Below are 143611 nucleotides of genomic sequence, written 5' to 3'. Positions count from 1 at the left end.
TTGGGTTGTCAAAGGAGATGGTGTGAGTTGATCACATGTGGAAGTGTTGAGTGGATTATCCACTTATCCGTCTGAATGACCGCCTCCAGCCGCCTTCTCTCTCCTTTGCTGGGGAAGATGCTTCTTAAGGAACGGAGGTAGAAGTTTCTTACTTACTAATCAGCATATTAAAAAAAAAAAGAGAGACTCCGTTGGGACGATGTTGGGATGATGTGAATGGATTGGACAGCTCCAGGTTTTACTTACCTCCACGGTTACTCTGCGATGGATAGTCCAAGAAATTTGCAGAAATTTGAGTCACTTTAGATGGTTTGGTCTGGATTTCTTCTATTTTGCTGGTGTTGATCTTGAGCAGGTTGTCTGGACTTTGTCTGCATGGTGTCTCATTAGTATCAGCCAAACAATGGTCGTGTCATCAGAATATCCCATGAGTTTTTTCGGCCCATGTACAGCACGAACAAACTTGGACTCAAGACAAGTCTTGAGGGACTCCAGCATTCAGGGGAATGGATGTAAATACAGAACTTCCCACCCTGAAGCACACTATTTGTTTGGTGCGCTACCATGGTAATGACTACATCCTTGCTCTGCCACAGATGGTGTAAAGAGTAGAGGAAAGTGGTATATATGCTAAACAACATGTTATGTGTACTACAGATAACAAATAAAGGGAAAAAATGAGAGCATCAAAACAATAAAAAAAAAGGTATCAGACCAAGAATGGTTCTTCTGACAAATAGAATGACTGAGTAACAGCCGTTTACTTCTCAATAGAAGTCTATGGGATTTTGGCTTCTTGGAGCCAGCTGGTACTTCCTGTTTGGAACTCTAAGGGGGAGGGATCACTCAGTCCAGTTCTCTTATCCAGTCAATGAATCTTAAAAAATTTCCTTCGGGATTATTAAAGTCTTAAGTAGAACTTTTCCAACAGGTATTAACCTTGTTCGTCCTCTTGTGTGGTCGTTAATCTAGTGATTTTATTCTCCATGCAGGAACTTCCTCCGTACCTCTGCAAGCTGGGTGTAACTTTTCAAAAGGGTGAGCCTAACACATCTCCCAGTCTTGTTCTTACTGGCTATTTAACATTTTTTGAGGGTCTGAAGTCATGCTTGGAGGAATGTGTTGGAGTTCGTATTTTGATGCCGTCCTTGTGTGTGTAGATTGTGTCTGCGAGGGAGGGGAGGACAAACGCATCCCTCTCCTCAGGGACATTTTTGATGCCTTCCCCAACACCCCCGTCAACGTTGACATCAAGGTCAACAACGACAAACTCATCCAGAAGGTTTGTGTTTTTTTTCTTCTTTCCACACCAAAACCTATTTAGTCCTTTTCCTGTTTTTATGTTCGTTGAACGGTTACTTCCACCAAGTCCACTGATTTCTGATGATGGGCACCTGGAAGGGCATTATTCTGCTAATATCATGGTCATTATTAAGGTATTAGTACTTTAATGGTGTTATTTTTAAAGTTTTAATCGATTTTCAGAAGTCTGATCATTATATGTGCATCAACAAATTCATTCGAATTCTGTAACCAAATGGCTTTTAGGCCAGCGCAGTAATATAGAACATTATGGCTGTTTGGCCGGAACTTCTTTTTTCAATTTCACTTTTTTAATTGACACACCGCAGCCTATCAGATTTGAGTATTCACCCAGACCACGGTATATGCTTTAGTTATATTAGGTTTTGTCTGCTAAAAGAATGAATTTACATTCATTATGTTATCTCAGATTTTGAAGTGAAACAGAAACTTGCATGTTGCTTGTTTTACTACAATCTTAAGAACAATTTGTCAGAATTTGTCTTTTTTTGTCCCGTTCAGGTTTCTGAGCTCATCGTTAAATATAACCGACAGCACCTAACTGTCTGGGGAAACTCCAGCAACCAAGTGGTCAAAAAGTGTTACAAAGAGGTGAGATTAAGCAGATTGTTAATCTATTTCATTTACATTTGTTCTATAAGATGCAAATTTGTCCTTACAATTATAATCTGATGTTATATGTAAAATAGCTGTTCAGCTGGATAAAACTGCATTTGTTAAAGCCAAGTTGGAAATTTTAATTAATTGTGCTTAGTGAATAAAAAATTAAGAACATTTTTATGTTTTCCCTCTTTTTTTCTGCCTCATTCTTAAAAACTAGATTTAAAAGCAAAGAGTCCAAAATTTCTTTTGAACTAAATGTTTTAGTCCAGGACTGACCCAATCGTGGTCCTCAAGATCTACCATCCTTCCCTTTTTTTCTAGTTCTCTCTGCACTGCTTTCTGCTGATTAACAGACTCGGGTGTCTCCTCATTCTGATTGACTAGACACATGATCCAGGTAATCCGCAGAAAAATTTTAGGGAGAGCTGGAAAACAGCCAGGGTGGTAATTCTTGATGACCGCGACTAGGCAGCCCTGTGCTGGTCAATCATCTCTTTTATCCATGGGAGCTGACTGAGTGGGATGTTTTTGTTGTTTTTGCAGAACCCTCAGATTCCAGTGTTGTTCAGCCTTCCCAGAGTACTGCAGCTGCTGGCCCTCTTCTACTCAGGCCTGCTACCCTTTGTACCCATCAAGGAGCAGTTCCTGGAGATCCCCATGCCCTCCATCATTACTAAGTAGGTCCACACTAAAGTCAGATCTAACTCTGTAACAGACCACTTCACAGATAAAGTGTGCGTTGACTTCTGGGATAGGTCAAAGGTGAAGGCCTCGTAAATGTGCAGAAGTCAAGGGCTCGTTTTGGGGACATTGCTGTGTTTTTAAATGCTTCATCAGGCGCCCTGACTGGATGAGGAAGGATTGCAGTGCCCATTTAGATAAACCTCTTTGCCAACATTTGCACCAAAATAGCGATTACAAGTATAGAACGGACTGTTCAAAGACATTGTCAGCAAGTAATCATGGCATTTACCGTCAGTCAATTTAAATGACTTGACTGTATTTTTATACATCCAGGTGAATTCTGGCAGAGTATATAATAGTATACTATTCCTTATCTAATAAAGCATTTCGTTTTCCATTTTTAAGGAATAGAATAAATCAGATCAAAGATAGTCCATATGGCCTATTTTAGCCTTCTACTAGTGGGGTGTCAAAATCAAATTCACAGTGAAGCAGTGAAGTAAAGTCATGGGCCAAACTCAATATTTATTCAAAAATTAACTGTAAGTGATATGTAATGTTTAACCTTTTCATATAGTGTCTTCTTGTATCATATTCTTTCCTTACAGCCTCGTTAGCTCCGCACACAAGACAAACAGGTCTGTCTTTATATCCGTGAACAGATAGTCTGCCTCCCACCTGTCTTCAAAGCTTCTGTCGTCCGTCTTTCATTTGGCCATTTTTGTGGAGGGTGAAATTAATGTGTCCGATGTGACTTGAGCATGGCTGTCAATGACTGTCAACAGAAAAAAGGAGCGCCTGTTGGCTTCGACGGCGCGCCAACATACTAGCAAAGCATTGTAGGATTTGTAGTATTAGCGGGACAGTATATACCGCAGGCCAGCTCTGGTGCACATTTGATATGATCTCGCGGGCCAATTATAATTACACTGGGGCCTGAGTTTGACATGATCTAGTGAAAATCCAGACTCATCTGTTCAAATTCTGAAGTTCAGTCATAGACCTGTGAAATGCTTTCTGTGCATACCTACGGTAGATTTCTCTTTGTCTTCCTTGGTCAGGATTGATTGACAATAAATATAAAAACTGGTCTAAGGAAACCCTCCCCCTGGTGTTCCAAACAGGAAGTACCCGTTGACTCCAAGAGGTCAAAATCCCATAGATTTATATAGAGAAATAAACAGATTCTGTTTGTCAGAATAATCATTCTTGCTCTGATACCTTTTTTTAACATGTATTTTGATGCCGTAGTGGTTGCCATGTTGGCCGTCCGATGAGGCCTCGACCTTTGAACCCATGGATATGCAGTCATATCTGTGATCTGGTCTATTTTTCTGCCCTCCATCCGGGATGAATAGAATCAGAGAAATTAAACTTTGGCAGTAACTCAAAGGTTGAATTGTTTTGCGTCAGTTCCTGATTTTTGTTGTTTTTTTTTTCCTGCTGCTTAAAGTCCTAAATGTACGGAACACCCCTAAAGGGCCATTGAAGAAAAAAAAAATTCGAAGTAAAATCAAAACAAAAAACTTAAGGGTGTGCACCCGTTAGTATTGGGTGCCTCTTTAGGGGCTCCGTATAAATGTGACTCCATTAGTAAAAAGAACTGTCCATACATGATGAAAGTTTGAAGGATTACAATGTCCCTGTTGGGAACACCGTAACCCTACACGAGTTCTGTTCTAAACATTAACTGAATCTGGCGGCTTAAAAAAGACAATGTTCAAAATACAAAAAGCATCACTGCTGTTTTTTTAACAGAATTACTTGCAGAGAATGATTGTTTTAAAACAAGAACCTGACTCGTTAAACCTGTTCCTTCTGCAATTTCCCTGAGTGAACAATTCATCGAGCTTCTATGATGCCGTCGCTACCTTTGACACAGAGGTCCGTCTCCTGGTGCCGAACAGTATGTTCAGCTTACCGAGGGTGTTTTCTGACCTTTCAACCCTCCCACTTCCATCAGCACACTTACGCTGATACCACACGGCCAAAGTTTCATACTTCACTGTATTAGCATAGCTGCTGATTAAAAGCAGAGGAAGTGACTGAGATAATCCTCCTGTAATGTTAGAACATGAGTCAAGCGAAAAAGGTTTATTGATGTCGGAGCATAACTTTTGTCCACAGAAACAATTTAAGTGTTCACTCTGTTCTATAGGTGTGTCTTTGGAAGAGTATACCGCTTTCAAAGCAAAAACTGGTTTTACTTTGTGGAAGATGTTCTTTCTACTAAAACTAAAATTAACATGGCAGCCTTTGTTCCTTGGTTTAAAGACCCACTCCAATAAGAATGGTCTCCGTTCTGAGCTGCCATCTGGCTCTAAACGGCTGGAAAGCTCCAATATTACATGACATTTTGTTGCACAACTAATGATAGGCTGGGGATTTGAGAGCCTGTAAGATAGCTGGAGAAAGTGTAAACAGAGAACTCTCAGCAACAAGGAGGGGAAAATGGGATGGGCTTACTCTGCACTAACAATCCCGCCCATTACTCAGAAGGGAATTTCTAACCAACTCCTGCAGAAACAATGTCCTAGAAAACAACATATTTAAAAAAAAAAAATTTGGCTAAAACAGCATAATTATAATTAAAAGACCACTGGGAATGCTTTGTTTCATTTGATGGGATGTAAATGTTTAAATGTAGAAAGACGTGTGTTTCCGTTAAAACTTTGCCTCCACACTTCCTTCCTCGTCTCTTTTGATATAAATCATCTTTATGTCCTTTTAAAGACACATGTGGGATATGGTGAACCTGTTGACATCAGCTGTCTATCAGGAATGAACAAAACAAACATGGCAGTGCAAAGATTACCACACAGACCTCCTGAAAATGAGATGTGCATCATTTCAACCCATGAGGAACTCTGTCAGCAGCTTTGTAGGTTTGGTGCCGTGGCCTTTGTGTCTTTGTTACCTGAAGGACTCTGCCCGTGAAAAGACGTGAAGTCATAGAAAGACCTTCTTCGCATTTGTGCCAGAGGTTATGAAGTTGAAGGTCACACTGCAGATTGTTCCCACCCACTGATTCATTCATCCTTTTACACATTGACCTTTGTCCAGGCACTATGAGGACATTTTAAAAAAATGCACTGACAGGTACAGCACTTTGTAGGAACTATTCCTACTATGTAGGAAAACTTCCTCTTTAAGTAAAGATTGATCAAACTAGAAGAACAGAATTTTTAAGCCACAGCTTCCTAATCAGGATGAAAGGCTGAGTTTCCATCAGTTAACCCTGCTGTTTTTTCTTTTCAACAGGTTAAAGGGTCCTAACAGTTTAACTGGAAGTCAGCGATTTATCATCTGGTTAGCAGACACGTAAGTTCTTCATCCATCAGAATATGAAAAAATATTTGAATAAGTATTGGACGATTAACTTGCCGGTTTAGCTCGTGCTGGTTTGCGGCGCCTTCCGTCCGTGAAACCAGGGTTCGACTCCGGGCTGCTCCCTGTTCCCTTCTCTACTTCTGTGCCGGTCCCAAGCCCGGTTGCTTTGAGAGGGTTGCGTCAGGAAGGGCATCCGGCGTAAAACATTGCCAAGTTTACCATGCGACTAGTTCGCTGTGGCGACCCTTGATGGGAAAAGCTGAAAGGGAAACAACATTGGACGATTAACTTGCCTTCTTTGAGTGTATGATTTTTATGTGCCACTTAAAAAAGTTCCACATAAATGGTGTTATTGTAAGTGTAGACTTACAGTTAGTGACTGAATCGATTTGATGTATCATTATGGACGTGAGAAGTTGCTGCTCCAGTGTCACCTTGACCTTGAGAAGCTCTTGTCTGAAGGAAAACTACACCCTTGTCACTTTTATTGACACTGAAGACATGTTACAGTTTGCGCAGCAGCTTTTTTCATGTCTTTGATAAATCTGGAAAGATGCATGTTGGAGCTTTAGCTGGATTCCTGCTCTGCTTTTCTCCACTGAAAGTGTGGTAGAAAAATATCTGACAGTTATCTTATGGTTTCTGATGTAAACCATTGACTGTATATGAGAACTGGACCGAGTGAGTGTGACATCACCCAAAGGAAATAGTTTACTCCGGGCTCTGATGAAATATCGTCAATTCAGTTGCCGTTTTTTCATAATACAGATGACGGCATGTTGAAACTAGAAATTGTTAGCAAGCAGTGGTTGGTCTGAGTCGGTCTGAGTCAACGTTTCTATGGAAACCACTCTTGCTAATCAGGAGTAAGCTTGTTGGGAGGCTACACCCCTACTGGCTACACGAAATCTGTCAATCAAAAGTTTTGAATGTTGGACGTTTTACCACATGCTTTTATGGAGGCATCTGATTGATCAATTTATAGCTTGAATAACTTGAATGACTGAAAAAATATCCTAGGAAAACATGGGCATTATCAAGATTAGGTTAAAAGAATGTATCAGAACAAGAATGGTTATTCTGACATAGAATGACAATGAGTATCGATGTTTATTGGGATTTTGGCTTCTTAGAACCAGTGGGCACTTCCTGTTTGGAATGCCAGGGGGAGGGGCCACACAGTCCAGTTTTCATAAACTGTCAATGATCAAAACAAACCAACAAATGAAGTTATTGTACGGAAAGTACAATGCTGTTATCACTGATGTTTGTTTTCTTTCTGTCTGCAGTTTGCTGATGAGAAAAGCTCTTTTTCAGCATTTAACTGCCCGGGGAATACAGGTAATACTGTTGGAAAGCTGTAATGCTACGTTCACGCCAAGCATGTGACGCACACTCCATAAATGCGCTAAACGCATGGTTTTAAATGCGTGTTTAGCCCATGGTGTTCACACAGGACGAGCAGAGAGGGGCTTCTTCTTTTTCTGCTGTTCACTAGCACATGTGCGGCAGCTACAGTTGGAGCAGGCTTGGTGTGAAATGTCAAAGCGGTGCAAATCTTGCAGCAGACTTTTTCGTTCACAGCTATTTTTTCATAAGGGAAAGACTTGCCGTAATCTAATTTTGCTCAGACACAAACTGCAATTATTAACTTCAGTGAATCAAAAGGGACGCCTTCCATATGTCACTACCAAATCCAAGTCCCTGATTGGTCAAGCTGGTTCTACCTGTTTTAACATTTAGGGCGCTTTCCATGCACTTTGTACGTAGAGCCCGAAAATGGTTGTAGAAACTTGTGTCGCTTCGGCACAGATACGAGAGTTTTAAACAAGGAAGCCCAAAATATGCAAATCTGCATGCGTTTAGACAGACTTGTCATTGGAAGTGTTTGCTTGAAGGTGCGTTGCTGACGGCTGTGTGAACGTAGCTTAAGGATAATTTATTTTTAGTTTCTTAATTTGAACAAACACGTCCAATTGCAGGAAGGACTGTGTGGCGCCTTGAAGCTTTTTAATTCGCAGATGCACATATCTTTGTTCTAAGAAACATTCCAGATTTTTCCATTCCATCAGACCAACACTGACTGAGAGTGCTGCGACTGCTTGTCGTCTCCAAAGCATTTGGCTCCATTTCAGAGTTCAAATATAGAGCCCTGTGGCTACTTCCTGAAAGCTCTCACCACCCTTTGTCTCCTAACAGCCGGGTGTTAATCGTGTGCCTTCTGCTCCGGGTTTCAGGTGTACATTTGGGTGCTGAACGATGAAGAGGACTTCCAGAGGGCCTTTGATTTGGGAGCTACCGGAGTTATGACGGATTTTCCTACCAAGTTGAAAGACTTCATGGACAGGAATGGCATTTCCAGGCTCCAGTGACCTGCCAAGTCCTGCGTCCCCTCACCTCTGCAGTGATTATCCTTCAGTCTGACGGACCCACTAACACGTCTCCTGCATGCATTCCAGCAGCGCTCCTCTGACAACACGCTTTAGTCATGTTAGAGCGGTGTCCTTATTAAAGTCGCACACTCCTGTCTTCCCACCCGCCTTCCCACCCGCCTTCTTTTTTACAGGGTAAACTCAGAATGAAGTATTTATTACGACACAGGGTTTTCATTTTATTTGAAGTTGGTTTGATTTATTGTTTTAGCTTATTAGGTGTTCAAAAAAGTGATTTAAAACCACACATTAAGCAGTGTATGTGTCGACCTTCAAGACTCTAAGTTTAGCCCATTTCAAGAGATTTTTCAGAAATAAAGTCATTTATTTATATATGCTCTGGAAACCTCAACAGTTCTTTGCAATAAAGAAATTCTGACAACATATATTTGACTTTTACAAAACAAACTTTATTAAGCACTTTGGTGAAATCTGGCTGAAGTTTCCCTGAATGTGAAGCTGCAGACTAAACGTTTCACATAAATCATTATAAAAAATTTAATACGAAGGACAATTTTTACAATGAATTCCTAAATCTTGATAAACCCCAGCAGGTCAGTTGTTTATTTGCCTGATGATTTGTTTTTTGAAGTGTTAAATCACTTCTAAAATAAATGTACCTGGTAGTGTACTTCCTGCTTTTAACGGGACAGTTTGGTGTCATCTTTTTTTTTATGTTAAAAGTGTAGCTGTTCATAATTGTAGGACTTAAAAAACTGCAAATGAAAAATAATTGAAACAGTGAGAGATCAGATATAGGTATTTGAGTTTTTTTTTCCTGTTCTGAAGTATTTCTGCATTTTATTAGTTACTGAATCTAAAATAACAGCAACATTTGAACTTTCCCAGTAAATTGTCAGTTGAAGACATCCAAATGTGCAAAGTTCTCCACGTTCTCTGGACCGAGTCTGAACGATTCAACATCCTAAAGGTCCAAAAGAGGAAGACCGATTTCAAATTAAAAGCGTTTGATGGGAAAAATGCCCCTTGACCAAAGAGCTGAGGTTCTTTGTGCTGCAGATTCTGGAAGTTTTGTCTGTGCTATTGTACTTAACACAAAATAAAGGTATTTAAAATATTTTTGAAACCATGCTCTTAAAATTAATATGTTTATTTGAAGAGAAAATATTTTTTAACTAAAGTATTTTCTGTGCTACATGCCATAAGAGAAAATTGTTCTATTTATTTTCTGCTGTACTTTGATGGTCAGTGAGAGCTGGAGGATGAGGAGGCCAGGTCATCCTGTGTGGGTCATCAGTGTTGATGAAAATGGTGACTCAAATTATTTTTATACATAAGAATTCCACTGAAAATTGAGTTTAGGACTGAACTGTACTGTTGTAGCCACTGTTTGCTGTGTTTTCTATTTCTGATTGGTTGCTGAAATCCAGATTTTATTTTCTTAAATCCTCTTATGTGCATTTTTTTATAACAACAGAGAGATGTGCACATCTTATTACACATCATTTCATTTGATGTCCTTTTCATCTATTATTTAAAAAAAATCTTTCCAGTTATAGATGTCTGTTCTGTGGTATTTCTGTGGAGACTTGAATGTTTATTCTGATGATAAAATTTGCTGTTGTATCAGTGAGAATAAAGCAGATCATGTGCCTGCAGTGAAGATGTGCAAGGGCATGATGGGTAATCATACAATCAAACCTGTTGACCACGTGGTCTGATCTGAATGGACTTGGCTGAATGTACTGACTTGAGTTTGTATCACCTCCTCACTGCAGGTTTTCAGTAAGATTTTAAACAATAATTCGTCAGTCAGCAGGATCTGGACGTTTGTTTATCTTTTCTTTTGATCTGTACAGAAATATCTAAAATCTATTCAAATCCATGATTTTTGCATATGTGCAGTTTCCACAAAACTGACAGAAGGTGGCGCTACAAAATAAAGGAAATTTCGACTTTTTTGGTCTCAGAAAATGTAATGCACGTTTTTATCTGTCATTAAAATGTTTGTTTTAAAAATGCATTCAATGTTATTATTCCATCCTCACGGTTCATGTCTGGGATGTTCTGGAAAAATCCAAATAAATGTAAGATTGTGTACATGTTTTTCAGCCAATCGGCGTGGTGTTGCCATGTTCATTTCACCTCCTGATTGGCTGACAGAGTCTGGATATGATTCAGGCTAATGTGATTTTATTTTAATTTATCAGGAATCCTAAAATATTAAAAATGACGTACTGATCATGAACCAATCATGAAGTTTTATTATTGAGCTGTAATATTAGACTTCTAAAACTATTTTTAGAGTGAAAATAAATATAAAAGAAAGTAAAAGAAAGAATTTTCATTTAAAATTTTATTTATCTTAATATTTTTTTAAAGATGATAACATTACACAGACACAGTTTATGTTTTGACTCTAACAAAATTTGGCAGACAGGCATTTTGGAAATAAAGTACAAAAAAGATTTTAAAAAATACATATTTTTTCCCTACAAGACTTTAAATGTATTTACACGGGTCCACAGTATAACCTATTTGGGTCAGAGATTCAGCTCATTTTAGCATATGTATATATATATACACAGTACAGACCAAATGTTTGGACACACCTTCTCATTCAAAGAGTTTTCTTTATTTTCATGACTATGAAAATTGTAGATTCACACTGAAGGCATCAACACTGTGAATTAACACATGTGGAATGATATACATAACACAAAAGTGTGAAACAACTAAAAAATATGTCATGTTGTAGGTTCTTCATAGTAGCTACCTTTTGCTTTGATTACTGCTTTGCACATTCTAGGCATTCTCTTGATGAGCTTCAACAGGTGGTCACCTGAAATGTCTTTCACTTCACAGATGTGCCCTGTCAGGTTTAAAAGTGTGATCTCTTGCCTTATAAATGGGGTTGGGACCATCAGTTGTGTTGTCCAGAAGTCAGGACACACAGATGATAGTCCTACTGAATTAGACTGTTAGAATTTGTTTTATTGCAAGTAAAAAGCAGCAAAGTACAGAAAAACAAGTCGCCATCATTACTTTAAGAAATGAAGGTCAGTCAGTCCGAAAAACTGGGAAAACCTTGAAAGTGTCCACAAGTGCAATCACAAAAACAATCAAGCGCTACAAAGAAACTGGCTCACATGCGGACCGCCCCAGGAAAGGAAGACCAAGAGTCACCTCTGCTGCAGAGGATAAGTTCATCTGAGTCACCAGCCTCAGAAATGGCAGGTTAACAGCAGCTCAGATTAGAGAGCAGGTCAATGGTACACAGAGTTCCAGCAGCAGACACATCTCTACAACAACTGTTAAAAGGAGACTGTGTGAATCAGGCCTTCATGGTAGAACATCTGCTAGGAAACCACTGCTAAAGAAAGGCAACAAGCAGAAGAGACTTGTTTGGGCTAAAGAACAAAGGAATGGACATTAGACCAGTGGAAGTCTGTGCTTTGGTCTGATGAGTCCAAATTGGAGATTTTTGGTTCCAACCACTGTGTCTTTGTGTGACGCAGAAAAGGTGAACTGATGGACTCTACATCCCTGGTTCCCACCGTGAAGCATGGAGGAGGAGGTGTGATGGTTTGGGGGTGCTTTGATGGTGACACTGTTGGGGATTTATTCCAAATTGAAGGCATACTGAACCAGCATGGTTACCACAGCATCTTGCAGCGGCATGCTATTCTATCAGGACAATGACCCCAAACACACCTCCAGGCTGTGTGAGGGCTATTTGACCAAGAAGGAGAGTGATGGGGTGCTGTGCCAGATGACCTGGCCTCCACAGTCACTGGACCTGAACCCAATGGAGATGGTTTGGGGTGAGCTGGACCACAGAGTGAAGGCAAAAGGGCCAACAAGTGCTAAGCATCTCTGGGAACTCCGTCAAGACTGTTGGAAGACCATTTCAGGTGACTACCTCTTGAAGCTCATCAAGAGAATGCCAAGACTGTGCAAAGCAGTAATGAAAGCAAAAGGTGGCTACTATAAGGAATCTACAATATGACGTATTTTCAGTTATTTCACACTTTTTTTGTTATGTGTGTAATTCCAAATGTATTAATTCATAGTTTTGAGGCCTTCAGTGTGAATCTACAATTTTCATAGTCATGAAAATAAAGAAAACTCTTTGAATGAGAAAGTGTGTCCAAACTTTTGGTCTGTACTGTAGATCTATCTATCTATCTATCTATCTATCTATCTATCTATCTATCTATCTATCTATCTATCTATCTATCTATCTATCTATCTATCTATCTATCTATCTATCTATCTATCTATCTATCTATCTGTCTATCTATCTATCTATCTATCTATCTATCTATCTATCTATCTATCTATCTATCTATCTATCTGTCTATCTATCTATCTATCTATCTATCTATCTATCTATCTGTCTGTCTGTCTGTCTGTCTGTCTGTCTGTCTGTCTGTCTGTCTGTCTGTCTGTCTGTCTGTCTGTCTGTCTGTCTGTCTGTCTGTCTGTCTGTCTGTCTGTCTGTCTGTCTGTCTGTCTGTCTGTCTGTCTGTCTGTCTGTCTGTCTGTCTGTCTGTCTGTCTATGCGGTGTCTCTTTATCTTCTTTTACTTTTTGAACCAAAAATCTCTCGATTTTATGCATTGATTTTACCATATTTTTCATGTGGAAGGAAAAATTGTGATAATTATTATAAATTATCCTTATATTCGCTTTCATTACTTCAAAAAGAGTAATACAAAGTTTGAAGTAAGTCATCTTGATCACACAAACAACTTGAGAACTCAAACCTTTTGAATATATATATTTTACAAAGGGCACCACAAACAAAAACATTTTTTTGCACCCATATCTAGAGTAAGGCTGTGGAAAAGAACCAGTATAAACATAAATCAATGCTCAAACATCTGAGATCAGAATGAAATTCTCAAAACTATTTGTTCAATCTTCACGTCATGATGTCACTTGTGCACATCATATAAGCAGTTTCTCACTTCTTTGAACAAGTTGCAATTGCTTTGGTACATCCATGCAAATGATTATGTACAATTCTCTGCTCTTTGCTACATTATCAATTGTTTATGTCATGTCTATCAAAATGTATTATATAGTTCACTGTGCAATAGCCTTACTCCTCAAAACACCTAGTCATTAGTTCATCGTATAAGTCATTAACTGCAAAATAGTTGACCAAGTTGTCATAATGTGACAAACATGTTTCGCTGCATCGCAAGAGAGGATATTCGCTGTGATGTGGATGAGAATTTGTGGACTAACATACAGGAATGACAAGAGATGTAGGAAAACCACACCAATTCCTACTGCACTGCCTGTACTGTTGGACAGAATATTGTCCTATCTTTTTTTCCCCTTTGTGTTACTGTTTGCAGTGGGTTTTTTCTATGTTGGTATGACATGGTCTGTCAACAAATTACAATATGAACAATAAAAGTGTAAATGTGAATCTTGTCCAGTCTCTTGCAATCACAAAAAAAAGGTGTAACTTACATTTTACAATAATTGTCATCAAAACTTTAGCCATAGTTTACATCAGAACCTCCCTCTAAAGTACACAGTTATATTGACAACATGACTAAGTCATTTGACTGTCTTGTTCGTAGACAATGACACAAGGACTTGACATTCTGATGGCACTGACATGTTCAATGACATAAAGACTTAGTTTTGAGAGATGAACTAAAGATTTTGAGCAAGTTACAGGCTTTTGCAAGACATCTAAAGTGTTTTGCTGTTTGTATAAATTGTTTTGAGAAATGCGCACACGTATTTGCAAACTTCAATTCTGATCTAAGAATTGTACTAAAGCGACTGAGAAAAACTGTAAAGTTGGCTTATTTTACGAAATAATTTAATAATAATTTAATAATAATTACGAAATAAAATGTTGTATTGCTTTAAATTTCCAAAAAATTACTAAGTATCCACATTTTAATGTTTCTATGTAAGGCTATAAATATATTTTTCCTTTTAGTTTGTTTGCTTAACAACGGGCTGTTTGATGATTTCGGGTTTCATAGCGAAAGCGGAAGTCGCTCTTCGTGAGTCCTCTCGATGCGGCTGCCAGCCTCGCGACTCTCTGTCTGCGTCCGTCCGTCTGTCGCGCTGAAAACTCCTCTGCTCCGCTGCGCGTCAAAACATTGCGTCTCTGCAGGAGTCTGCAGGCCGGACAGGAGAGCACATTTTCCTGGGGTTGGAATGCGAGAGGAAATTTTGGATTGGCACAGCTTCGAGAAGACCGAGGAGGCGCCACATTTCTGCGTGGATACCCGATTTTTCTTCCTCTCAAAGGTTTGCGACTTTTTTTTGTTTGTTTTTGTGGATTTTATTGTAGTTTTTCTCTTCAAAGGTTTATTCACAGTTCTCATATCATAAAAGTTTGAACAGCAGCATGAGGTAAACATCATTCTGTGTGACTCCTGTTTTGCTTCCTGTGATGATGGTTATCCTGCACGTATATGCGCCATCGTCCGCTCGTGCACGCGCCTAACCGTACGGGAGTGATCACGCGTCACAAACCTGTCAAAGTCGTTCGTGGATGCGGACTTGGGAAGGTTGGTGCGCGTGCGCACCGCGGCATCCCCAGCCATCTGCAGCGGCTGAAGTTCTGCCCCAGATAAAGACGCTTCCTGTGACCTGATTCATACTGTAATCACTCCTGCGGTCATTCTGTGAGAGCGCGCGCGGGCGCAGATGCGTGGCTGGACCAGAGTCTCACCACGCTGCATGTTATTTTTGGGGGGTAGGGGGTTATTTCCCTCATCATTTTCACATGTCAGTAGATCATGTGAGTGGGTGGTCGATCAGGGATCGAAACAACCCCACGCGGACGCGCGGGGCCTGTACACAAACAAATCCTGCAGTCCTGTGAGTGAGGCTGAGCTGCTTCCTCTGTGTCCTCAGTTTCTCTTGTTTATGTAAGGATGCGCCTCAAGAAAATGTCCCATCAGGGAAACATCCCAGAAGCAGGAGCATCACTTCGTGTGTGCGCGTGTGTGTTGGAGTGTAGTTGTCATGTTGTTGTCATGCGGCTGCTGCTGGTTGTGTGACACTGAAGCTCAGGGGTAGAGCAGACTGATGTGTTTTTTCTCCTGCTCCTAGTCATTGTTAGAGGCAGCATCAGAGCGTTACATAACAATGTTTTTCTTTTTCATCTTTTTGCTGGATTGTGAGGGCTTTTTCGCGGGTGAGACCCTTGGAGCGCTGCCTTGGCTTTTGTGATGATATGCAGAAATGACCAGAATAGACGGCCCGATGACCTCAAACAACCTGCTCCAGGGCTGATGAATGGACAGAGAAACCTCAAAAATGAAAAATAAATAAATATGCAAACAGGCTGAAGGGACATAGAGTCAGAGAAGGCAGAAACTGCTGGCTCCTCAATAAAAGTGATGTTACTTATAGAAAATCTGGACCCCTGCAGGTCATGTGATCATTTATGCAATTTGTTTTTTTTAAATCTTTTTTTCTGCTCAGAGCAGCTGGGTCTGAATCTTTGTGTCAGCATTTTGCAGACAGATAAAAACAATGTTGCTTTCAAGGATTTTTTGAAACCCACAAAGATAATCTTACAAATTAAACATTTGCGTGAGTTCATCCATTTGTGTGAGTTTGTGGCATTTTTCTCATAATGAAACCCATTTAAATGGACAATTAAGCTAAAATTGCATTTCTGAGTATTTCTTTATTCAAATAATTGTGAATCAGGAGCAGTCGAGAAAATAACTGTTGTTAAAAGCTTAGCTGTGACATAACTGCTTCAATTGGCTCCCCACTCTGCTTCATTCCAATGCATCCCATTGTAGACGATTAGATCCATGTCTTTGTTTTCCTCGTCTGAGCTGGCATCAGGCTCTAAACTGTAAGGCTGGATAGCTCTGATATTGCTCACTATTTTTGTTGCACCGGTAATGTTAGGTTAGGGGTGTGAGGGGCTGTAAGCTAGCAGGAGAGAATAAACAGATAGATGATGAGATGGAGGTGAATTTCTGATGTACTACTGCTGCTCTGCAGAAACTATGTTCTAAAAAATGACAGGTTTTTTTGATATGCATAAAAACAGCATCATAATAATTAACACTGGAAATGCCTTTGCAATAGATCAAAAGATAATCAGAGTGGGTCTTTAAAATATCAAATGAATTATAGAATTAGTCTTATCTGTGCTTCTCTTAACTGTTTTTTTATCATTCAGAGTGAATTAAATGTTTTTATGGGTGAATAAATTGGATAATCTGAGTTTTTCGCACATGTTAAAGGTTCATCATCCTATTGTGAACTCTGTTTTTGGATTCTGTAGAAAGGCGTTTTTCTCACGTTTGTCTCCACAGACTCCAATAAAATCTATAATTCAATCAGAATAGAAAAAGCCAGTTAATTGGCTGCATCCGTTTCTCTCTGTTTGACATGAGGTAGAATAAAGTGACACGACAGAATTCAGGCACTATGCAGTAATCAGAGGCTGAACTAACGTGATTAAAGCAGAGGAAGTCACCAAGTTTTACCATTTTAAGAGACGTTTTTGACTCAGTCAAACCATTATTTAAAATCAGCACTCACATCAACTAAGTTTAACAAATTAAAGCCTTAATCCCAAGTTATTTACCACAAAAAAAAGTCATTTTTGGTAGATTATTTATTCATTGTAACCATTTAAGGACCAACTCTGACCTATTTTCAAAGCTTTCCCAGATATCTTTTAATTGTGATTATGCCATCTTTAAAAAAATGGTATTATTTTAGCTTAGCCTAGTTTGAATTATATTTGAGTTATTATTGTGTTTTTATAAGTATTGCTCTGTCACTGGCAGACCCAGTACACTAATTTCACCTTGCGGTGAAATGACAATAAAGATCCTTGATTTACAATTGAATGGGGCGGTAGAAGCAAACACAACCTCAACAGCTCGGCATCTTTTCCTCATGCTGGTCACCAGCATTCCCCTCTCTTATGGATCTTGGTCTTTGGTTTGGAGAAGTTTCTCTGTTTGGCTTGATCCAGATCCGATTTGTAACCCCTGTAGCTTCACACAGATGCATGTTCCTCACAACCATCTGAAACAAACAGGCGTTCCTACTGAAAACGATTTTCGTCAGGAAGCTCTGTTTGTTTCAGCAAAGAAAGAAACTGGAGATTCTTTCTTTTTTGTGCCTGTTTGTTGAGGAACATCTCACACATACTCCTCCACAAATGTCAAACTCATGTTCAGCTGCAGTTATGGATGAGCTTCATGATCATCTGATGATCCCTCCACTGCACTGAAGGAGGGTTTCAGCTTTAGGGGAGCAGTTGCTTGTTCTTGGGTGGAGAACGTTGTGGCGGATTCTTGTTGGAAGGTCTTTCCTTAGATGTATTTTGGAAACAGCTCATTGTGGGAAGAACCTTGGTACATCCAGAGTTTGATGGAAATCACACATTTGTTGTTTCTCAAAAGATGTAGAGGACAATGGATTTGGTTTATTTTGATCAGGAAAACAGCCATTAAAATGATTTATATGACAAATGAATGATTTATATGACAAATGAGTTCAACCGTTGTTGTCTTGCTCTACCTCTGTAATTGTTTTTTGGCTCCCGCCTGCCCTACTTCCTGCAGATTACTTGGATCAAGTGTGTTGGGTCAATCTGAACCTGGAATCACCTGATCTGATTAATCTGCAGCAACCAGACCAGAAGGGCCTGAAATCCAGTTAGAGTGGAAGATCTTGCAGGTCGCCTCAAGTTTGCCGACGTTAATTATTGCGAAACTCAATTGTCATGTGATATCACAACTTCCACTATTTGTAAATCAAAGTTTATAATGCATATTTTTAAATGCACGTATAGATTTTTTTTGAGAATTTTTCTTTTCTGCATTTCCATGGATTTCTATGTATGTAATGTGTTGTTATACTTTTATATGTGGAATATTTTTCTGCAGTTTTTTTCTTTATTGGCTGTTCCAGTACTTACTACCACAACAAAGATCATTTCTTCTCTTTAATATCTCACCTTAAAGATGTGGGAGTTCAAATGTGTTGTTTTAAAATGCATCTGCCGTGTTTAACACATGAAGGCAAATTTAAGCCATTATGAGGTTTTCTGAAACAATGGCACAGAGAGCGAGGGGTGTAGCAGTCTGCCACAATAGAGCTGACCTTCTATGTAACAAAGATTCATCCCATAATGTGATGCAATAATTAACATGAGCTTGAATGCCAAAGGTCATGTTTAAAATACAAATACCAGGTTGAAAGTACACAGAGCTCTCCACAAAAAAAAAACAGATCCCAGTGATAAAGCATGGCGGTGGATGCATTATGGTCTGTACCTGTTTTGCCTCATGCAGACTGCTATTTGTCACAGATTGAACATCAGATCTTTTAAAGATAAAGAAGAAAAAATTTCCGTAGGAGAGAACTGAGGACAATCTCAAATTGACAGAACATATTTTTATAAAATATTTTTTGTTTATTAGAGATAAGAAAAATATGGAGCTGCCAAACCACTGAAATCATTTGATTCACAGGTTCACAGTTAAATTGAGTTAAAAAATACTTTTTTGGGGCTGCATGGTGGAACATTGGTCAGCGGACACACCTTACAGTGAGAAGGCCCTGGTTCTAATCCCAGCTAGGACCTTTCTGTGATACTCTCCCTGTGCTGCACAGGTTTTCTCTGGGCACTCCAGCTTCCTCCCAAACATGCATCATAAATTAATTGATTACTCTAGATATCCCTAGGTGTGAGGGACACCTAGGGATATTTGGTTACCAATCGACAGATTGGTAGTTTCATGACCTCGAAACAGATATAAGGGGTTAAGAAAATGGGCTGACTACTTTTTGGGAAGATTCATCAGTTTTAAAACCCTTTTTTTTATTGGGTTGGAAAATCAAACTGTTTTCGAAAAACTTCTGATTTAAATAAAAAAAGGTGAAACTTTTGTTACTAATATGATCAATTCTTACATTGAAAACTTCCAAAAAAGCCGTTTTATTGAAAAAATGTACAAGAAATTGCTTTAAAATAAAATAAATTCAGTTGATGAATTGTTTTTGCTTCTTTTAAAAAAAAAATAAAGATCGATTGGATTTGTTGATTTTCTTTAAAAACATCTGTAGTAACACACCATAGTAAAAATCCAGATACTTATTTGACCTTCCATGAGACAATTGTTCTTACAGGAAACCGTCTTCCAGACTCTTTAAACACACGCTCTTCCCGTCACCTGAGACAGAATGTGTTTGAATCAAACGGACATGATGTTTTTTTCTTTTCATGCAAAGCAGCGCCCCCCATGCTTCTCCATTACTGCTGCTACAGGCCACTCCTGCTCAAACAGACAGTGTTACACATGGATTATGCATGACCCACAATTCACCGTGAAACATGCAACATGATAATCCACCTCTGCTAGTGAACATGACCCCTGAGGTCAACTCTGCTTACAGTGTACTGTAACAGCGTCCCTCAGAGATGAACCACTGTTTGGGGTGTCTGCTTTCACCTTAGATGAACTGATACTACTCAATGGGATTTTATAGTAAAAATACACAGAATACAGCTTTATTTAAAGACAAAAAAACTCAGATTCATTTTGTTGTTAAATATTGAAATTCTTCATTTTAGTTATCACTCTCTTGGGTGAGAAAACAGGACAAAGGTGTGTTGCAACCATTGACTCTATTCCTCATATGTCCACAACATCAAAAAGTCACCATCAGACCAGAGCGAGGTTCACACCATGCTCGACAATGCGCGTTCAAACGACCACTTCCAAATGAAAAGTCTATATAAATGTATGCAGTGAGTTAAGATTTCTATGGCACCCATTTTCACCAAACCGGAGTGAGCTTGTTGTAACTTCACACCCCTGCCACCTGAACGTGGGCTTCACAGAATCTGTATATCAAACATTTTGAATGTTGGATGTGGGGGCCAGCCGGCTCCCCCTGCTTTTACCGAGGCATCTGATTGGCCAGTTTTTAGCTTTAATAACTAAAAGAAGGTATCAAATCAAGAAGGATTATTCTGACAAATAGAATGACTGAGTACCAGCTCTTTATTTCTCTATAGAAGTCTATGGGATTTTGGCTTCTTAGAGCCAACGGGTGCTTCCTGTTTGGAACAACAGGGGGGAGGGGGGTCACTCAGTCCAGTTCTCATTTATAGTCAATGGTGAGGACCAAGGGTCAACTCTGACAACTGCACTCAGTGTGTGTTTGTGGCCCGATCCCACTCTGCTGGCACCAAGTCTGCGGGTAGAAATAGCGTCTCTCCGACGCCTATATTTATATCCCCACTGGCTTTACTCCCATCAGGTCGGAGCCGTTATCAGCCTCTGTCTGACCAAAGCCCCGCCCTCTCTTGTTTGTCTTGGGCCCACAGAAGCCTCCTGTTCCCAATCAGTGTTTTATGAACCTTTCCAGATGGTTCTGTAATTACAGACAGGATGGAGAGGAGAGACATTGACGCATTGAAAACATCCTTTAAAGTGGTTTGCTGAACAATGAGAAACGAGGCAGTTGGTGGAAATGATGCTTGATCCGAAATAAGTTTTGCATGTAGTAATCAGAAGGTCTGAGGTTCTTCTGCCCCACATGGGACCCAGATGTCAGGGAACAGGGAGAAGCTGTCCTTTATTTATGTGAATGAATGATCACATTTATCTCACTCAACTGGATTTGTGCGTGACAGGGTCGTGCCACTGCAGCAGTGAAACCACAACTGAAGCCGACCAATAAAAGCGCGGCATGCTTTACGGCACGGCGTCCCTGCTGTCGCAGATCCTGCTCCTGGGGCCTGTGTCAGGCTGCTCTGCCAGCTCGCTAATCTCCTCTGCTGCGAGGTCGCACCAGCAGAAGTATTTCAATCCCCTTGGATATCATGGCGCGGGCATACCAACAACTCCCTGTCGTGCTAAACTAAACAGATAATCTCTGCAGCCAGACTTGAACACACAGTGCTGCTGTCTGCCTTTGCGCACGTCTGCAGCTCACTGTAGTGATGTTAGCTACATGCTTACACACAAAGAACACTTACCAGGAAGTTTGTGAGGGTTTGTTTGCTGGTTTATTGAAGCAGAAAAGAGGTGAAATTGATTTTTTGAGCATTTAGACAAACATTATGATGTTTTAAAGTGTCGCTGGGCAATCAAGGCAGGAAGTTCCTGAATTCGGATGGAGAATTTTATCTGATCTGGGAACAATTGGTCATGTCTTGGAAGTTTGACGCAAGCAAAGCCAGCTGGAGACTTTTCCTAACCCAGAAAGCAGAATGTAATCCCATCATCAATTACACACCCGTGACACTGTTTGCCTCGCCAGTCTGAGGCAGCGGCGTTCGCCCTCCACTACCCTCACAGCATCTCTTCTGCTGTCCACTTCTGCGCGCAGGTGTTCACCTCCCAACCCACCGCCCACCACGGCCCTCACCTGTGTGTTGCGGTGCTTCCCCTGTGAGCCGACCTGGGCTGGCAGTCCCTTCTTGCACCGCCCGCCAACTCCGCCCATGGTCAGAATGACGCGCTCCAAAACTTTTCAGGCATATCTGCCGAGCTGCCACCGAACCTACAGCTGCATCCACTGCCGGGCTCACCTGGCCAACCACGATGAGCTCATCTCAAAGGTAACCAGGGGCGTTCGAAGAATGGAATGGGAATGTTCTTTAGCTGGTTCCTCCACTGCAAAACAGACCACCTAAAAACAGATCAAAATGTACTCAATTTTACATTTTCATTTAAATAAGCAAAATAGAAATCTACCAATGGGATAAGAAATACACCAAGAAAGAAATTCTAGTCTCTAAGACATGTTTTTTAGACTTATTTTGCTATTGGAAAACTTTCCTAATACAAATATTTTTCTTGCAAGAAAGAAAGTAAAACAATTTTACACAAAACCGGGGTCATTTGACTTCCCTAAGATTTCGTTTTTGCAATGCAATTCTGAAAACACCTGGGGTAAACACAGCAGCAGTTGGGCTAAATTGTTGGTTTTTAAGGAAATCCCATTGAATATCTACAGAAAGAGATGAAAGGTGGAGAAGGAAACCTTCAAACCTGTGCGTGCAACATTCGGGTTAGTGGGGAAACAGTATGCACACCTCACTAACAACTAAAGTGCATGTGACTAAGGCTTAACAAAAAGGGAACCAACAGTTTTGTCTGTTTTTGTTCACCTGCTGCGTCTAGACTAGGGGTCTGCAGCTGGCAGCCTGCAGCTCTTTGACCCCTCCTCTCTGGCTGTCTGGTTAAAGGAAAATTAAACGTTTTTCATTTTAAAAAGTAACTGTAAAATAAGAAGTGAATAATAAAGAAAAAAAAAGGAATGGATAACTTTTCAAGGCTTCTGACCCCAGTAACTATAATGCCCCAACAATCAAGCGTTGTTGACTTTGTAGTTTAACAAAGTCGGACTAAAATTGAGAATCATTTGCCCCAGAAAATCGATTTAAAGTCAGTAAGAACAACCAGAATTCATGCTCAAGGCGTACAAGATAATAAGGTGGATTTTCTATTTTTGAATGAATTCAAGGATGTTCAGTGCGCCTTATGGTTCAAAAAATATGATGGGTCACTTAATTAGCTTTGATTTAATTTCATTTAGTTAAATTTACAAATTTCTGAAGAGGATGGACCACAGATGGCAAAATAAACATTTTTTTAATCACTGCCGACACTACTCACTACTGCATTTACTGCATTAACGCTTGTGCTATCTTAGATGACCCCACCCTTACATTGACGTGTTCTTCCTACCATGACAAAGGTGGATAAAGGTGGAAAGATTTAATGTAATCCATGGACACCAGTGAAGATCACAAATCATTGAAGAAAAAAGGTTCAACACACTGTCTAGTGGGTCTAGATGACCCAACTCCCAACGTTAAAGTGCCTAGGATAGCACAAGGGTTGACATAATAACAGGGTGTCTTTTATTTTGAAAGGAAGCCATGTAAACATCTGTCAAAAGTTATAAACTATTTCATATTTTGAATAAGACTGTTTTCTCTTTATGTTTTATTTATTACAAATAAACAATAGTTTATTTCTTTTTATTATAATAATAACAATAACATAAATACAAATCAGTTTTATATTTTTCTAAAGGGAGACTTTCTGGGTCCTGTTGGGTTGTGGTCAATGAGGAATCGACCCTGATGGCTCTTAAAGTGAAAAGCTGCTTTTCCGCCGCAAAGAGAATTCCTCGTTTTACACATCCGTGCAAGAGTTGATAACAGAAGATGGTAAAATTCAGACTGACTCAGCTCCCAGTCCAGCCATCTCACTTTACTTTAGAGCTTCTACGTTACACAAAACAGCTGAGGGTGGATTCTGTTACGAACTTTTCTCTTTTTTTCCTGCAGTCGTTCCAGGGGAGCCAAGGCAGAGCGTACCTGTTCAACTCTGTGTAAGTACTGCTGTAAAACACAAACCATCTGGAATTTTTATTCTCAGGGAAAACCATTTTGAACTGAACGTTGAATACAAGCGCGGTGGCACTCAGGGAAACCTTGCACGTGATTCCACATGTTCCTAGAAGATGGGATTAGGTTCTGAACCCTGTTTTTGTCTCTCAGGGTGAATGTTGGGTGTGGTCCTGCAGAGGAGAGGGTTCTGCTGACAGGTCTGCATGCTGTGGCAGATATCTACTGTGAGAACTGCAAGACCACTCTGGGCTGGAAATATGTAAGTGATTCAAGGCTCAACAAAGTCAATCCAACAAGTTCTTTTTCAAATAAACTTATATTTCTTTTTAGATGTGTCCCAGCTGTTTGTAATATGGGAGAATTTTATGAAATTAAAGTTTTATTAAAATATTTTTTTTCAAAGTATCATGAGAAAAATCTTAATTTATCTCAGTTTAAGCTGTTTATTATTTTTACTGGTTTAATTAAACCAGGTTTGGTTAACTCATGCAAGATTTCTTTTGCAAATTGCAGCACAAAGTGCCTCACTAAAACCAAGAAATTAAGACCTATAAGTTTTCTCACACATACAATAAAACCTGTTTACCACAAAAATTATCGGAAAGATCCAAAACAAATGTCTCCACCAGAGCAACAACAAAAAATAAATAAAGCAAACAGAAAAACACGACATAAATAAAGAAAAAGTAGTCAAATGGGATTTTTTGGGGAAAAAAATGACACTCACAAGCAGGGATGACTAGATATAAAAGAATTCTAATATTTGTCAAGTCAAAATACAAATAATACAATAGAAACAAACATCTGGATTTAACTGTAGGGAATGAAGCCAACCGGTTTTCCGTCATCTTTCTGTTTACACTCTCTCCCGCTAGCTTACAGCTCCCCAAACCCCCAATCTGACATTACTGGTGCAACAAAAAGGGCGAGCATTATTGGAGCTATCCAGCTGTACAGTTTTGAGCCAGATTCCAGCTCAGATGAGGGAAACAAAGACGTACGTGGATCTATTGGTCGGCAAGTGGCTGCATTAGAATGGAGCGGAGCAGGGAGCTCAGAGGATTTTCTACAAATACGATCCTTTTCCAACGTAATTTTTTCTTCTGTTCCTGATTCACAACGATTTCAATAAAGAAATATTTAGAAATATTGTTTAAAGCTTAACTTTCTTATTATATGTTCTGCATCATCAGAAAAATGCCAGAAGAACATGTTTAAAAAAAACAAAAACACAACTGTCATTCAAGCAGGTCTTTAGTCGATTTTTTATTTTAAAAGTAACGTTGTTTTGTTTTAAACTGTAACACACTGTGATGCAACCTTTAAGCTAAAGACCCCCCACACATCTCATATCAAATCATAGACTTTTGACCTAATTTATATTAATCGACAACTTTCAATCCTCTTTTTTTGTAAAAAGAGTTGAAATTTATTGTATTTCTTAAAACTGAAACTATATTTTTCTACAGAAGCTCCTAAAGCTTTCAGTCTTAGTCGTCATAGTTACAGTTTGGCCGTTCACACATTTTGAATTAAAGCTAGAACCCTCTTAAACAGATACAGGGATTGAGCATTTATAAATGCTGTCAGAACTTGCACTGTGTTCAGTGCGGGGGGTATTTTGGTTCTGGTGTCAGGGTGAACTGAATCCACACATGCTCGCTGTCTGCATGCATCAGCAGAGCAAAGTATGTGCAGCTGTCAGCGGTGACCTCTGTCAGCATGGAGATGAGTTTACACTGTGTGACGGGTTATCGCACGCAGGAAGGCTCTGTGCATCCAGCTTTATCGTACTCACTGTACCAGTCAGGGCTTGGTGTCTGACCTTAAACCTCCACCTCTAGCCTTCCGGTCGTGGGAAACCTCATCTCCCTATTGTGTCTGATGAACAACTGCTGTAAATGTATGCTCTGACCTCAGAGTTTGATACAACAGAACACACGTATGTGCATCCACTTGGGCTAAAAAAAAAGGTTGGATTTTCTGCAAACATCATAGGATAAGCTTGATCTGTTGCAGTTTTGCATGGAGAAAACCCAACCTGTCCATTAGCACCAAAACAGACTGAAGACCAACAAGACTCAGATGTTTCGCAGTGAATAGAATGTTTACATTGGTTTTCTCAGGGCCAATGAGGGCTCTCCATTGACACCTTTTTTTCTGGCATTGATTGATTATCCTTTTTAAAAAACAAAAAAAATCAAGTGGAAGGGGTGTGGCCTTCCAACAAGCTCACTAGTGATTGGCGAGAGTTGCTGCCAAAGAAATGTCGAGTCAGACTGACTCAGACCGTTCACTGCTTACTGATTACAACTGGCTCCAACATCTGTATTGCCGAAAAGCCCCTTTCTATGGGTGACGCCCCCCTCAGTCAGTCCAGTTCTCAGATCCAGTCCATGTGCCGGACATGATCGGTCCCGCATGTGTACATGTGAAGGACGGCTGTGGCGTGTAGGTCTTTGTCAGAGATCCTGACCTTTGTCCATCGTCTGACTGAAGTTCTGTCTGTTTCTGCAGGAGCACGCTTTTGAGAGCAGTCAGAAGTATAAGGAGGGCAAGTTCATCATCGAGCTGGCCCACATGATCAAGGACAACGGCTGGGACTGAGCTCGCCTGCTGACGACAGGCGGGGAAGGACTGGGGGTGGGAGTTGGGTGGGGGAGTGGCCGTGTGTGGTGGGTGAGTGTGTGACTTTGGTTCGGCCAATTTACCATTAACCTCTGTAACTTACTGCCCATCCCTCCCCGGGATTCCCCCGACATAAACAGACACAAACACACATCCGCAGTTTGATGGGCAGACCAGGTCGGCTTGTTCGCAGCTAGCAGGGCTAGCAGGGCTGTGTGATTTTTGAGTTTTATTGTTCTGAAGCACCATCCTAGAAATTGAACTCCCAAACAAAACTCTTCTGCAGCAACACAAGTCCTCTAAATATGGTGGACTGTTCTGCCCGGTCTAATACGATGATTAGCAGACTGTTGGGTCAGTCCCTGGATCTGTTGCCAGAAGGAGAGCAGTTGGTGTCGGTTGGAGAGCTGGTGAGCGTTCGCTCTTTCCCCAGCATGAATGAGATGACTTAAGATGATTACAACAAATCCAGCTGATCAGGCCCTTGCCAGCTGGACCAGAGAGGAGGCCCGGCCGGCGGCTGAAAGGCTCAAGCGCAGTGGGCAGGGTGGGGAGTGGTGGATGCAGGGTAAAATTCTGTTTTCCTATCCTGTTTTCTTCTGGCATCGATTGATTCCGGGATAAATCGGCTCCGTGGTCTGCCGGGGTAGCAGGCCCAGCATAGATGCAGACGTGGGGATTTCAGGCTGGGCTATAGCTTGCTGGGAATTTTCATGTGATTATATCTTTCTGTCAGTCTAATGCTGGCAGAGGCGACGCCTTGGTCACGTGCCCTCGGTTTGGTCATGAGCTGTCAGCCTTGGCTTTTGGTTTGTGATAATGCACCATAAACACACAAACTAGCCCTGCTGCCATGCCAAGTGGATGTTTAAGAGGTGCTAAAAGAGCGGCTCGTGTACGAGTAGACAAATGAAAACCCTTGGACTGCAACAGTCTGTACTGTGGACGTACTGTCACAATCCAACAGCAGCATTTTTTTCCATCTGGGATTGGCGTCAAGCTGCTGTTGCCCTGATCTTCCAGTAAGATCTCTCATAATGCACCACACTTGATCCACTTTAGTCTGCCTGCTTACTAAATTATTACTCTCCTTTAACGGGCAATATTGGAGTTGAGGTTACGGGAAAGAAAGCCCTGCTCAGGTACATTGACGCTAACTTTCCTTTGCTGAGGCCAGGATCCTACTGATTGAGCTGGATGTGTGATTTCTGTTGGGTTTTTTTTAAATGGTGGCATAAATCTCCATTCCGTGCAGGTTCAATGTTAATGCATGCATAATACAAAAGCAGTTTCCAACCAGTTTTTGTGCGGCGTTCTCACCACTTTCCCGTGAAAAGTGTGTTGCAGTGAAACTTGTGCTGTTATGCAACATCTGCTCAGTTTCATCTCAGCCCGTTGGAGGGGACGGCTCATCTTGCAGCGACGCACAGCGTACAGGTTAGCGACCAGCCTGCTTTAGAGAAGGGAAATTAGTCGTTTGTTACAAACACACCCAGTTTCCTGTGAACTTTTGAAGTTTCGTTGATTGCGGCGAGCCTACTCAAACAGTTAACTGTTATCAGTACGTTAAGCCCAGCACAACCAAAGAGCCCGCCGTTTACCATAAACTGCCCGAGCAAAAGATTTCATTTTACGAAATTTTGCAAAACTGTAGGCGAGGTTGGAGCAAAGTGTGGGGGTATAGCCTTTTTCTGTGATATATATAAATATATACAGGTTGCATTACTATTTTGTGAAGAAAAAAAACCTTAATATATAAATATATTCTATTTACTGAATCATTCAGAAGATTACCATGTTTGTCCACCTGTGTGTTACTGACTGTAAATAGTGTTTATGTATTGTGTTTTATCAGTGGTCCATAAGATGACAAATGAATATGATTTCAGTCGTGCTTTCTCACTGGTACCATGCATTTGGCTGTAAGATACTACTTTTTTACTGGAATATTTCAATTTTAACGTCTTTTGAAAAGGAGGATGCTGATGTTGACTGTACATCATTGGATTGTCATGGAATAAAAGGCACCTTAATATCCGCGCGCCGTGTTTGTTTCACTAGAAAACGTAGCGGTGGCTAAACCTGCCTGACACCTGGGAAACGGGGGTGGAGGTTGACTGGAAGTTATTCAAATTCAACTTTATTTATAGAGCATGTAGAACACTTTACCAATTTTCCTATCAAATGCTTTACATAGGTTAAATAAATAAATATATTTGATGATTCAAGCCGCAAGGGGCATTGAATGCAAGTGCAACCCATCCCCGCCCTCACTACCCAGGATGCCCCCTGCCTTCACCCACGAGTGGCCGGGATAGGCTCCGGCAGCCCCTTGACCCCGAAAGGGACAAAACGGGTGTAGAAGATGAATGAGTGAGTTTAAATTAATGGAGGGTACTGAAGGTCTTTTTTTACGGGGGAGAAGTCAAGACGGTGGCCTTTTCCTGGGGTCGAAGGTCAATGGAACTTCAGTGGTGGTGGTGGACATAACCTGGTAGTCTGTGTGAAATCTTGTGTGAAATGTGTGAAAAAAGTGTGAACATTTTGCACATGCTAAGGTGTAGGTCCTGTTGCCAGCCCATAATAATAATTTTTTAAACTTCCTTTGGATATCCTCGACATGTGTGTTTTGGGTTTGCTAGGGAATTTAGGAACATCATTTTTGAGCCCCACAAAAGATTTTTGGCCCCATGCATTGATGGTGACGGTGTGATGTTATCACACAAACAGGTTCAAAGAGTCCACAAAATCACTTACTTGAACCAGCAGGTGAAATTAGCTATTTTTCTGAGCGGATCACCATTTGCAGACATTAGTTGCCCGAGTAACCCTTGTGCCATCCTAGGCACTTTAACATTGGGAGTTGGGTCATCTAGACCCACTAGACAATGCGCTGAATCTTTTTTCTTCAATGATTTGTGAACCTCACTGTTGTCCATGGATTACATGAAATCCTTCCACATTTGTCATGGTAGGAATAACACGTCAATGTAAGGGTGGGGTCATAGGATGGCACAAGGGTTAAAACCCTTGACCAGTGAGGGGCATGCTGGGAGAAATGAGTCATCGGATAATATCTGAGCAAACTGGCAAAGTGAGTGGGTACAGAGCCTGCTGTGACTGAAAACTGAGAGCTGTCTGGAGGAGACGTTTTACTGTCCCCATGGCAACAGGAGCATCATCACTTACTTCTAGGAGGCCAGAAAAAGCAACAGCGTGTCATTATTCTAACCTTTGCTCCTGACATCAGTTTTTAAATGTTTTTTTTTTTTTGTGTAAACGTCGGGGGCGGACATTTGAGAGTGGCACCTGTTAGTCAGCACCTTTCCTCCCCACCTCTTCTGCCTTTACTCATTTCCTCACACACGCATATCTTCTTTGTCTAATCTCTTTCCGTCGGTCATTATCAGCCTTCCTGTCCTCCCCTCTTTCCTCTTTCCTCTGTCTAACCCACCCTTGGCCGATGTCTCCCCCGAATCTAACCGGATCTCACGGCAGCAGATGGTGCTGTGTTTGCATTGGACCAGGTCTCCTAGCAACCCCATCCTCTGCCTCCTAAAGCAGAGCGGGTGCAGGTGTCCTGCGCCGCCTGGTACCGCCGTGGCTTCCCCTCCTCTGGCTCTCAGGCGGACCCGCCTGCCTCACAGTGTTTATGTCTGTCTGCAGATCCGCCTCTGCGCTGCAGAAGTAGGGCAGCGGCTGATAGTCTGGAGGTCCTACATGTCTGATGATTGCAAAACAGGAGAGCAGCCAGTTTCCACACATCCCCTCTAACAGTCAGTTTGTAGGGATGCACATCCATGTTTGTGAGTGCAAAATAAAAAATAAACATCTTTTCCAGGGACACAGTAATGCACATTTAATTTAATTTCCCCCCTCTAAGGATTACATTCACATTTTACTATAAAATTCCTATAAATAATTTAACATTGCACCTTTTGGCATCAAAATCAAATGTCATCCCCTTTTTTTCAACATTTTCACTGCATTTATCTAGTTCTGCAAGTTTAATCAAGTAAAATAACTTTTATTTTCAAATGTGTCAACTCAAATTATTAGTCAGGACTGAACCTCACCTAAGTTGTCTTGTATGTTGGATAGGAAATACAATTCTTTTAGTTTAAAAAAAATATTTTGATAAAATAGTAAAGTAGAGATTAAAGCAGTGAGCAGCTTATGCTACCCATCCCCACTGGCTGAGCGACGGCACCCTATTCTTCCCCTCTTTCCCACTCTGGTCAAAGCTGCATGAGCCAAATTTCTAAAAAAAAAAAAAAACACTTTTTTTCTAAATGGCAGCTTTTCTGTTAGTTTTATCTTTTTTTTTTTGGTCAGTTGATTTTTGGATTTCCTCGACACAGAGGTTTTTTTGTTCACCAAGTCCACATTGCTAACATTCAATATCAGATGTCATATCATTTATTTCAGCTTGAGCCAATGATTCATGTGTTAAATGTTCACAACGTACCGGTAGAAAAGACATGGGAGGAACAGGGAAACGCCACTTTTGCAAGCTCGCCACTCTAACGCCGTTTAAGATCAACATACTGTTAAAACCAACATTTTTTTCTCAAGGAGCTCCGTAATGTTCGAGGAGTTAGGGGAGGGGATGGATCCTGCTATGATGTCATCTTTTATTTATTTTTGCCCAAAATTGATTTTCACCAGGAACTAGCTATGTGTTAATTTTGGTGAGTTTTTGCGTACGCGGTGGGATTAAAATTTTTGCTCAAAGGGGCAGTAAGAAAGACGAATTGTGAAAACAATCTGGTCTTTGGAGTCCAGGACTGCTGGAGGGCCGAATCAAAGAGGCATTTGTCTATTGATGCTTTAATTTAATTGATACTTTAACTTGTAATGTGGAGTCAATTAATGATTGAAGTCCAATTGTTTGAATCAAAACAGCATTTTGAATTCAGATTATTTCAGTAAAAACAAAAAGGAAAATACATGTATTCATTAGGGAGACAACACAAACCACAAAAAAGGAATATGTTTTGATCCGATTTAATTTTAATCGGAAATATCCTAAATCTCCTTTAATCTCTTCTGTATTTTCCTACATGAACCTTCAAGAAACAGAAGTGAAAGGAAAAGAAGCTGCAGCTGCAGATGTTTTTTCATGACTTTCACATAAAGGAGCATAAAGGCTCTGATGGCTCACAGAGGGCTCATCCATCAGGCAGAGTTTACCAGACATTCACACTCACGCATTTGAAGCTCTGAAGAGGGAAAACTCTGAATAAAAGCACCTCTTATGATGCCTCTGACTCTGATTCATTACTTCCATTTACTTTTGTCAGCTGCACAAAATGATTGGACATTAGAGCAGCGATAAACAAAACAATGACCCTCCAGACCAAAGGGGTCAGCTGAAGTCTGATCAATAACAGGCTGAGCTAATCAATGGGGGCAATGAAGCCGTCCGGTTTCTGTTTTTCAGGGCTGAAAGGCATGGAATAGAAGGAGGGGCTTTGTTCCTCAGCTGTGACCTCGTATCTGTGTCAGGCTCGTGCTGGAGCACACTGAGCGCGGGCGGCACAAAACAATGCTTTCAAGGAGCTTGAGCCAGGCTGGACGCTGTTCAGAGGCCGGCCGGTCAGAGGAGGAGAACCCGAACAGTGGGGGCTTTCATGCAGAACCACGGGGCTCTGAGCCGGCCCGCTCAGGTGTCCTCACAGCCTGAGCTTCACTGTGCTTCTGCAAGCCATGATGATCATGTGTTTTTAATCATTTGAGTGGAAAAAAGCAACATTTTTATACATTTGAAATAAACACGATTGGTTTCTAACGTTTCTTTGTGCCAAAATCTTCGGCCGTATGAAAACTGGACGTGTGACGTCACCCGTAGAAAATGGTTTACTTCTGGTCCCAATGAATAGCAGTGAGTGGACTTTTGGAAAGTGGGGGTTCGATCAGACACGTGTCCTAATGAGACAGACAACAGACTGCTTTCATGAAAACACATTTCATTTGTTTGTGGAATGATCTCTGTGCGTCTTGGCTCTGTGCTTAAAAAAACCTAAAGAGTGGGATGTAAAACACTCCATTCTGCATCCAGCTCAGAGCATCCTCCAACAAATCCTGCTGTTTCTTAGACCACAGACTGATTACAGACTTGGAGAGAGGATGAATCAGACTGCTGTGAGGTCTGATCAGGGCTGGATGGGAGTTGTGGAGGCTTTGGAGGTTCAGCAGGACTGCTAAGGCCTCAAAAACAACACTGTCCCTCCACATCACAGGCAGAAACCCTATTTTCAGAATCACTTTGTTTGTTTGGGTCTGATTTATTGAACTAAAGGACAAAATAAATATGAAGCTGCAGCCATAAATCCCACAGCAAAGACAGTCAACACCTGGAGATCCTGAATCTGTGTCCATGAGGGTGGATAAATATTTGTCTTTCCTCCCAGGAATAAAGAAAAAAAAGGCAATTTATTAAAGTTTCTGTTCTCTGACTGAAAATGTACTTAAGGCGTTTGAGCGATTCATTTTGGGGTTCTTTGCTTCTAGCCATCTTTGAAACTGGAAAGCATTTAAGGGAAGTCTGCTGCTGCCGCCAGGAGACCGGCTGGATCTCAGCTCGGCTTTGGACTGCAGAGGCTATAAATTCGTCAGACTGTCTTTCTCACAGGCCACACCCACCACAGGAACCATGTGACAGCACAGCAGCATCAGGAAAAACATCTAAGCAGAGCAGCAGACGCAGGCTCAGGACTGGATGGGGGGACTTTTTGTTCCAACTTTCATGAAAAATGAATAATGAAACGCTTTAGAAAACAGATTCTCCATAATGGTCTGCAGCCATTTTTCCTTTATGTCAAATCAGGCCGATTTCTGAAGATGCTATTAAAAAAAAAAAAATCACATCCCCTTCTTTCCCAGTTTGAAGCTGACATGACTAAATTAATAATAATAATGAAGCAAAAACAGATTAAAATTGTGGCTCAGATTTCCATTTTACTTTTCAAGTGGAATAAACATTAACAGTTTTAAATCCCTTCCAAAAATGGAAAAAAAGTTTACTCTTTTTAGAGTTTTTCACACTATCGCAAAAAGATAAATAAATTTTTAAAAGGAATTTAAATGAATGGCATTTTTATTGTCTAAATGGAGTCCAAACTGATCTGTGCCTCCAATAACATTGTTAAATTCAGGTTCATGTCTAATAAAAGTGTTTCCTCTCTGAAGTGGGTGTTTTCCTTCATCCATCGGGCTGGAAAGGTTCTTACTGCTTTCCAGAATTTATCAGAAGGAAAATTAACCAAATTTTGTCTCTGGACCAATATCCTGCGATCCAAAACTTTGCTGACAGTGACATAAAACTGCACAGGAGCAAACCAGAGCTTGCCGGGATTAAATCACTGCACAGAATTCCCCATCAGACCACAGAAGATCAAACTACAAAAGATAAAATCTAGTTTCTTCCACCAGGAGCGTTTTCCTCCAAAGCGTGGAACTCTGGTATCCTGAAGATGAGAGGAAACAAGACTCCGAAGTCGTTTCTAAACACACTGTTGCCCAGATTAGAGATTTCGGTAATCTCAGAAACGTGGGTGGAGATTACACTGATCCATTTACTCATAAATCCTGCTCTGCCCCAACTATCGCCTCATGTATGTGTTGTTTAAGAAGAAGTAATAATTTAGAAAGAAAAAGAAAAGGTGAAGCTTCAGCTGCAGGTGATCACAAAAACAAACAAAGTGTTAAACAATTCAGCTATAAATGGATTTTCCTAATAGAATCAAAGAGAGTAGAAGAGAATAGAACTAAGAATAGAAAATAACAGAAAAGAATAAAAAAATAATAGGGTAGAATAGAATGAAAGAATAGAAAACTGTGGAATAGAGTTAAACAAAGTAGAGCAGAACAGAGAATAGAGTAGAAACATAAAGAACAGAGTAGAATAGAATACAGTATGACAGAATAGAATAGAACTAAGTAAAATACAAAAACAAACAGCGGCCAAATTTGACTCTATGGTTCTCCAGGGTTAAAATACAGACAGGAAAGTCAAATCTGATGTGAGCCTCTTTTCTTTTTCCCCACCTTTTTAAGCATGAGGTGATAAGAATAAAACCTTTACCTATGATGGATTTGTTCACTGTGAGACGAAATTTAAATTCCACGTCACCCACTCAACCTATGAACCCCCGATTCCAGATAAATGATTATTATTATAACCCTCAGGTTTTTTTTGTTTGTTATACCCACAATTCTCCTGACTATTTACATTAAAAAGTGATGATTTCAGATGCTCTGAAAGAGGAAACTGTCCACAAGTTCATGAACGTTTTCCAAAACCTTCACCCATGTTTCATTAAAAACAGAGAATTGTGGGTAATAAGAGTGAAAAGTCGTTTAAAACTTTGTTATACGTAAGGACTCTTTTTCATATGTCATAAAAGTAATAAAAAACTACGACTTTTCTGTCCCACAACAGAAAAATACACACACAAGGACTAGATTGTCTTTGCAATTTTTCTTTCTTACTGTGCATTTGAGCAAAAATGTTATCCCTGCCACACTTCAAAAACTCACTAAAATTTGCAAACATATGGTACCAGGTGACAAGGAACTTTGGGCGTAGTGTATGACAGCAAAAAACATCAGTTGCCAAGGAAAAATTAAAAACGTCACTTTTGCCAATTGTTTTAAAAATTACATAGACCTGTTCTGCACCACCAGGCGACCAAAAAATAAAATGGTTGCCATGGAGATAAACCCAAAGGGTTTTGAAAAAAAAAAGTTTTTTTTTTTAATGAATTTGTCAGGTGCAGCTCTGACCAAAAAGTGAGCTGTCAATCAACCAGTGAGGGCAGGTCAAAAGGTGGCGCCGAGAGCGGAGGCGGCTAATGTCTCAGGGACGTTCAACACCGCTCAGGTCTTTACTTGGTCCTTGAGGAGAAAACAGAAGAAGGTTCCTAAAGCTGTCCCCTTTCCTCCATCACCAACCAGCACACAAACAACTTTATTCTGCATTAATGAGCGGAAATATTTATTTCAAAAAACTGGAAAAACAACCAACAAACCCACCGACATGGTTTTAGTAGAACATCATTCATAGACATGGTTCAATGTGGCTATGTGAGTAATTCATTTGACTACAGTGTGAGGCAGTTTGGAAGGCTGGCTGCGCTGACACCACTACACAGACAAAGAGGTTAATAAAGAGGCAGAAATAAAACCAAACTTTGTCCATTTCCTCACTCAAAGACACTTGAAACTCCACTCCCAGTAGCTTTTCTCTTATATAAAACTTTCTGATGAAATGAGTTAACCGTCGACACCAAAACAGCAGAAATCTTCGTTGAATACAAAAAACAAATAACTGTAGATAATACTCGAGCAGCAGAAATGTGATGTGAGACAGAAAAGACAACGCCGGACTGCGGCGGGTTTCCAGCTCCGGTTTAAACCCCGCCCCCTCCCCGCTACAGGTAGAGAGGAGCCGTGGGCTTCCCCATTGGGGCGGGGAAGGGGGTCGTGTCCTCACTTTGAGATGATAAGAAACCAAAAGAAGGCTTGGAGTTGAACACACAGCTACTTGGTCTAGAAACACGTCAGAGTCCGTGAAAAACCAAAACAGCTCAACCTTTTTTTTTGTGCAGAGAAAACTTCTTTTTTTTCTTTAAGTCTCAGTCAAATATGATCTAAAAATTTTTATTAAAAATTGGGGCACGTTTGCTTTTTGTGCTCCTTTTTAAAGACCCTGGAAGCAGGTGAGACTTCAACTTGTACTGAAAAGTAAGGCGGCAGAACGTAAAACATTTAAATTAAAAGATGCTCCGCTTCATCATTAAACCTTTAGAAAGGGGAAGTTCTAAAAAATGATTAGTGTTCTCTGTGTGGAGGGAGCTGAGGAGAGTCCGCCTGTTGAAGTTCAGGAACAAATGGATTGGTTAACAGTCCCGGTCATTACAACGATGAGGACGTGAAAGGCAGGGAGCCCCGCCTGTAAAGCGGCGTGGACTCCATGAGGTGGTCGCTCACAGTGAGAGGAGAACAGGAAGAAACGTCAGCCGAGGAACCAAACCTTCGGCTTCCACAGAGACATGGAGGGGCAGCAGTCTCAGCTGCATCCTGGGAGGAGGCTTTTGACGGTGCTGCTGAGACCAAGACCAAAGCGGCCCGTTTTTTCTTCCTGGAGGGGTGTGAGCCAGTGAAGATGGGTTGTAGCTTTCATCTGAACTTCACATCCGTCTTTCTCGTGTGGACAAGCAGATTTTTTTTTAAAAAAGAGCACCTTTTCATTTGGCTTAGAAAACAAAGGGTCAAACAAAAGGAGGAGAAAGACAGATAGTGCGTCCATCAATAGTTCAAGGCGGACAGAAGCCGGTTCCGGTGGTGGAGGGAGGTGGGACGACGGCGTTGAGGGGTCTCAGCCTGTACCTGAGGAGAAGAAGAAGAAGAAGACATTGCCACCATTTCTGCTGCAGAACTGTGGGGTAAGAGGATTGCACCGCCTGCATCCGCACCCTCGTCGTCTCCGCCCCAGCCCTCTGCGACCCCCGCCAACTCGTAATGCTTCTTCCTCAACTCGCCGAGACGCTCACGCTCCTTCTGCAGACGCGTCTCCAACTCCAGAACCAGAACCTGCCCAGAGCAAACGCAGGCTGTTACCCACAAACTTTAGGAAGCAGATTTCCACCAAACAATGAATGGGAGCAGACTTTTCTGATAATGGAATATATTTGTGTTGCCTTTGTTTTAAAAGGCATTTTGACTGTTCTATTCCCAAGCAAACCAGGAACCACTAAATGTAGTAGTTCCTTAAATGACCACTGGGGGCAGGTTTCAGAAAGGAGACTTTTCCTCTGGGCTCTAGCATGGAGCTGTGTGACAGATTTCCAGTTAACATCAAGACCGCTGAGTGACTTCTACCTGCGGCTAACTGCGTTTGTCGATTTTGCAAAAACAGAACAAATACAAGGGGTAGTAACGTACTTCTCACACAACAAGTTGCTCCAGAGTATAAGTGACAGCAGCCAAACGAGCTCAAGAAGAAAAAAACAAACTGATGTAAGTCGCACTTTTGGGAGAAAAGCCCAAACCTCCTGAACAACTCCACCAAGCCCAAGTAAGACTGAGCGGTGCTTCTTCTCCTGCATCGATGTACTGGTACAAACACATACAGCGCCCTCTGGTGGGAAAATGACAAAAATATCGGCCTAATTTTAATTTTTGGATTTTATATGTGGTTTAAAAAAATCACATATAACACACCAGCGCCTAGACAGCTCAGTTGGTTAAACGCAGGACTGTCACATGGGAAATATCAATTCCCCCTAACGCAAGACACTTGTGTCTTACTGCCTGAGGGGCAGCCGTGGTGAAGTGGTAGATCAGAGGATTGTAGGTTCGATTCCCGCCTTGCACGCCCATATGTCAAAGTGTCCTTGCCTCCGGTTGGTGCCAGTGTTTGGCAGCCATCAGTGTGTGAATGGGACTGTGACTGTTAAGCGCTTTTTTTCTCATGAGGAAGGTAGAAATAGGAGCATAGGGCTTTTCTACCTAAACGCCATTTATAAGGCGGGCCGAGTCTGGGTCCCCTGTGCCGGTCCCCAGCCCAGATGAAATCCACGGTGGTCTCATCCTGCGTAAAAATCTTCGGGGGGGGGGAATGCCGAAAAGTGAACAACATGTAAGCTGCAGTTGAGTATAAGTTGCACCCCTGACTGTGTGTTCACAGATATATAATTGTTGGTGTGTTCTTTCCCAAACAATCACACGGGTATGTGAATAATTGTTCATATGTTGCACTAATTTGCTACATTCCTCCTGTTTCATGAAGCTAAATAAGCATTAATGTGTTACGGTGCACATACGGTGCAGATAGTCAGTCTATTTTTGTTATCTGTACCATTATCATCATTTGCCTTTCAAGATGAAATGTTCTTTGTTGATCCTGCATTTTGTTAAATAGATTTCTCCCAAAAGTGCGACTGGTATGTGACTTTTGCTTATTTATTATACATTTCTTGGCTGCTGCTACTTATAGTGCAGAAGATCTGATATACACATGAATTGTTCTTCTGTTTTTTTCTTTAGGGTGATGCTAAATTAAGTGGAGTTCTGGATTGAATGTTGTTGTGAATTAGTGACATACGCCATGAAGGGGTTAAACCAAAACTCAGCTCCTTCACAGTCTGGTTTGCACAAATCTTTTATATTTTTTATATTTCTGAAAGTTTGTTGCTTTCTTTTCTTATCTTAATTTTATTAGAACTTACATTTATGCATAATTGGAGACACCAAATGCTTATTTTTCAGGACATGGTTGGGTTGAGCGGGGTAAACCTCATCAATAAACCTCAGACTGTTCAGGGTCCAACATACATACATATAAAGAAATGACTGGTCCAGAGCATCAATGTCTGATTTTAGCTCAATAAAGCAGAAAACTGAGTCACTACAGAGTCTAAACCAATCATTTATTTTTTTATTTTGAGACAGAGGTTTCATGGACGCGTCTAAAGAAAATACAACAACCTTTAGCTTTTGCATGAATTCATTCTAAATTTTTAGTTTCGCAAAAGCCCAACAGCTCCAACTATTTCAATTCTGTTGTTGATGAAATGACCTAAAACAAAACTCGATGGTCTGGTTTAAATCCTGGAACTGAAAGTTAAGAAAATCGAGCCAACTTTGGAATTCAAGATCACAAGATGTGAGAAAAATCATGGAAGCAAAGAGTCCTGAACTGAAGGCAGAGCTGTGGGTTCTTATCACCCGTCATTTTCTGCTGCTTACCTGAGCGTCCATCTCTTGTCGTTTGATCTGGGTAAGAGTCATGCTGGAAAAATCCATCGTTTCTACCACAAAAAAAGAAAAATAAATACTTTTGCGAGGATCTTTTTTTAAAATCACCATATTTTTACTGTTTTTCTTCATTTGGAACATTTGCAAATTACAAATACATGAATCTAAAGTAACATAAACATTAAAAAGCATCCTTCAGTGGACCTGGGGTGCTCACCTGTATCCTCTATCTGGGACTTCCCAGACTTGGTGGAAGCCACCACCACTGCTGTGGCCTGCGTGACGCCCCGGGACGCTCGCTGCAGGCGCTGCAGGTTGGTGCTGTCCTTGTCGGCTTTTACCTGGAAAAGAAAAGAGGGGGAAACTATAAAATCGTAACCAGAAAAAGTGAGACATGTTTGTGTGTCTGAAATGGGGGCATTCTCGGCTCACCTTGGAAGCAGCAACAAGCTGCGCTGTGCTGGCGGCTATCTCATGCGAGCACACCATCAGCTCCTCAAACTTCCCTTTGCCCTGCACCACCAGGTCAGCCGCATCGCTGCAACACAACACAACGCTAAACACACTGACGTGTGGACAAAAAGAGGGTTTTGAAGCGGTTGTAGGGATTTTCGAATATTGTCACTTCCTTCAAAAGTCATGTGGTTTTCATAAAGAAAGCTTTAAGGGACGCTATTTGCTTTCTCATACTCACACCAAGACTGTGGCGCCCCATCCTACGGCTTTGGAGGCGGAGATCAGACCCTCTGTCCAGCGGGAGTTCTTAGCATAAAATTCCTTCATAGAGGCTGCCCCCTGGTGGCCACAATTATATCTCATTACTGCAGGGTTTGTAACAAATCAACTTTCAGTGACATTTTTACTTCTTTTTGGTCCATTAGTAAAACATTTCCATCGATTTAGCTACAAAAATGTGTGATGTTCTTTAATCTCACGCTGAACACAGGAGAAAATGATGAGCTCACCCTGCCACTCTCCACAATGTCCCTCTGAAGATCTTTGGAGGACAAAACAAGAGCTTTAATCGCCTCCATCAGCTCAGTGCAGGAGGCCAGAATCCTGCAGGGGGCGCCAAACAACAGTATGCAAAGAGTCAGGCCCAGTGAAGGTGGTCCTGTCATTTCCTCGCAAATATTCTGCAGGTTTATTTGATGCAAGTTTGTTTAGTGTGGAGCTACAAAGCTATGAAAGATAGCGGAGGAACCAGCACCCCCTACAGGGGGGGGTTCCATGCATGACGGATGCATCAGTGACCTACATTCTCAGTACTGATGTTGCTGCAGCAGAACCTTTTCATTTACCCGGGACTTTATCATGCAGAACCTGACCCCGAACCTTTCTGCTCGTGTTTGTGCGAGACTTGAAACTCTTCCCACTCGGTATGCGTCCGTCCGACCGCACAAACAGTTCCAGTCTCTTCCTGCTTCTGTTCATGATCAACTCAATAATCCTGAGCATTACACCGGGGGCAAACGGCTCGACTTCGGTTCTGTTCAACCCTGGTTTTTAGGAGGGGTTCTGTTTGGCTGACGTGCTCCGAGGCAGGACTTCTCACAGTGTCGTGCTTGACGTTGCATTTTCCCACGCTGCTTATCAAAGATGGATGTGAACAACACTCGATGTTTTGAGAGCTGCTGTGCACTGTTTGTCAGCAGCCCTGACAGCTCACAGTTTATATTTATTTCAAAAACATGAAATGCTCTGCAGCAAATGCAAAGAAAACCCCAAAAAATAATGTTTTCTTAATGATATAGGACGGCTGACCTCTGATTGCAAAGTTGCAGGTTCGATCCCCATCTTGCTCGCCTATATGTCCAAGTGTCTTTGGACAAGACAGTAAACCCCATCTTGCCTCTGGTGGAGGGTTGGTGCCAGTGTTCGGCACCGGAGCCGCCATCAGTGCGTGAATGTGTGAATGGGACTGACTGTAAAGCACTTTGGGCCTTCGAGGAAGGTAGAAAACCGCTATGCAAGTATGTACGCCATTTACCGTTTACCATATTAGGAAAAAACTGGATTTGGACTTTCAAACAGCTCTGAGTTGAAGTTTACCTCTCGTTGACTTCCATCTTGACTCCTGTATCGACGGCTCGAGATTTGTTCAGCATTTCCTGTTAGGACACAGAGGAAGAGGGACATAGAAGAGGGGGGGCACAGAGGAAGGGGCACAGAGAAAGAGGGACACAGAGGCGTTGTGAGGTGTACATAAACATGACAGGGGTGGGAATGTAGAAGTTCACTTTGTGTACTGTGTGTATAAGTGCTAATAAGTCTATTTGTGATTAACAGTAACTGAATTATTTACTTGTGTATGTGTAAGTATAACTAATAATCCTCAAACTACTAAATCTATGTGGAAGTACACGTTTCAATTGTTTGTCTTTAGTTTAATTTCTCATTTGATTGTTTGAAACAAACCGATACCAAACCCAAAGTTGAGATAAACGCTCTTAGAGCGTCATTGGGCGGAGATCGGCTATTCACCTCTATCCTGGACGCCGCCGACTCCACCGCGGCGGAAGTGGCAGCCATTTCCTGCTCTACAAGATCTCCCAGCTCCCCCTGCTGCAGCTCCAAACCCCGAGGGCGCAGTTTCTGGAACAATGGACGAGGAGAGGGGGCCTCAACATCATGAAGCAGGAGGGGTGAGCACATGTTCAGGGTAAAAGCACAGACCTCTGCTGTGGCCAGGATGGCCTCCAGAGCAACTCTTAGCTTGGTGCTGTCCGCTGCTGCCAGGTGGTCCTGCTGCTTCATCTGTCCTAGCATGAGCAGAACTTCTGCGCCGCACGTCTTCACCGTCTCCAAAAGGGCTGACAGAGGATGTGCAGGATAAATAAAATGCACCAAAACACCTGAACGGTTCATCCAGTGGAGGTCAGGTCCACAAAATTTGAATCCCCGCTTTATGCCTCAAAGCAATCGGCCATTGCATTGCCTCTCTTCCACAGTCGTTGGGTTTAGTTCTGGACAGAGTTTGCTCTCCCATCGCGTCTTCTAATCCTTCTAAACATTACAGGTTACATGGCGCTCACGATTGTACTACGGGCGTAAAATTCCAACTGCAGATATTGTCATCAGCTTGTGTCACCTTTTGCAGCTACTGGGGCGATATCCTTCTGATGGCCTTGCCACCAGTGCGACCCAGACCAAGGGACGCGTAGGCGTGTCACGCCTTTGCGGCCCGTGCAGCCACCTTAAGGGACGTCATAAAAATGGAACGTACCATCGTCATGCGTGTGGTAAGTGTATTGTGATGTACAGTCAGGACCTTAAATATTTAGACAGAGATATAATCTTTCTAATCTAGTTTCTGTACATTACCACAGTGAACTTTTTAAACCCAATCCCTTCATTTCATGGGCGTGAAATGAAGGGATTGTGTTTAAAAAATGCTTTAGTTTTTCATGTGTTTATGCAATATTTTTGTTCAACCCATGAAATAAAAGCTGAAAGTCTGCACTTCAATGGCATCTGAATTGTTTTATTTAAAATTCAGTGGTTATGTACAGAAACTAAATTATAAGGATGTGTCTCTCTCCAAATATTTAAGGTCCTGACTGTATTCAGTAGGATAATGGAAGTTATGCTCACTTATGACAAATGGGTGATGCTGTTGTATGGTGTCCTTACGGCAAACTCTAGTCATTAGTACGGTGCGTGCACTGGCCCCTTAATGATATTATGAGAAAGACATGTAAGTGCCCGTATGACATCTGTAAGTTGTCTACACAAACTACACTCTGATTTTCCAATTTCCTTATTTGGGTTCCTTGCGCAGGAAGCAAATCCATATGACACCCCTGCATCTCAAAAATGTCATCCTTAGATTTTGTTTGCTGCAACCTGTGGCCCACAGCATGCCCGTTAAAAAAAAGTACACGAACAATTTCACTCTGCGGGCTACCAGGCAATCTTCAAAGTTTGCAAGTGCCCCGTACAGATTTGCCCTTTTTTGGCCCGCAGATAGCCTGTATCCCCCCGTAAGGGCAGCGGTGACTAATCCAAAAACGACTGCCACAGAAGCGACTGGGCACCACCTGGAGGCGGACGCTCCGCCTTCAGATGTTTCTCGGGTCAAATCAAAGCTCTGTCCAGAGGTCTCCGAGCCTCACAAACCAAGAGCAGTTCCACCCAAACCATGCAGCCTGACATAATTGTTTTTTTGTCTGTCTGCCACATATGTGGACATGTTGCGACTCGTCTCAATTTATCCAGAGGGAGGGGACAAAACAACGACTCTGCTTCTCCTGTTTTGGCTCAGATTCAGCAATGAGGGAAAGAATGGAAGCATTTTGTGGTTCCCATGGAGGAGCGGGGCGATTATCCATGTAAGGGCAAAGACTGGGCTGGTTATGTAGACTTGTTTATAGAGGCATTTAGAGACGTTTACATGCAAATGCTTCAAAGTGTTGACATGAAATCTAGTTCTACTGCAGGCCAGATGCACGTGGAAGCCTGGCGGCTCTCCCATCAAACCCCCAGCAGCCAGAAAAAACAGCGGAGAAAGCAGTGGACCTGTTTAGCTGGAAGACCTGTCGTTCTCCAAGGAGATTTTTTTTTCTTTTTCTGTTCAGTCAGCGGGGGGAAAGCGGCAGTTTTTTTCAAATAGAGTTCTGGAAACTGTGTGGAAATGGTGCAGAGACTTTCAACTGAAATAGCAACGAGTGGGAACAGAAAATTCCAAGTTACTGGCTGACTGACAGAAATGCATCGTGGGATTTCAACAGAAAGACTTGCATGGCCCACAGAGGACGGCAACGCTCACCATCAGATTTCTCCACAGGCACCATGTGAGAGGTGGCACTGCCCTGGACAATGGTTTCGCCCACCAGGTGGCCACTCCGTGTAACTGCTCGCACTAGTTCCAACACGGCTGGCGGAGAAAAGAGCAGAAATGAGCCATAGCTCTTGTTTTTGCGGTTGTCCTGGGCATTTGATGTTTAGTTTCTCACCTGAGTTGTCATCCATGAAGGTCTTTATGGAAGAATTCAAATGGTCCAGTGAATCCAAAGAGGCTTGACACCTGGATGCCAGGTAGTCTGCAGAACGGATGAGCATATGAAAGTGTGCACCGAAGATTGCTCCAGTTTTGAATGGATCAGTCTCTGCCTCCCACCTGCAGAGCTGGTGCAGCTGATGTGAGCCGGGTCGTCTATCTGAGACAGGGAGTCCTGAACGATCTTCTCTGCCTCCTCCACTGCGCCTCGCAGGCTTGACCAGCGAGCCGCCACCAGCTGGCTCTCCAGCGCTTGCTCCCTGCTTTCCTGTAGACATGAACATTCTCCATCAGGCCCAACGTAGGCCCTTGCTAAACGGCGCCTTCCTCTGGTCTGGAGACTGTCGAACCTTCTCGTTGAGCTGATTCTGGAGGGCCTCTGCGGCTTTCACCCCACTCTCTCTCTCAGTCGCCAGTGAGCTCTGGGCTCGCTGCAGCTCCTGTCTCTGGGCCTCCAGCTCTGCCTCCACCTTCGACATTGACTGCACCAGCTCGGCTTTCTCCGACTCCAGAGCTGCCATCTGGGAGCTAAGCGCCTCTCTGGACTGCACAGGGAACAGAACACTGTTAAAACAGGTGAACCTAAGATTAATCTGGGAAGAAGAAGAACTAGGGGTGTCTTGCAGTTCCTCTCGAGGCTCATACGGCCACCTCAAGGAGCCTCATGAAAATAATGGGAGGTTTTTAAGAACTGAAGACACAAAGAACACAGCAAAGCTAGTTTTTCCCTTTACATTAAGTGTATTTATTTCTGAGGAGACCTGCTGAGATGAGGTCACGGAGGATTTCAAGGTATCCAGCTCTTCCCGGGTGCACACCAGCTCTTTCTGGATGTCTTCAAGCTGTCGTTGCTGTTCCCTTTCCTAAGAGCGAGACAGCATGGCGTTCACAGACCCCACGGCAGACAACAGCATGGCGAAAGAGTCATCCCATCCTCACCTGCCTGTCTGCCACATCCTGCACAGCCTTCACCTTCTCCTGCATCTCCTTCTTCAACACCTCCACTTCATCCTGCGCGGCCCGAGCGACAGTCATCTGTCGGGTCACCTCTGCGTTCTAGAGTGGACACAGAAAGCTTGTGATGGGGATGTGACCTCATGTTGAGGAGCAGAAGGCTCTCCTGAAGGTGAAATGGTGGGATGAGCTCCTCGGACCTTCCTCAGCAGGTCTGCGTGACTCTGAACCAGCTCTGTGTACTTCTCCTTCAGTTTGGTGTAGCGCTGCTCGTTGGCCTGAGCCTTTTCTGGTAAACACAGACAAAAACGAGATTGTAACTCATTTTAGGAGCTTTTCTTTGAGTCCGTTTGATCTGAATTATTACGTTTTTACCAAAGACTTTTACCCTCTTTGTCAATAAAATGAATAAAAACGAACATATGAGCACTAGCCTTACTCTCAATCTCGGTCAGACTTCTCTGCTCCTTCTCCGTGTACTCCCGGACCCTACGCACGTCGTCCAGCTCTGCTTTCAGGAACTCGCTCTCTCCAACCGCTTGCATCCTCAGGTGGCTCTGCTCGGCGAGCTCCGCCTCCAGCTCACTGACACGCCCCCTTAGCGCTTGGCAAAGGCGTCCGCTCTGGTGGAAGGGCCCACAAAAAAGGCTGCTTTGTTGATGCCGTTGGGAGGAAGGTTTGAAAAAGGTTCCTTCTCCCATACTTGCCTCCAGCCGAAATGACTCCAGCTCCTCCTTAAGAGCCTGGATCTCCCTGGTCAGCTGCTCGATCAGTCGGTCTCTGGTGTGCAGACAAACAGACACCAACAATTTACTGAAACTGCAAACTTTTGGGTCACAACTGTAAAACGTTTGTCAGAAACTGTTGTTTTGGGTCCCTCGTCACACTTTAAAATAAATAAAATCTGCAAGCGATGTGCTTAACCCTCAACTTTTTTTCAAAACATTATTCGTTTTGCTGATTTTCCCCATCAAGGAAGAGAAAGAAAAAAAAATGTACCCAACTCCTACTTTATCTTAGTGTTTTTTATGATTTTTCTGCACAATCCTTTTTTTTAAATACGATTCTTGTTTTTGATGGATTTTGGTCTTCAGTTTAAGTTGTCTTCCATTATCATTTTACCCAACATAAAGCTATTCTATTGTAACTAAGTGATCCCCCCCCCCCCCCCCTTCTGTCTGATGATGTCACCCACCTTCTTTCAGGAATGGTGGGAGGAGGATGTGATGCGTAAAATCATCATCCAAAACATCTGTGACATCATAACTATGTAATTTAAGGTTTGACGCGACTGGGTTATACCACTAATGAGGACATAACATGACATCATATGTGACATCGTCGTCTGTCGTCTGTGACATCATAACTATGTAATATAAGGTTTGACGCGACTGGGTTATACCACTAATGAGGACATAACATGACATCATATGTGACATCGTATGTCGTCTGTGACATCATAACTATGCAATATTGTGTTTGACATGAAATATAATTATACCACTAATGAGGACATAAGTGGTCATATGATGTCATTTTATATGACACACAGAGATCATATACAGAAGCAATTTCAAATTTAAACCTGATTAAAATTTTGGGAGTTGGAGAATTGAACTACGTTTCCAGAGGTACATTCATGGCAGTTCAGATGGATCTAATGTTTACCAACAGCCAGGAAATCATGGATGGTGGTCCGAGGAAAGGGCAAGAATCATCTGGTCACAGGTCAGGAATAAATGAAGGACCTGAACCCAGATCACTGAGGACAAAGCACCAATTAACTAGAAGTCATTGTCAACTGGTTGACAAAATGATCAGAAAGTTAATTCATCGGGTGTTTAAAAGGTCCAAAGTGTCTTGCTTCCCGGAGAACTTGGACTTTTATAAAAAGTACCTCTTTAAAAAACTGTGGCCTGAGGCAAAGAGGCTTCGACGCCACATCAATAAGGAAAATTTTAAAGGTCTCCACAAAAGGATCCACAAGGACATGAGACAAATTTTCCAATTTAACCTTGGTGTAGGCATCTCTGACATGGAGAAGACCATGTTTGAGGACTTACTGATAAGACTCTTCAAACTGCACCTGTCAAAGAAGCCCATAGTCTACACTGAGGTTGAAGACTGCTCAGACACGGACTCCCTTTATTTACAAAAGATGACTGTACCGGATAGAACAGAACAAAAGAAGGTCTCCTTTACAGACTTCAGAGACACGTTCAGTGATGAGGAGTTCAATAAGAAACCGTTTGGCCTGACAGCTGCAGACACACAATTTTGGTCAGTTGGCATTCAGTCGGCTTTACAGTCGAGGGGGAGGCAAGAAAAATGCAACATGTTGATCAATCAGTTCTTGACGGAGCTGATCCCCCTCATGTTTGAAAAAGCCTACGTGGAATGCTCAAAAGCTAATTTTGACCATCTATTCAACCGGCTGTACAACAAATTGTGGGATTTGTGCAGGACTGCAGATTTCAGGTTGACAAAGGAAAACGTGAAAAACCTTGCCAAGGAGACGTACAAAAACCTCTTGAATTATAGCCAAAATAAAGACTGTTTGGCTTTAATGACATTGGACTTGTATGAACCTCCAAGTGACATCATTGTGGCAAAAACCTTTGAAAAACACATGTTGAAGGAAAAATCAATGGTGTCAAAGTTCTTCACGTCTTTGTCAAAAGTCTTCACAAGATCTGGAAGCAAGTAGAAAAAAAGGCATGTTGACCTGAAAACAGGGGTCAACAATTCAAGGAGCTTCATTTTATGAAGTAACAGCTTAGGACATTTGGGGGGGGAAATAGGGGGAGGAGAAATCAATTAGAAAGATTTTGTAGGAATTGATAGGAGAAAAAGAATTTAGCTTTTTGGTAGGAACAATGAGTTATAATGAGGTAAAATGATAATGGAGCCAACTTAAACTGAAGAACAAAATCCATCAAAATCAAGAATCACATTTAAAAAAAGAATTGTGCAGATAAATCATATAAAAACACTTAAATAAAGAAAGAGTTGGGTACATTTTTTCTTTTTCTTCCGTAAGTTAAAGATCAAAGAGTGAAAGGGTCAAATAACCCCAGAGTCCTCTTCACTACAACTGAATCCTTGATCAACTGTAATATGAATTAAACACAATGCCAGCTAAAAGACTATTGCCAAATTTGTTAAATTATCCATGGAAGAATTGGGATTGATCGATGTGTGGAGAAGCTTAAATCCCCGTAAGAAAGATTGTACACATTACTCTGCATGTCACAAAGTACATTCATGAATAGATGATGTCTTTGTTTTTAAATCTGATATTAGTAGAGTTGAAGAAAAAAACTGAGTGTGCAGATGTGTCTAACCGTAATATTCTGCACCTGAAAAAATAAATATTTCAAATAAGAAGAAACAAACAACATGGAGACTGAATGTTGGGAATAATGAAGCAATTATAAAGGCCATAAAAACTGACATAGAACGATCTATGGATGACAATGACAATGGAGCGGTAGACCCTACAGTGCTATGGGATACTCTTAAAGCAGTAATTAGAGGAAAACTAATAGCGAAAACAGCATGGCTGTGGAAGAAGAGAATTAAAAAATATGAAGAATACTCTGTAAAATTAAAAGAACTAGAACAGCAGCTCATAAATAAAAATACAACAGAAACATAACAAATACAAAATATTAAGAAACAAATCAACGTCACATTAGAGGAAGAAATAGAAAAAAAGCTGATTTATTTTCAAACAAAGCTATCAGGACGTAGGGCCTAAATCAACAAAATTACTAGCCAAAAAAATGAAAAAACAACAAACGCTAAATACAATCTATGAAGCCATTGATCCCGAAACCAATAAAGTAACAAATAATCCTGGGGAAGTTGAAAGAATATTCATTAACTACTACTGTATAAAAAACTATATTCCCAACCTCCTTCAGCTTGTGATCCAGATAAAAGAAATTTTTTGGAAAATATAGATCTGCCATTTATCAGATTAAATCAAAATAAACTACTTACAGCTGAAATTACTAAAGAGGAAATAATAAAAACCATAAGCTCTTTGAAAAACAATAAATCACCAGGCAGTGACGGGTTCCCAGCCGAATGGTATAAAATATTTAAACATGAGCTGACTTCAATATTACACAGATCCCTAAACTGGACCCTACAAAAGAATAAAATGCCTATTTCATGGTCCGAAGTAATTATTTCAATTCTATTGAAACCAGGGAAAAACAAGCAGTCGTGCGCTAATTATACACCGATTTCAGTACTAAATATAGATTACAAAATCTATACATCTATAATCTGTAACAGGATAAACACATTTCTACCTGACCTTATTGATCAGGACCAGACAGGACTCATAAAAAGTCGCCAGACACATGATAACATTAGGAGAACCTTGCATTTAACTGAAAAAGCCCAAAGAGGACATAGAAGTACAGTTCTAAGTATTGACGCTGAAAAAGCTTTTGACTGCGTTAATTGGAAATTTTTGTTCGTAGCGTTAGAAAAAAATGGGATTTAATAACAAATCGGTAGAAATAATAAAAACAATATATTCACAACCAACAGCTAGAATGAAAATAAACGGGAATTTAACAGAAACATTTAAATTGGAAAGATCAACAAGGCAGGGATGAGGGGCTCTCCCCGACTCTATTTGCTCTCCTTATCGAGCCTCTGGCACAGGCAATTCATGAAAAACCAGAAGTTAAAGGAGTCTCAATGAATGGAGTTGAACATAAAATAAGATCGTTTGCTGATGACTTAATAGCTTAGCTTCAACAACCAGAAACATCAATTCCACATTTTATGAAACTATTGGGAACATTTGAACATTTATCGGGATATAAAATAAATATTTTAAAAACTCAGACTCTAACATTCAACTATGTTCCCTCTGAATACATTAGAAAAACAACTTTAAATTATACTAGAATATGAAAAGTATTAAATACCTAGGTGTGGAAATGACACAAGATTTTCAAAATATAAACATTAAAAATTATTCAGAAGTACAAGAAAAGATTTAAAAAAAAGACATAGAAAGATGGTCAACACTTCCACCAGATTTCAGCTCTAGAATTGAAATAGTGAAAAGGAACATTTTGCCTGGGTTTTTATTTTTATTTCAAGCTCTACCAGCACAGGTTGCTAACACCCAATTTACAAGGTGGGATAAGACAATAACCAGATTCATATGGGACAATAAAAGATCCAGAATAAATGATGGCACCCTCCAGCTTCCAAAGAACAAAGGAGGTATGTCATTACCAAAGCTGAGAGAACACTACATCGCCTCACAATTACGGTACTTATGCTGTTGGTGTAACCCCCATTATATTGGAAAATGGAAAAGTATTGAATGTGAAACATTACAAGAACCCATTCAAAACATTATTGGAGATTGTTACGGGCACAGCCCTCTGCTTTGCTCTCATCTTGTTGCTTGTCACTTCAGTTGATTTCCTGATGATGTTCACCTGGGACTGCAGCTTCCTCAGCTGTGACTGGCCGCCTGCTGGTCATGTGGTGCTCATCTACCAGGAAGCTGGAGCCTATTAAAGCACACCTGGGAGCTGGGACCGGGAGACTCTCACTATGATCCTGACTCTCTTTGGCAAACAAACTGCTGCATGCTTCTGACTAAGCCGTTTTCCTCAGGTACGTGGTGGGAGGTTGTGATCAGGCAAGTCTGGGGGTCTGGGTCTGGGGTACATTTTCACACGCAGGCTGAACTTTGTTAGACACGCCAAGTAAGGGGTTGGTGCCATTTCTTGTAATGTTTTGTATGTTTTTATTTAGACTAGTTAGGTAGTCTTTTGTTGTTCCTTTTGATTTATAGGTTTAGGTGCGGAGTTAGGCCTGGTTTTGTTATATTGTGTTTGTTTATTTGGCACAACCCAAACGTCACAACCTCCCCCACAGGTAATGGTTTGCAGCAGCCTGAATCTTTCAATACTGTAAACTATAGATATATAGATATATAGATATATAGATATATAGATATATAGATATATAGATAGATATATATATATCTCATTCTTGACTTCTTGTCCTATTTCATGGTTGTGCTGTTGCGCCCTCCCCAGGGACGTAACAGAGAGAGAATTATATGAAACAAAGAAGGCATTTAGATCCCATAACAAACCATACACTAAATATATGGTTCAAACTACTTCGAAAATACAAAATCTTAAATAGTGCAAAAAAAGTAAAATGGGTAGCATATGACAGGCATTTTAAACCAGCAGAATGCGATCAAACGTATAAATATTGGACTACAAAAGGAATAACAGCATGGTGCTTGTTATGAAAGGATGGCCAGCTGGAGAGTTGAGAACTTGACTAAACAATTTCACCTTGAAATGACGATTTATCGTATTTCGGGCAGATACTCGCTGCAGTGTTTTACAGGTAAATACCCTAGGGCGGTTCAGTCAATTAACTCACCTGCTCAGCGTCCTATTTAAGCCCAGGTGCGCAGTCGTTCATTCTCTTTCTTACCTTCAGCGCTCATTCTTCGCCCCACCCTCCTCCCCGGCTTCCACCTGTGGGCTCCGTAAAGGGGGGGTTTTGTTACCCGAAAGTGTTATGGACATTTCTCATGGAATTGAACGGAGCCTTATGCCAAACGAAAATATGTGAATGCCAACTTAAAGAATGTGGAAAATGTCAAATAAATATTTCTTACTGCAAGAGTGTCTGACTGAAAATCAGGATTTTTTTTTTTTTTTTCAGATACCGGTACTCAATGGAAATAATGACATACGGACTAAAACTACAAGAGGCACAATTACAAAGTGGGGAAAAATGGACACTATATAACAGACATAGGAAGCACCTAGGATTGACCTTTTTTGTGTTCATGTAACAAACTAATAAAAATGAAAGTTATAAAAAAAAAAAACACTATGCCAGCTACTGTCTCATTGTGTGAGGACTTTGCAAACCACTTTAGGAGCAAGATCGATTTTTGTCAGATCTAACAACATAAAAGAGCAGAAAAGCCTTTTTATTGGGAATTTATGGCTTTTACCAGAGGAAGCTCTGGACAGTTTTGAACTGGTTGAAGCTGCAACACTTGGTCAAGTTTTCTCCCTAGTTAATCCCACGACCAGTTTTTTAGATCCCATCCCCTCATAACTTTTGAAATCATTTTACAAGTCTTTTGAGAGGGAGATTTTATCGATGAACTCCTCTACGGACGGCTATTTTTCCTGCTGCTTTTAAAACGGCAGTGGTGAAACCCTTATTAAAGGAAACTAATTCAGACCCTTCAGTTTTTAATAACTACAGACCTGTGTCCAACCTGCCATTTTTATTCAAGCTTGTAGAAAGACTTGTTTTTATTCAGCTGAATGGGTTTATCTTGCAAAACAACATTGAGATAAACCAGTCTGGTTTTAGAACGAACCACAGTACTGAGACAGCCTTGTTAAAAATCGTTAATGATGTCAGGTGTGCCTTGGATTCAGGTCAGATCTCAGTACTATTTCTGTTAGATCTAAGTGCAGCTTTTGATACTGTTCATCACCTGATTCTTGTAAACAGACTTAAAAGTCTTGGCCTTTCAGGGACTGTTCTCAAGTGATTCAAATCTTATCTAATGGAGAGAAACTTTATGGTAAGCATGGAAAAACACTGTTCTGGGGTCCATGAAATTAATTGTGGTGTGCCTCAAGGTTCCATCCTTGGCCCCTTGCTTTTCAACATTTACATGCTTCCTCTGGGGAATGTCATCAGAAGCCACAACATAAGCTTTCGTGGCTATACTGATGATACCTAGCTGTACATACAGTGAGGTCAATAAGTATTTGATCACCCTGTGATTTAGCAAGTTCTCCCACTTAGAAAACATGGAGGGGTCTACAATTTTCATCACAGGTGCATTTCCACAGCGAGAGACAGAATCTGAAGAAACATTCAGAAATCACGTCGTACGATTTTTAAAAACAATTTATTTGTATATTACTGTGACAAATAAGTATTTGATCACTTTGTTATCAAAGATTCCCGACCAGCAAAGACCTGCTTTTCTGCTTTTAAATAGTCCAACTCCACTCTGCACATGATTCTAAATTAGTGGCACCTGTTTGAGGTCGTTAGCTTGCATAAAGGCACCTGTGCCCCCCACAATCAGTCAGAAATCTAACTACCAACATGGGAAAAACCAAAGAGCTGTCAAAAGACACAAGTGACAATATTGTAGACCTTCACAAAGCTGGAAGTGGCTATGGGGCAATTGCCAAGCAGCTTGGTGAGAAAAGAACAACTTTTGGAGCAATTGTCAGAAAATGGAAGAGGCTAATGATGACTGTCAATGTCCCTCGAACTGGGGCCTCTCTTAAGATCTCACCTCATGGGGTATCGATGATGCTAAGGAAGGTGAAGAATCAGCCCAGGACTAGAGGGGAGGAGCTGGTCAATGACCTGAAGAGAGCTGGGACCACCGTTTCCAAGGCTACTATAAGTAATACATTAAAACGTCATGGTTTCAAATCATGTATCGCACGGAAGGTTCCCCTGCTGAAGTCAACCCATGTCAAGGCCCGTCTGAAGTTTGCCAATGACCATCTTGGGAGAAAGTCTTGTGGTCAGATGAGACCAAAATAGAACTTTTTGGTAAATGGTAATGGTAAATGACGTATACTTATATAGCACTTTTCTACCTACAGGGACAAAGCGCTTTACAGTCACAGACCCAGTCACACACACAGTCACACACTGGTGGCTGCTCCGCTGCCAAACACAGGCTACCACCAGAGGCAAGGTGGGGTTCAGTGTCTTGCCCAAGGACACTTCGACTCATGGGCGTGCAAGGCGGGAATCGAACCTGCAATCTTACAATCATGGGTCGACCGCCCTACAGCTGCACCACGGCTGCCCTTAACTTCATTTGCCGTGTTTGGAGGAAGAAGGAGGAGCATCATCCCAAGAAAACCATACCTACAGTGAAGCACGGGGGTGGAAGCATCATGCTCTGGGGTGTTTTTCTGCACAGGGGACAGGACGACTGCACTGTATTAAGGAGAGGATGAACAGGGCTCTGTATTGTAAGATTTAGGGCAAATACCGCTGTCAGAGCGTTGAAGATGGGTCGTGGCTGGGTCTTTCAGCATGGTAATGACCCGAAGCACACAGAAGAAAACCAAGGAGTGGCTCCATAAGAAGCATATCAAGGTTCTGGAGAGGCCCAGCCAGTCTCCAGACCTAAATCCAATAGAGAATCTTTGGAGGGAGCTGAAACTCTGTGTTGCTCAGCGAAAGCCCCGAACCCTGACAGATCTAGAGAAGATCTGTAGGAGTGGGGCAAAAAAATCCATGCTGCAGTGTGTAGAAACCTAGTGAAGAACTACAGGAACCGTTTGACCTCTGTAATTGTTAACAAAGACTTCTGTACCAAATATTAAAGTTGTTTAACTCAAGTGATCAGATACTTATTTGTCACAGTAATATACAAATAAATTGTTTACAAAAAATCGTACGACGTGATTTCTGAATGTTTCTTCAGATTCTGTCTCTCACTGTGGAAATGCACCTATGATGAAAATTTTAGACCCCTCCATGTTTTCTAAGTGGGGAAACCTGCTAAATCACTGGGTGATCAAATACTTATTGGCCTCGCTGTAGCTATGCCTCTTCATGACACAAGGCAAAAAGAAGCACTTTTTAAGTGTGTTTAGATGTGAAATTATGGATGGCAAATAATTTTCTGCAGAAAATTTAAATGTTAGTTATCAGTCTATGAGCTAAAAGAACTTTCATTAAGGCATTCAGAAACATTCAGAAACCTGGGTGTTATCTTCGCCTCAAAGCTAACTTTTATCCCCCATATCAAACAGGTGGTTAAAACTGGTTTTTATCATCTTAGAAATCTGGCTAGGGTACTCTCTCTTGCTAATAATGAGATGCTAATGCGTGCTTTTATCATGAGTTATATGGATTATTGGAACGCCCTGCTTGCTGGTCTTCCAAAAAACAACATAAACAACCTTCAGCTCCGCCAGAATTCTGCTGCACAAGTTCCCACCAAGACCAGGAGGCGGGTTCAGATCACTCCAATTTTAAAAACCCTGCACTGGCTCCTCATGTGCTTCAGGATTGATTTGAAGATACTTTTAACAGTTTTCTAATGTCTTAATGGTCTTGTGCCTTCTTATTTATCAGATCTTTTAATCAAATATGTGGAAAAACTAACAATAACTAATAAGAAAAAAAAAACAAAAAAAAACTATTTAATCCTTTGAAACCACAGCTGCTGCTGGCAACAGCTAATTAGCAAACCTTTAACCTTTTGGGCCTCTAAATCTTTGATCATTTACTTAATAAAAAGAAGAAAAAGAAATAAATGTACCCAACTCCTCGTTTATCTTAGTGTTTTTTATGATTTATCTGCACAATTCTTTTTTTAAATGTGATTCTTGATTTTGATGGATTTTGTTCTTCAGTTTAAGTTGTCTCCATTATCATTTTACCTAACATAAAGCTATTTTATTGTTCCTACCAAAAAGCTAAATTCTTTTTCTCCTATCAATTCCTACAAAATTTTTCTAATTTTTCTCCTATCAATTCCTACAAAATTGTTCTAATTGATTTCTCCTCCCCCTATTTCCCCCCCCAAATGTCCTAAGCTGTTACTTCATAAAATGAAGCTCCTTGAATTGTTGACCCCTGTTTTCAGGTCAACATGCCTTTTTTTCTACTTGCTTCCAGATCTTGTGAAGACTTTTGACAAAGACGTGAAGAACTTTGACACCATTGATTTTTCCTTCAACATGTGTTTTTCAAAGGTTTTTGCCACAATGATGTCACTTGGAGGTTCATACAAGTCCAATGTCATTAAAGCCAAACAGTCTTTATTTTGGCTATAATTCAAGAGGTTTTTGTACGTCTCCTTGGCAAGGTTTTTCACGTTTTCCTTTGTCAACCTGAAATCTGCAGTCCCGCACAAATCCCACAATTTGTTGTACAGCCGGTTGAATAGATGGTCAAAATTAGCTTTTGAGCATTCCACGTAGGCTTTTTCAAACATGAGGGGGATCAGCTCCGTCAAGAACTGATTGATCAACATGTTGCATTTTTCTTGCCTCCCCCTCGACTGTAAAGCCGACTGAATGCCAACTGACCAAAATTGTGTGTCTGCAGCTGTCAGGCCAAACGGTTTCTTATTGAACTCCTCATCACTGAACGTGTCTCTGAAGTCTGTAAAGGAGACCTTCTTTTGTTCTGTTCTCTCCGGTACAGTCATCTTTTGTAAATAAAGGGAGTCCGTGTCTGAGCAGTCTTCAACCTCAGTGTAGACTATGGGCTTCTTTGACAGGTGCAGTTTGAAGAGTCTTATCAGTAAGTCCTCAAACATGGTCTTCTCCATGTCAGAGATGCCTACACCAAGGTTAAATTGGAAAATTTGTCTCATGTCCTTGTGGATCCTTTTGTGGAGACCTTTAAAATTTTCCTTATTGATGTGGCGTCGAAGCCTCTTTGCCTCAGGCCACAGTTTTTTAAAGAGGTACTTTTTATAAAAGTCCAAGTTCTCCGGGAAGCAAGACACTTTGGACCTTTTAAACACCCGATGAATTAACTTTCTGATCATTTTGTCAACCAGTTGACAATGACTTCTAGTTAATTGGTGCTTTGTCCTCAGTGATCTGGGTTCAGGTCCTTCATTTATTCCTGACCTGTGACCAGATGATTCTTGCCCTTTCCTCGGACCACCATCCATGATTTCCTCGCTGTTGGTAAACATTAGATCCATCTGAACTGCCATGAATGTACCTCTGGAAACGTAGTTCAATTCTCCAACTCCCAAAATTTTAATCGGGATTAAATTTGAAATTGCTTCTGTATATGATCTTTGTGTGTCATATGAAATGACATCATATGACATGTTATGTCCTCATTAGTGGTATAACTATATTTCATGTCAAACACAATATTGCATAGTTATGATGTCACAGACGACAGACGACGATGTCACATATGATGTCATGTTATGTCCTCATTAGTGGTATAACCCAGTCGTGTCAAACCCTATATTGCATAGTTATGATGTCACAGATGTTTTGGATGATGATTTAAAAAATCAGAATGTCCTGCAAAAGAAGCTGCATGTCACACGTGTGGAAAAAAAGGACATTATGGCAAAGTTTGCAGAAGCAATATTAAGTCTGTGAATGCAGAGGAAGAAGGCTTTTTTCTAGGAACTGTTGATGCTGGTGCAGACCCATGGTCGGTGCAGCTTCAAGTAAGACACAAGAAAGTGTGCTTCAAAATAGACACTGGCGCTGATGTTACTGCCCTACCCGCCGATGTTTATCGGGAAATAACAGGAGGAGAAGCTGCAAAGCATCTGGTGAAGCCAAAGCGTCTGCTGTTTGGACCAGGTGGCAACGTGCTTCACGTCCTGGGGGTTGCAAAAGAAACACTGCGCAGAGGCAAAAAGACAGCCTCAGAGGACATATATGTAGTGGAAGATCTTCATACTGCCCTGCTGGGGTTACCAGCTATAAAACAGCTTCAGCTTGTGTCCAGAATTAACAACATCACCATGGAGACTGTGAAACAGTTATATCCCATTCTGTGTAGCGGTCTAGGCCTTGTGCAGAGGCCATATTCAATCAAACTGCAACCAGATGCTGTGCCCTTCTCTCTGCAGACTCCATGCAGGGTCCCACTACCTCTCATGGGCAAAGTGAAGGAGGAGATAGACCACATGGAAAAAATGGGCGTCATCACCAAAGTTGAAGATCCCACTGAATGGTGTGCAGGGATGGTAGTGGTCCCTAAGAAATCAGGTGCAGTACGTATCTGTGTGGACTTCACTAACATGAACCAAGCAGTTTGTAGAGAAAAATTTATCCTGCCTTCCGTTGAGCACACGTTAGGGATGCTAGCTGGTGCAACAGTTTTTAGCAAACCTGATGCCAACATGGGCTTCTGGCAGGTGCCATTGACGGAGGAGTCTGCTAAGTACACCACTTTCATAACACCTTTTGGGCGCTACTATTTTAATCAGCTGCCATTTGGCATTGCATCAGCCCCAGAACATTTTCAGAAAATGATGGTGACTGAGGTGACCAGCGGCCTAGCAGGTGTGCTGTGTCACATGGACGACATTCTGGTTTGGGGCAAGACCCAGGAAGAGCACGATGTGCGGCTGCATGCGCTGCTGGAGAAAGCACAAAAGGCAGGCATCACACTAAACATCGATAAATGTGAGTTCACATGCCACACAGTCAGATTTTTGGGTCATGTGATCTCAGCAGCAGGGGTCCAGCCAGACCCAGAAAAGACAAGTGCAGTTCAGGAGATGAGTGCACCCACCAATTTCAGTGAACTGAGGAGTTTCCTGGGCATGGTGAAACAGTTGGGGCGGTTCATACCAAATCTGGCAGAGAAAGACAAAGTTTTGCGGGATCTGCTGTCGAAAAAGAACCACTGGTACTGGGGGCCAGAGCAGCAGACAGCTTTTGAAAGACTAAAAACAGAACTTTCATCAACACCAGTGCTCACACTGTATGACCCAAACAGTGAGTTGAAAATCTCAGCTGATGCATCCTCTTTTGGACTGGGAGCGGTTCTGCTGCAGAAAAGCAATGCTGAATGGGCGCCTGTGGTTTATGCATCCAGAGCGATGACAGTGACTGAGCAGCGATATGCTCAGGTGGAGAAAGAGGCGCTGGCTGCAACATGGGCGTGTGAGAGGTTCAGCTGCTTCGTTCTGGGCCGATCATTTGAGTTGGAAACTGACCATAAGCCTTTGGTGAGTCTGCTGGGTGGCAAAGCGCTAGACGACCTTCCACCTAGGATCCAAAGATTTAGAATGAGGCTCATGCGCTACAACTACAAAATCACACATGTTGCTGGCAAAAATTTATGGACAGCAGACACCCTGTCACGCGCCCCCCTCAGAGCATCAGGAGCACACGCAGGTGCAAGCCTGCTAGGGGACACTAACATCTATGTGGACTCTGTCATCAGCAACCTTCCTGTCAGTGGAGACTATCTGAGCAACCTTCGTGATCATCTGAAAGCAGACAGTGCATGTGCTGCGCTGATGGAGTTCTGCAGAGATGGGTGGCCCGATAAAAACAGACTGCAGGGGGTGTTGAAACAGTACTAGCCTGAAAGAGCGGTACTTACAGTGCACGATGGACTGCTGCTGCGGGGCACAAGGCTGGTCATCCCATCGGCTTTGTGTAATGATGTGTTAAAAAAATTGCACGAAGGACAAAGTGCAGGGAAAGGGCCAAACAAACAGTATGGTGGCCGGGGCTCAGTAATCAGTTAAGTGACATGGTGTTAAGATGCAGAACTTGCATCCAAGAGAGAACCAATGTTAAAGAGCCACTGATGCCAAGTCAGATGCCAGACAGGCCTTGGCAAAGACTCGGAGCTGACCTGTTCACACTGGACAGCAAAGAATATCTGCTCATTGTGGATTATTTTTCCCGTTTTGTGGAAATTGCACAGCTCTCATATACACGGTCCATGGACGTAGTGGTGCACCTGAAGTCGATTTTTGCACGTCATGGCATTCCTCAGGTTCTTGTGACATATAACGGGCCACAGTTCACAGGTAGCCATTTTCAGGCTTTTGCAGCATGTTACGGCTTTGAACATGTAACAAGCAGCCCCAAGTTTCCACAAAGTAATGGAGAGGCCGAACGCGCTGTACAGACTGTTAAGAGACTGCTGAAAAAGTCATCTGATCCGTACCGTGCTTTGCTTGCGTACAGGGCAACACCTCTACAAAACGGCTACAGTCCAGCTGAGCTGTTAATGGGCCGTCGACTTCGCACTACTGTTCCTGCTCTTCCGTCCCTGTTAGATCCAGCTCTGCCTGACTACGACACGTTGGGAGCCAAACAAAGGGAGAAGAGGTGGACAGATGCAAGAACCTTTGACAAGCGACACAAAGCAAGAAACCTTGAACCACTGGTTCCTGGGCAAGAGGTCTGGATCACAGATGCAAGAACTCAAGGTACAGTGATTTCTGCACATGAGGCTCCTCGCTCGTATCGCATCAAAGTGCCCCAGGGCACACTGAGAAGAAACCGACACCACCTGGTGTCAATGCAGACCGACGGTGAGGGAATCGAACCTGTTGATGATCCTATGGGAGAAGATACACCTACTCCAGCTCCAACAGACCAGACACCACACAGCGGAGAAAACATCACAGAGACTGTCCGTACAAGGTCGGGAAGAGTGGTCAGAAAACCAGATAGACTTAACTTGTAAATTTAAAAAAACAAAACAAAGAGAGTAAATAAGGATTTTTGAGTTTATTAGAATGGGATGGTTTGGAAAGAAAAGAATGTCATTGATTTTGTCATATAAGTAAAGATGTATAAATGCCCTTTGTTTTGTTTTAAGAAAGGGAGATGTGGTATTATACATGTTGGGGGTACCACCCTAGTGAGGGAGACGTCATGAGAGGCGGGCCCACTAGGCGGCGCAGTAGCGGGAGTTCAGGACTGTATGTTTGTTTTCCGGTGGTGGAATAAAGCAGTCTACAGCACGTCCCGTCCCGGAGCCTTCTTGATAAAGCAACATCACGACACCAAGGTAAGCTTTAGCTAGCTTTAGCCATAGCCGCATCACCGGTTATAACTCTGTTTATGTCAAGTGTAAATCCTGGTGTTATTAATTTGTAATTTAAGGTATAACACATCGCAGTGAATTATATGTTGTGTGTATGTTTAAGTGAAAAGGCATGAGATTAACATAACCAAAAAATTTTGTGAAGCTGTACTAGTAGGTAAGAAATGTTACCAACATTCAAGTTGCCCGTTTGCGTGTTCATTCTTTTTGCTGCGGGTGCGGCACTTTCTTCACTTACTATTTGTATTATTTTTCTGAAAGTAGGGTGACCAGACGTCCTCTTTTTCCTGGACATGTCCTCTTTTTTGAAACCTATATAATAAAATAACATTCAACATAGTGACTGACTACAGACTGTAATTGCTTTTTGCCTTTTACCTGAACCGGTTAGTGAGCTGGTGGTGCAAAAGCCCCAAAACAGTTGGCAGGGACGGTCTGAGGTCCACACTGTCCAAGGCATATACAGGTGATTCATTTAACTTTTTGTTGCTTTGTGAGAGCAAGTTACGTTTTTTCTAATCTTATGACTAACCAAATTATGATTATTGCAGATATAATGAATAAAATTTAAATGTAGTTATGCACTTATGTCTAACTTTTTTGTGTGACCAATAATCTTGTGTTTGTCTAGTGTAGGACCACAGCCAGATCCATCTATGATGGCATCTGGAAGCAGATTATGCCAGGTGCAGCCCCAACCTCTCATGGCTGTGTTGGATGGGGCTTCTGAGATGGAATGAAAGAGAACTTGGATATATATATTATTATGGCAAATGCATGAATGCATACCTTAAATTACACTTATCTTGTCTTTAACAATCAGTTCAGGCTTCTGTCTTACTGTTGATGATCTGTAATGTTATTTTTTATTGTAAATGTTTGTTATTTGAGTTGTTATCAGTTGATGTTACGCATACCAAAAAATTAAATGAGGCACAATTTTGACCAAAATTGTTTTATTTGTTCATCTAATTTTTTTGTGAAGTCAAAGTCATATTTCAACAGAAAAATATAAGGAATATAACAATTATGTTTAATTAGATTTTAAGAATATGTGGGAACACTAAATTATTTACATACTTTTTGCACATTATACATTATTTACATACCAAACATTAATTCACTCTTCAAAACAAAAAAGTCCTTGATAATTTGCCAAAACACGGCAGTTAAGCCAGATCTGATTCACACCGCCCATCAGTGTGAGCGGCACGGGAGAGTCCCTGATGTGAAAGGACTTTATCCTACCGATCACTCTTTCCACTATAATTTTGAGGCGGGTAATGGCTTGGGTTTGTTCTGTTTCCTCCTTGCTGAATTGAGCTGAAAGCTTAAAAGGTGGAATGATGAGCTTAGATCCAATGTCAGTAAGGAGGTCTTGAACGAGGAACTCTTTGTCCGCCATGACCGTCTCCTGGCTCCAGCAAAGGAACGTGGCTTCTAAGTCATGGATGTAATCCAAAGTCTCATCCAGAGCACCTGTGAAGATAAAGAAATTAAAAACCAGTCTTAACATATTTTTGCTACCTTTCAACACAACACAGTAATCATGTTTCGAAAAGTATTTTAAGTATTTAATTACAAATACATTTCATTTATTTCTTTTAAGGAAAATACAAATGACAAAATACTCAAAAGTAATTAAATACATGAATTTAAAATAGGTGAGAGCGTGAACAGCTTTTATTATAAACATTCATTTGTTCAGGTAGAAATGCGTTTATCCAATAACGGTACACATAGTTGACTAACGTTAACCAAACACATTATGAACAACCTTACCTGCAGGTGGGTGGGTTACATAGTCGTGATCCATCTTTACTGCCTTAGCTTAGCCACCATGTCGCCATCTTCACAGCATAGCTGCATAGCCTGACGTTTGAGGTTCTGTCATATACTGACTCCCTTCTCAAAGGAGCAGTAAAGTTGTTCCAAGGGAAAAGGCTCGGGACAACACCACTCTTCAGGCGACGAACGACGCAGCCGCACCACAATCCGGAGCGAAATGCCGGCAGCAGACGGTGCTACCTGTGTTTACATGAAAACTATGCCCTTCCTCTCTTCGGATCGCCTGTATCCATTTGGGTTTCAGGTTTGGATCCACAGGAAAATAATGAAATGAAAGGTAGGGCTGTTTTTGGTTGGAAGACGAACAGCCTGGAACACAACAGAAACTGCAACTCTTCGACTCTGCCATTTTTCATATCTGGACAGTATTGACCTGGTTGAAGCTGCAACACTTGGTCAAGTTTTGGGGGTTTGCATTATGCCGGTTTTTAATTACATATTTGTTTTGTCTTGTCCTTCTGTTTTTAAATTTCATCATGTTAAGCCCTTTGAGTACCTTGTGTTGTAAAAGTGCTATACAAATAAACTCTGATTTGATCAGCTATGCTGATGATACCCAGCTGTACATAGCTATGTCTCCTCATGACACAAGGCCAATAGAAGCACTTTTTAACTATATTTTAGATGTGAAATCATGGATGGCAAATAACTTTCTGCAGCTCAACCAAGAAAAAACTGAAATGTTAGTTATTGGTCCAGAAGCTAAAAGAACTTTCATTAAGGCATTCAGAAACAGTCAGAAACCTGGGTGTTATCTTCGCCTCAAAGCTAACTTTTATCCCCCATATAAAAAAGGTGGTTAAAACTGGTTTTTATCATCTTAGAAATCTGGCTAGGGTACTCTCTCTTGCTAATAAAGAGATGCTAATGCGTGCTTTTATCATGAGTTATATGGATTATTGGAACGCCCTGCTTGCTGGTCTTCCAAAAAACAACATAAACAACCTTCAGCTTCTCCAAAATTCTGCTGCACGAGTTCTCACCAAGACCAGGAGGCGGGTTCAGATCACTCCAATTTTAAAAACCCTGCACTGGCTCCTCATGTGCTTCAGGATTGATTTTAAGATACTTTTAACAGTTTTTTAACGTCGTAATAGTCTTGTGCCTTCTTATATATCATATTTTTTAGTCAAATATGTACCCTTGCAGACCCTGAGATCCTCTGGCACTGGTCTTTTAACCATTCCAGCAGTGAAAACCAAAACTTATGGAGAGGCAGCTTTTCAGCACTATGGCCCTCGTTTATGGAACAGTCTGCCAGAGGGCTGCAGAGAGCATAGCTGCTTTGAAGAAAAGGCTCAAGACCCAAAGAGCTTCTCTTTGACTAGCTTGATGCTGCCTTTCAGTCTCTCACTTGTCGCCTGTACCTTCACGAAATGTGTTGAGACAGCGCTCTCTCCTCTTAGACAATGAGGAATTTGCATTCTGACCTTTCTGGACTAAATAGTTCTCTTGAACTCCAGAGCAGATGATGATGCATCTGTCCCTGGTTCTGTTTTACAGTCAGTCTTTGAGATTTTTGGTGGATTTCTCAAAAAAGTATCCTACACCCCAGTTTTCCTGAGGCTGGAAATTTGCTCCGTTAGAGGCGAATGCTCCTGTTGGAGCTCAGAGTGGCTGTGTTTGTCCACCGCCTTGCTCAGTTTCAGTCGGGATGCAAACTGTAGTTCCAGAAGGTTTTTCAGTTGATGGGTATGATGGCCTCTATGATATCTGGGGTTCCTCTCTGTCTGCTCAAAAAAAAAATCACCCCTTGGTGAGCCAGTATAGAGAAAATGTTCATGACTGTTTATTTAGCAGGTGACGGATCATGAGGAGCACTTAACACGTAACGGTAAGTGAGGGTAATTTTTATTTTTGCAAACTCCCCAAACCCTTTGGACTGCGCAGAGAGCCTGTTAGTAGTGTTCAAGTGATGAATGCACGCTTCTTGAGCGCCCTTTTTTTTTTTAAACTGACTGACAAGAACACTTACACTTTGCTGTCTTCTTTAACCATGATGTTGAAGCAGAAAATGAAAAAGCATTTTGGTGGATTGCTTTTTCATTTTAATTTTGAGTCAAAAAATGTAGCTTCATTTTGAAAATTAAAATGCATTTTTGGTTTTGACTTTTCTTTTTTTATTTATGCTACACAATCGCTTCAATATTTTTTAAATCAATTTAATGAAGTGACAGAATGAGCCGTGCTGAAGAAGAAAAAAGAAAAAGACGTTTGGCGGATTGATTTTTCATTTATGTTGGCTTTGTTAAAGATAAATTGGCTTTTAAGTAGATTTTCAGTTAAAGGTTTTTTGGGGAAAACCCATTTGAAGAATGTCAAAAAAAGAAAAGCGTCTCAAATATTAAAAAGCTAACAATAACTAATAAGAAAAAAACAAAAACAAACTTTTTAATCCTTTGAAACCACAGCTGCCGCTGGCAACAGCTAATTAGCAAACCTTTAACCTTTTGGGCCTCTAAATCTTTGATCATTTACTTAATAAAGGAAGAAAAAGAAATAAATGTACCCAACTCCTCGTTTATCTTAGTGTTTTTTATGATTTATCTGCACAATTCTTTTTTTAAATGTGATTCTTGATTTTGATGGATTTTGTTCTTCAGTTTAAGTTGTCTCCATTATCATTTTACCTAACATAAAGCTGTTTTATTGTTCCTACCAAAAAGCTAAATTCTTTTTCTCCTATCAATTCCTACAAAATTTTTCTAATTTTTCTCCTATCAATTCCTACAAAATTGTTCTAATTGATTTCTCCTCCCCCTATTTCCCCCCCCAAATGTCCTAAGCTGTTACTTCATAAAATGAAGCTCCTTGAATTGTTGACCCCTGTTTTCAGGTCAACATGCCTTTTTTTCTACTTGCTTCCAGATCTTGTGAAGACTTTTGACAAAGACGTGAAGAACTTTGACACCATTGATTTTTCCTTCAACATGTGTTTTTCAAAGGTTTTTGCCACAATGATGTCACTTGGAGGTTCATACAAGTCCAATGTCATTAAAGCCAAACAGTCTTTATTTTGGCTATAATTCAAGAGGTTTTTGTACGTCTCCTTGGCAAGGTTTTTCACGTTTTCCTTTGTCAACCTGAAATCTGCAGTCCCGCACAAATCCCACAATTTGTTGTACAGCCGGTTGAATAGATGGTCAAAATTAGCTTTTGAGCATTCCACGTAGGCTTTTTCAAACATGAGGGGGATCAGCTCCGTCAAGAACTGATTGATCAACATGTTGCATTTTTCTTGCCTCCCCCTCGACTGTAAAGCCGACTGAATGCCAACTGACCAAAATTGTGTGTCTGCAGCTGTCAGGCCAAACGGTTTCTTATTGAACTCCTCATCACTGAACGTGTCTCTGAAGTCTGTAAAGGAGACCTTCTTTTGTTCTGTTCTCTCCGGTACAGTCATCTTTTGTAAATAAAGGGAGTCCGTGTCTGAGCAGTCTTCAACCTCAGTGTAGACTATGGGCTTCTTTGACAGGTGCAGTTTGAAGAGTCTTATCAGTAAGTCCTCAAACATGGTCTTCTCCATGTCAGAGATGCCTACACCAAGGTTAAATTGGAAAATTTGTCTCATGTCCTTGTGGATCCTTTTGTGGAGACCTTTAAAATTTTCCTTATTGATGTGGCGTCGAAGCCTCTTTGCCTCAGGCCACAGCTTTTTAAAGAGGTACTTTTTATAAAAGTCCAAGTTCTCCGGGAAGCAAGACACTTTGGACCTTTTAAACACCCGATGAATTAACTTTCTGATCATTTTGTCAACCAGTTGACAATGACTTCTAGTTAATTGGTGCTTTGTCCTCAGTGATCTGGGTTCAGGTCCTTCATTTATTCCTGACCTGTGACCAGATGATTCTTGCCCTTTCCTCGGACCACCATCCATGATTTCCTCGCTGTTGGTAAACATTAGATCCATCTGGATATTGTCAGTTCCAAATCTTTTCATCTGAACTGCCATGAATGTACCTCTGGAAACGTACTTCAATTCTCCAACTCCCAAAATTTTAATCAGGATTAAATTTGAAATTGCTTCTATATATGATCTCTGTGTGTCATATAAAATGACATCATATGACATGTTATGTCCTCATTAGTGGTATAACTACATTTCATGTCAAACACAATATTGCATAGTTATGATGTCACAGACATTTTGGATGATGATTTTACGCATCACATCCTCCTCCCGAGTGAGCCCCTCCCCCTTCTGTCTGATGATGTCACCCACCTTCTTTCAGGAATTAACCCTTACTTATGTTACACTGAGCTCGGAGTTAAGAATGCAAAAAACAAAGATTTAAGAGAACACGTCTGAAAAACTGTTGTGACGCAAACGCCAAGAAGGTTTTTGGAAACCAAAGACAAAGATTTTGAAAGCATTTAATATTTTCTTTTTCTACCTAAATAAACAACCCTTTGTTCGCAATTAATGACATTTTTATTTCAAATCTGTGGCTTTTGTTCTCATTGTGGTGGGACAAATATTACTTAATGAATGAGCTGGTATCTGAGAAACTCAGAGAAAGACCTTCTGCTGGGGGCCAACGTCAGGAATGAGCGTAGTATTTCAGTTCAACTGAAATATGGAAGAGAATTCCTGATGATGTTATGCAATCGTTCACTCTGACAAGGCCCACAACAAAAAAAAATCCTTTTCAGCTCATTGCATGGCAGCTCCAAGTCTTTTATCTGCACTCTCCTCTTTTGTTTTTTGTGCTATTAGTTTCTTTTGTCTTCAAAATTCTCTTTGGTGTGAATTGATCAAAAAAAAAGGAGAAAACGTGGAAATCTACATAGATTTTCTTGATCTTTGGATTACATTTATGAGTTAGTAAGATGAACAAGGACAGAAATCTGAAGAATCTCACTTGTCGTCCTTGCGCATGCCGTTCTGGCTGGTGAAGTTGAAGGGATCGATAGCTGCTGAGGTGCCAAACAGGTCGTCAAACTTGGTCTCTGCGGGAGCCTGAAAGTAAAAACACCAAACTGATGAGAAGTGAACAAGAGTTTTACATGTGCTTAAGGTGCTAAAAATTGAAATGTGATCATTTTTGGACAATCTTAATGTAGCTTATTTATCCTCATTTATGGGAATTTAGATCTCAGATTTGTGTTGGTCATCAGATTTTCCCCAGTTTCCCTCAGAACCAAGTGTGGAGGCTGACCGGCAGAACGGGGATGTCCGTGTCCACCAGGTCGTCCGTTTCCACCACGTGCTCCGACTCGGGCGACGACGACTCAGCGGGGATCACCACCACTGGGCTGATGTGCTCCGACAGAGCTGAAGCACGCAGGAAGTTTGGAGGGTTCTGGAAGCATCAGGAAGAGCACATTTAGCACATTTCTCAGTGCATGTAATCATCAAAACCTAGAGAAGATTTAGTCATGACAAATACTTAATCAATGTAAATTCTCTTAGAGGTTGACATTAGTCATTGTGCCAAAATAAACATGATAAGCCAAGAGTCGTCGATAAAAGAGAAAAAGACACCGTGGTTGCTTTATGCAACAAGCTGGAAATGTGTAATCAATGTGCAGCCTGTCAAGACCATCAGTGGCCCTCACCTCAGGCAGTTGTGGGATCTGAATTAGCCTCTTGAAATACTGCAGGTTACTGGAGCGATAGAACAGACTCTTTAGCCTGAAACCAAAGGGAGAGATGGATTTAAAGAACGTGACGAGAGGAGGACAAAAACGAGACGGTGGCAGTCAGGGGGGGGGGGGGGGGGGGGGGGGTGTGTGTGCAACACTGAGGGCAAAAAGAGTTCAGTCTTCTGGGTCACACTCAGACAGGAAGTACTCTGGAACTGCATCCAGGTGGTTTTCTTTCTGTTTGCGTTTGACTGTGAGGGAACTCCGTACTTCTTGAACTGCTCCTGGAAGCGATCTCTGTGGCCCTGGAGAGTGTCTGCTGGAAGGCCTGCACACACACACACACACCGGGAACAAATTAGCGCTCGTGCTAAAAATAAGTGGTCCCCAACCTTTTTCAGTCTATGGAACAGTTTAACATGAGACAATACTTTTAGTTCTGCATGTACAAGGCTGAAGTGCACGCCCAATATTTCTTATTTGTTTGTTTTTCAGCTTCCAGGTTCCCATTAACTTTTGACGATAAGTTTATCTTCATCCTCTGTAAAATATCTGCAGCTGCTCTAAACTTTATTTTAACACTAGAGTTTGTGTAGGAACCATTAAAAATGTGAAAGAGATTTTCACTCATAACTCTCAAAGTGGAAGCTAAAAAATTGGACCCCAACTTCAGCATCGTCTGACTTTTGAGGCAGATACATGAAAAAGTCAAGAACAAACTGGTATTTTCTAAAAATAAAAAAACGTGAATCCACTGTTTGAACAACTGTCACAATAAATCCATATTTGGAGTAAGTATATTTGGGGTTTTTCTGTTAAAAGCAGTTTTCTTTTCGAGTTGAAGGCTTTTCTTCTGTTTTCTCACTAGAGTTTTTTCGGCCAAAATGTATAACCACTGTTATAAATGATCCACCCATTTTCAACGTTTAAAATGATTTTAAAAGTGAGTCTGAGGAGATCATTGGTTTCATTTTATAATATGGAACTTATGTTTCCCAGCCATTTTGGTAAACATCTACAAAGCTATAAAGCTGCAATATGATATAATAAAAATAAGTCCGGTATAATAGAACGAAACCAAAGGTCAATTTTGCAAGCTAAACGGATTCTGTAGATGAGACACGGCACAGACTGATTGACAATGGACTACAGCCAATCAGGACGCAGATACCACGCACTGTGAAAAAATAAAAACAACAAAACACTTGCAAATTCACCCCCACAAATTTCCCTTGCACATTTTACCGTTCGCACTAATGCTTTTTCTTATTTTACAACACAGTGTTCTGCATCCTGATTGGCTGTGGACCACCGTCAATCAATCTCTTCTGCGCTATATCTTGTGTGCAGAATGCGCTCAGTTTGCCAAATCGACATAAATCTTCACTCGTGAGCAGAGCTTTGGTTTCATTCTGTATTTCTGAGCTTAGTTTTCTACAAATGTTTGAGAGTTTACACAATAAAAAATAAAGTGTGAAGATGTTGGTCAGTCTGAGAAATGTGTATAAAGTGTGTAGAGAGGCGTTACAGCCTTAAAACATCTAGAATCCTACTTCACGGATGTCACCCATCGTGTGTTACTTTTTAAACCTAGCCCCTGATGAATCCAATAAGAAAACTCCTCATTGAATCAGAGCCTTGTAGAGTGAAATGTGCCTCATATTAGACAAAACTTGGGTCAGACAATAAGACAGCAAAATGAAGAGCAGCAGCAACAGAAAGGCTAAAAGTAAAAAGAACGCACAGAGCTTTCATGTGCTCAGTTAAAACTTTGGACCCCAACATTATCAACTTGCTGCTCTTTCTATGAGCAAATGCCTAAAAAGCTTAATGGGCTGAAACAATGTTGTAAACAGGATTCAGCCCAAATTCTTTTGCAATGATGTGAGAGACTGATAACATTTTAAAAAACAAAGACCGGCAGGTTTCTGCTGCAGCAAACCAGACCGTAGGAAGTACTTTTCATTCTTCTTTTCTACACAATTATACAAATAAATTCCTTCAAAATCAAAACAATTTCCTGAATTATAATTATTTTTTTTTAACAAAAGTTTTTGTCATAATTACAGACTTTTCTCAGCTTTTGCAGGACAACTTGCAGAACCAGAGACTGACAAATACTTTTTCGCCTCCATGTATTGAAGCTCCAAAGCTCAACTGGGCTTTTGAAGTCAAAGACGCCCTAATTTCTGCCAAAGCTTTGGGCCACAAAGACCATCAGTAAATATTGATGTGCAGCTTGGCCAGCAGGGGCGCGTGACTCACAGGAGTGCAGCTTAAACAGCAGCTTGACGGTGTAATCGTACAGATGGCTGCAGTCTAGGATGACTTGGATGAGGGGGGCCAGGCGACACTGTCCGGCTGCAGTCACCGACACCGACCGCGACATGTCCAGGGAGCTGAAAACTGCAGACAAGCAATCAGCCGGCGTCCAAACACAGCAATGCATGAACTCACAGAGCGCCGTCATTCATTGTTTCTGGCTAATTGGATGTGGATGTCACCTGATATCTTCTGAAAACAACACACACACTCATTCAAACTGAACAAGAGATTTCACTGTAAAAAGTGGCAGCAGCATGAACACAGACTGACTCACTCTGCCTCGGCTACTGAGCACTGCTTCCAATTCCCTGTGGCCACGCTCACACCAGCCTCACAGCAGTGCAGGCGTGGTTTCCTGCATGATGTAGAGCGCATACACACCCCTGTCTGACGTGATGATTTCAAAATACACCAGAACAGAGAAGGAAGTGTTTCAAAAACCCCAACTTCATAATAAGGCTTAGTCACATGCACTCATACAGAGGCTGACCTGTACGGGTGCTGCAAGGTTTATATTTTTGTTTGTTTGTGGACAGACTTAGAGAGGAGCAACTGCATCTTAAAGACCCATTCCAATTATCTTTTGATCCATTGTAAAAAAAAAAAAATTAAAAAAATAAAATTCTAGTGGTCTTTTATTTTATGATGATGCCATATTTTGCCAAAATCAAAAAAGCCTGTGTTTCTGTTTCTAGGACATAGTTTCTGCAGAGCGGCAGTAGTTTATTCGAATTTCACTTGTGAGTTGTAGGTGGAACTGTTGACAGAGTTAAACGCACCCCATACCTAACCATGCCTCACAGCCCCTCACAACCCCAACCTAACATTATCGGTGCCACAAAAATGGCAAACAATATTGAAGCTATCCAGCCGTATAGGTTTGAGCCAGATTCCAGCTCTGACGAGGAAAACAAAGACCTACATGAATCTATTTGTCTGCAAGTGGATGCATCAGAATGGAGCGCAGTTCACTTTATGGTCGTAAAGCCACTTCAAGGGCCTAATTTCTAACAACCAGGCTGCCCGCAAACAGCACTTCACATGAACAGCACTACCGGGCTCCCTGCTCAGTCCGCAGGATTTGGGGGAGTTGGAAAATTGAAACATTTGTACGGCATGCCTGCATCTCATCTACTTCACCCTTACTTACCCTTACATGTTGTTTTAGTGTTCCCTATGACCTGTCATGCAGCATGCCCGTAGCCAAAAACAAGTATTTTAGCTCTACGGGCTCACCAGTCTACAAACGTGGTATGTCATGTGGGCCACCTGTGTGCCCATATCAACTCATAAAAGCAATTGTGATTAAGGCTAAAAAGAGCACAGTACTTGATTAAAAAGGGTTTTTAAATGTACAGATTAATAACGATACTTTTTTTTTTTATCTTCATGCTTCCTTTTATGAAGCTCACAGGTTCTCCCTGCACTTTTCCTGAACGTCTTTCTATTTTTAACCTGCTCCAACCTTCAAGACACATTAACCTCAGATGAGTCAGCCAGACAACAAAAGGGCTTGTGAGTGAAGCAGGTCGTCTGCTCAGTCTCATCAGAGCCTGGTTGTGTGGATTCTGAACGAGACTTCCTGTCTGCATCGGTCGGTCGGGTCAGGCCAGGTGCAGGACGTCTTACCAGCCAGAAAGAGGTTGAGCTCGCACTCCAAATAGTCGAACATCTCTACAGTCAACTGGAAGCTGGAAGAGGAGAGCAAAACCAGCGTTTAGCATGGATTTAAGCAGAACACAAACACAACTGCCTACAAAAACCAGGAAGAAAGCAAAAAAAGTCAAGACGTGCAATTTTATCCTAAAAAATGTGCGTAGTCTACAAGCTGTTTATCAAAACACTTTGGAGGATCAGTGATGTGTGGAGATCAGAAAGGAACCAACATTTATATATCTATAGTTACGTATGCAACGAGACAATCAGTAAGAGATATGGAGAATAAGACATGATAGAAAAAAGAATGCAGTTTGATAAGATGTTTGTGATGGAAAATGAGAACAGCCATGTTCACTACTATATTTTTGGCTTTTTTTCTTGATATGAATCAATGTCTTGTGAGTAAACAAAGTAACAGAACATACTTTTACTGGGAGACCAGTAGCAAAACATTACAGTTCGGCAAGGACGTCAACCAGAATGGCCAACGCAGGATCATCACTTATTCATGAATGTATTGTGTGTTGATGTAGACACGTCACCCACACCCCTAGACCTAAAGATGAGACACGAGACCCAATGCTCTATAGCCAGCGCATTTGTAACCGCCCAGTTCCTACAACTGGGAAAAAGGTGCAGCTCTTTACCTAAACAGAAACGATACAACCACCGTCAAACGTGCAAAGATCATCTATGGTGACAGGCATCTCACTCTAGCGTTCCTGAAAACGTTAGTTGTACTCAAACTCTGTTGTGCATAGGTTGTTTTGATTAAAAACGTACTGAGAAGAGAACTTTGTTTTCCGTTTACTCGCGAGACTTAATATGTCCGGATTTTGAGATAACAAGTTATAAGGTTGTTATCTCTTAAAAATGGGTAAGGCTTTCTTTTATATTGCAGTACCTACAGAGTTTTTAAGTGGTAATTACTCAGTACTGTTGTTGTATCTGCTGGTATTTACGTGGTACTTGTTGTGTACTTAGGCAGAGTTGAAGTAACAGTTTAAAGTGCTTGATAGTAAAACTGCAAGGACAGCAATCATTGGATGATTTCAGCAAAACTGTTTGATTCAATAAACATTTTGTATGCCACATTTATCCACTGCATTTTTTAGTTCTTGACTTTTATGTTAAACATCTATTCTTTACTTAAATATTGTTTTTTCATAAATAAATGAAATGCATTATTGACTTTAAGTCATTCATTTGAAACAGTAGTGCAGTAAGTTTAAAGCAAGAATTTCGTTTTTAATAAGTGTCTAGCTTTTCATTTGCCTCAACTGTTTTCATAGTGATGCTGGTTCCTGGACCAGGCAAAGCGGTGCTGAAAAACAGAAAAGGCCGAAGCAAACCAGACTCACAAGTTGTTAACGTCGTTCTCCCCCACCTCGTCCAGCTGCCTGTTTGACATCTGGAGGTTGCCGGGGAAACGGGGATTCTGAAAGGAAAGAGGATGCAGCTTTAGGCACCGATCACCGAGTTCCGACGTTCTGACACGCATCTGAGCTACCAATATGACAACATCCTTTTGATTCAGAGATTCAGCCTTTAGGGAAAATCTGATGAATGTAAGTCATGTGACCCACTGATGACGGAGACACTTTTATCCTCACATTGTCGATCTTTGAAGCCTCTCAGTCTTTATCGGTTAGCAACCTGCTAACAAGCGCCACCAAAGTTATTCAGCCATTAAGCAGAACAAACTGTAAATTAGAAATCCGTTTGAAAAAGGTGGTCCTGCTGCATAATGTAACCCCTTTTCATTTTTGAAATTTCTGTTTAAAATATGTCTTTATTATTCTTTCTATATTAAATAACCAATCAGGAAACATCTTTACCAGAATAGATGTTTTTGAACAATGTTTAAAGCTCAAAAGGATTTTTTTAAAGTCCCCACAGTTAAAAAAAACAACCAGGAAGGACAGAGGGGGAAAACATATTAATATGCCAGATGATATTTGATTGTCACGCATCTAAAAACGGGCCTCTGGCTGCCATTACCACGGGGTCATATACAACTTTTAGCCTTTTAGCAGCAGAAACCACAATTTCCTGTGATAACATCAGCCTCCACAGCTCTCCTCAGCTGTTGCATAAAAAAGCTGCAGCAGATGCTTTACAAGCCACCAAGAGCGGGATCTTTCTCAGAGCCCCCAGACACACACAGAGGTAGGAAGCCTCTAAAAAGAGACGCTAAGACAAAGACAATAAACGGCGAGGGGCGTTGGTGAAGACTTTTCTAGGCCAGGCGGACTCACTTTGATGTGAAATTCTATTTTGGTGATGAGCAGTTTGAGGTAGATGCTGCACAGCTTCCCATAGCCTTCACTCAGGTGACCCTGAAGGAGAGAGGAGAAGCCACACAGAGGGTGAAGGGTTCACAGATTTAGTTATACCACCTGATATGAAGACATGAGCGAAAAGAAAAGAAAAGACAAATTACCACCGATAACTGTGGAGCCGGCTGGTGACCCACAATGAAGCCGGGAGCATTTTGAATTCTAACCCCAATCATCTTTTGGTCAATTGTAAAAGCGTTCCCAGTGGTCTTAATTATGAATATGCTATTTTTAGCCAAAATCTGCAAGCTTGTGTCATTTTCTAGGACATAGTATCTGCAGAGTGGAAGAAGTTCAATAGAAATTCAGCCTTTGAGTTGTAGGTGGGACTGTTGGGAGGGAGCAACCATGCCCCAACCCCCCTCCCCATTGCTGAGAGCTCTAGGTTTATACTTCTCCCTGCTAGTTTACAGCCCCTCACTCCCCCAACCTTACATTACTGGTGCAACAAAAATGGTGACCAATATTGGAGTTTCTATCCAGCCGTACAGTTCAGATCCAGATTCCAGCTTAGATGAGGAAAACAAAGACGTACATGAATCCATTTGTCTACTAGCGGATGCATCAGAATGGAGCAGAGCAGGGAGCTTGTGGCCTGCCCAGCATATTTTCCTCATCACAAATAAGCTTTTTCCAACAACATTTTTTCATCTGCTCCTGATTCACAACGATTTCAACAAAGAAATACTTGGAAATGCACTTTTAAGCATTTCAGTCAGCATGTCTGCTCCTGATTCAGAAATGCAATTTTAAGCTCAATTTTCTTCCTACATGACCTCCATCATCAGAAAAATACCACGAGAACATGTTAAAAACACCAAAAACACCTTGTTTCTTCAAAGTGAGCCTTTAAGTGAGAAAAATTGTCCTTTTTCTGTGGGAGGGCAACTGGTGATGACACAACAAGAACAATAAGCCACAACCCCGGTCACAGCCACCAAGCTTCCTGTCCCAGCTTGCCTGGTTGCATCAGCAAAAACAAAGCATAATAGGGGATATGAAGGTCTCCGCCCAGTTCACAGTCGCCTCAGACACGACACACGAGTTTTCCTCCTGCTTTGGTGGCTAAATAAGTCGTATTCTCTTCAGTTCATCAACGCAAAGTTTACGTTTTAGCTCTATTAACAGGAAAATACTTACTACTTAGATTCATGCAAAAATTCCTTCAAATTCCTCTGGGAGAAAAAAGTTCAATTATTAATGCAGAAATTCACCCAAAGAAGTTACAATTAGCCTTCTTAAAGTCACGCAGTGGCGATAATGCTCATTTTTGGCTCCATGATGGCTGCTGCTCGTCCCTGAAGGCATCAGGCTGATAACGATAACATGAATGTAATCTGTTCCTGTGAATACAACAATGACATACATTTGCCTCTTTATTTGAATTTCTCCATAACTTCCGAACCTAATAAAAAAATGCTGGAGAAAGCCATCCTTTTCTTTTTTGTGGTTGCCAATAACAGTTACTAAAAAGTCTTTCTGTTAGCTGGAGGCTGCAGCTGCAGCTTCTCTGCGTTCAGTGTGAAGCTAATGTCTCTGCAGGACCTCAGTAGTTTGTGCCGTTTTTGCTGCTGCAGAACCCTTTCAGGATGCTTTCTGTCAAACCTCAAAATGCCACTTTCAACCTTCATTCTGTGCAGTAGGTAAACATCTTTTTTTAATTAAACAGGTAAAAACAGGTTTAAAAAAAACACGAGTGTGCTGCTGTTTGTCGTCATATTTAAGCTATAAAACAGCAAAGAACTGCACAAATATAAACCTAGTCATCAGCAAAGTGTCACGTCAGAGCAGCCCACCTGAAAACCTTTATGCCATGTTCACGCCAGACTCGGCAACGCGTGTTTAAGCCTCCACTTCCAATGAAAAGTCTATGTAAACACGCATATATGCACATTTCCGGCTTCCACCTTCAAAACTCACGCATTCATGCATAGCTACGCAAATCCTTAAGGCTGTTCTCAGCCTCCATGTACAAAACGCCCGGCCATGGAACATGCATTAAAAGTTGAACCAGGCTGAACTTTGACCAATCAGGGACTTGGGTTTGGTAGTGAAGTATGGATAGCGCCTGTTTTCATTCACAGAAGTTTCAACTATTTGAAAATTGATCATGGAGGAGAAATGAATAATTGTTGTTTGTGCCCAGCTGGAATTCTTAGATACCAAGTCTTTCATATATCGGAATAGAGCTGTGCCAGAAAAGGCCTGGAGTGAGATTCACAAAATTTCACACCAAGTCTCTTCCAACTTTTGCCTTCAATACCCCCGCGATCACGTGCCACTACGCAGGTTTTTAAGTTCTCTGGCTCTACGTTCAAACTGGGTGTTTACTGAACCTGCGCTGAAAGCTCAAACTGCTGAACTTTGACCTATCAGGGACTCTGATTTGGTAGTGATGTGTGGATAGAAAAAAAAACTGTCACCGTCTTAAAAGTTCAAGGAAATAATTAAATATGCAAAATATATTATTGATTGTTTTCAGCTCTAAGTGTCATTGAAATTAATATAATAAGACCAAATGTGCAATAATATCTTGAGGTTTGTCTGCATGAACCAATTTTTAAAGGAAACAAGAAGTTCTAATAACTGCTTTCCAAAGAGTCGTCCTTGGAAAACACACAAAAAAAATATTGTAGCATTAAGTCATGTTTTTGAGGGTGGAGAAAGCTTAGATGACGTGGACTCCAGTCCTCCTGCTTACCCACATCCTGCTCATATCAGTCAGATCTGCTTTGTTCCTCATGGAGTCCTTTATCACCTGAAAGGGCAGCACAGAGCAGAGAGCACAGACAGAGCGTCACCAAACACCCAGAACGACCCGACCGCACAGATCTACCGCCTCGAGCTCCAGTCGTCGGCTTACGTTGGGGTGTCCGTCGCGCAGCAGCTTGTGGAAGACGTGGCAGAACTTCCAGCAGAGCACCGCGTTGCTGGACAGAGGAAGGCGGTGGACCACGGCCCAGAACGTGTGGGCACCTTTTTCATGATGGGTCCCCAAAATGCAAGGTGGCAGGGGGGGTTAAGGGGATACTTCGTTGATCCAGAATGTTGGGTTTACTTCCATCTGTGCTTGCTAGAGGCTTCTTAAAGGGTGTTTTTACCCATCCAAGCACAGAAACCTTTAAGACACATTTTCAAGTAATTCAACTACAGAAACGAGCTTCTGGAAGCTACACAAAATCCAGGTTTCTGATGAAGAGTGGCCAAGTCCCACTCCGATCATCTTTTGATCTATTGCAAAAGTGTTCCTGTGGTCTTTTAATTATTATTGTGCAGTTTTTAGCCAAAATTTTAAAAAATTATGTTTTCTAGAACAGTTTCTGCAGAGCGGAAGTAGTTCATTCAAAATTCGCCTTTGAGTTGTGGGCGGGTCTATTGGCATGGAGCATCCCAGCCCCAACTTCTCCTCCCCATTGCTGTGAGCTCAGAGCAAGCAGCTTGTGGCCCACCCAGCGTATTTTCCGTCACAAATAAGCTCTTTTTTAGAATGGTATTTGTCCATCTTCCCCTGAATCACAACAATTTGAATAAATAAAAATACTCTGAAATATGACTTTGCGCTTAAATTTCTTTATACATGTCCATCATCATCATTAAAATACCACAAGGACATGTTAATCGAGTGGGTCTTAAATATTATTTAGTTTCAATTCATTCAAAAATATGGGAGAAATCTCCAACCGGCTGTGAGATCCAGTTGTTTCTTCTTTTGAACCAACATAACCCTCAGTGAACGTAAACACATAAGACAATGGAAGGATATTCCTGGCGTGTTTCTCTTTGACGGCGACCTCCTGTGTGTTGATGGCCTTATTGATGCTGACAGCCTGCAAAGAGGAGGACAGACAGAGAGGAGCACAAGTTAGTCCACTGCTTTTTTATCTAAGAATTCCACGATAACGCTTGCACCTCTCGTACAGATTCTTCTTCCCGACCCACGTGGGAATAGGAAGCAGCAGGGTTTTTATTTTTTTAAAAACCCTGCTGCGGAAACGCTGCGGAAAAGGCTGACCCCTTTTCTGCAGCGTTTGTATTCAGAGCAGCAGCTGAGAGGCCCCCACTCACTGCCTGTCAGAAGACTTTTACAGCCATAAAAATGAAAACACATCGCCTAAAGTGAAACCTCCATTTTTCTTGCTTGCTTCTGAATAATTAAAGACAAATGAAAGAAATATATAAATAAAAGGGGTTAATAGAAGCTGGGATCTACCACCCCAGGGCGTGACAGATCAGACAATAGAGCATGAAAAAGCAGCCTATAGGATAAAATCAAGTTTACTCCAGAACAGGTTGGTCCCAAGCTGAAGGTGGGAAGAACCCCCAAAAGGTGTAGGGAAATGTCCTGACATGTCATCTTGTGAGATCCTAACTGATATGATGTTGATGGCACATCAAGGGGGATGGACAGAAAGCTAAAAATCTTAGAGATCAATTTAGTGCACTAAAGCGACTCCAAAAAAAAAAAAAAATTCAACATGAAAAGCTTGAGAGAATTCTGGAGAAGCTCAAGGAGAGACCGAGATCTCTGTTGTGAAGTCCAGATTGCAGAAGCAACATCTGAGATTTTTGTTCAGAAGAAACAGAACAGATCCCCCACAGCCCTGAACTGTTTCATAGGTAAGCGTTTTAATGTGTATCTAAATCAGGCCTAAACAATAAATCCCAAAATTAAAATAAATAGTTACCTTAAATGTGCTAAAACAATCTTATGGCAGCTTGGAGTATTTAGCGAATCAAATTAATCCCTTTGTGCATTTGACCAAATCAGATGGAGCCATTTTATGTTAGAAGCTCTTCTATGTAGACTAGGGTCATTTGGAGTATTTAAGGTATGTTGACTCTTGTTTTTTTGGTTGTTTTGCTTTTTTTCATATATGGCAAGTTTTATCGTCATCGCAATATTGATCATTAATATTGCAAATGGCAAGTGTTCCTCATATCATGCAGCCCCTAATCTAAATGCATACGAACACTCATTCTTTCTCTCTCCCTTCATTAGAACAGCTTCGAACGAATCGGTCAAATGACCATTTTTGCGTAGTTTATTTACTTAGCTCGTGCTGGTTTGCGGCGCCTGCCGTCCGTGAAACCAGGGTTCGACTCCGGGCTACTCCCTGTTCCCTTCTCTACCTCTGCCGGTTCCAAGCCCGGTTTGAGAAGGTTGCGTCAGGAAGGGCATCCGGCGTAAAACATTGCCAAATCTACCATGCGACTCGTTCGCTGTGGCGACCCCTGATGGGAGAAGCCGAAAGTGGAAGAAGTGTTACAGTGCAGGTCAACCTACACAGTTTCCCTTCCTACAAATTCCATCAAGTTTTCTTTTTCTCCTCAACCATTAGTCGCTGGTTGAAGAATCAAAGAACTGTTGGAGGATCAGCTCATCAGGAGGAGTGGTGGGATGTTTCTTTAACCCTTGTGCTATCTTAGATGACCCCACCCTTACATTGACGTGTTCTCCCTACCATGACAAAGGTGGATAAAGGTGGAAAGATTTCATGGAAACCAGTGAAGATCACAAATCATTGAAGAAAAAAGGTTCAGAGCACTGTCTAGTGGGTCTACATGACCCAACTCCCAATGGTAAAGTGCCTAGGATAGCACAAGGGTTAACCCTTCAGCTCCACTGTTTACATTCTTTCGACTACCAAAACTCTTCAACCATTTACCCACCTAATGTACTCCAGCGGCTTCTGAGGCAGAGAAAAGCAGCCTTGGGTTGATATGAAACACTTTACGGTATTAATGTGTTGCAAGTGTTGGAGATGGGTTTCATAGGTGGTATAAAAAGCAGCTTTTCTCCGCGTCTGATTCATGTTGATCGCATAAACGGTTAAACAGTTGGGGTACGTCAATGAGCGTGTGCTATTCAGGATTCGCCAACAACATCACTGGTGTTAAAGCGTTAAACAGTCTATGGTTAGAATTGGATCAAAGACGACGGAGCCTTATACCACTACAGTACCTTATTTCTATACTGACAAACCTAAATTCAAATAATACCTTGGAAATAATGTATTGTTTTCCTTCCAGAACCAAACTGAATTTGTCACCTTCACCTAAGCTGAAACCAAAGAGTAACAGAGCTCAGAGTTTTGTGCCAACAGCTGTTGCCCCCACATCACTGGATTTCGTAGTCTGTCTTCACATCCTGCGACTGACAGAAGGAAGCAACGGAATGTCGTGCAGAAGATAAAGTTGACCTTTGCTAACTCCATCTGACTCAGCTTCACCAGCAGAAGAAGCTGAAGCAGGACGCTGCCGTTTTGTGTGCACGCTCACACCAGTGGTCATTAGGGCGGAGCATCATTTAAAGATTATGAGTTAAAGCTGGGTACTTTCCTTAACTAAAGCTGTGTGGGATTTTTAAGTTTGGCAAAACTTTCTTTCATTTCTAGAACGTTTGTTTTTAAAGAGCCAACCACCAGTTCCCAGGTTCTTTCCCATTTCGTTAGAAACCACCGAGTCAATATTTAACCACAAGAGAAGCGCTCTTAATGTTTTAGGAATGCACCACGCAGATGTGAAGATATTTTGAAACACTTGCTGGCTGATGTGCAGTGCAGTTCAACTCAGCTTCTTTAAAAAAAAAAAACAAAGGAAAAAGGCGACTTTTTTGGTGCCTTCCCAAGGATCTAGTCCATCAAACGGTCAAATCCGTTTGTCTTATGGTACCTGCTGTGAAAGGATGGTTTTATCTCAGAAAAGAGTGCAAACCAGCGTTTGTGTGATGTAGTATCTGTCTGCATGTGAGCTACCAGGGGAGTGAAGAAATAGTCAAAGCGGGGACTTTTGAAAGACAATCGTTATTGTGCAAACGCGCAAGCAAGCTGACAATTTGTCACAACTTCACTGTCATTCAAAGCTTACATGCTCAATGCTGCCTTCATGATCAGCTCGCCTGTTTGGTCAAAGCAGAACTACATCTGTGAGACTTATCGGCTGATTTAAAATAGTGCTTGCATCCCTATAGCCTTCTATTCGTACCCTACACAGTTATTTTACTGACGGTGCAAAAGAGACTGGGTATTTTGTGGTACTTAGTACTTCAGCTTTAGTCTCAGTTTCAACACATTCAATATAATCAGAAAGTAATACTCCTGTAAGACACACCAGGCTGCCTTTGGCTCTTTGTCAAGAACAAAACAAAAATAAGCAAACCTGCACAGGGCACAAAAGGAGCCCACACTTATCGGTGGGCGGCCGTACTGCAGAGGTAGAGGGGTTGACCTCTGATCGGAAGATTGTAGGTTCGGTTCCCACCCTGCCGGCCCCATGAGTCGAAGTATCCTTGGGCAAGACGGTAAACCCAAAATTGCTTCCATTGTTTGGCAAGTGTGGTAAGTGAGTGAATGTGTGTGGGTGAATGGGACTGGGACTGTAAAGCGTTTTGGGGCTTCTAAGAATGTAGTAAACCACTTTATAAAAAGACACCATTTAACATTTACTATTGATGACATGAACAGAACTTATGGGTCCCCTTGTGCTGTCCATTGGGTTTGGGAGGGGAAAAAAATTGAAAACCAGTATGACACGCCTCTGCCAAGGAAATAAAACGTGCTTTAACATTTTGGCTCCACTGGCTTATCGAGCGGTCCAAGACCTTGACAGCTCATCTAGGCCACCTGTGTGCCCCATACAGGTTTGCCCATTTTTCAGCCACCCATGCCATGAGGGCAGTTGGGAAAAAGCCCTCACCTGCTCTTGTCTTTGACTAGACAAGAGCCACATTCTGAATGACGAATGTCGACTGTCCCACAAAACAGCTGATCAAATAACCAAAGAACTAATGACAAACCAGGTAAGATTTGAGGGGTGACACAATCTGTGTCAATTCTTTTTTCAATCTTACAATCTCTTTTCAATCTCTACTATTTTTTTACAATTATTTCCAATCTGACTGAAACAAAACGCCAGTGCAACTGGTTCCCACATGAAGATGACCCAATTAGCCCACAATGAGCACTTAGTGTTTGGACTGAATGGGAGTGCCAGCTGTCCTGCACTCCTGGCATTGGCAGGACAGTTTGCTGGCATCAATAAATAAGGAGCCTCTCAGCTTCTCCAGGCACAGCCTCATATGTCAGGCTATAAAAGTCAAATTACCCTAAAACAAATCAGAGGTGAGAACAAATAATTATGGGAAAATCAGTTCCATTGGGAAGAAGCATTGGCGGCCAAATCTGAACGGACATATTTGACTTTTTCTTGTGCTTCCTGCATCAACCCTGTACAAAAACAGTTTAATTAAGCTTTAAAATGACTGCTAACCAGTTATAGTTTCTCCTTATTTGTTAAGAAATATTCATTTTAAAGCCTGCTTTCAAACCAAACATTGGTATTAGATTGAAAAAGTGCAGCCTGGCAATCCCCAATCAAGTCTTTTGTAGAAAGGCCCACATTTATATGCTGATGGTCACTCGAAGGGGTCCACTGAAGAGCGACGGCACAGCGCTGCTCTGCCTGCTAAATGAAGCAGCCTCCACCCTTTCACTCATTTCCTCAAAGGCCTTCAACTTATTCCTCTCATCCTCTAACAAGAGTGAACTCCTAAATGATATTTCGCCCATCAGGCAAGTCATTTAATCACGGTCGTGACAGGAAGCCAACAGTCCTTAAGACCATCGCTTCATCATTCATGATGCCCGTCTTCCCTCTGATTCACACCGAAGGTGTTGTGTGCACGGCAGTCAAGCTCCTCCATAACAAACTCTCTCTTTTATCTTTACGGACTTCCTTTTTTTGGGCGCTGGTGTGCAGTCATGAAGGGAGACGAATGGTATATCCCCAAACCAAACTTATATTTCAGGGACATCATGCTTCAAATCACAAGACACATCTGCATCACGTTCGGTGATGTATGGATGAAAAGTAGGAGTTTCTTAATGATTAAACTCTATCTTAGAGGTTCTTGAGCTCATTTAAAGGCCGCATGAAGATCAGAGATCTGTAGCGATGGACTGGACAGAAAGTTAGCCATCTCTATGCCCTCTGCAGCTCAGCTGTTGTTCTCCATCAGATTCACTTAAACAGCTGGCAGTGAAATATTTAGCAATCATGGAAATTTTATGATGGAACTTGTTGGAATCCCACCAATTTGATAATATAATGTAACTTTATAAATAATGCTAATTTGGATACTCAAATTTAAATTTGTCCAGTTGCTGAACTGTGCAAAGTAAATTGGGGGGGGAAAGCAGAAGAAAAATGGAAGGATTTTTTTTTTTTACATGTTTTGACACAGTCCAGTTTTCTGAGGCGGGAGGTGGTCAGTCAGGTTTCCTGTGTTGGCTCACCCTCCATCGCTCATTTCCTGCCTGTGTACCAGCTGAAATGCCAGTTTCATTAAAAACCATTGTAAGCTACCATAATCAACCTAAACAGGCAAAAGCTTAGACTAAACACATCATTCTGACATACTTCTTCTGGACTCGCCCAGGTGTCTGAGGCAGAAAACTCACACCATTTGATTGGCACCAAATAAAATACACAGCATCTAATTCATTTATCTCCATTTAAAGATCCAGAGTTCATATCAAAACAGCAGTTAAACCAAATTCACTTCAAATTGTCTAGATTTCAAACGACTTCTCCCATTTAAAAAACACAAACACACTGCCTTAAAGTCCCACTCTGATCATCTTTTGATCCATTTTCAAGGCGTTCCCAGGGCTCTTTTCATTATTTTTAGGCTACTTTTATCCAAAAATGTTAAAAAACCTGTGTTTTTTTTAAGGACACAGTTTGGGCAGAGCTGTAGGAGTTCATTAGAAATTTTACCTCTGTTTTAATAGAGCAACCGCACCACCCTTCCCGTTACCGAGAGCTCTCTGCTTAGGCGCTCTCAGTTTGGAGCCAGATGCCAGCTCAGACGAGGAAAACCAAGACGTACATGGATCCATTTAGAATGGACCAGAGCAGGGAATTTGTGACCCGCCAAGCGTGTTTTCTACGTCACAAATACAATTTTTTAAACAATACTTTTCCGTCTGCTCCTGATTCACAGTGATTTGAATAAAGAAAAACACACAAATGCAATTTTAAGCTTAAATTTGATGAAGTATGTCCTCCATCATCAGAAAATACCTCAAAAACATGTTTTACACCAACGACACTTTTTTTTTTTTTTTTTTTTTTAAATCAGTGTGGTTTTGTACAACCTCAAACTACAAGCAATACCAAAAATGGTGAATGCATTTGTGGAAGCAAGATTGCCATCAATGCTCTCAGCCTCACAGGTTCCAGCAGCACAAAATAAAACTCTGTGACTGCATTGAAAAAAATCTGTTCATAATAACAAGTCCAAACATTTTTCCAGGCATGAGCTCCACCCGACTCAAAAGGTCAGCGGCTCTGAACAGAGCGCTCTGTGTTGGGCTTTGGGTACCATTCGACATGCTGCTTGAGACGACAGCCGCTGCACATTACTGCAGGAGCTGCATGGCTGTCATCGAAAAGAGAAAGACCACATCTGCTTACATCCACCAATAAAAAGGAAAATAGTCTGAATTATATTTTCTTCTTTCCATCATCACGTAGAAAAGCATCTCTTAGCAAGAGCGGTGCCGCCTCCAAACCACATCAGTGGTGGCTTGTTTTTAACAGACTGAATGAACCATCTGCAAGTCCATTAATACCAGAGCATTTGGTGATGCAGATGAGCCCAGAGGGATGATGGAGACTCTTAAGAGCCCGGAGAAAACGCACGCACACACACACACACACACAGCTTTCAGCTCTTTGGAGTCTGCAACTTGAGTGCAGCAGACCCTCTGTTGCTGGGGGCAGAGGTGGAGGGGAACAGCTGGGTGTAGACTCACACACATACGTACATGTATGCTGGAGGCTGAGCGATTTATGTGCATTGAAAAACAGAGCAGCCCCGTGTGAAGGAAGGGAGCTGGAACGCTCCTCTTCCTGGAGATTTGATGAAGACTCACCATAAAGGAACATAGAGGCAGCTCGCTTCCACCCACTTGCTAACAATTTCCTAAAACAACCACTTTAAAAGGCACCAGACTTAGCGCGTTTGTGTGCATATCGTGAGAACCGGCACATGACAGCTGGACAACAGCGTAATGAAGTTTAACCAGGACTCCAACAGACAACTAGCCGTTAGTGAAGGATAAGACTTCGTTTTACTGTTGGGAAATGTCAGAATAGAGTTTCAGTTGGGGCAGTTGTAAGTCAGAAATGTAAGTTAAGGTAAAAGCTTTGCTCTGGAGTGACATGTCACTGATCAGACGCTTTTCATAAATCAATAACTTTAGTCAGATACCAGCTCTGATAGTTTTTTGACTTGGATGTCCTGGATGTTTTACACAAGTAGTAGACTTGACTCATATCTAGTGGTGTCACTTCTAAATGCATCTTTTTTTAAATTTTATTTTTAGAGACTACATCAAGCTGCTTCCTGTAATAAATATTCTCATGCTAAAAATTCACCTCAAGCCTAAAAGTGTAAGAACTTTCTCCCACATCTGCTATTAGCGAGCTGCACGTGTGTACGCTGGAATGGCATCATGCACAGACACACAGAAATAGAAGAGGTTTAGGTACAGGCTAAAGTGCTGCACTACCTTCAGAAACACCTTGACAATTACTCAACTTCACATTTTAAAATGATAAAATGTAAAGTTTGTTAAGCAGCTTAACTAAAAAAAGAACAGCCCATTTTGTATTTGTAGAGAAAACAAAATTGTCTGTAAAAAGATTTTGTACTTGTTGAAAAAAATTGCCCATCCAGAAAAAAGTTTTGCAACTATAATATGAAACTTGTGCAGTAGGAAAATAGTGTTGGTCTGTAAAAGTGGTTTGTGTGTGTGGTAAATGTCACGTGAATATATGAGCACGCGCATTGATCTACAATGTCAATCAATGAACCAATTAGTGACCCTTCACTGTTGCCCAATCCGTGTGCTGCTTGGACCAGCCAATCAGATGTATGATATCCATGTCAGGAGAAAAAAAAACTGTTTCTTTACGCCACACTGAAGGAAACGAGACAAAACTATCATCGGAATTTCCTCAAACTATTAATGATAAACTATTTTTTTCTGTGTTTCTTCCACCATTTTGTCTCATCTCCATCGTGTTGAAAGGAGAAATATTTATTGGTGCCCCCCACCCCCCCACCTGCATCGTCTTCTTATAGTCCCACAAAACTCCAACAGCCCAAAACCAAGGAAGATGCCATGAAATTGAGCAACATGAAAGAAAATTCCAGGACCTACAATATTAACCCTGTAACTGCAGGGCTTTAGCTCCAGTGTTTACTTCAGACTACCGGAACTCTTTACGCATTTAACGTAATTCCATCGAATTCAGATGCCGAGAAAAGCGGCTTTGGACCGACACACAATACTTGATGTGTTGCACATTGGTGCAAAACCGCTTTTTTACTGCGTCGGAATCAGCCGATTTACGTCAGTTGCGTAAACGGTCTTAGAGTTCCAGTATGTCAGAGTGTTATTCGTTATTCATGTGTAGCCGACAACATCTCGGGTGTTAAAAGGTTAAACAGTTTACTGCATATCAACTAGTTTGCTCTGAATAAAGCCACTGACCCGATCACCACCATGTCTGAACCACATGACCCAATGGTTCTTGGGGAGCAGTTCTAGTTTCCAACAGATCCTAGAGACATTTTGCATTTCCAGATATCAATTCATTCTATTTCTACACAGCTTTCCCAATGTGCTTAATAAACAAAAAAAGCAACAACAAAAAAAAGTTACTCTACAGGACAGACTGGGGGGGTGTCTTTCATCGTTCACCCTCCCCACACCTTTGCACAGCATCACCCATCCATGCAAGCCAGCAGTCAAAGGCTGGTGTTGTTGCTCCCGTGGCTCCCCAGACACTCAGCCGCTCTGTGCTCCTCCATCACCTCCTTCACTAAAGTCTGGAAATGTGGCATAAAGTTGTCATTGTTGAGGAGCTTCCACCGGTGCACTTGTGACCCAGACAACACGTCTTCTGAGCGGTCTTTGAATTCCCACCTTAGCATCTAAGGACTGTGTTTAAAACAAGTAGAAAAACATATATATATGCACAACAATATGAAATATACTACAATGGAATGCCCCCCCTTCAGCTGTGACCCCCCTCATGCGCCACATCAGGATCCGGTTCTCCACACAGGTGGAAAGCAGCAGCACAGACAGAAGGAATTCAGATCCAATTCATCAGCAGACAGACAGGTCCGTCCATCCATCCATTCATTCATTCATCCATCCATGCGTTCCTGCAAACACTGCCGCCCCCCACCTCCAAAACACACCACGGAACCCCGCGGCAACCCGTTACTTTATGCGTTTTTCGGTCCCTTTTGACTCACAATTTTACTTAGATCCATGATCGTCCCTCCGCGCGGCGATCCGGGGTCCTTCCGAGGAGGGGGGGTCAGAACGCGGAGTAATTAGCGTCAGGAGCGCGAGCGGAGCAACAAAAAAATGAAATAAAAATGGGGGGGAGCTTCCGATTCCTTTTTCCTTCGAGCTCACAGAAAGCAGACGTGCAGCTGACCGAGCGATCACGGCTGCAGGCCAACCCTCCCCGCTGCAGGCTGACCAGCCCCCCCGCGCTGGCTAACGCGCGGATAGCAGGCCGGCTTCAGTCTGGGAGACAAAAGCAGCATGGAGCCGACGGGGACCCACCCTCCCAGGAGGGGACCGGGGTCCGGGCAAAACAGCACAACCTCCACCAAAGCCGTGGAGCTAAGAGATGCAGCAGGAGCAACAAAAAACCCCAGAAAGAAACGCTTCCTCTGAGGCTGAGGAAGAGGAGGAGGTTTGCTCCTTCACCTCCTCTAAGGTGCCGGAGGCACGAACGAACGCCTGCTCAGGGACAAACTCCTACAAACTTTCTATCCAATCCTTTGGAGATGGGCGTAATGATGGAGGACAGAAGTTAAAGCAACTTCCAAAGGTGAAAGCAGGAGGGGGGGTGTAGGAGCTCCACTTTCAGCACTTTTGGGTCACTGATGCCCCCATCTGGTCTGTCTGAGGCAGACCATTATGATTGGGTTTGCCTGAGCTACACCCAAGGGTCTGCAACATGGGGGTCCGGAGCCACATGTGTCTTTACGATCACTCCATTTTGGCGCTCAGGTTAAAAAATAAAAATAAAAAAAGACATTCAGGATCAAGATTTTCCTCACCAAGAAGCAGAAACAGGACAGGCCATTTCCTCAATGGATCAGAACAAAGCACCAAGATAGATCAAACTCCAAGAAGAGACATTGGAGGAGGGCCAAGCCTTTCTACCCTGAACCTGACCACACAAAGGAAGCCGTGTCAACTGGAGCAGCAGTTATTTTGTACAGATACTCTGGTGATGCTCATGTTTGACGATAGAAAATCTCTGGTCTTTGGTCATTAGTACTTTTAGAGCTACATAACACATCAAGAGAAACAAAGCAGTCAAATAAGCCAAACCTCATTCAACTCATTCACAAATAGCTGAAGCAGTAGTATGTTTCACTCCACGAGGCAGCTGACTACAGTACTCAAAATGCTCCAACAATCCATCAGGCTGTGTGGCGTTGTAGTTTACCGAGGTCACTAAACTGGTGTAACAGATTTTAAAGCGCCGTGTACCACAAAATCAATTGGAGATCAATAAGCAAAGCCAGAATTTATATCCAAAGCGTGCCAAATTGTAAAGCAGATTTGCTATTTTTGAAAGAAAAAGAACAAAAATTCATGAACTTAACCCAAAAGAACTTATGGTGACACTAGTGAGACAGAAAAACATCAGACATGTGTTTCCCTTTAAAGAAAATGGGCCTGGGTTCTTCTGGATTAAACGGGCCTCATGGTTCAAAAAATATGGTGAGGGTACATCTCAATTAGTTCATATTTACAAATTTCTGGCCAAGCTACACAAACAGCAGTAAAACAAATAGTGCTTTTTTAATTATTAATCACTGCTGACATTACACAATAACTGAATAAGCTGCATAGAGACGATCCTATGTGGAACAGGGGGCTCTTTTATTTTGAAAAGAAATAAGAATATCTGTCAAGTTAGAAACTATTTCATATCTCAAAAAACAGCTATGTAATCTTTACATTTATTCAGCTATCCTTATCCTTTAATATTATCTGTATCATCATAGTATTCCAATCAGTGTCTGTTTGACACAAACAACTACAGACTGAAAGGAACTTCAGCTGAGCCAACTTGAACTGTGAGCACATGGCGCCACTTCTCCACACGCTCACAACAGATCTGCTGCTGCTGGCATCAATCCAGCTCTCTGGCGTCAATCCAGCTCTCGTCTCAAGCACCTCCACGTTCTTTAGCTGCACCAGCTGGTTGTACAAGCCAATACACTATTGATGAAAGTCACGAAAATGCACTTGTGCCTCTATTTCATGAATCCAAAGTTGAGACCTGTTCTAAGAGCTCTGGCCTCTGCAACTCCAGTGTAAAGAGGTGTGGAAATATGAAGGCAGGTGACTTCCCGTTAACACTGGTGAGGTGGGCGTGTCACTTGGGAAGATAGTGGTGATTACATAAATTAAGTTCACCTGTTCACTCAGGTGGAATGAACGTCCGTTGGAGTAGGTAAGCAGGAGATGTCCACCTTTTCTTGAGCACTGTGACACTTGATGCTTTGTTGACCCCTTTATTAAAGGTAACACTTCAACTTCACTTTGGGCAAAGCTTTCTCATTGCTTTTTACGTTAACGTTAAATGCCAATAGTCACAAATGAGAAAAGTACGCAAAAAAAAAAACAAAGTCACCTTAAAACATACGAATACGTGTCATCAATGGCAATTACCCCTCGTTTCCTCACAGCGGAACATGTTTATTGGAACAGACATGTAGCAGCTACAGAGAATGTTCAGCCATCTTTATAGCTTACAATATGACAAGGTTAAATCTGCTATTGCTGCTACTTATAAACTCAGTCCTGAAGGTTACAGACAACAGTTTAGGAACCAGAGAAAAAAACTGTTCTTTGACAAAACGATGTAGAGCCAGCATAAGATTGCATGATGGTCTGTTTTAATAAATAAAAAGGATATTCTTAAAAAAAATTAAAATAAAAACAGCAGCTGTGATAGCTGAATGTTTGTTAAAAAGCTAAGCAACAGACAGAAGGACATCTCAGAAGGAAGGCCCTCCTCTCCCACAGATGCTCCAAAGTCTTAAGAAAATGTTTAACTACATAAAAATAATCATGTTGTTACAGACTGTCCAACATTAGAGCAAGTGTGTGAAGCATACCCAACAATAAGCAAAAGCAGGGTGGACAAGTAAAAACTTCCCAGGCTCCAGCTGACCTCCAAAGTGAAGAATCTGTCCCACATTGGTTTGTACTTTTTATCTCAGATTGTGTTGTATCTCTAACAGGGCAAGGAGGACAGTTTTGTTAAGAGACACTTGTGGTTCTCAGTCTCCAATTCTGTCCAATGTATTGCCATCAAACGCTGACTCTTCCTGTCAAAGGAGTTGAGAGGGGTTTGGTTCTACTGAGGTTACAACAACTCAAGCTTGGTTAGGGTCTGTTGTGGCTGCCAGACCACCTTTCCCTAAAAAGAGGCTGATCCAATTATGGTAATGACATTGCTGGAGGGAAAGTACAGGCAGTTCCCGAAGTGATTGACACGAGAAGCAAGTCCAAGTTCTGAAAATTTATTTAGGGCCCAGAATCTACACCAAGAAAAAGAGATGGGTTTTATTAATCATCTGAAGTCATTAAAATCAGTGGTTTCCAGTCATTTTTTGGGCCACAGACTGGTTTAATGTCAAACAACATTTTCCCAAATTGGCCTTAAAGAGGCTGAATTTGGCATCCGATGTTTCTAAGCTTCCAGTTACCCTTACTTTTTAAGAAGAAAAATCCAGCAGGGTCAAGAGGTTGCTGGAGGCTACCCCATCAACTTTTGGGTGAATGCGGGGTACAACCTGGACAGCAACTGATGTGCGATTGCTGAAAAAAAATCTCCTAGTGCAATTTTAACTCCAAATTATATCAAATCTATAAACCATTTATTGGTTCAGTTTTTAACTTGTTGCACATTTTGCAACTCAGTAGCATACAACTCTTAATCCACTGAATACTTCTGAATACCCTTAATATCAAAAGAATCACCAAGTGCAACAAATCCCGCTAAATTTCACAGATTTCTCCAGGCCGGTGGCATACGGTCATTAACCCGAGACCATTGTAATTTTCTCTTGTCCTTTGACACCCACCAGGGGGGATATTTTGCTGCTGAGACTCATTGGCTTCTAAGTTTAATGTTTAAGGTCTTCAGATTCCTGCAATTAGCTCAAACTGGTTCATTCTTCTGTCCTATAAAGAACTCATTAGATTTACTTCAATTCTCAGAGTATTTTAAGTACTTGACCTCATTCAGCTTGTTGTCTACAAGCCTGGAACCACTATATTGGACTTGATTGAAAGGATCCTTTAATATGTCTACTTTCTTAAGATAACTACAAGACCTGTGAAAGTTATAGAATCTAGTGTCCATGAATGTGTGTCATCAGGGGTAGTAAATTAACAGGATGCTACATCAGGTTCACCTGAAGAATCCAGTCCAATCCAATAGAAAAGCCTCCTTAAGCACCTTCATACTGATTTGTTAACCCACTTCCAACACAAAGGAGACTAGAATCCCCTTGGAATTTAACAAAGATCTTCAAACATAATGGAGTTTTCTATCGGTCCAAAGTCTGGGCTGGTCTCTCCTGTCAGACCATCAACTGACCATCTGAGCCAAAGGCAGCCCAAACAATCCATCTGTGTCTCATTAGCCCCCCGGATCAGCCTGTTGCACCTCAGAGCCTTCAGTCTGTCTCTGAACAATGTCAACTGTTTTCTGCAGAGTCTCTTCTCTTCCTGGTACGGCGTGGGTTTTCGGTACCAGCCACCCATGCAGCTGTCCGACTGTCGGGCTTTTCATTCAAAAACCCACATTTCCTCCTCAGAAATTCCAACAACCTCAAAAACGAGGCATGCCAGCCTTTAAGGTACGTCAACTGTCACTTTGCATGCATTTAAGGCTCAGGAGCTGCTGTTCTGTGACGGGAAGTACCGTACATCAGGTGTTTTTTTATGTAATGTTTTGTAAATTAAGCAAAGCAAAAGTTGGTATCCACACAATTTAAACATGATTTTTTTTTAAAAAATCAGACTTTAAAGCCAAAAGGCATGGATCTTTTATTTCAGAGGATAACTTTTTAGTGGCCAACAAAATAGAAATAAATTATTTAAAATCAAGCAGGGAGAAAAATCAAAGCATAAGAACTGAAAACATTCTGTTAATCATCAACTAAACATGAAAACTGCAGGCATTTTTACTTCAGCTTAGTAAAATAGTTAAAAACAAAGCCATTTGTTTTATTTTAAGCTTTCTACTTAATGCTAATTAGCGTAAACGTTTTGAGTAATTTTTGGTTTCAGATGCATTTTTACTTTAAGCTACCTTTCAGTTTAAGGTTAAGTACTGTTTATACATATGATTTTTTTATCTAGTTTATATTAGTTATTCAGCACAGCACTACCCGGTGGCTTCCTGAGATTGTGTGTGTTTTGCAGGTATTTTTGAATAAAATGACAGTTTGGGTGAAAAATTTAAAGCTGCAGAGCCAAACTATGTGCAGAAATTGGCAGGCCCGTTGTGAATTTGACTTATTTTTATGAGGAGACTCAATAGACCATACTGCGAGTTACTGCTTTGCAAAAATAAACCTTATTTGAAGACTGGTTTCTTTTCCAATATGCCAAGCAAAAGTCCAAATAATTTGATTGAAACCATAACATTTAAAATGACAACTGCCCATCTAGAATTTTTTTTTTTTTATATATGGTTTTTGATGAACAATTCAGTAAAATGTGACAGTCATCTGGATGATGTGAAGAGTTCACCTACAGCAGGAGTTGTACATTATATACAGTATTCTCGCTTTTGGGATTGTCAGCTCATTTATTTTTAACTGGGGCCCCCTGCATTTAACCGACTGTATTAACATACAACAGAGATGTGGGCTTCATTCCAGCGTTTGACCTTTGCCTCAGCCGAAACAAAAGGCAACAGCGCATCTCCTCCGAACCCTCTTCCCCTTTCTAGAGCCGCTTTACACAGGGGAGAAATTCCAAAACAGTTATTGTTAATGCCGCCAGGAACTCATCAGCGCACTTTGTTCCACTTATAGGCCTGTCAGTCACATCCAGCTTCATTATTCCCCACAGGGTCAGAGCAATGAGGCCACAAACCGCCGCTCACCATTTCTGCTGAATCAGTGTTTTTCACAGGACTTCCCTTCATGCTCATGTTAGCATGGAGGCAGATCGTGTTTGTGGGTGTGTCGGCATCACAAAACTGAAAGTAAAAAAAATTAGACAGTTTTTCCAAATGAGCAACCTACCAAGGAAAGAACATCAAGATAAACAAATTACGTTCTGCTTGCTGAGTCCCACTATAAGTGTAAGAACCTGCAGATTAGGAATAACCCATTCACTGTATTTGAAAAATGGACTGAGTGAACCCCCCCCCCGGCGTTCCAAACAGGAAGTACCCACTGGCTCCAAGAAGCCAAAATACCATAGACTTCTATAAAGAAATAACAGCTATCACTTAGTCATTTTATTGATCAGAAAGACCATTCTTAATCTGATATATGTTCTTGATAATCCTACATTTTTTCATATTTTTTCCGTAGTGCAAGTTATTCAAGTCATAAACTGACCAGATACCTCAATTAAAAGTAGGCGGAGCCTGCTTGCCCCCCACATCCGACGTTCAATACGTTTGACAAGTTCCGTGTAGCCCGCTTTCAAACGGTAGGGGTGTGGATTTCCAATAAGATCACTTCTGATTGGCCAGTATGGTTGCAATAGAAATGTCGACTTAGACCAAGTTGGAACAATCACTGGTTACTGACGATGCCTGGCACCAATGTGGCGGCATCCTTATTGCAAAAACAGGCAACTGACTTCATTAAGCTTCTACTTTGTTTTAAGACCCAAAGCACTTTACAGTCACCCACATACACACACACTCATATTCTGATGATGGCTCAGCTGCCTTACACTGGCGCCAACCGATAACCACCAGGAACAATGTAGGGTTGCCGAAGAGCACTTTGAAACATTGCCAGGTAAGGCAGTAGAGGTCAACTACTTTGCCTCTGCACCACAGCCACCAAGCAAGCAATTTGTAGGGGTGATGTCACACTCACTCGCTCCAGTTTTGATATACAGTCAATGGAATCAACCAACAATAAAGAAAAAGACAGGCGTCTGTCTGGAGCACCAACTGGGAAACAAATATGGAGAACTCTATTGAAAATGTAACTTACAGCCACTTTAAATGCATTGTGGTTGAAACCCTGAGTGAAGGTTCAATGACGAGGAATCATGTCCACGCTCACAGAGCCCCCTCAGCATGAACAACTGGCACGACGTCTAAATTTAAAGCCTCCGTTACATAACATACAATGTGGTGGCAGTCGGCGGCTCACTGTGTGTCCCAAATGGTGCTTCAGAATCTTTCTCCCCACAAGAACTATTTCTGGTCCATATCAGCCCAGAGATTCTTGTGTAGGCCAATGCAAAGCCTCCTGGGACCTCTGATGGCTTCCAGGAAGTGGCTATCTCTCCAAGTTTGGAGATAAAAGATTATAAAAAGGGTTCAGCGCCAGCTTGTTATTTAGCTTTACTGTGACAGTTCCTGCGTGAAACCGAGACATGCAACGAGGTTACAAACTAACACACTAATTCAGGGCCGAGCGGCCCCTGAAGCCGTTAAATGAGAGACTCTGCTGCTATTATGAGCCCAAACGTGCCATTAGAAAGCCTGTCTGTTATCAGGACGCTCTGGTACGAGCTTTTTATAACCTTATGACAGCGTGACAGAGGATTTTGGGACACTCTGTGGTTGTTTACACAACTCAACTGTAGGACAGGCATGCAGTTCTCAGAACGGGCCTTTCGCACAAGTTTAAAGACCCACTCCAATGAAAATCCAGTTTGTGGTAGATGGTTTTTAACACTTTTCTCATGGAGGACGTGCAAAAAAGAAAATAAGCTCCAAACTGTGTTTCATTCAATCTGTTGTGAATCAGGAACAGATGAAAATAAAAGTTGGAAAAAGAGATTATTTATGACGTAATAAGATATTCAGGTTCCGTTATATTCTGATTCATCTGCTTGCAGATGACTAAATCCATGTTGGTCTTCGTTTTCATCGTCTGAGCGGACATCAGGCTCAGAACTGTACGGCGGGATAACTCCAATACTGCTCGCCATTTTTGTTGCACCGCTGAAGTTGGGACCCTCGGACCCCAGTTTACCCGACTTGGGTGGCCCCCGCCCCCCAGACTCATGAAGGAATTCCCTCAACCTTACTTTGCTTTCTCCACATCTCGTGTTTGCTTCAGTGGCAAAGCAGCGGCATCACTTTACAAAACCTCATGTCAACACGAACACAAAGGCTTTGAAATAATCATATTTACAAGTAAAAAAATTCATAATAATCACATAAAATACACACACAAGTTCCCCGTCAACAAATGCCACGACCTTACTGTCTGGAAGCTGGCGTGCTCGTTTCCCGCACAGGACACAGATGCCCTTTTAGACCTTGTGGCAGTGGAGCCCGCCTGATTGCACATTGTCCTCACCTGCTTCCACACCTGGTTCCAATTAAGGGCTTTGGGAGTGCTTAATTAATTAAGCTTCATTTTCTTCATACATGGCCCTTATGAGATAATGGCACAAGAATATGTAAAACAAAAAATACAATTGTCATTGGAGTGGGTCTTTATTGAAGACGATATATTTGGGAGCTAGAGTTTTGATATCATAAAAGAGCCAGCGATGACTGCAAATCTCAAATAAATAAATAAATGAAGGGAGGGAGCAGCAGACGGGTTATTCTTCACAAGAGGTGAAAGCCAGTCCGTCACCCAGCAGATTTAGGCAGCTTTAGAGCACAACAGATCAGATGAGATTACGTTCTGCTGATCCCCTGTGAAGCAGACAGTAGATTCATTGATTCCTGCGCCTCCTGGAACAGCTCTAGATCTTTATTCAAACATCAACCCAATTTAAAGATAACCACACACACAAAAAAAGAGAGAACCCAAAATAAAACTAAAAAGACAAAAAACACTGCAAAGGTCAAATTAGCAGAGCAGTTCCTGCCAATAGATAATTGATCATAATAGATATCTACTGCTTTTTTTGAAAGAATGAAACTTAATCCCGCTGTGATGCATTTTCCCCATGACCTCCTGAGTAAAGGTCGTCTCCTCACACACAACCCATGCAGGCCAGTGTTGCAGTTGGTGCATGCCATGCAGTGTGTTGATCCAGCAGCAGCATGGCTGCAGCCATGCATTCATCTGACCTACTTTCTCCACGCTCTTCCCTCCCCTCTGCCTGGTCTGGAGAGGGGGGTGGGGGGTGGAGGAGACCACCAGGCTAGAAGTGCAGAAACATCCCACATCCATGAAGCTACCTGCCATGTCTGCATCCGTGAGGAGGATGACGCTCAGTCAGTCCCCTCCTCCATGCTCCTGTCTAGGCTTCAGAGACCTGAGCCTCAGAACCGGAGGTCCTGTCTGGATCGTCGGGTTCGGTCCAGTAGGATGAGTCTGCCTCAGACAGCAGATCAGTGACAGCACACTTCCACGGATGTCCACGGAAGCCGTGGCCCACATTTCCCAGCCTCCTTTGTTTTTTCATGTCTCCCGCGCCAACATGCGGGGTGGAGAACGGCGGTGGCCGTGGGTCGAGAACTACTATGCCGCTAAAAAAAAATCCCAGCACGTGCGTGCGTGGCTATTTGATCCAACGTGACGGGGAAGTCTGGTGTGTTTATGATCCACCAGACGTGGCCCGTGAACCCTCCCAGCCGTCCGAGCGGACCCGATCCCACCCCCACCGCGGCTCCAGCTGTGCCCCCCTCCCTCCTACCTGGACCCTCTCGAAGTTTTCCCTCTCCGTCTCCAGGCTGTTGGCCCCCCCGGTCCGCCGGATCACTTTGGGGATGGCGTTGGGAACTTGCTGCATGGAGCTTTTCACTCGATCCATTTGGGGCAGCAGAAGAAGAGCAGGGACGCTACGCGGAAAATGTCGACTAGAGAAATAAAATCTGTAAGTTTGTATAAAAATTTAAAAAAGGAAATAATTAAAAAAAAGAAACCCAGGAAGTTTCTACTATGGCGGGCAGCCGTCCATGCCGCTATGGTCGCTTCGTTCACCGGAGCATTTTGTCGTAGTGCCCGTTAATGACTGGAGGGGAAGGGTGGACGCCGCTACCGGTTATAAGGACACTCCACTTCCGCTTTTACTTTCAAAATAAACGTTCCGAGAAAAGAAACAACCACAACAAAAGACCTGATGAAAATGGTCATGATGGAGGACATACATAGAGAAAACTCAGCTTACATTTTTTCTAAGTGTTTCTTTGTTTAAATTATGTTGAATCAGATGCAGGCGGAAAAGTACTGTTTGAAAAAGATTGTTGGCCTATTTGCGATGTAGAAAATAGGCTGGGAGGGCAACAAACTCCCTGATCTGCTCCATTCTGATGCATCCACTTGTGGACGACAAATAAATCCATGTACAACTTTGTTTTCCTTATCCGAGTTGACGTCTGACTCAAAAGATGAATAATGCTTGCCCTTTTTTTTGCACTGGTAATGCTTGGTTGGGGGTGTGAGGGGCTGTAATCTAGCAGGAGAGAATGTAAACAGAAAGCTCTCAGCAATACAGAGGGGAAGGGGGACGGGGTTGTTCCATGCCAACGGTGCCGCCACAAATCAGAAGTAAATTTCTTATGAACTATTGTCACTCTGCAGAAACTATGTCCTAGAAAACAACAGTTTTGTTCATAAACATAATTAAAAGATCACTGGAAATTATTTCAAAATACATAAAAAGACGATTGGAGTGGGTCTGTAAGCGTTGTTTTCAAATCAATATGAAAACTTCGGGCTTGTCTAGTTTTCATTGCTTTTTGAATCAAAGGGCACTCCATTTTTGTTCCTCAATAAATAATCTGCACGGACAGAAAAAGTAGCCTGATAAATGTAAAAAATGTTAAGAAGCAGATTATGTTAATCATGTAAAAAAAAAGGTAAGACAAAGCAGGTATGGGAATGTATAACTGCTTCTTCCCATTCCTTTTCAATTGATTTTACTAACTCCATTTATTAAATTTAACCATAATATTTGATTGGGTCCATGTGTGATGTGTTTCTATATATTGGTAAAAATATGTCTATTTATGATTTGGGGCAACTACAATGTACAAATAAAATAATTTTATGACTTAATATTGTAAAAAGATTTCATACATTTATTTATTTTATTTTTATTGTCTTTTTCATTTGTTTTATTTGATAATATTCCTTGAAATGACACCATAAAAAAACGTTTAGAGTAAAAAGAGGTAAAATCTTCTAAAAATGAATGGGAATAAAAAGGTAAGTGCAATCATTTTACAAAGAAAGGGCCATTTAAAAAAAAGTTGTACTTTTATTATAACAAAGCTGTGCGTTTATAAAGATGTGAGTCTAAAAAGGGAAGTGGATTTAGTGAGATTCTTAAGCATGTCCATGTCCAACCCATTTCTCGGAATTGTCTGCAACATTAATTAAACGGGTCAAGTTTGACTAATTTTGTTGAAGCATCTTAAAAGTTAAATGTAACATTTCAATTTGGAAAAATTATGATTTTTGCTAGTAGGCTAATTACGACTTATTAAAGAATTAATTTATGAGTTTGTTCTCAAAAATTGTTTATACTTTACATTTTTTTATATTTATATTTTTATTTTACAAATTTTTTACTCATAGTTTTTTTAATTGATTCCAATATTTTAATTCCTTTATTCTCATAATTCTGAACATTTTCTTTTGGTTCACAACCTTATTCATATAACTTTACTAATGTATTCTTAGAATTTTTACAACTTTATTTTAATAATTGTATGACTTTTTACAGATTAAATTTACAATGTTTTTCTTATCATTTTAATTTGAACTTTTTCTTGTAGTTTACAGGTTTTGAAATTATTTTTCATGACTTTATTCACTATTTACTTTATTTATGATTTTCTTTTCAAAATTTTACGACTTCGTTCTTATAATTTTACAACCTTGATCTCAAATATTTGTTTATTTGGCCTGTTTCTGTTATGTTGGTCTGAATAATCTTTCGTAAAAAATAAACTTAATCGATGATTTAAAAAAAATCCATAAATGATGCTGAATTGCTGATGAAAACCCCAAACGTGTGTGAAAGGCTTTTACTTTGAAACAGGAAGTCCCATCTTGTTCCTGCTGCATTGACACTCCCAGGATGCTTGAGCAGGGCGATATTTTCTCTGGCAACGCTCCCTGACTCCCCCCGCTGTCCTCCGCTATTGGCTGAAGCTGTGGAGGCTCCGCCCACACCTTTGGTGAGGTGTAGCATAACTGACACTCGAAAAAAACTCATTAAACTAACAATTTGCTGGAGGGTTTCTTGCAGTTTAGGGACACATTGAAAACGTTATGGCTTGTGGAACAAAATAAATGACTGATTTTCAGAGCTATACATTACTTTTGTATTGCTTCTCATTTTCTTATACAACACACTCATGTCCCTTTTTACTGTTTTGACTCCACCCTTCATGTCTGAAGAAAAGATGGATGAAAGCTGTTGTCATGTCACCCATCGCCATGGATCAGCATCATTTTCCTTCTTTTTTTGTGTAACGTAACATTTTTGAAAATTGGAATATTTTATATTTAGAGATATATAGCTTGGTTTTTACAACAGCTCTCACATTTTATATTATATTTCATATGTTATGATTAATCTATTTATACTACTAGCAAAATTTCATATCCACAAATGCACGTTTTCAAACCGCTAAATCCTTTATTCATTCAAATTTAAAACTGCGTCGGATCTGTGACTCCTGATGCTTTGGAGTTTGTTGGGCTTGTTGATCTATAATTTGATGCTTTTTTTCTGTTTTGTTTGAGAATATTTGTTTGGTATATTGCCGCTATCTCTAGCACTAACGTTTGTTTGTTTGATTTGTTAATGTATATTTGAACATTGACAATAAAAACAACAAAAAAAGACATCCCAGAACCAAAATACATTTTAAAAAAATCAGCAAAGAGGTAGAATAAACTAGATTCAAAAGCAGAAACAGACCCAGAAACCCCATCAGAGACCAGATGACGTTTATAAGGTAATTCCCCACACGCACACAGTTGTCATCTTTACATCCTGTAATGAAGGGATGAGAACGTTATTCAAAACCAGATTGTGACTTTCTGTTCCACAAAGGAGCTCTGTTGGGGTTTCTGTTGAAGTAAAACTAGTCGGTTTCCTTATGGAACCACTAGGGGCTTGTTATTATTTACTTTACTGTAAAATACTTCAACTTTGCATCAGGAATGAGCACAATGTCGCTGAAAAGTGAGCTTTCTTTACGTCTTTGTGGGAGTATTAATTAACCACGGAGTGTCCTCATTAAATCAGACGTCAATGACTTTCTCAGAACTTCACTTCAGCCCAACATTTAGGATCAAGTTTATGCAAAACTGTAAGAATAACAATAATAACTGAAAAACTGGTTCCAAATAAACTCCCTATAAACCAGTATGTGACGTGACCACAGACAGTAGTAGTTCACATTAGTAGCTACTACAGGATGATTCTCCATTTGGTTTTTTTATTTCTTTGCATGCATTCTGCTCCTGATATGTTCCGGCTGCACATGAATGTTTGTTTTTTTTGGTCACTGCTGCTTCCTCAGCCCCCCTCCCTGACTGGCAACGGCTGTCATTGAAGACATTTCCTTCAGAGATGAATAAAGTTTCTACATATCTGTCTAGAATAAATTGAAACTGGATCTGTTTGGTCAAGTGCTTTAGGAAAAATGACCCCGGAAAACACGTGTGACTGACAGGCTGGGGTAAAGAGAACAACAATCTCAGAACAAAAAGACCCAAACGATTGATTTATGTAAAAAAAAAAACAACAAAGGAAGTATTTGGGCTTTTTGGAGTTTAAAAATGTTTTTAGTGCAACCCTAGTTCCTTTTGTATCAGATATATTTTCATTATATTACACATTAACTCCTAAATATATACATAGCAAAAATGACAAAAATTGAGATCAAACTGTTTTTTATGTTTTGTAATAAAAATCAAATTTAAACAGACCAAATAAAAATGTACACATCTAAAAACGATGAAACAGCAAGTTCAAAAATGTGAAAAATGAATTTAAAAAACAGACGTTCGTCCAGTGAAATGATTTATTTAAGGAGGAAACACATCCTAACTCTTGCTATTTTTGCCTTAAACTAAAAATGTCAAACCTTTTTCGAAACCTTCACGCTAAATTTGAAATAAAAACGTTCCTAGTGGCTGGCCGGCATCATTCTTACGACATTGGAAACAACAGATGTGATTGACGTATGCATGTGGGAGTGCAGAAACTGTTTTCATCACACAGAAACTTCTGTTTGGACAGTTGAGCTTGTTGGGAGCAGTTTGACAGTTTCTGCCAAGCTGGGACCGTGGTGACTGGACAGAGTTGAGTTTCTTCTTATCTTCATAATTGAATTGAAAATGTGTTATTTTAATAAACATAATGTAAAAATCAACATTATGCAAAATAAGCAGCTGAACTATTCAAAGCCTGTTTGCAGCATTTCATGCTTCAGGCTCCCTCATGGGGCCCTAATCATTAAAGGAAAATAAAACGTGTTTCAAGCAGCACAAATGTTGAACTGTTTGGTTGAGTCCACTCGTGCAATTTGATCTTATGTATTTACTCCACTACATCTGGCAATGATATGGAGGATAAACACAGCTTTGCAGAAAAAAAGTATCTGACAAAGTGAAGGACTTAGAAAAAGTTTTAAAAATGAGCAAAAACTATTGAAAACCCACTGAAATCTCATGAGATTTCCAGATCATTGCGTGAATTTATTGTTTGTAAGCCAATCTAACACCACAGAAGGTTCTTCCTTCCTGTGGTAATAAAACTCCTTCATGAAAACTTGTGTATTTCATCAAACTACTTAGTGATTTTTGTGGTGTTGTTCCAAGCGCAACACTCACTGCTTTTGATGGAAAACTTGTGTTCAAAAAAAGGATTTTGTGCTTGAAACAGAATCTACATTTGAAACGCAATACGACGTGCCAACAAAACAGTTTGAGAGAAATTCTGTCTTTTCTGCACACAAAACAGAGCCAGCCAATCACAGAGAAGGAAATGAAGGTTGCTGCCGTTTGGTCAAAAGTTTTTCTAATCAGCTCGTTGACTGGATCAGAGTTTTTTTTCGAATTTTTAAGTGGATTTTTCTATTTCAAGTGCAAAATCTTTTTTTTTCTTTTCTTTTTTTTAACACAAAAACGTTTTCTGCTTAAAACAGTGGGTGTTGGGCTTGGAATGATGGCACAAAACCACCTGACAGCATTTCATATTCCTTTTGCACTCTGCTCATTTACACTGCGCTGTCTCTGCTAAAGCTTTTTCTTTGTTTGTTGCATGTTGACTTTTTATGATGGGAGCTCTGATGAAAATGCAATTTCCCCTCAAAATAAATAAAGTATTCGGATTCAGATTCGAGGGTTAACTTTAAGGCTAAAGAGAAGTGGTTGGAGCTTCAATCTATTCACCCAAAAGCTACCAACCAGGCCAGAGACTTGGGTGTAGTGAGACACACACACATCAGCTTTCATTAACACGTTTAGGCAAAATCAGCTCTTGAAAATATTTCAAGAATCTGAGATCTGATGTCTAAGGAAAGCAAAACCTGGAAAAACTAGTTCATGCTTTCATCTTTAGTTCTTATTACATCCGCTCTGTTACTTTAAGCTTTAAATTCAGTTCTTTTGAGCTTTCTTTACAGTTTTATATTATAATCACTTTATTATTACTTTTGATATTTCTTATAAAGTACTTTGTAATGTGCCTTGAAATGTGCTATACAAGTAATCGTACTGTGCCTTGAAATGCTTTGATATGAAAGCTTTTTTTGTTTTTTTATTTTAGGAGTTAACAAGAATTTCTTGACATTTTTACTTAAGAAAACAAATTACCCTCAGACCTCCAACTTGTGAACTTTGAAGTCATGTAACTCAGTTTTCCTTAGAATTCCTCCTCCACTTTTGTAAAAAAATAAAAATAAATAAAAAACTTAATCAAACTAAACAAAGACTCCTTTGGCACCTATTTTAGTTTACCACAAAATACTCCCATAAACCTCACAATAACACCCCAACCGGTAAACAGTGATTAGGCAAAGCAAACCCTGTGATTTAGTGCACTTAATTGTTTTGAAGCAAAAACTTGTTGCTGTTGTCAAAGTCATGATTGTTGGTTTTAAGTCAATGCTGCCCCCTGCTGGTGAGAAGGGAGAAATACATTGTTTTCCTCTTCTTGTCTTTCTTCATATTATTTGTAAGTTTGTAACCAATGAAACCACAATGGTTTTATTATTTGCCATTTGTACATAACAAAATAAAAAAGTAAAAAAATGAATAAAATAACATCTATAAAGGGTTGGGTTACATGTGAATATCTATATAGGAAGTCATAGAAAAACACATCACCCCCCCACCCCTTACCTTTGGAATTATGCCACCTGCCTTGCTTTTTATTTATCATGTGACCATGTTGACTGCCACTCACATGTTGTCATAGGGAAAACACCTGACATGTTTTCTGTGAGGTTTAATTGTAGATTTAAATATTTGAACACAGACAAACACATATTTATTTATATTTATAACACGCGTCCTCGTGTATTTTCTAACAGGGTCATATTTACGTAGCTCTGGACATGTTAGAAAACATCTTCCCTCAAAATAATCATTTGTGGCCATGAATTTGTATTTTGTGTGCACAAATTAGCATTTTGAAGCCACATTTTGGTAATTCATGGCCACAAATCAGCATTTTCTAAACATTTGTTGTGGGCACAAAGTAGCATTAATAGGAAAAAGGTTAGTACACAAGTTTGAAGGTAGCATTTTGTGTGTACAAATAAGCATTTTATTACTATTTTTTGCACACAAATTAGCATTTGCACAAATGTACAAACTGGCAAATTGTAGTCGGACAGTAGCGTTTTGTGGCCACAAATTAGCCTTCCGTTATAACAACTTAGCATTTTATGAGAACAAATTAGTTTTGTGCAAACAAATTAGCATTTCATTAGCATTTTGTGGGCACGAAAAAGGATTTTATGGGCAATGTATGCATTTGGTTTGCACCAAATTTGTATTTTGTGCATACAAGTTTGCTGTGTACACAAAATTAGTATTTAGTGCACACAAATTAGAATTTTTTGGACACAAATGAGTATTTTGAGCAAACAAATTGGCATTAAATTGGCATTTGGTGGTCACATATTAGCATTCTGTATGAACATGTTCTTATCTTCTCAAAATTCGTATTTTGTGTGCACAAGTTGCAATTTATTAGCATTTTGTGCCCACAAATGAGAATTTGTGGGCATAAACTGCTACTTTGTGTGCACAAATTCGCACTTTGTGGACACAAATAGTATTTTGTCTTCACAATTTGTGGACACAAATTTATATTTTGTGGGCACAAGTTGGTATTTTTACAACACTCGGTGGGCGTAAATGAGTAGGCCTAGTTTGTGTGCGCAAATGAGCATTTATTACACACAAATTAACATTTTGTGTTTACAAAATAACATCATGATGTACGCACATCTACATGCACAAATTGGTGTTGTGTGCACAAATTTCTAATTAGCTAATCCGAGGCCACAAATTATTAATTTGAGGGAACCATTGGTCTTTTTTGTGCCATGTACAGGGCTTCGTACATATTTTATTATTTCCTGAAACGTTCAAAACTATCCCACGCACTTCGAACACACTATAACTTACATTATCGGTACATGACTGAGCACAAAACCTCAAGATTACAGAAAACGAGGAGGTCCAAGTATCGCGAGATTTATCCCTCTGGGAGGATCGGGGCTTGAAGTTTCAGATGCATCGGTAGATGAATCATAACGGGATCAAGATGTCTGGACGATCAGGCCGCGCTGAGACCCGAAGTCGGGCCAAAGACGACATCAAAAAGGTCCTGGCGGCCATCGAGAAAGTGCGCAAATGGTATGTAAACTGCGCGGCGCAAAAAGGGCATGAAAATCGAGACCGCGGCGCGATATCTTGCTGCGTAGCTCAACAAACTTCAGTCGGGAAAGTTGGATGATTGACAAGGCTTTCGACCAACCAGCGCGCCCGTTTGACAGAGGAGGCGGGGCTAGTTGAGTTTTTCCGCCGACAGCTGTCAATATGGCTCCAGCAGCTTCACATGCGGCGGCTTGAGAAGTCGGCGAGCCTCCTGAGAGCTGCATTGCTGTGGAAATCAGACACTAACGCGTTACATTGAATTTCCTCCATTCTGCTGTGCACGGAGAAGTAGAGGGTTTTGATCAGATATTAGCTCCGCTGCACCGGACTATGAAAACACGCGTGACTAATAAATGCGTTCATTTCTCTATTATTATTACGACGCCCTGAAATCTAGCAGCTGCTAGGAGATTTCCCCATGATCCAACGTACATTTCTCCTCAGGGAGAAGAAATGGGTGACGGTTGGAGACACGTCCCTGCGCATATTCAAGTGGGTTCCAGTCACTGAAACGAAACAGGTGTGAGCCTCAGTCAATAAAACACACAGAGACCTGTGTCACGACCTGCATCCTCCTGATGGGTTTCATCCTCTTTCCAGATCTTTCGGACCAAATCTACGGGTGGAGACGTTAGGGGACTGAAGGATGTGGTTCTGGAAAACACCAACTCTTTGCTGGATTTCACAGGTAGCCTGAGGATTCCTAAAGAACATTTTCTTTATCATTCATATCTTGGATCAATTGGGTTTGATTTAACCAGATCAAAGTGATCCTCCATTCCAAGGGTTTCATGATTGTTCCAAACGTCTGCTCTTAGATGACAACAGCAATCAAAGCTTCATGTCAGACGTTTATCAACCAAAAATGGACAACAGCAGCAGCAACTCCAGCTCCCAGCAGGTCAGCCCCCCGCATACCTTCAGCCTCCGAGCGGAGGACTCCCAGCCGCCCATGCTGGGCCAGGAGAGTGTGGATGGTATGTAAATAAAACCATGTCCAGAACTGTCATTAAAATCCTGTTTTTGGTGTTTCTAACATGTTCTTGTTGCATTTTTCTGATGATGGCCATGTATAAACAATTATAGCTTAAAACTGCATTTCTGAGTATTTTTTTATTCAAACTGTGAATCAGGAGCAGATAAAAAAAAAAAAAGTGGTGGAGGATAAAGCTCCCTGCTCTGCTCCATTTCGATGCATCCACAATCATATCCATGTTCGCCTTTGTTCTCCTTGTCCAAGCTGGCTGGATGCTCCAATGTTGCTCACCAGTTTCACCTGTAATGTTTTGTTGGGGTTGTAGGGGGCTGTAAGCTACTGGGAGTGAGTGTAAACAAAGGAGATGATGGGAAATTACTCTGCGCCAGTGGTCCCGCCCACAACTCAGAAGAATTCCTAATGAACTGCTGCTGCTCTGCAGAAACTCTCCTAAGAAACAATACAAGTTTTTTTTTTTGTGTGTGTGGCTAAAAATAGCATAATAATAATTAAAAGACCACTGGGAACACTGAAAATAGATCAGAAGATGACTTTAAATGAATAAAAACAAAATCTCTTCCTAACTTAATGACACAGTGTCTTCTCTCTCTTGATGCAGAACCAGTCCATTTGGGACAGGAAGGTGCAGATGAGCCACCTACTCTTATTAAAGAGGACCCTCTCTCATCTGGAGCCATCAAACGGGGAGCTTCAGATATACAGGTTTCTCTTCGACAGCTTCCAAGACAAACTCAAGCACATCTTCATGAAATACAGTGGTCCCCTTAGTATATTGCGCTTGGAATAAAAGAGTGTAATTCTGCGTGTTGTTCTTTCTAACAGCGTATCGTGTTCTGCCCCCTCATTGGCTCTTGACAACGGTCAATCAATCTCCTCCATGCACTATCTCCTAAGCAGTCTGTTTGAAAAATGGGCACAAATCTTCAATTGTGATCAGATGTTTGCTTTCCGTCTATGATCCTTTACATACTTTTCTGGGAAGGTTTGAACTTTGAGAGTTTAAGCAAGAGAAAAAAACTGGGAAAATGTTCATTTCTGTCTGAGAAAATAGTATAAAGTGTAAAATAAAGATAAAGTCCCACTATCTGTCACACACCTAGGTGTGGGAAATTTGTTTTCCGCATTTGACCCATCCCCTGGGGGAGCGGTGAGCTGCCGACGAGCCGCGCTCGGGTGGTCCAAGCCAACCCCTTAATGTTGAGTGTCAAGCAGGGAGGCATTGGGTCCCATTTTTAAAGTCTTTGGTATAGTAAAGTGGTATAGTAGGCATTCCAGCCTTGAAACATCTGTAATGCTACTCTGTGGATTTCATCTATCGCAGCGATAAACGAGGGGACACTGTATCCCATTTCACGTCGAGTTAGTTATGTCCTGATAAGTTTTGAGGTGTAAATAGAAGCTGACATGTCTAACTTGTACTCTTGTCCAGCAGGAGGACCTACCGGTAGATGAATCGGGGGCACCGCCTTTGAAGAGGATTTGCAAAGGGGAAAATGCAGCGCTGAGATAGCTTTTGTACCACCTTTTTGTCCGTAATGCATAAGAAACCTGCTTGGATGTTGGGAAATTAACAACATTTTCAGAATTATGATGGGTTTCTTTTTACATGTTTATGCAAGTATTACTCATTACAGTTCAGCTGAGACTTTTTAAACTGTTATGAAGCTTAAAGTGCAAAGCAGAAGCGTTTTCAATCTTTGAATGTACCTGGCCACACTGTAGATTTCTGTTCTGTTTGCTGCAAACACATTTCTGACATCAGTTTTTTACGTTAGCATGTTTTCATACGTTGTTTTTATTATGTAAGGTTTACTAGGGAATAAATGCCCAATGTGCAGCTTAAAGCAGATTGAAGTTTAGATGTGCCATTTATGCTTTCAATATAAAATGCTTTCTGCAGAAAACCTTTTGGCTTGACACATTTGAGAATAAAATCATTTTTAAAATATGATTCTAACATCTTTGCAAGTGAATGATTTGTCATTGTGGCCCATTAAAAGTAATGGATGTCTGTTGAGTAATAATTTGGCTATGATAAAAATGTTGATTTTTAAAAATTAATATAACATTCCAATTTTGAGATGCATGTTACATGAACAAACAGTCCCATGTTAGGTTTTTATTTAGGTTTTTTTCTGCAGTTCCTGAATTGTTTCCTTTTTGAAGGATGATGAGAGAAATTATAACTTCAGAGAAACTAACTAAAGTGATTTACACATTAATACTCACTGAAAGAAATAATCTTCTCAAAAACAAGTTAAAAAATATTGAATACAAAATGTTTTTAATTCTTGATATGAGTGAAACCAATTGGGTGATGGAACAAATGAAACTTTCTTAAGAGAAGTTGTAATGTTCTGCCCTTTTAAGAAAAAAACAGGTCTTGAAAATATAAGCACTAATATTTAGGTAAATTAATCTGGTTATTGGAAATATATCTAAAAATGTATGTTTTGCTTGCAAAAATAAAATGGTTCATTGACACAACCGTCCTACCCCCATTGTTCTAATAAACAGTCCAATTCTTTTTAGACCATATATTCCTCTTAGAGAAAGACTGGAATTAAACATTTTAAAACAAGTTTGTCTTAAAGATTAAATGTATATTTGTTAAAACAGTCAAATAGATAGTTTCAGTTTTCTTAAATCAAGCAAGTCTGTTTCTCGTAACAAGACCCCTCACTGTTCACAATTAAAAATGCCATGTGTTAAAAGTGTAAAAAAATACTATGTAAAGTAGAAAAAACGAAATAAAGTAACAAAAACATGTTAGGTTTGAAAAAAAAGTAAGATAATTAACTATATAAAGGTAAAAATAGACCAAAATAAAGTAAAAAAAAAGAAGCTTAAAGTATAGTGTAAAGTAAATTAAACCTTAAAAATACTGTGTAAAAACTCTTTTAGAACGCAATAAAATATTCAAGATTTACTGCGTCACAACAAGTCTTCACATCTTACTGAGAAGTTACTAAGGGGTTTATCCAGTCTATTATCCAGTCAGTGTAATGAAATTCTTGAAATCCTTGGTGAAATTTGGTGTTTTTGCTGTACAATCCTGTCTCACCGTCAGGGGCTGCCAAAGACAACAACGCTTGGTGAGCCAAATTATCTAACTGTATGTGATCACAACCCAGATTTTATTTTATTTTTTATTTTTTTAACAAGGCTATAAAAAAGAGGCACACCCTAGGCTGCAGTGGATACGTTCTTTTCAGTTCACTGTAAAAACCATTTTGTGTAAAACTTGGGGGGAAAAAAAGTTGTTTTTTTATTTCTTGATTTGTTTCAAACTAAATTAATTTTGTTTCTCCTAAAAGCAAAGTGCCTTCGATAAAAAATAATAATAAAAAGAATAACAATTTATTATTGCTCCTTGGGAAAAAAAACGGTTTATTTTTAAGTGGCTTCCCGACTCTTATAATAGACAGGTTGTTTCGACCAATCGCAGACCGCTAAAGTAATTCAACAAGGCCGCTACACTGGGAGGACCAATAGGAGTCGAGAGTGGGCGGGGAATAACTGAGGCGCCGCTTGCTGCCGGGGAAACGGGGTGCTGAGGTTTTACACAACTGTGCCGGTGGACTAGAAACTCCCGCCATTTCGACAAGGAATTAACCTCTTGTTTGATTCAGGTTACTTTCGCGTAACACTTGCTGATTCGGAACTCGTATGTTTGGAAAGTCTGATCGTTAAGCAACAAGGTCACTTTTAAAGAACCGAGAAGCTTCTATTTCATAACACTTTACCGTCGTACAGCTACCTCGACTGTTGCCGCGAGTTTGTTTTCGATTCGTGGAGCTGAAAGTTTATAAACTGTCAAGAGGGGTAACTCCGGGTTTATTACATATTAAGACATTGAATTTGAACCAGCAACCCGTCGTGGTGAGGGAAGTCCTATAATGGTGCGATGAGGCCGGAGCTGAGAAGTGCACTGTTATTGTTTTGTAACGAGATAGCAGTCCAGCCTGTTAGCTGATCGGCTAGCTGCTGCACAGTGAGAGCCGGGCCTGCCGGCGGTAACGTGAAAGGCTTCATCGCTCGGAATAGACCCTACGCGCTCTCGGATACATGATAAGGACACATCGGCGAACCCGACATTCGTAAATTGTTGCTGGGAAATACAGTTACACCTCCGGCAACCCTGCCACCTCTGGATTTCCTATGGCACCGCTTTTGGGCCGGAAACCGTACCCACTGGCTAAGCCTTTAGCCGAGGCTCCAGGCCCGGGAGACGAGGTCTACATCATCGAGCACACCAAGGAGGCCTTCAGGAACAAAGAGTATCCTGCTTCACCGTGATGCTGTTTTGGGACAGCCTTAGCGAGCCAGGGGTTATTTCAAAGTAATAGTTTTAATAAATCGTCTGTCCTAAAAGTGACAAATTCGTGCTCTAAGAGACGTTTATGTAGTTAAAGATTTTGACTCACGCTGACTTTTTCCCCCCTAAATGTTTCACCGCATGTAGAGTTAACACTGGGGGACGAGCTAACAGTGGTGCTAAAAGTCACGTTTTAGCTAGTAGTTAACAGTTTATTTAAACCAAAAATTATAGTTAATAGGATGCTACTTGTCGCATTTAATAGTTTTATTCACACACACATAGACTAATCTATAAACATTTGTGAAAATCATGGTTTTGCTTTTAAATTGGATAGCTTTCTGTCATCGATGCTAACGCGGCTGGCATGCTAACGGTAGGTGTCCCATTATGTCACCGCTGCTAGCCGTTGCTGTGAGCACAAACATCTTAAGCTCCTGCTTAGCCTAGTACGCATTAGTTGTAAGTATTTTAAAAAAATATATATATTTTTAGGTTTATTTTGAATCAAGTAGGCCAAGTGCAGTTGTTGTGTAACTGCTTGTTTTGCCTGTTGGGTCATGATTAGACTGTGTATTATTTGGTCCGCTAAAGCTAGCAAGGTTAATCGGACGCTCTGAGTGAACGGAGGCAGATTTTTATTGTCGAAATGTCTTAAAGCTCATTATATTTCGCTTTCGTTTGGGGGAAAATCTCGAAAGTGTTTGATGTTAACAACTAAGGTGTTCAGCGAACCTCACTGGTCTTCTCCTGATAACACCGTGAAGGGGACTTTTGAGCGGCTCCTTTAACTACACCTGACAAAATGTGGTCCCATAGATAGAACAGTTTTTTTTTTAAATGTCACCTTAATCCAATGATATAATGGGATTATGCTGGGTTCTTATGCATTATTCTGAAACTCGTTGAAGCATCTATTCATCCTAAAATCTAACTTTAGATAAAATAAAAAGATAAACTGACGTTTAGGGTGAATTCTGTCAGCAAAGATTCATTGTTTTATGCTTTTGCCTATTAATTTTTTCCTGTTTAACTGGTTAATTAATTAATTTTGTATGTTTATTTCACTCTTCATGTTTGTTTTGCTCTAAAAGTGGAACTGTAAATCCTAATTGCCTTGACCAAGTGTGCACAGAGAGTACGAAGCCCGATTGCAGAAGTATGGCGAGCGCATCTGGACATGCAAGAGCACAGGAAGCCTGCAGCTCACGCACAAGGAGGCGTGGGAGGAGGAGCAAGAAGTCACAGAACTGTTAGTATCAGAACCACCGCCGAAACCTTGGTTTATTGTTTTTCCCCCGGTCTATCAAGTTTGTAAAACAGCCTGTACTTAGATGGAGAAAGTATTTTTTTTTTTAAAAGATGGCTTTGCATTTGACAAAGAAATGTCAAGTCATATTTTTACTCACTCTGGGAATTATCTCTGATAAAAGCATGTCAAAGAAGAGACTTTCCCTGAAAGATCTGGCTTTGTGGCAGTTCAAAAGCCTGCTACACCTCCCTTGACAGATGAGTGAGTCATCACTCGTTTCTGCAATAGTTTGATGGTAGTTCCTGTATCCTGGTATTGAGAAACCGAGGTCTAACTTGTAGCAACCTTTGACTTTATTCCTCCGCTTGGATGTCACTGCAAGCGATGCGCATTCACTTAAAGTAAAAGGTCGTGTCATTTGTTTTTTTGAGTACCGGTAATTTATTTTGTCTGTAATTAGTTAATAAAAATTATCTAATTTTGTTCTCAGATAATTGCTGCCAAAAAGCCTCAGTTTGAGGTGAATAAAAAATGGCTTTCTGAAATCTTTTATGATAACAGACTTCAAACCTTTGCTTTTATGTCACCAGGATTGTTTTTTTTAACTCAAACAATAGAGAAAAAACCAAAACATTCGGTCCAGACTGCTCTAATTTAACACATCAATAAACAGTAGGAACACTTTTCTGAACAATCCCAAAAATCTTCACCACACAACGTCTAATTAATACCACAAGACGCATGTAGACGTTGCTTATTCCACAGTTTATTGCGCCAGCAGGGAAAGACGAGTGATTTTGTGGTTTCCTTGCACCCGTTTGGTGAATTTGATAACTTTGAAGATTGGGATGCAGCAAAAGAGAAGAGGGGAAGAGATGAGAGACGAGGAGGTGACAGCAGAGCAATCAAACAATTTAGACTTTGTTTCTTTAGTTGTGGCATGAGAAAAACAAGCGGGAAGAGATGAACTTTCCCTCTGAAATGCTGCTTTGTTTCACATATAGCGTTCATCATATATACCACTTTCGTCCAATGTGGCAAAGCAAGGTCAGTGCAGGTCTGTGTCTATTACCATGACAACGCATCGCACGGTATATCATAAATTCTGCTTTTTTGTGGAAAAAGGATTTACACCTAAAAAAAAAACAAAACAATAAGAAGAAAGTACTAACTGATATATATTTTTTTGAAAGTGACCATGCTATAAGCAGGATAATGAGGCGTGCATTAGCAAAAAAGAGTGGACTTAGGAGAAACAACTGTCGATGCAATCAGTGTCAATATTGTATTCCTGATAACAAACACGCCTTGACAAGCATTCGTTACATAAGAGATAAAGTTATAGATTAAAAATTAGATTAACGTAATTAAAACATTTATAAAGCTCCAATTTGTCTGTAAATAATGAATGAATCACAATTAACAGCACAGCACAATGCCAAAGCCATTCTGGATTATTAACTTTTACATTTTATCTTGAGATTTCAAACCCACTACTGATTGTTTTCATCTTATTATCTAGTACCACTCTGGATTCAAAAGCAGCAGAACTATTTTTATGTCTTTTTGTAGTAATTCAGAAGTACAGTCTGGTGGAAAAATAATATGGAATCAATCTATTCATCATTTGCTTCATCTTTTCTTTTATCGTGCTCTTTTGTGCAGGCTCCAAGAAGAGTATCCCCAGTGGTTTGAGAAGCCAGTCCTGGAGATGGTCCACCACAACACGGTGTCTTTGGATAAGCTGGTTGAGATGTCGTGGCTGGAGGTCCTCACCAAATACGCAGTGGACGAAGAGTGTGACTTTCTTGTAGGTCTGATTTCTGTTAAATGTGCGATCTCGTCAAAGATGGTCAGCATCCTGTAATGCCGTGAGGTGACTTTCACTGGCCGTTTCCACTTTAGGTGGGGAAGGACAAAAGTTTGCGGGTAAAGGTGGTGAAGATTCACCCGTTGGAAAACCTTGAAGGAGAGCCGGCAGAGAAGAAGCTTGAAGGTGCTTGTGACTCACCGTCCAGCGACAAAGAGAACGCCAGCCAGGAGAACCAGAGGAAAGAGGCGCCGCCACGCGAGGCGGAAAGCAGAAGAGAGAGTCTGAGTAAATGCTAGGATTTGTCATATTTGTGACACTGATCCCGTCTGCATGTGGCTAACAGCAGCTAATGTTTCAGGTGATCGAGCACGACGGTCCCCACGGAAACTTACCACTGCCCTGAAAGAAGAGAAGAAGAAGTGGGTGATGCCAAAGTTCCTGCCTCATAAATACGACGTGAAGCTCATCAATGAGGACAAGGTGTGTGAACCATTATTATTCAGGTTTTAGATGGACAATAGCTTTTGTTGCATTTGTTTATGCCTTAGTCACAAATAGTCTAACCTGGAGGTGGCCCGCACAGAAAATCAAGGTCGGAGACCGCTTGGTCATGCACATTTTTTCTACTGGCGACAATTTATAGTGAACACTTAAGGTGTTCTCTCGGTAAGTGAGAGTGATATAGGTGAAATGTAGGACCATTGTACAGCCCCCCCCCCTCCCCCCCCAAATCCTCTGGACTGCACAAGAAGCCCGTTAGCGCTAATGCTAACACCCTGATTGTTGGACATGAGGAAATTGGACATTCAGAGTGAGAGTGTAGTTTGGGTGGACATCCTGCATGCACTTGTGTATCACATGCAGACCCTGTGTGTGTGGCACTTGTTTGTGGTCATCAAAGTTCACACACCTTCCTAACCGCTAGAGCACGGGGGCCCAAAATTCCATCACAATCAGCGATCGAGTGCGATTGATATGTGGGTAGATTGCTGGCCATCAAAAAGGAATAAACAACGAGAAAGATATATTTAAAGAAAAAAATTGCCTTCCTCAAAGTGGAAGTACATCACTCGATTGACATGCAGAGCGGCCAATCCAACATCCCATGAGGCATATGTCACTGCACATGTGTGTTTAATTACACGGAGCGGCTGATGTGTTCGCTGTGAAGAGCCCCTGCCGGCCTAGCTGCATGCAGAGTCCCTGGCAGAGGACACCTGTTCCACAGGAGAGTTCATTGTCTGAGCTAGCCATTCTGCCACAGGTCGGCAGTCCACTCCGAGGGATCTAAGCCCACCCATGCAGCAATGTCGTCTTGATGCACGTGCTTCTCAAGCCTTGCCTATGGGCCGGGGGAGTCTTTCTTTGTGGCATTTCTTTTTTTGAGACTAAACTCTTCAATTCATTTGAATTGCAGGTGATCTGTGACGTCCCAGCTGACAGCCTCTTTAGAACAGAGCGTCCTCCAACCAAGGAGATCATGCGCTACTTCATCAGGCACAATGCTCTTAGGCTGGGCAAAGGAGAAAGTGCTCCGTGGGTAGTTGAGGATGAGCTTGTGAAAAAGTTCAACCTTCCTAGTAAATTCAGTGACTTTCTCCTCGATCCACACAAGGTAACACAAGTGCTTAACATGTTTATATGCACACGGTGTCATTTAAATCGCATTAAATCTTTGGTTTGCATCTTTCCCTAAAGTTTTTGGCTGAGAATCCCTCCACAAAGCGAAAGAGATTGGGGTCCTCAGAAGGTAAAGCAAGTAAGAAACTGAAGAGCGACGCTTCAGGAGAAGATTCTGGAAATGAGAAGGGGGAGAAGAAAAAGAATAAGAAGGATTCTTTGGGCATGCCACTGAGTCCCACCATCTGGGGCCACATGCAGGTTGGTCGATTGATTTGTTTCTCTTAACCTCATAACTAGGGGTCGTTTGATTTTAAATATCTGGCAGCACATCTTACACTTGTTTAATACATTTTAAAAAACGAACAAATTTAAGAAACAGATTCAGGTTCAATCAATTAAGAATAGTGTTACTATATCAGCTAATAATTAGTTATATGGAGAAAGACTGTAGCTTTAGTATCTTCAGAACTATTGAACACTTTTGATCACGTGATTCATATTTCCATTAGAAATTCTTAGATATTACAAATTCGGAAATCCTTACATGAATATGATAAAGAGTATTCATGGCTAGATCATATCAATGTAATCCTTTATTAGTTGGAGTTTTTTGGGGAGATTCTGGATTTTTTTCTTTCTATTATCACCTTTTCCCGGAGCTTGCACTTTGTACACGGTCCCTTAGCAGCCTCCCTGCTGTCTCTGTGTCAGCACCACGGAGAGAGTCATTCTCATTCAAACGAAACAGAAACCCGTTTTTTTCTGTTAAAAATGTTTGTCTGGGTCATTGTTTGAGTTGAGACAAACCAATAGAGACATTTTCTGTCAGTTTTAGGCATTTAATAAAAGCTGTAAGTCCAGATCTGTCCGGTTCATCACAAAATGTACTGGACAGTTTTTGAGCGCTTCCTGCTCTAACTAGTGCTTTACGGCAATCAAATGTTGTGATATGTTCATGATAAACAGACTTCTACTGATGTATTTATCTGTAAGAACGACTTTGAAATATATAGCCCTGATCAAAAAAGGAATAAAATAAATATCAGATGCCTGATCAGGACTAAGCATTTAATTCAGATCGAGTCTAAATCTTTGTGATCCGGCCCGTTTTCCAATCGCGTGATCGGATTTATACATTCCTACTAACCAACATGGAGGACGTATAATTTAATGCCATGTGTGTGCATCGTGGCTTCTCCTATCTGTGTTTCAGAAAATCAAAATGAACGGTTCCCCACTCAAAGTGAAGAACTCTGGGACGAAAGGGGAAGAAAAAGGCTCGGCTCCCTCCACTCCAAAATCTGGCAAGAAGAGCACGGACAAGAAGGAAGGCAAGAAAAGCGGAAAGAACGGAGATAAGAAACTTCATGTCTCTAAAAAAGAGGGCAAAGCTGGTACTAAGACCCCAAAGATGAAGCAGATGACCCTGCTTCATTTGGCTAAAGGAACGCCGTCAGGGAGTCCCAAGAAGAGAGCCCGTAGTTCCAGCATAGGTACACCCAAACTGGGGAAGCCCCTGCACCCCATGGCTCTGCACCTTCTGCGTTACTATAAGGAAAACAAAGACAAAGAGGACAAGAAGAACTCGCTTTCTTACCTCCTCACCAAAGCTGCAAAGGCCTTGACCCCAGATGACCGCGACCGGCTGCCCGAGGAGCTTAAGGAGCTGGTCCAGAAACGGTGGGAGCTGCTGGAGCAGAAGAAACGATGGGCAGCCATGAGTGAAGAAGAAAAGAAGGAGGAGATCCAAAAGAAACGCGCAGAACTCAAAGAGAAGTTACGCGAAAAGGCCAAGGAGAGACGGGAAAAGGAGATGCTTGTTCGCCGAGAACAGTCTCGAAGATACGAAGACCAGGAGATAGAAGGTGGCAAGACCCTTCCAGCATTTAAGCTGGTGGACATACCTGAAGGGCTGCCCAACACGCTCTTTGGCAGTGTTGCAATGGTTGTGGACTTCCTTCACTGCTATGCTGGCCTGCTGATGCCGAACGACCAGTATCCCATCACAGCTATGGCCCTGATGGAGGCTCTGGCAGGAGATCGGTCGGGCTTCCTCTACTTGAACCGGGTGCTGGTGGTGCTGCTCCAGACGCTGCTGCAGGACGAGCTGGCGGAAGGCTACAGCGAGCTGGACATGCCCCTATCTGAGATCCCCCTAACCATGCACTCTGCGTCAGAGCTGGCTCGGCTGTGCCTGCGCCCGTGCGACGCCCACGGCGAGGAGAGCGCCCAGGGGTCGGAGGACTCGGGAGCCTTGGGGGGCTTTGACGACGTGGTGACAAGCGAGTTCCTAGAGAAGCTCGAAACGTCTGAGGTGTTTGAGCTGAGCCCGGAGGACAAGGTCAACCTGCTGGTGGCGCTGTGCCACCGCATCCTAATGACGTACTCTGTGGAAGACCACGTCGATGCGATGCAGCAACGATCCGCCGAGCTGTGGAAGGAGCGTCTGGCCATGCTTAAGGAGGTCAACGACCGCAAGAAGGAGGAGAAGAAGAAGCGAAAGGAGATGGAGAGCAAAGGTAAGCGTCTGGCTCTGTTTGAAAACAAAAATCTTCTTCCTTTAAACACTGTGGCTCAACTTCACAACGTCTCTATCATTCTTTGGGGTTATTTTCTCCACATGTTCTTAAACGATGTTTTTCTTATCTGCATGCATTAAAGGTGAAAAGAAAAAAGAAGGGAACATCAAAAAAGAGATCAAGAAGGAAGTTAAGGTGGAGCCGGAGGATTTGATCAGCTTAGTGAAGAGCCGGAGACTGATGGCCATGCAGGCCAAGAAAGAAAAAGAGGAGCTGGACCGACAGAACAAAGGTAAATACACGTGTGTGAGTTTCATGTGAGGAGGTGAAATATGGAAAACATGCGACGCACATTTGTTCATTTTGTGAAATCTGCAGCTGCTAAAAGTTGTTTTCCCTCCAGAGCGGATGGAGAAGGAGGCGGAGGAGGAGCGGATGCGTAAGCAGAAGGCTTCAGCAGAGAGGGCCTTTCAGGAAGGGATCACGAAAGCCAGGCTGGTGATGCGGAGGACTCCCCTGGGCACTGACAGAAACCACAACAGGTGGGGTAGTGGACTGAGTCTGAGTGGACTTCTGATCCTCGGCATTTATCATGATGTCCCCAGACGCTCCTAACGGCCCCCCTGTTGTCTCTTTGTAAAGGTACTGGCTCTTCTCTGACGTGGTCCCTGGTTTGTACATCGAGAAAGGGTGGGTGCACGAAAGCATCGACTATAGCTTCACCCCTCCACCTGAGGAGAGGGCAGCAGAGCCAGAGGTGGAGGAAGAGGAGGATGGGGAATCAACCTCTGCTCCTGATTCACAGGGTGTGTGAGAAAGTTATTGTTCTTTTGAAGCAAACGCATTATTAAGCAAAGCCCTATTATCAACAAACCTGTTGAAAGACCATCGTACAAACAAATCCTAGAGAAACCGAGCAATCAGGATTTAATCAAAGATTTAAAGTCTTTGATTTAAGCTCTGAATGTTTTTTACTACTCCAGATGTGTTCTTTAACTGATATTTTAAATATGAGAATGGTTGTATAAATGCTGAGTAAATGTTTGCTGTAGGAGCTGAAAAAGATGACGGAAGCATTGACGGTGCAGTTATGGAAGGTGTCCAGCAGGAGGCTCCACTAGACGTCTGTATTGAAACCACCACCCCCAAGCAGGGACAGAACCTCTGGTAAGAAGATCCTCCAGATGATGCGTTTGTTTGGACTGAACTCCCTCTTCCTCACATTCGGGCTTTCTACCCCTGAGTCCAGGTTCGTCGTCGATAGCCCCGCAGAGCTGGAGGAGCTGGTGGAAAGTCTTCATCCCCAGGGGGTCAGAGAGAGCGCGCTCAAAGCAAAGATCCAAAGCAGGTGAATTAGATGAAGTATCCTTACGAGCATCCGTTCTTACAGCTCGACATACTGAAGACTTTATGATGCAGCATGAGCCAACGCCAGTCAGGCTGTGACTCAGCAGATCTGGTTTGGCCAAAGCAGATTATAAAGCAGAGGGTCTCCTGTTTCAGGTACCAGGACATTTTGCACTCCATCCATTTGACCCGGAAGAGCAAACTGGGCCTGAGGACCTGTGATGGTTACGAGGAGCTGCTGAAATATATGCGCAGTGACATTCAGGAAATCGCCTCCAGACTGCAGAAGGGGGGTCTGGGATACCTGGATAAAAACGCTGATATTGAGGAGGAGGTGAGTCCCCCTGATGCTAAACTTGCCTGCATACGAGAGCTTTTCCTTTTCTTAATTTTTTCTTCATGTTCTTGACAATCCTCGTTTTGTTCATGATAAATCTTCCTGTAGTCCACGTTATTCAAGTAGGGGATGCCTGCTGGCCCCCATGTCCACAATTGACAGATTCTGTGTTTCTAAGGACAGCTGATCTGTCATTGGCAGAGTCCTTGCTGCAGACGTGCTCACTCAGTACTGATCAGGGGGGTCCACAAAGAAACTTTCTTGCAAGTCACTTGAAGGCCTCTTAATATTGACACTTAGCCGAGGAGGGAGGGGCCACAGTTATACCCACCCACAGAGCAGCTGGGACACTTTCTCAGTCAAAATAACCGGTTCAACACCGGCCCGTCGGATTAAAAAAGGCAGATCAGATATACATCAAGATAGCAAATATTGTTGGCAGTAATCTCTGGAGCTCTAGCTGTGCACACTAAACATACGATAACCTTTTTTTTTCACAGCACTTCAAAAAATGCCCAAATAAATGAATATGGCGCACTTTTATTTATTAAGCCACAAAGAAGAAAACAGTCTAAAGGACTAAAAATGACAGGTTTTTGATGTTTGAAGAGATTTTGTTCCAGTAAGAAATATTGTCTGTGTTAAAAAAGCATTTTCATTCATAGTTTTAAATGCCAAATGAATGATAATATCTAGACTGAATCTGTTTAGGTTTAGGTTTGGAACATGTATTGAGATGCACATTGACTCATGTGAGAGGGAAAGATACTCAACACTTCTGCTTACTGGCGTTTTCTGCCTCCAGCATGGCAGCATCCACACGTCAAACGATAAAAATGACGACTGAATTAACTTCACTTGATTTGAGCAAGAATCCAACCTTTTTCTGTGTCCAGAAACACACCGGTCCAGTTGTAAGATACTGTCGATGGTCCGGCTATGAAATTAGAAAAAAAAATTGATGAGAAATATTTCAGATGTTGGATTATTCTTTGTCTGTATCAACCTGTTTCTCTTTTTTGGACTTAATGCAAACACACATTTCAAAATGAATTTTTCTCTCTCTCAAGTCTTGACTCTCTTGTTGTCAGTTTTTACATTTCTGTTTTCATTTCTGCTCACAGCTAAAAGAAATGGACAGCTTGAAAAACTTTGGGGAGTCCATCATCACTCTCCAGGCCTGTGTCATCAAAAAGTTCCTGCAGGGCTTCATGGCCCCGAAGCAGAAGAAGAAGAAAAAGCAAGGCGGAGAGGACAGCAGCAAAGCAGAGGAGGTGGATGAGGAGAAAAGGCTGGCAGAGGAGGCCAGGGTACGGAATCCAGCTAACAAACCCGCCTCTTTCTTATAAGAGTGGACGTCTAGCTACAGTCGGTAAATGTCGAGCGCTTTGAGGCCGTCCCTTGAGCTGAGTGTGGCTGGACTCGTTTCCTAGGTGGCTACGGCGGTGGAGAAGTGGAAGACGGCCATCAGGGAGGCGCAGACCTTTTCCCGCATGCACGTGCTGCTGGGAATGCTGGACGCCTGCATAAAGTGGGACATGTCTGCGGAAAACGCTCGCTGCAAAGTGTGTCGCAGGAAAGGTAAGGAGACACTTTGACGTCTGTACGAACATCTGAGGGAAAAAAAGTTCATCTTTTTAAGTTTCAGCTGAGGAATGACAGAACTCCCAAAACACCCTTTAGAGTCTGTGAAGGCTGGAGACATAGCAGCTCCTGAGCGGCAAAAGGAAGGTTTTTGTCCAGTCCTTGTGACTCAACTTCAAGACAGCGCCCTTAAAAAAGATTGTGTTTGTTATAAAAGACATTTTCAATATTTCTGTGGAACTTTTTCTCTGCAAATGATTCCCAATTGTACTGTTTGAAAGGTGAAGTCAGATTTGTGTGAGCAGAGGTCCATCACCCCACGTTTCTCCTGTCCAGTGCTCAGGCTGAACGCTGCGCTGAAGTTGAGGGAGACCAGATCCAGACAGGGCAGCAGGAAGCACAGAGCAGATCAGACTAGTTGTGTCAGGCAGGTCTACGTTCAGAGGCGAGCGCTGCGGCGGCCCACAGGTGAACCAGATCTGACGCAAGCTTGAGGTTCTATCTGAGAATGATGATGAGGATGTGTGAAACGTGAGGATCAGGTAAAACCTGCTGTAAAGCATCAGACCCTCCAGGATTCTGCTGCCATTATAGGATTCTTCAGTTTGACTGTTTTTCTAGAAAGATGCTAAAACAAGATCTGCTATTTTTCAATAATAAGTTTGAAAGTTTGATAAAGGCTGCAGGAGGACGCACACATTTAACTCCTAGTTTATGGAAGTGCACTTTATGTAATCCTCAAGAAGTGAGCCAGATTGATGGAATTCTTATTAAATTGAGGAATTTATCTCAAATTAAAACTAAAGTTATTCATGTTGAAGCATCTCTAAAACTCAAACAATTATATTAAAGCAGCAGTGATTGGTAAATCCATATGCACTGTATATTAACACACATGTAAAGTTAGACATGCTGTGAAGTCACACACGGTTGAAAATTGCACACGCGCAAAATGTACACATATGGTAAATTTAAACTCCCTGTTGGTACATTTTCATGTGCAGTTGTTAAATCCACATGTATTGTTTTAAATTCACGTACAAAATTGATAAATTCACACGTATGATTAGTAAACGTACGTGTGCGGTTGGTAAATTCATATGCATGATAAGTTCTTGTTTATTAGCGTCTTTAGTTAATCCTCTAAATTATTAGGAAAACAAAATAGTTCTTCTCCACACAAACTGTCTTATCAGAACCTTCAGCTGTGCTTTTTGGCCTCATTTAGAGACGTTATCCCTCTCAATAAGTGTGGATGTTGAAATTGCCATATGGCGTCACGTCTGATCGGTTAGACTGACGTAAATGGTGGAACTTGTTCAAACAGGTGCGGGGACTGAATTGTGTTACTCTGCCCTAACGGTTGTCTTGATCTCTTCAAGGCGACGATGAGAAGCTGATCCTCTGTGATGAGTGCAACAAGGCCTTCCATCTGTTCTGCCTGCGACCGGCCCTCTACCGCATCCCCACTGGGGAGTGGCTCTGTCCTGCCTGCCAGCCCACTGTTGCCAGACGAGGCTCACGCTTAAGGTAACCCCGCCCTCCATGTCACGTCCTCTGCTCATTGTACCTTTAAAACTATAATGGGGAAGAAGCCGCTGTGGAGCTGTGTCTGTTTTGGAAAAACGGAAACCAAATCCACGTTCTACAGCAACGTTACCTCGGGTCTAAACAAACTGGCTTTGAAAACGTTTGCTACGATTAATCTAAATATTAGAAAAGGACATTTACAGGTTATTTCCAAGAGCAAGTAATTCTCTAAGGTTCCAGCGTGCAGATGTTTAGAACTGCTTTCTGGGAATTTAAAAGCGCGTGTACTTAGGGTTTATCTGCATGTTTCTTCCTCTGTTTTTAATGAAGGCAACAAAGCTAAACTATCCTCCCTACATAAAAACCCTGGGAAGTTTTTGGATGTTTTAAAACAAGCATCCACGCGATTGTCGGCATTTTTTTAATGGCAAAAAGCTCTGAAACAACAAGATCAAATTCATTATTCAACAAAATGAGGAAACAGCTCCTTTAAGAACTACTGAACCCGATAAGATCAGGAAGAGTCAAGTGTCGGTTTGTACTCTTGTTTATGCCTTTTCTAAGTCCAGGGGTTTATTGGTTTAGTGTAACACTTTTTTGTTTCCTCCTGATTCACAAGAATTTGAATTAAAAAAAATGTTCAGAAATGCAATTTTAAGGATTAATTTTCTTTATCAAAGTCCTCCATCATCAAAAAAAATCCCACAAGAACATGTTAAAATCCCCAGAAACATTATTTTCATTGGAGTTGGTCTTTAAAAGTCTCCCAAAGGTGAGAAGAGAGCTTAGCAGAAGGCCATTCTCCAGGACTCATGGTTCACATGGTGATTTGAAGGCTGTCTGCATCTGCCCTGCATCGGCAGGCACACCTGTCCAGCACCACACCTGTCCAGCACCACACCTGTCCAGCACCACACCTGTCCAGCACCACACCTGTCCAGCACCACACCTGTCCAGCACCACACCTGTCCAGCACCACACCCCAAGTCCATCAACACACAGAGACACACACAAAACAGCGAGGTTCCACTCTGACAAAGGAATAAAGCACACACAACACAGAAGGAAAAGGAAACCAATGCAGCCACAGCCGTAAAGTCCTGGTCCTGGTCCTGGTCCTGGTCCTGGTCCTGGTCCTGGTCCTGGTCCTGGTCCTGGTCCTCAGGATCAAACACACCGCCTGTATTCCAGATCTCCCAGCACTTCTTGCTGCCGATTACCTGGATCAAGTGTGTTTAGTCCGTTGGAATAAGTAGCAGTAGAACCTTTATTTATCCAGGTCCACATGTTTAGAATCCAGTTTTCACTCGCAAACAGGACCTTTCCAAGAGGCTTGTAGAGATATAAAAACATAAATCACAATCACAGACCAGCTATACAGCACAGCCAGCAGGGGGGGAATGTGTTTGCTTAATATTTGTTTTCGTTTTTGATTCATTTTGATTCACTCTGCATGTTTCACTTTGGTGATCTGTGCTGTTTAAATAAAGTTTACTTTGACTCTTCTGTTTAGAAACTACAATGAAGACTCCGATGAAGAAGAGAACGAGGAGGAGTCTGAAGAGGAGGACTCTGAGGACGAGGAGGATGAAGAGGAAGACAATTACTACAAAGCCATGGGCCACAGCTGTGAGTATGAAGATGTTTTTTGACAGGTCATTCTGATATTCATTCTAAAATCTGACAAGAGGACTGAACCGAGCAGATCTGGTAACACCAACTCATCAGAGACAGAAATCACTTGGAATCTGGACATAAACATGCTGATTGAAAAATATTGTATTTATTTCAAAACAGAACTTTTTTTTAATGTTTTTATATATAGACTGTGGCTTTTCTTCTCATTTTAGTGCCAGTTGCAGCAACACGTTGATGTCCATCAGGGAAAAAAGCAAATTTGGAGAAATGCTGCATTCATGTGGTGTTGGAATGTTTGGAAAAGTGACCGTCCAACACAGAAAACACTCATTAACGTTAACAAAAAAAAAAAGAACCACACCTTTCAACACCACATGAACGCAAAATAACTTTCTGCACTTGAACACAATGTAGTGCACTATTTCTAGAGAAACAGCAGAATATCAGGGAAAATAAAGCTGTAATAAGGATCATCCATGTAATTTATCTCAGTTTGGTGGGCCAGATTAAGTAGTTAAACGTGGTTTGATTTAGAGCACGGAGATCAACCTGATGGTGCATTTGAAGTCCGTCTGTCCAGAACTGCGGTGTCTCTCTGAACAAGGTTTGTTTGGTTTGGGACTGGGAGGAATGCTAACAGCGAGTTCCAGCCTGGCTCCTCATTCTGCCTCCATTGTCTGCTTGTCGTGGTTTAACAACAGTCCCAGCTGAACGTTGCTTTGAAGCTGGAGCGTCTCCCTCTGGCTTCACTCAGAGTATGTGGCAGGATGATCCTCTGTGCTGCATCACACGAGTGCTGTCAGGATGCTGGTCCATACTCTGTATTCTAGACACGCCCACTTCTTGTTTGTACATGTCAAATCAAGGCAGTTCTTTTGTTTTTGTGGTTGCAGTAAGACCAAGGAAAAAAAACAAGCAGTCATCATCTCGCCAAAAAAGCTCTAAAAGCAAATCCAAGAAGCAGAGCTCCTCCAGCAGTCAGAGCAGCAAGCCAAGGACGGTCCCCAGCAGCCCGGCGGACATCGACGAGCTGGTACAGAAACCGAGACGCAGGCCCAGAACCCTTAGCGGCATCCGTCCCTCCTTCATCCACACTCATGACGTCTGTGTCTGCAGGTGCGACAGACCTCCCAGACTGGGCCGAGGAGGCAGGCGCTGGAGCTGGAGAAGTGTGAGGAAATCCTCAAAAAGTTGATGAAGTTCCGTTACAGCTGGCCTTTCAGGTGAGCAAATCAAGCCACCCCCGTGAGAGCAAACACCCACACCCTTTCTCCAGACCAGGTAAACATCTCGTTTTATGATTTATGTGACCAGACTGTAAATGTTCTGCTTTCAGGGAGCCGGTTTCCCCCGATGAGGCCGAGGACTACCTGGACATCATCTCCCAGCCCATGGACTTCCAGACCATGCTGGGGAAGTTCGGCCAGGGCTCGTACCGCCACGGGCAGGACTTCCTGGAGGACCTGAAGCTGGTCTTTTCCAACGCCGAGGAGTACAACCAGCAGGGCAGCACTGTGCTCTCCTGCATGGTCAAGACGGAGCAAGCCTTCACCGAGCTGCTCCAAAAGCTGCTGCCTGGGCTCGGCTACCTTCGCCGACGTTCCCGCAAACGCGCCAGCCGACCCGCTGCTTCATCGGAGGAGGAGGAGGAGGAAGACGAGGAGGACGATGAAGCGCAGGAGGAGGAGCCAAAGAAGCAAATGCAGAACGGGAAGTCCAAGAAGAAGAAAGCCAGCAGAAGTCGGAGGCAAAAGGTGGAGGAAAGTGAAAGCGAGGAGGAAGACGAGGACGACAGCAGAAGGAGAAGTAAACGGGCGACTGCCACCTCCAGCAGGAAGAACTACAGGGAGCAGGATAGTGACGGCGAGCAGGAAACGCGAAGGGCCCGCCAGCAGGGGGGCCGCGGCGACCTCGCCAGCAGCGACGAAGAGCAGTCCAGCCGGCCGCGACATTCCAAGAGACAAAAACGTTCCTGAAATCCAGGGTGCTGACCCGGCTCCGACTATCCTCCACCTCCTCCGCCAGCAGGACTCCATCCTCACAGGGAATTTTTCTGAACTTTAGTTCATTTTTGGAAGAAAAAAAAACGGATTTATATTTGTAAAATGTTTAATACTGGTGATCGTTTCTTATTTCCCCACCATCACATTTGTAAAAGTGAGTGGCTCCCATAGCTCTTATCCCCACCTGGTAGTGCAGCATCACCAGGAGCATCACTTCTCCTTTTTCACCTCCTTCCTGCTTCACAGCAGTGCTACTAATTTCCAGACCAGACTTTTTTCTAATGTGAGTAAACGTGTTGAAACGACGTCAGCGATTTTAAACGTCAGCTCTTAGTGTCAAGATCTTTCAGGAAACTCGCCTGTGGCTCCTAGAGCTGTGCAGCCTTTCCTGCTCTGCAGTGCCCTGTCACTATAAAACACCCCAGTACCTCAACCGATCCATCCGTCTGTTTGCACTCCTCTGCTGTGAAGTGCACCCAATACGCCAGCAACTGCAGGACCACACTTTAATATGATGTGCATACAAACTTTGTAAACAGTGTTGGAATCAGCCAGCGTGATGTTTGTTTAAAAAAAAAAGGGCATTTTGGGGGGAATATTTGATATTTTTGCACATATTGTTTGGTATTGTAAAGTTGTGACTTGTTTGTGGATCTTGAATCACATCCGGCTGATAGCAGACGGCTCTCCCGGTCAGCACAAACGTTTCCAGCTCAAACATCACCCCCTACGTTTTCACGCCAAACCACGCAACTCCTTGGAGGGATTTGCAAGTGGTCCGCTCCGGTCACCAGGTGGCGCCCTAGCGTTGCACTTTGAGTGGCCTGGTCCTGGCACTTCCAGATCCTCAGTCTGCTCTGACAGGCGTTTTTTCAGGAGTGTTTGGCTCTGACGCTCAGCTTGGTAGCAACCCCCCCCTTCCCCACTAAATAAAAAACAAGAAAAGTTGAGTAAACATAGTTTTTTTTCCAGCGGTGTGTGTGTATATGTACATATATTTGTGTATACTGATCCGACCCCTGTCTGGACTGTGCCGTGCTCCAATGTGTTTCATTCGTGCCGTTCTCATCCAGAACCCTTGGTTCTGCCCGGCCGCTGGTGTTTTTAAATTCTGACGCGCTACACTTACGTTGTTGATCCACAAATCCCCCGTTCAATCATTTCTGTTAAACATAGCTGAGGTGACTGCCCTTCTCCGAGTGAGATCCCACTGTAAATGCTTTCTTTGTTCTGGGAGGAACTGCAAAATTCTTTTACACTTCTTTTTTATATATATATTTATAGTCTAAAGCTGGGTTTGGGTTGGATGGAGGATTCACATGTAAAAACTTTCAAATAAAGACTACAGATTCAAAGCAAGCCTCTCTGTTTTATTGCAGAAAAATGTCGGTGGAAAAACTGGAAAAACCCACAAACGACACAGTTAAAAAAGTCCTAAATTAAAGATATGTCATGTCTACGGCTGGGTTGATCAAATCGATTTATGGATCCAAGCTTTCTAAATCAGTAATGATCCATAAAAGTAGAAATCGGTCTTTTATGCCTTTCCTTTTCCGACAACCCAACGCAGTAAACCAAAGTCTGCTACCTTGATGCAAACATATAATGGAATTTCCCATAGGACGGCTGATGCTAACCTAAACAGTTATGGCCAAATGTTTTGACACAAATATTAGTTTTCACATAGTTTGCTGCTAAACTGCTTTTAGATCTTTGTTTCTGTTATGAACTGAGATATAATTACAAGCGCTTCATACGTTTCAAAGGCTTTTATCAACAATTACATGACATTTATGCAAAGAATCAGTATTTGCAGTGTTGGCCCTTGTTTTTCAGGACCTCTGCAATTCAACTGGCCATGAACGTCTGGGCCAAATCCTGACTGATAGCAACCCATTCTTTCACAATGACTTCTTGGAGTTTGTCAGTATGAGTGGGTTTTTGTTTGTCCACTTGCCTCTTGAGGATTGACCAGAATGGGATAAATATCTGGGGAGTTTCCAGGACATGGACCCAAAATTTCAATTTTGGTTCCCGAGTCACTTAGTTATCACTTTTGCCTTATGGCACGGTGCTCCATCGTGCTGGAAAAGGCATTGTTTGTCACCAAACTGTTGTTGGAAGAAATTGCTGTTGGGTGTTTCGGTACCATGCAAATTCATAGCTGTGTTTTTGGACATCCCTTGGATGAGATGCATCCCCACACATGAATGGTCTCAGGAGGCTTTATTGTTGGCATAACACAGGACGGATGGTAGCTTTCACCCTTTCTTCTCTGGACAAGCTTTTTTCCAGATGCCCCAAACAATCGGAAGGAGACTCTTAACAAGAACTGAACATTTTTCCTTAACCCTTGTGCTATCCTTGGCACTTTAACGTTGGGAGTTGGATCATCTAGACCCACTAGACAGTGCGCTGAACCTTTTTTTCCAATGATTTGTGATCTTTACTGGTGTCCATGGATTACATGAAATCTTTCCACCTTTGTCATAGTAGGGAGAACACGTCAATGTAAGGGGGGGGGTCATCTAAGATAGCACAAGGGTTACAGTTCTTGATGATCTTATAAATTGTTGACTTAGATGGAATCTTGGTAACCACAATATTCTTGCCTGTGAAGCCATTTTTATGCAACACAATGATGTCTGCACATGTTTCTTTGCAGGTCACCATAGTTAACAAGGGAAGAACAATGATTTCAAGCATCACCCTCATTTTAACACGTCAAGTCGGCCATTCTAACCCAATCAGCGCGACATAATGATCTCCAGCCTTGTGCACGTCAACATTCTCACCTGAGTTGACAAGACGATTCCTGAAATGATCTCAGCAGGTCCTTCAATGACAGCAATGAAATGCAGAGGAAGGTTTTTTTTTTCGGGATTCTAAAGAATTGAAAATATCACAAAAGGAATTGATCCAGGCTCTTTCATCCACACTGATCCCATCACTGACAGTTCAAGTTCAACTGTTTTGGAAGAAAGATGTTTTCAAAACCTTTGATGAAATCCACACCAAAAGCTTGCAATGTCATTTTTTGTCATATAAAGACAGTATCCGTTATATGTTGGGTGATTCAAAACGTTTTTGCTGACAACAATGTTAGTTGAAGATGCAAAAATGCAACAAGCTCCTTATTTTTCCACCGTCTTAAGTTGATTCACTCATTTTTAACATGATGTAACAAATTTCCATATAAAGGGATGGATGGTGGATGGACAGACTGGTGCCTTTTATGGTGTTTTTTTTTTCTACTTTACAATTTGCGCTATTGTTATATCTTAAAAACTGTGTGTTTTTGTGGCAATGTTTGATACCAAGCTTTTAATTCCAGCCAAAGCTTCTTTATCAAACAAAATTGAGATCAAACAATTTATGATTTATAGCAAAAGACCAAACGTGTGGGCACAACATAAAAATGAATAGATATAAAAAAAGGAAAGGCAAGGTCAAAACAAAAGAAAAACGTCTAAAAACACAGATGAATCTGCACTCAAAGTTCCAAGGAATTATTCCAAGGGAATCACAATAATTTGTCACAAGTGTTGTTTTAAACAAAACGTTTTTAAGCTAAAAACCTTTTTAAACTTAAATCTCTACTGAAAGCATTTCTTAATGCTGCAAAAATGTTATCGTCTCTTAGAGTCAACAGATTCTCACATCATTCATAAAAGAGAAGCTCTAAAATCGTCTCCTCCTTGGAAATCAGGTAACAGAGTTTCTTATAATGAGAATTTCATTGCAGTTGAAGTTTCCGTTTGTTTCGGTGTCCAGTTTCTCTGCCTCATCTAAATGTTGCTTTAAACCTGAACCAACCCTGCCTGCTTTGGAGGAACTCATGGAGGAACCTCATCTAAACTTTCTGAAAAGTGATGTTTTCTTATGACTCAGCATTTAAGAACTTCTTTAAAACAGAAGAAAAAACATTTTTTTTATTAAAAACGCAACAAAATAACTGAATCCGACACGTCACCCTAATTCAGCTCCTCCAACCACAGGAGCCTCTCTTCCTCTCTGAGGTCAGCAATGACACACGCTGTCACAGTGTTTGCACAGGATCCAGCTCCACGGAAAGTTTAATCAGGAAAACACAAAGTGGAGGAATTCCTTATGAGAAGTAACGAGTGGAATGCTGTGACATTTGTTTTGGTTTTGGATGAAGTTTCCTCTCGTGCCACGGCACAAAAATAATTGAGGTTATTAATAGCGTTCATAAATATTCTCCTTGGAGCTGCGGGAGTCTAGTCAGTTTGTGTCCACATGAATTCCAGCAGTTCCTTGCCTGATGCTGCAGAAATGTTAAACGTTATGGGTTTTTCTCTCGCTGTATTACAACTGGAAGATCATTTGATGATATGTTATAGGGTTTCGTGACAAACCAGTGCCATGAATCAGTGTAATTCGCAGTGTTTTTCACAGCAGGCCGCTGCAGTGCTGTGTGGTTTGGCAGGCAGGACACTGCTTCAGCCGTATCACACAGTTATTATTCTGATTAATGCTGCCCTGCACATTGTTCTGGAGCGGCGGGATCTGGAACAGGCAAATAGAGGCCATGTGCAGGCTGATCCTTGACCCCAGAACAAACTGACAGGAGCTTCGTCCACACATGTGCACCGCGCCAACGTCATGCACTGCAAATATTTACCTCTGACTGGTTCAGGTCAGAGCACAGTTATGTCGGGAGGGGAAATGTGACCAACCTGCAGGACAGAACAGACTCTGATTGGGCCAAACCTTTTGTTTTTCATTCCTCTGGCATGTCTGAATGCGTGCACATTTTATCCTTTATATTAATTTAGCGGTATTACTCATGCAGTCTGATTTTATTCTCTTAAATTTCATTTTTTTATGAAGTATTTAGGGTATTTTTGTGCATCAAATGAGATTTATGAAGTCAAAAACCTTATAAAGGGTTTCAGCATTACAGAAATAAGGAGCACAAATCTTTGTCAATGTTCTAAAAACACCCCAACTCTGCACATAAAACAGGACTTGAAGATAACTGTGTCTGTATGATATTCCTTTGGTGGTTTATGACCTTCTGCAAATCATAATTAAATATGTTTCAAAGGTTTTTTATAAGATTCAAAGCACAGGAAGCAGTATTTTGTATATACAAGTCATTTAATGTTAATTGAGAGAAGATTGCAGGGGACGAAGAGGAATCCAGCCTCTGTTCAATTTTTCTATGGACCTACAACCAACGAGAGCCCAAAAATGGTTCGATTTGGTTCAACTTAATGGGTCAATTTTATAATGGAAACACTCAAAATACCAGACTGGTTTGGACTGGATCGTGCAAGAGCCATTCAGGTCAATTTCTTATTTTCTATGACCTATCAGGAGCCACAAATTCTCACTTTGAAAGATTCAAGATTCAAAGGGTTTATTGTCATATGGACAGTAAGAAACGGGTTTCCCTGCAAAGTGAAATTCTTACATTGCTGTCTGCTCCGAATGCCAAGGTTAAGTTAAAATAAAATAAAAACAAAATAAAGATAGGAGTAGGATATATACAGGAAACTGAAAATTCGCACATAACATAAATAAAAACACAACAGTGCAAAAAAAAGGATGTCGTGCAAATTCTAAATGTGCAAGAACAGTAATAAGTAAGGGTTAATGGCCGACGAAGTGTGCGTTATTACTTTTTAATGACGCCGTGGAAGCCTGAACCGTCCGACCCGAAGTGCGTTAAAAAGTAATAATGAAGTAATAACGAAGGCCATTAACCCGCTCACACCATGGTCACTTAAAGACGCAACACATATTAACCAGTTTTTAGTCCTTAATTCTTGTTTTTTTCCCTATTTTGATAGCTTTTCTCAGTCCGCGTCGCGCCGCACCACCGCTGCAGTCAAGATTCGGTGATATATATATGCTGATCTTTCCGATGGGTTGAACAAAGCATCAGTTCAGAGAGTAAGTTCACCCAAAGAAGCCAGAGCAGTGATACGAAACATTTAAGCTAGGTGACCGGAACTTCTTTTTTCACCGTTGCGGTTATCAGGTTTTAATGCACACCCAGCAGCCAATCAGAATCGAGTATTCACCCGGACCATAGTATAATAAACATTAATGAACAATGAGGATGTGCAAGGGTGTGCAATGTGCTGTTTGTTGTTCCAGACTCCTGTCAGCTGTTAAGGAGTCTGATGGCAGAGGGGAAGAAAGAGTTCCTGAGTCTGGTGGTCCTGAACTTCACACTCCTGTACCTCCGTCCCGAGGGGAGGAGAGTGAACAGACCTCGTTGCGGGTGGGTGGGGTCCTTGATAATGGAAGTAGCTCTCCTGCGGACCCTGCGTTTGTAGATGCTCTGCAGCGAGGGAAGAGGAGTCCTGGTGATCTTGGACGCATTCTTCACCACTCTCTGCAGGTGTTAGCGGTCCATGGCCACAGAGCTGCTGTACCACACTGTGATGCAGCTGGTCAGGATGGACTCAACAATGCAGCTGTAGAAGTTGCTGAGGATCTTTAGGGACATGCTGAACTTTCTCAGCCTCCTCAGGAATTACAGCCGCTGACGCTTTCTCCACTTCCAGACCCCGGATAAGCAGCGGCTGATGAGGGTTCCTCCTCTTCTTCCTCATGTCCACCATCATCTCCTTTGTCTTGTCTGTGTTGAGGGTGAGGTTGTTGTCCTCACACCATGTCACCAGACTGGCCACCTCCCTCTTGTAGGCTGCTTTGTCCCCGCCAGTGATGCGTCCTATCACAGCGGTGTCATCAGCGAACTTCAGGATGATGTTGTCCTTATGAGAGGCCACACAGTCGTGGGTGAACAAGGTGTAGAGGATGAGGCTGAGAACACAGCCCTGTGGTGTGCCGATGTTAGAGATGATGCTGGCTGAAGCCCCGTTCTCTATTTTGACAAACTGAGGCCTGCCAGTCAAAACGTCCAGGAGCCAGTCACAGATGATGGGGTGTATTCCAAGGGAGGAAAATTTGTGGGTGAGCTTGTTGGGAACGACCGTGTTGAATGCAGAACTGTAGTCGATAAAGAGCATCTTGATGCAGGAGTCTTTATTCTCCAGGTGTGAGAGGGAGGTGTGCAGTGCTGCAGCAATGGCATCTGAGGTGGACCTGTTGGGCCGGTATGCGTACTGCAGGGGGTCTAGTGTGTCTGGAATGCTGCTCTGGATGTGGGTCAGCATATCTCTCTCAAAGCACTTCATAATGATCGTAGTGAGTGCTACTGGTCTGTGCTACTTCACCCTTTAGAAAAATAAGAAAAATATCTTTGATCGGATCAAAGATCGGATTAGAATTGAACTGTGTACATGGGCCCAGAAAAACTTTATCCTATTGTAACAAATGTTTACATACGCCACAATTTCGGTTGGACATGTGCAGAACTCTCTAAAATACCAGAAACGACCGTAGAAGAAGAAATGTTGAGTCCGGCTGCTCTGCTCAGAGACATGCTTTGCATTGGTGGAGCTGGCGGCTGGTCCTGTTCGCGCTCCAAAGCCTTCTCTGGAGCGCCACACCGTCTATGCATGACGTAAAACCCAGCGTAGTAGTGACCCACGATCGGAATGAACTGTTAATATGTACCATGATCGGATCCATAATCGGCATAACCCACCTATCTCGATCGGAAAGAAATTTTAATCCGAATGAGTCTGATCGGGGTATTCTGAACGGTGTATTTACATGACCCATTTTTATTCGGATCAGGCGTTTATTCCGATTACTTTTGTCCATGTAACCACAGCTACTGATTAGCATTTATGGTATTGTTACAATTATGATAAATGTAAATGAACTATTTATTTGGCATGATTAAAGTATCAAGAGAAAAGAGTCTTATTCAAAATATAAAATAATTTAAAACTTTTGACAGAGGTTGACATGACTTCCCTTCAAAATAAAAGACACCCTGTGTCACAAAGGATCCTGTTAATGCAATAAATGTAGTAGTAGCTGGTCTAATATCAGCAGTCATTTAAAAAAAAATTATTTTACGGTTTGTGGTGCAAATCTTTAAGAAATGTGAAAAATCTTACCAACTAAAATTAAATCAGAACTAGTTCAGTGACCACAAGGTGCACTCAACATCCTTAAATGTATTTAAAAATAGAAAATCTACCATGTATCGGTGCGCATTAAGTGTGAATTCTGGTTGTGCTTACTGACCTCAAAGGGATTTTAGTAGTACACGGCGCTCAAAAATCTGTCCATTTGTTTGATTTTGTTGACCTATGGAGCCGCATCACTTGACGGATTGTTGGAGGATTATGGGTACTGTGGTCAGGAGCATCGCGGAGTAACACGTACTGTTCTTGTGAATTAGTTGAATAAAGTTTGAGTTAGTTTACTTTACTTATTTTTACTTTAGTTCTTACTATTTACTAAGAAGTTATTTTTGAAAGTAAAAGACGTTCTTTCTTTTTTTATTAGATAGCCACAACGGAGCGGCTCCTCCACAAGAACGACGAAGCAGACTATAAAGCTAAAGAGAAGAATTTTTTTTTGTTTTATAACAGGAAAAAAACTACCTGTAAGCACCATTCTATAGAAAAGATGCCATGAAGAAGTTAAAAAAAGTAAGAATTATCTTGTCAGCAGTAAGGATGTGAAAATACTGATTAATCAACAATACAAGCAGCAACGGCAGTTTATTTGTTTAGGTCAGTGGTTGTCCTAGAAAAATTCGGGGTGGAATGGTAGAAACTGCATGACTTTTTCTGGACACCTGGTCCTCCTTAACCTTTGATCCACTCTTGAAAGTGCATTGTCAAAGTGAAACGTACAAAAGAATGGTGGGAAACTTTGCAATTCAATTCAATTCAATTCACTTCAATTTTATTTGTCTAGCCCAAAATCACAACAACAGTTGGGCTTTGTGCGGATAAAAATTCTAAACTGAACTAATTAACCCTTGTGCTATCCTAGGCACTTTGACATTGGGAGTTGGGTCATCTAGACCCACTAGACAGTGTGCTGAACCTTTTTCTTCAATAATTTGTGATCTTCACTGGTGTCCATGGATCACATGAAATCTTTTCACCTTTATCCACCTTTGTCATGGTAGGGAGAACACGTCAATGGTCATCTTGACCCCATAGGATGGCACAAGGGATAAACTAAACCGGACATCCCTGCCCTTAGACCCTCCTACGTGGCAGCATTTGCAGAATTTCAACTATTCAATAGATGTTGGATATTTTTCAGTTCAGTCAAAACTAACTTGAGAAACACCAATCAAGACACAGAAATCTAAAAATAAAAATAAATTAATACAAAGCTAATAAATAAACTAGAACATTTTTGGTTTGGGCTTGCAACAACGTGAACACACAAGAATGACCGACCGGCATTTGTTTAATTATGGAATATTTGTTACACTGTAAAGTTTCTTTTCATGGTATTTCAGCCAAAGTATTGACGGAGCAACAAAAAGTGAAGCTCACATCTGAAATGTTTGTGTTAATCCAACTTGTCAACTGAATTTGCAAAACACAGTCATAGCCTGAACTACATTTTGAATAAAGGTGTGTGCCATTCTCAAATATTTAATAGATCCACCCGGAGACCCCTGTGAACACACAACCTAGTGTTTTAATTCACATCCACACATAGAAACGTCATATGCAGAAAACATCAGGACAAGTGATCCGTAAAGGATTCAGGGAGCTGATAGAGATGTAAATATGATGTAAAAATCCATGTCACGATGACTGAAATTTCAAAATAAAAGCAGATTTTTCTTTCAGTTAACCATCAGAATGAAGGTGTTTGTATGTAACCATCCTTAAGGGGGAACTTTAAAACGTCTGCCTGAAGGCGAGAATATGATCCGGGCGGCTGGTGTTTTTTTCCCTTCTCAGCCACCTGTTTCTCCCAAAGGGAGCTTAAGTCTGCTGAACTCTAATGCCATAAGGGCAGACTGCTGTTCAGGCTGTTCTTGTCCTTCACACACCATCCAAAATACCACAAGGTAACAGATCTTCAAAGATTCAGAGAAACTCTTCCTAGAAGTCATATAATGACCAACAGATCTTTGAGCTTTGGCACTTCTTTAACTCTTCACTGACCCTGTCAGGCAATAAATGACAGTGATGAAATACCTTCAGTACAAGAAATAAAGTATTTATGAATAATGGTGACTTTTATGACTGATAAACCTTTATATCCCATTTTTTATCGATTCAGTATCTAGTGTTGTCAGATCAATACAGGAGGGGACTAGTGAGAAACTTCAAAGCTACATTGTTCAAAGGCCACTTTCCATGAAGGTTCTATGTAAACGCCTGTTAATGAGCATTTTGCACTTCTGCGTTCAAAACTCACGCTCGTGCATCGCTACACACATTTTTAAGACATTTTTCAGGCTCTGCGCACAAAATGTGGGGCTGAAAGTTAAACCAGGTCAAACTTTGTCCAATCAGCGCCTCGGATTTGGTAGTGATGTATGGATGGCATGTGTCACTTTAAATTCATGGAAGTACCAACCCTTTGAAAATTGATCATGTAGGAGAAATTGATAATTGCAGTTTATGCCTGGCTGGAATTTTATCACACCAAGTCTTTCATATTTCAGAAAAGAGCTGTGAAAGAAACAGCCTGGAGCAAGATTCACAAGATTTAGTCCGTGTCGGCATTTCACACCAACTCTCTTCCAACTGTGGCAAACAGCGGCTTATAAACAGTGGAAAAAGAATACTAAGAAGAAGCCTCTCCCTGTTTGGAGTGTGAACTCAATGGACTAAATGGCTAAATGTGTAGCGAGTTCTTGAACGCTTGTCGCATGTCTGGTGTGTCGTAGCTTAAAAGCAACAACAAAGTTAGTATGAATCAAAGGCAAGGTAGGAAAAATTAAAACAAAAACTGGCATGAGACTTTTTTATGTCTGGAGTTTTTTTAAATCCAATAGCTTCGATGTTTTTTCAGACTTTTTTAGCTCTTATTTTCTGACCATTGACGGGTTTTGGCCGTTGTGCTGATTCTTTCATTTTTTAATTCAAGCTCATTGTTGACATAGACAAAGAATGAGCCCAAGGATCATGACAAAGACGAAATCCTGACCTGCAGTCAGAGTCATGAAGTGTTTTCCATCCAGTGCAGTGAAGCCTGAAACAGTTAAGATGCTGGTAAAACCAATCAACGGTGGTAGACCAACATGAAACCTTATAAAAGTGGCTTTATGTGTTACCCGGAGCTGCACTTTTTCTGGTTTTGTTCCTCATTTGTAAGGATTAAAGTGGTAATTTACGTAGCTGCTCTGCTGAATGGATTGGAGCAATATGGGTAATGTAGTCACTGTGCTGGTACATTAATAAAATGAAAAAGTATTGTTTTGTGTTTTTTAGTTGTTAATGTGAATACAGTTGGGCTTATCTGTTGTGTTACTCTCTCCGCAAAGGCTGATTATCATTGCAGATAAAAGAGGCAAACAACACAGTTCACTAGAAAACTTTCCACAGTAGCCTCTGACCAACCCCCTGCTGCCTTTTGCCCCCTATAGGCATTCTGGGTAATGTGCTCATTTTTCATTTCCTGACTTCCTCTTTTAATTCACCCTATAATCCAGCGCCACTCATGTATATTTTTTCAATGGTATGACCCTTTATGGTAAAAAAAATAAAATAAATGACAGTAATCTCCAAGCCAATACAATGAGGGGCCATAAATTCCTTCCTAGTAGGAGAAATAAACCAGCTACTTCACCACAGCACTGAGAGCATCTTTGAGAAGAGGTGAATGGTCTTCGATAATGAATAATAAACAATGTCCAGTTATTTGCTTCATCTCATTGTTGCTTTTTTGATTATTGTGAAGCAGTCAGATTCAATCAAACACGTACAAGCATGTTTATTTTGGGTGTAAAATCAGACTTTTTGATGCAGACTCTCTTCTGAGACCCCCCCCCCCCTCCAGTGGTATCTTGAGAAACTGTGACATTTGGGAACCAGGGGTGAAGGTTTGAAACAAAGATCTTTTCCTGATTTTGGATTTCTGTTCAGAAATCAGAAACAGTTGAGGGAACATCTGAATGAACTGTTCATGAGCTCAATGGAGTTTATCTCAGGATTCTTTAAAATCTCTGTCATTTGTTGGGATGAAACATTATTCTGGGATGCTGACAACGCGTCTCCAGAAAGTAAGTGACACCCGCTTGCGTGAAGGTTCAGTATTTGTATTGACCAACTGGGATTTCTGCGTCGTTCTTCCTCCTCTGGGTCCAAAGAGAATTCCTGGAGTGGGAAAAAGTTGTCATCTCCTTCTTAAGGAATGCCAAAAAAGATCTTTCTGCTTGCCTTTCTAGATCTTAAGGTTAAGGCGATATCCAGGCCTCCTTTCTGCAGGTTTGACATTTTCCCACCAGTGCCGTCAGACAAAATGTCACGGTGATTCCAGCTCCCTTGTTGGGGTGGTGTCTGCTGCTAAACCTGATTGGTGTTGTGTCACAGCAAACTTCAAAATGAACGCGGTCAATAATCTATCATGCAGGGAGCAGCAGGAATGGAAGTGGAGAAGACAGGCAGAAAAAAAGCTCTGACAGAAGTGAGAGAAGGGAAAATCATAAGGAAATGTAAAGGTGTTTCCAACATGAAACCTGCAAAAGCAAATTCCTGCCATCTTAGGAGCGACATGCCCCAAATTTCTCTCTGCCTTCTGCTTTAAGTGCAAGTACAAATGATTATTAATGCATTATTCACAAAACAGAGCCTTCTGCCTCAATTTTCTCCACTGATGTGTGTTCTAACCCTTTGATGATAAAACCAAAGTGGAGGGGAGAAAAGCGAGGGGGGGTCATATCGGAGGAGTTCAGAGGACTGCTTCTCTCCTGGGAACGCTGAGCTCTCATCCCAAAGGGGATCTTTTCTGAAACAGTTTGAATCTTCCTGTAGACCCGGCTCCAAACGGCAGCGGGATTTACATATCACTCACGCTGCCTCTTCTGTGATAAACGCAACCACAAACATCCCAGTGCCAAGATGCTCGGCTAAATCCTCTAGGTGAACGCTCATCAAACAGGTAAGATCTCGCACATTCCTGCGAGTGTTTCACTTTACACACAAACACGGAGAAAGGTTTGAAGCTGTCTGAGGCCATTCAAAGAGAATAACATCAGAATCATTCCACTCAGAAATCCAAACATGGCGGCAGCAGCAACTGGATGAGCTCACTGCAGGAGAAGCCTGAAGATGGAGGATGTGAGCTACAACACTGTGATAAAAAATTAACAGGATAATTCCTTATTATTCTATAGTTGGAGTGAATATTCAGTTTCAACATTAAGTGATTTAAACATTAAAAATAACAAAACTAAAGTGCCAATAATTCATTTAATATTTATTGTTATTGTAAGTTACCATGGTATAATCAGGATGATGCCCTTCAAAGTCTCAAAATGAGATATGATGGACAAGGCCTTCATGTCCTCCATTAATCTCTGAAAATAGACACTTCATCGGGCATTATCGCTAAAAAAAATAAATAAAATGATGCAAAAATGACCACAATCTACCAAAACTAATATAAACATTTTTGGAAGAATGTTGGCTTTTATTTTATAGTTGGGTCATTTTACATTACAGGGAAAAGAACTCACTTGTTTGCATAAAAATCTCTCTGAAGTTACACCCATCTGGTTTCTGACTAACTTTCATTTTTAATGAGCTTCAATCCAGAAGTAAAAGGCTAGCATTAGAATTTCTTTAATATCCTCACTGAAACACAAATGATCGAACTGTCAAAAACATTAGATGTTTTCTAAGCCAACTCAGTGGCCTTGTGGTGGAGTGTCTGACCTGTTAGACTGAGGGTTCAAATCCACAAAGACTCTAAAATGGGATTTATTGCCTCCCTTGACACTCAGCATTGAGGGGCTGTATTAGAGGGGGTTAAATCCCTAATTCAAAGTATGTGGAATCTACTTTTAGCTTTAATGTTACACTCCCCTTCCACCTGTTCACCTCCTCAGGTTTTAGAAGCTGCCTGATGGCCTGAAGAGCGGTGGACTTCCTGTCGATAAAATCAGCAACAGCAGTCTGCCTCCAAAAGCGCCGGTGTGCCGGCTGAAGACAAGAGGATGGGTGCTGATGCTGGCGTTCTCCACCATCATCTCAAGACCAAGCAGCGGGTAGGCATCCTGAAATCCCTCTCCAGGCAATGAGTCTATTTTCTTGGTATGTCCCTCCCGCGGACGATTACGACACTAAGCAGAGCCTTTTCAACACCCAGTCGTACAACATCTGCATAAAGTGTTGGCAGATGTTAAATAATACTACCCTCCTCACAAAGCACAATACCTTCATTCTAAGACTTACTTTGTGCACTCTGAGCTTGTGGTCCAAGACCGACTTGTTGCCGTTTTCTCCTCTTTTACTTTAATAAATGGAGGAGGAGATGTGATTTCCATGATTCTTTTGGTGTTAATAAAGGTTTTAATCCAATCTTTGTTTTATTCCTCCTCACCAGCTCTTACTGTTGACCTTTGCAGCTTCAACAGAAATGAACTTTGGAGAAAAAAGGTAATGGAGACTACTGTATGTAAAATTTAGCGCTTTGGCATATTTATTTGGAACAAACTTTCTTAGCAAAAGTGTGTCAAAACGTATCAAAACAGCTTAAGAAGAAGAAGAAAAACCAGGGAAATACATAAAATTGAATACAGCCTAGTGATTATACGTTTTTATTGAATATCTTTTCCACTGCAGAGATTTTTTGTAACTTTGCATAGTTGTCTCAGGAGTTTAGACACTTTTTTGTTTTTGAAATTTGTAATTTGACCAGAAATTTTAAATGTTAAAATAGATTTTATGTTTCTGATGCATTTCTTAGAGTGCACTGAAAAGAATGTACTTCTCAAAACAAGTTAAAAATATCGTTGTTATTCTCTTTCTATGGGTGAAAAAATCCACCAGGCAACTAGCTGAATTTGTCTTGGTGAGATTTAAATCAAATAAGTGACGTTCTGTCCTTTTAAGACAAAATGAAATCTTGACATTAGAATAAACATTCTCATATCGCTCAGATATTTATAAATCTTATGCCTTAATATAAAGAGTACATTGTAAAAAGAAAGCACATCTTTAAAGTATATACATTTATATACTTTTCCCTTGAAAATATCCTCTTTTAAGCACTACAACACTCAAACTATCTTAATTTCTGGAATTTCTGGAATTACTTAAAATAAGATTAGAATTACACATTATAAGATAAAGTTGTCAAAATTAGATAAAAGTTAAGTCAAAACTAGTTTTATTAAAGGTTTTACATATAATAAGAGGTTTTCAAGATCTAATGACTGCACACGACACTGGTAGTCAAGATTTACTGTCTTAAAATGAGCCTTGCTGGAATTTTTCTAGTAAGGTTGTTTTGTCTTATATCAAGTGTAAGAAGATATTTAAGTTAGAAACTAGACCACATACTTGTGATATTTAGAGTTTTGGAAGTAAGGAAAAGAATGTTATAGTACATTGTTCAGGTAGGATCATTTTGGGTGTTTTGTGTTTGAGCACTCACTCAGTGGATTCTTCTGGTAGAAAGTAAATCATTGTTTAAAGAACTAACTCTATGTGAACAATATCATTGAGAATTACCAGGAAAGCTCTGCTCCCACAGTTTCCTCTGAATGACTGAATTCTGTTTATAAGCAGTTTTCTTCTCCTGCTCTCAGATTGGAGCCGTCTCCCGTTGCATGATGGTCTGGCTGCTGTCACATGGTATGCTTCTGGAGTGTGCAAACGTCCAGAAAGATTTCAGCCTTAAATCTGTTATAGAAATGACTGGGTCTGACTTGTGTTTACGTTTTGTGGTGGTGGATTCGGCACGTACAGTTTGGTCTTCATCCGCATATTTACGGTGGAAAGAAAGAAGGCAAAATAACTCTTGCTAAACTGGAGTTTTCAAATGTACAGTAAGGCATGAGTGCAGTGTCAATGCGCATGTTTATGTGTTCATCAAGGCCGTGCATGTGTGCCAAGTGCGGCTCATAGGAAGCGGGCAGAGGGCTGCTGACGGCTCCATAAAGGAGCCTTTGAATGGCTTCACTCGGGTAAATTTGTAGCAGATGTGAAGGAAAGAATATCCACCCAGGTTGAGTGGCCCTGCTCTGTGAAGGCGACAGGAGTCCAATCCAGGGGAGGCAGACGGATGGCAGACGGGAGCCAGAGGACACACACAAACACACACTAACACACACCAATCAGCCAATCGTGAAGTGTGAAAGGCTTCAAGCTGGAAGCAAGGATATTCTTTCAACTGCTCGGCTTTTGAACCCAAAAACGTTTTTTTCCTTTCCAGGGTTCTCTGTCTCGTGTTTATTGTTTTTTTTGTTTGTTTTTGTGTATTAGCAGTTTTCTGCAGTTGTTGAACGGAGCCCTGCGATTCCCCCTGGACTCACAGGGGCTGGAGCGCTCCGAGGCCAGGCTCCATGCCACCTTTCCTGGCTCCCTCCGACGCCGGAGGAGGGCTGAGAGGAGACTGGCGCCTCACCACCAATTAACATGCGCTCACGCTGAACGCACAGCCAGGTCACACACGACGGGTCTGAACCTGTTCAGCAGGGGGCTCCACATGGAATCAGGTGGGGGCTCCCACTCATTCACCTCAATTCATGGCTATGAATTAAATCATTTATGTAATTTTATGGTAACATAGCAAACATATTTATGAATGGGAAATAAATGACCATAAGTCATGTTAAAAGCGCTTAAAGGTGAGCAATCCTTTCATAAATGGAATATAAGTGTAAAAAAGAAATTATCACTGGTCATTGGAACTGGATTTAAAATCTTCTTCCTTAAAACATTTTGCCTCAAAGCATCACCTGGATGAATGAGAACCTTTACCGACATTTCGCAGTAAAATCTACGGTGAATATTTAAGCTGCAGGTTTTTTTTTAATAACTAAATCATTTTGGGGGGTGCAGGATGTTTTGTGCTGCATAAGCAGAACCAGCTCAACCTCTTGTTAGGAGTTTTCTGGAGCATTTATCTACTGAAGCTCTTGAAGCTCCTTCCCACAGTGTCTCCTGTCTGCAGGCTTGTAAAGCAGGTTTGGATTTTTTCCCTGTGTTGCTAT

The 143611-nt window shown here is 41.4% G+C and overlaps 5 protein-coding genes and 1 long non-coding RNA gene across 10 annotated transcripts in view; 4 read left to right on the top strand and 2 right to left on the bottom strand.

Annotated features, from left to right (window-relative positions):
• Positions 1–10352, top strand: part of gdpd1 (glycerophosphodiester phosphodiesterase domain containing 1) — a 14734-nt gene extending 4382 nt beyond the window's left edge. For both annotated transcript variants that reach the window (XM_004075762.4, XM_011482796.3), the window contains exons 5-11: positions 993–1038; positions 1161–1282; positions 1825–1914; positions 2470–2603; positions 5872–5931; positions 7230–7281; positions 8178–10352. In XM_004075762.4, the coding sequence (XP_004075810.2) occupies positions 993–1038; positions 1161–1282; positions 1825–1914; positions 2470–2603; positions 5872–5931; positions 7230–7281; positions 8178–8312 (639 nt within the window). In that variant the 3' untranslated portion in view covers positions 8313–10352. The remainder of the gene's footprint in view (positions 1–992; positions 1039–1160; positions 1283–1824; positions 1915–2469; positions 2604–5871; positions 5932–7229; positions 7282–8177) is intronic.
• Positions 10353–14400: 4048 nt separating this feature from the next.
• Positions 14401–28406, top strand: ypel2b (yippee-like 2b). 2 transcript variants are annotated; one of them, XM_011482743.4, is made up of 5 exons: positions 14401–14620; positions 21707–21938; positions 23679–23722; positions 23892–24000; positions 26259–28406. In XM_011482743.4, the coding sequence occupies exons 2-5, from the start codon at positions 21822–21824 to the stop codon at positions 26346–26348; spliced, it is 360 nt and encodes a 119-aa protein (XP_011481045.1). In that variant the 5' UTR covers positions 14401–14620; positions 21707–21821; the 3' UTR covers positions 26349–28406. The 2 variants fall into 2 exon arrangements, with proteins under 2 accessions (XP_011481045.1, NP_001188434.1); NM_001201505.1 differs by lacking the exon at positions 14401–14620 and having other exon boundaries at positions 21764–21938; positions 26259–26423.
• A 6933-nt stretch (positions 28407–35339) lies between these two features.
• Positions 35340–97809, bottom strand: hip1 (huntingtin interacting protein 1). The gene is made up of 31 exons (XM_023961288.2): positions 97385–97809; positions 78208–78271; positions 77308–77450; positions 77146–77202; positions 74364–74444; positions 73467–73543; positions 72076–72137; positions 70387–70527; positions 68392–68449; positions 68095–68170; positions 67695–67838; positions 67398–67495; positions 45792–45864; positions 45524–45707; positions 45285–45373; positions 45070–45186; positions 44892–44993; positions 44481–44675; positions 44251–44398; positions 44087–44173; positions 43900–44007; positions 41808–41944; positions 41616–41726; positions 41184–41242; positions 40097–40190; positions 39826–39926; positions 39564–39669; positions 39349–39472; positions 39123–39184; positions 36848–36965; positions 35340–36761 (listed from the first exon to the last, which is right to left on the bottom strand). The coding sequence occupies exons 1-31, from the start codon at positions 97499–97501 to the stop codon at positions 36751–36753; spliced, it is 3144 nt and encodes a 1047-aa protein (XP_023817056.1). The 5' UTR covers positions 97502–97809; the 3' UTR covers positions 35340–36750.
• LOC144996803 (uncharacterized) lies at positions 96209–97065 on the bottom strand. Its single transcript, XR_013659613.1, has 2 exons — positions 96927–97065; positions 96209–96434 (listed from the first exon to the last, which is right to left on the bottom strand). It is a non-coding gene; the product is annotated as an uncharacterized LOC144996803 (long non-coding RNA).
• Positions 97810–105313: 7504 nt separating the features above from the next.
• On the top strand, positions 105314–108560 carry bcl7bb (BAF chromatin remodeling complex subunit BCL7B b). 2 transcript variants are annotated; one of them, XM_004075764.5, is made up of 6 exons: positions 105314–105585; positions 106051–106126; positions 106207–106294; positions 106425–106583; positions 107202–107305; positions 108036–108560. In XM_004075764.5, the coding sequence occupies exons 1-6, from the start codon at positions 105473–105475 to the stop codon at positions 108111–108113; spliced, it is 618 nt and encodes a 205-aa protein (XP_004075812.1). In that variant the 5' UTR covers positions 105314–105472; the 3' UTR covers positions 108114–108560. The 2 variants fall into 2 exon arrangements, with proteins under 2 accessions (XP_004075812.1, XP_011481100.1); XM_011482798.4 differs by having other exon boundaries at positions 108033–108560.
• Positions 108561–110096: 1536 nt separating this feature from the next.
• Positions 110097–127922, top strand: baz1b (bromodomain adjacent to zinc finger domain, 1B). Of its 2 annotated transcripts, XM_020708399.2 has the most exons (22): positions 110097–110883; positions 112057–112173; positions 113839–113983; positions 114079–114271; positions 114345–114466; positions 115404–115601; positions 115685–115867; positions 116823–118128; positions 118271–118420; positions 118532–118670; positions 118771–118934; positions 119181–119295; positions 119378–119476; positions 119632–119809; positions 120937–121122; positions 121246–121393; positions 121733–121864; positions 122779–122926; positions 124440–124555; positions 125458–125597; positions 125681–125787; positions 125901–127922. In XM_020708399.2, the coding sequence occupies exons 1-22, from the start codon at positions 110765–110767 to the stop codon at positions 126538–126540; spliced, it is 4845 nt and encodes a 1614-aa protein (XP_020564058.1). In that variant the 5' UTR covers positions 110097–110764; the 3' UTR covers positions 126541–127922. The 2 variants fall into 2 exon arrangements, with proteins under 2 accessions (XP_020564058.1, XP_011481101.1); XM_011482799.3 differs by lacking the exon at positions 121733–121864.
• Positions 127923–143611: the final 15689 nt, after the last annotated feature.

Source organism: Oryzias latipes, chromosome 13 (assembly GCF_053564925.1).
Source record: "Oryzias latipes strain Hd-rR chromosome 13, Olatipes_Hd-rR_3.1".
NCBI lineage: Eukaryota > Metazoa > Chordata > Actinopteri > Beloniformes > Adrianichthyidae > Oryzias > Oryzias latipes.
Note: the sequence above shows the minus strand (reverse complement) of the source record. Positions and strands in the feature narration are given on the sequence as shown.

Coding starts and splice junctions, on each gene's coding strand:
- baz1b (XM_020708399.2), top strand. CDS start 110,765: ATGGCACCGCTTTTGGGCCGGAAACCGTACCCACTGGCTAAGCCTTTA. Junction 118,671..118,770: donor ACTGACAGAAACCACAACAG/GTGGGGTAGTGG, acceptor CTCTTTGTAAAG/GTACTGGCTCTTCTCTGACG. Junction 124,556..125,457: donor CAAAGCCATGGGCCACAGCT/GTGAGTATGAAG, acceptor TTGTGGTTGCAG/TAAGACCAAGGAAAAAAAAC.
- hip1 (XM_023961288.2), bottom strand. CDS start 97,501: ATGGATCGAGTGAAAAGCTCCATGCAGCAAGTTCCCAACGCCATCCCC. Junction 45,187..45,284: donor ACGCAGACCTGCTGAGGAAG/GTCCGAGGAGCT, acceptor TGTCCACTCTAG/AACGCAGAGGTGACCCGACA. Junction 44,676..44,891: donor CCGTGACCTCATCTCAGCAG/GTCTCCTCAGAA, acceptor TTCCCTGTGCAG/TCCAGAGAGGCGCTTAGCTC.
- bcl7bb (XM_011482798.4), top strand. CDS start 105,473: ATGAATCATAACGGGATCAAGATGTCTGGACGATCAGGCCGCGCTGAG. Junction 106,127..106,206: donor CAGTCACTGAAACGAAACAG/GTGTGAGCCTCA, acceptor TCCTCTTTCCAG/ATCTTTCGGACCAAATCTAC. Junction 107,306..108,032: donor GGGGAGCTTCAGATATACAG/GTTTCTCTTCGA, acceptor ACTCTTGTCCAG/CAGGAGGACCTACCGGTAGA.
- ypel2b (XM_011482743.4), top strand. CDS start 21,822: ATGGTCAGAATGACGCGCTCCAAAACTTTTCAGGCATATCTGCCGAGC. Junction 21,939..23,678: donor ACGATGAGCTCATCTCAAAG/GTAACCAGGGGC, acceptor TTTTTCCTGCAG/TCGTTCCAGGGGAGCCAAGG. Junction 23,723..23,891: donor GCGTACCTGTTCAACTCTGT/GTAAGTACTGCT, acceptor TTTGTCTCTCAG/GGTGAATGTTGGGTGTGGTC.